This window comes from Malaclemys terrapin, chromosome 6 (assembly GCF_027887155.1).
Source record: "Malaclemys terrapin pileata isolate rMalTer1 chromosome 6, rMalTer1.hap1, whole genome shotgun sequence".
NCBI lineage: Eukaryota > Metazoa > Chordata > Testudines > Emydidae > Malaclemys > Malaclemys terrapin.
The window spans coordinates 78111410-78255588 of record NC_071510.1 but is presented as its reverse complement, the minus strand read 5'-3'; the positions used below and the strand labels follow the sequence as shown (position 1 = coordinate 78255588).

At 41.1% G+C, this 144179-nt stretch overlaps 1 long non-coding RNA gene across 1 annotated transcript; it reads left to right on the top strand.

The window, feature by feature from the left end:
* Nucleotides 1-48357: 48357 nt before the first annotated feature.
* LOC128839653 (uncharacterized) lies at nucleotides 48358-123725 on the top strand. Its single transcript, XR_008445493.1, has 3 exons — nucleotides 48358-48608; nucleotides 84035-84208; nucleotides 123377-123725. It is a non-coding gene; the product is annotated as an uncharacterized LOC128839653 (long non-coding RNA).
* The last annotated feature ends 20454 nt before the right edge of the window (nucleotides 123726-144179 follow it).

Below are 144179 nucleotides of genomic sequence, written 5' to 3'. Positions count from 1 at the left end.
TGTGAACTTGAATTTCCAAGTGGTATTTACTAAACCTTATAGTGTTCAGCACACATCTAATCTGTTTAAGGCTGACTGAAGAACTCACAATACATAAAATAGCTAATAAATTCAAAGAATTTGTGATGGTTATATTAATCCCTTTGAGAGCATTCAGCAATTTTTTTGCATTTTTTTAACTCTAGTGATTAATTACAAATAGTTCTCTGTATTACATTATTTGAATAGTGTTGGTTGGTTGTAAGTGGCATATGCCATGTAATATTATTTCTGTTCCCTGATTGGATGAATGCATAAGCACATCCCACATGAGAACTAAATACAAGTTTCATATTTAAATTCCACTTAGACTCTTTCATGTGATTTGAAGGTTATTTTCCTTGGGCCTTTTTGACAGTAAAACCTGATTGCATGAATGTTGATGTATGAACACAAGGGAGGAAAAATCATGGTCAAAGTAAATTCATATTAATCAGATATAGTAATACAACTTAGTGGGCTTTGGAGCAGGCCTCCCAAATCAAGTCTTTCCATTGACTTCATTGGGCTTTGGTTGAGATCCACAGTTCAAAATATCATCCTCCCCTTTCCCTCTGCCCCCATGGTAAGTCTCAAGGACAGATCCAGTCACACTCATCTAAGTAAATTATTAAGTATCACTGCCACTGTGACAAGGAAAGCTTGTCCTACCTCTATTTTGAGAATGAGAAGAAACCTACAGTATCATGAGAAATTACATTTCAGCAGAGTACGACATGATGGTTCCATCCAAAACTTGCAAGACCATGCACAGCTGTTTGTTTTACTACCATAGTTAATTTGATTCGTTCACAAAAAGTTCAAGTTCCCTATTACACAGATAAACTCTCCTTCATTGCTTTCCAGCTGAATTAAAGCTCTTATTTTCAAGTTTTATGCTACTTGATCCATAGTAACATATTTAGGATAAGGTTTCTAGTAGGGGGAAAAAATCAAACATGATTAGTTTAATGCAATGTTAAACTATGCTTTTACTGCCATACTGTATATGGAAAAATACATTACATATGGCTCTAACCACTTTTGCCAGATTTTTTCTCTCACATCTTCTGTCAGTCCTGCATATAATTGTGTTTAAGATGGACAGATATTGTACATGATATTTGGACTGCAATTGTTTGACAGGGAAAAGAATGCTTCGGAAAGTTTATTGTGGATATTCCTTTCACACAGGAAGTACTAGCACTTATAGGAGGGAGTTTTTGATCAAGTACTGTATACAGTACAGATAAAAAGGAGCCATGAAAAATGAAATATTATCTTAGTAGAGAAAACAGAATTAGCAAATGACTAGTTCTGTGATTTTTTTTTTTAAAGCTCTCTTGGCAACCTCATGTACTGTTCAGTTTTAGATAGGAGGGCAGTACATGGTATGGGGGACCGGGAGTGGAGAATAGACTGGTTGCTTTTGACCATGCTAATCCAAGGGTGAGATGGCTGCAGAGTGGCAGTTCGCCAATGGTAGATACCTAGCTATTAAATTGAGAATGATTTACACATAGCGTTTTTATGGCATGTAGTTCTTTAAAGCTTTAATATTAGAAAAATTATCAAAAGTGGAAAGCTTTAAGTAGCAATGGCTGACGTTTCTCACACAAAAAACTTCTGTGAAAAATGCCCTTAAAAACACTAAAGCATTATAGACATCTAAATTTTCTGATTTTTTTTGTGAAATTTTTTGCCAAAACTTTTAACAATATTTTTCAAAATTGTTCTCAATCATTCATTTACCAAAAACAAAAAAACCCAACCCATATCTTCTTACTGAAAACCAACTCTTTTGTAAATGAAACATTAATGGGTAAGCCTTCAAACTTTGTGAAATGGAAGTAACCCCAATTTTTTTGTGAAACAGTTTTCTTGTTTTTTGACTAGCTTTTGTTTTCAGCTTGAAAGAAGAAATGAAATAATCCAACCCTGGTCCAGATCAGACTGATTCAGAATTATCCTTAGCTCATGGCTATAAGTGAAATTGATTTGCTGATCATACACCTCAGCAAACTGGATTGTGGACTGCTTGACAAAACCCCTCATTAAATATGCTGAGCAAAACTGGACAGTTTTGGGGTTGTTTCTTTTAAGTGATTCAGGTAACAAGAAACTGAAATTTCTTTTCCCTTCACAAAGAGATCTGACCAGGGTAAAAATAAGTTGAGTTGGCAGAATAGGGTGAAGCATACTGCATTTTTAGCACCAGCTTGTAATATATTGTTTTGGTAAAACTAAAGAATTAGAGTGGACTCTGTCCCACCAACTAATATTGGTGTTTCCACATAACCCTCAGAAGCCAAAGAAAGAATAAGAAAGCATGATAAATTACAGTCCAGTTATATCTGACGTTATCCCATCACAAATCATGAGTCAACAGGGAAGAATGTACTTGACAATTTATAGCTTCCTGTGAGTATAAAGAAGGATTCTGCCTCAGAGATGCTACTGGTGGTAGAGTGTGGGAATTGCCCTTCCTTGTTAGCTTTAAACACAAAGGATGACAGTCTTATTAGATATCAATCTCTACCACACTGAACAGTGATTTACTGATACTGTGAATGTAGGCTCCCATTTAATTCAAATGGAAATAAATACCAACAGAATAAGCCCTTTATGACATGCCACATGTGCACAGCATAGAGACCCGATCCAGAGTCACCTGAAGTCAATGGAAAGATGTCCTTTTATCATCCAATGGGCTTTGGATCAGACCCAGGCTGAGCTGGCCAAAATGTTTTCATAAGCCCCTGGAAACTTATTATAGTTTAATTTAAAAGATGTATATTGTTAACTTGTCTGGTAGACACATGGGAACAGATTCAGGACTCTCTATCTCTGGTTCTTCAGCACTGCAGTGATTTTTAGGGTCAAATTCTGATGTTCTTACATCGCTCAAGGAGTAAAGTACTACTCAATCCTATTGCCTTCAGTGGGACTATTCATGGAATAATGCACTACACACTAAGTAATAGAGTAGTAGTCTATTAATCAGTTTGGTCTTTTAAGACTGAATATGCTTGAGTAGTGAAAAGTTATTCACAGAACACCTTGCCATTTTCATAGAAGGAAGCTAATTTAAAGTTAAACATATAGGCGCACACTGCACACAATCTTTCTTTGGGGAGGGAGGTGGGAGTCACTCTGCTTGTGGAGCCATTGTGGAAGACCTGTCCTCAAGCATAAGTAAAGAACAGGCTTCATGATCTTACCTCATTCTCAAATGGCCAAGTGGCTGAAACCATAGCCCGGGGACTAGTGTGGGGTAACCAGACAAATTCCCAGACCTGGCAGGAGGCAGGGATGTCTGTAGAGGTGACTCTACACCAGAGGATTCTTCCTTGCCCTTACACGGGAAATGGGGCAATCCTCCCTGGGCTGGTGAAGCCAGTTCTACAACCAGATCCTGCTGGTGTTGTGGTGTATAGCAGCCGTACTGCATCCGGTAATCTGTCCCATACATTTAATCACAGGAGTGAGGGTGAATAAGAGTTCAAATAACAGCCCCAAAAGAATACCCAAGAGAAATTATGATCAGTCTTCAGTTTCTGATTTAACTTGGATCATTGGCCCAAATGAAGAATCTTAGGCTCACCCTTTTCCTCACTTATTTTTGGTGAAAGGCCAATCTTGGAGACATGGGCATGTCAAAGGGACCCTCAAACATACTGTCACAAAAATCTCATATCAGATGGCTACTAAACAACATGGGCTCAATGGAATAGAAGTCAATTACTAGAATTTCTGTAAAAAGCAGCTAGTAATTATTGTCATAAATGTTTTTAAAATGTTGATCAGAATATTGTAATACTTTCTGGAACAAATGAAGCATAATTCTTTGCAGTTGAAGGATAGCTGGAAAGAGAATTGTGTTCTTGAAGGGCAAATCAAGTCCAGGAAAAACTAGATAAAATATCAGTTGACTTCCATTTAAGCAAACTCAGTGTCCTTTGGAAAGTGGAGGAGAAAGTCTACTTATTGTAACTGTTTAAACTCAAGGGTCAGATGACTGATAGAGTGCATTGTCTGGAGACTTTCACAGTTCAGGTTAATGCTATCAAACCCTTTAATTACACCAATATACAGCTGATAAGAGACCTTAATGGGCCTTTCATATCTGTATGGTAACTAGGACATACACCATGTATGGGTGTAAGATTGATACCTATAAGACTTCATTCTGATAGCTTGACTTCCTGTCAAATGATGCATTGCAGAAACTCCTCATCCCTTTTCAGACAGGGCTTTATGCTGTTCAGAAAAAATCCACTTCTTTAAGAGTTCCATTAAAAATAATAATTTAGCCAACAACTCTCATCTGGATTTTTAAAAATTGTAGCCCTTTGAAAATGTATTTTTCAGCAACATTCTCACTTGTAATTCCTTTTTGAGGTATTATCCAGGCTCTTACATATTTGTTTGGATTTGCCCTATTTGAACAAGATCTGAACAGTGGTGTTCCAGTTTAAAAAATGCTTTAAAAGTTTCAGTTGACCTCAATGACAGCGGCAATAGTACAAAAATCATTGTCAGTGTGTATCACACTATTAAAAGTATTACTTTCTGAATGCAGGAGACTGGCTCTCTAAACTTAATTTGCATTAGTTGTGTTGCCCCAGTTGCATAACAGGCAAACTTGCGAAAACAGTTTCAGTTTGTTCTTCAGACTCATTTTTCCCAACTTGGAAGAGCACTGGGAACAAAAAAATAACTGGATTAAAATATACTGTATGTGCAGAAAGATGTTAAATACAATATTCAGAGTTTATTTTATCCCAGATTTATGGGTCTGTGCATTGACATGAGACACAGTGGCACACACCACAGATCAAATTCAGACCTAGCATTAGTGGGGTCAGCGCCACTGAGGTAGTGGAACACTACCTTCTTACACCAGGTCTGAATTTGGCCCATAAACTTTAGAGAACAAAAGTATGTACTTCTGTGAAGTGCAGTTGTCTATGTGAATAGTGTATATACTGTGTGCAAATAATAGCTGCAGGGTCTTAATGGTTTCCTACCCAGAAGAGTCAATTTTTTAGGAAGCACTAATTTTGCTGCTTATGGCACACTGGCCACAAAAAGGCACTTACAATGTTACAGTAGCCTATCTTGGACTTTTAGACCCTAATCTAGCAAAGCACTCAAGCATGTGCTTAACTTTAAACATGGGAGTACTCATGTGCTTCTAGTTAAGCACTTGCTGAAGTGCTTTGCTAGATCCGGACCTTAAAAACAACTCTATTAGCAAAGATGGCACAATCAGTTTGCTTAGACACAGAGAAAACATCAATATAGAGACAAACAAAATGGAAGACTTCATCTTTGGCTGAATGACTGTAATTATATTTGCTGGTTAGGGAAGTGGTATGAAAAGCTGCTGGTGTGCACATGTAAAAAAATTATTGTATTAAAAATTACTTTCCCCAAAACATTTGTTTCTCATCTGGCATCAAATGAAGTTTAATTGCAAGTTGTTTTATGTATCTCTCAACAAGATGCACAGGAGGTTCCTAACCATCTTATGTATACACATCTCATTATTTCTCAGTAGGGTTTGTGTCTGTACCACCTGCTCAAAATTGGGAACACTTATCCTAATGTCTCTGTAACAAACTTTAGCATGGGCTTCTTTTGACAAGACCGTTTTAATTTTCAGTGCATTGCTATGTAAGATATTTCCAAAGGGTTACATATGGTGTCAAGAGAAACACGTAAATCTCAACGTTTTCTTTGATTTTTTTTTAAATAGGCAAAAATAATAGTTTTTTTTCCCTAACAGCAATAGAAGTGATGTTATCGGGTTCAAATCTGAATTACAGTTGGCGAACAGCTGTTTACAAACTGAACAGCAGAAGCGTAGTAAAAACAGATTATATGTGGATAGAATTTCGTACAGGGGCTGGCTGCCTCACTTGTGAATACTTGTTTCTACCCTTAATATTAGAGGATATATTCCTTGTGTTTTTTCAGACAGCTTTGGATACTATGTATGTTAATAATTTTAGGATTGGTGTCTGTTTAGCCCATTTACTGTATATTGCCAGCATTGCTTATTTGCCTCTGGGTCAGAAAACTGAGGTTAAAGTCCCACATCAGGATTTGGGCTCAGACCCAATGCTAATACTGGAGTGTAATACTAGGAGAGCTGCACTGTTAGGAGTTGTGCTTTGGCTAAGATGTTAAACTGAGGTCCCTTCTGCCTGGCTCTGGTGGCTATCCAAGTGGAAGTTAAAGATCTCACTCTTTCTGAAAAGTGCTGTGAGGGATAGCCCCGTTGCCCTAGCCAACATGCCCACCCACAGAAAATCAGGCTCTTTTTTCCAAGGTGTAGGAGTTCTCCCTGAATGCATACTGGCTGCTGTGTGTGCCTACACATGGACTGCACTAACATAGGGCATACAAAAAATGTTAAACGAGTATTATTTAGGTGGCAAACACTCAAAAGTTAAGTAATACCAGATTTATAGTTGCCCATGCAACCTTAATTTCTACTCCCTTCTGCACTGAATGATGCAGAGGTCCTGTGAGAAAAAATAGGATATGGTTATATAACTGAAGACTATCATGCACATGCCCAAGCATTTGGGGAGCCTGGAATGTTTCTCCCCCAAACTTTCTGGTGTGTGTGGGGGAGAGGGGGGAAGGGTAACTCCTCCCCTGTGTGTGGCCCCAGGGCAGGATCTCTTCCAGTTACCCCAGGAAGTGTGGGAGATGTGTGTGTGTGGGGGGGGGAGAATATGCCAGGTCTGTGTAGTAGTGTAGCCAGGAGGGCCACAAGCCCACCTCAGCTCTCCCCTCCTTCCCTACCTTGCTCCCATAGTGTTATGCAGCTCCCATGCATTCCCAGTGCAGTATGTGGTGCTGCTGCTATTGCTTTGGTGGCAGTGTGGGCCTGGCGTTCGATTAGAATATTCATGTTCAGTTGTTGTTTTGATATGCTGCCAAAATTTTCTTGAGGCAGGCAAGCCACAGCAAGGTAAAGGGTGAGTTTTAACAACTTATGTCTCAGGCAAACCGAACAGAATTTCATGGGAGAAAGAAACTTTTTCTAGTCCAAATGCTTTCTCCCTGCTGAATTTCAAAGGCCTGCTGCAAACAATGGAGGTGCTGGAACTTCTCAAAAAAGGTCACAAGGATCTTTCATACTAGAAAGTGTTAGACAACCTAAATATAGAAGTTGCTACTCGCTGCCCCCATAACTTCAACAAAGTTATCTTAGACATATTGCCCTGGATCTTGCAAACCTTATTCATTGGAGTAGTCCTATTAAAGTCAACAACGCTACCTATGTGTGTGAAAGGCTTGGGGATTTGGCCTATTGAATATGAAACATGCTATATAAACTACATTTTATTTGATTCTGTTTCAACTGTCCATCTATAAAACCACTTCTAAATAAAACATTCTGAAGGCTGCTGTTAAAATACCTAGAACAACAGGAAAATAGGACTTTTTTCTGAGTCTTGCCTTTGAATCTTGTTATAGACATATTATACGGTTCATATATCTATATCTATATATTTCATAGCATGGATCACAGTTGAATACAGAACTGTCTTATGGACCACCTCCTCATCCATCTGTGATTCAGAGCAACACATCCTCTCCCTTTTGTGATCATATGACATCCCTGTGGTAACTCCAGCAATTGGTTACATGGAAATATTATATGAGGAAAGCATTCTGTGTAGTTTCAGCTGCCTTTTAATGCAATTTAACAGCTATGAATGAGGGGAGTCAGTACCTTATGACAAGCTAACTCTCTGCAGACCACCAGCAATTGCTCTGTGGACCACCAGTGACTCACAGACCACTATTTGAGAACCTCTGTATTATATGAAATCCTCAGTGCCTCAAGGGGCTTTATGCCAGACTGAAACTAGTTATTGTAACTGGATGCTGTGCAGTGTCAGAAAGGCACTGTGAAGTCCATTCTCTCTAACAAGGTTATCCCAGTTTCTTTTCCTGATTCCGTCTTTAACATGAACTGTGCAGTCACAAGCTCTGCTGGATTCTTCTAGTAAAAGAAATTGCACTGTACTGTCCTTTATTAAAGAAAGGAATGGTGCCCAAAGTTCATGCATAAAGTTGGTTTATATTTTTGTGTCATGCTATCAGCCCTCATTATTGTCACCAGAGTTATCTGCATGGCTCATGCATTTGTTTATTCTCTTCCTCCTCCATCCACTTGATACTGTAGCTGTTGCCTATCACCCTTCTTCAAGTGAGGAGTAAGTGGTTAGCATTCTGTGACAAGCTGGCAGGGATCAGAAGAAAAGTGCACCAGTCTTCCTAGTTACCCAGTGGAAACTATTTAGGTTATTTCACCTCAGAGGTGCTATTTGATTTTAAAGTTGTATATTCACTGTCACGTGTGTTTAAAAAAATTAATTGCAACATAAAAACAAATGGTAAATGAATTGCAGTCTAAAATGCACATCAGTGTAGTAAGTTTGTGGATGGACAAGTTTCTCTGTTAAGCATTTTCTTAAATAGCACTGTTAGATTTATTTGGACATAAACAGTTCAAAACAAATTTGAGTCTTGGCTTTTTATCTGTAATACAATGTGATGCACGTCTGTAAGGAGGGGGTGAACTGGTTTGAATGAGTTAAGCAATCATCTGAACCTCTACCCAAACTTCATAACAAATTTGAACACAATTTTTGGGGATCTGAAAAAAAAAGTGGATAACTTCTTTTTGTAGGTGCCTCTGCACTTACTGTTTCTAGTCAGGACTGGAAGGAAAAATGCTAAACTACCATAAAGAAGGGAGACACTTATGGTATTTTTATCCCAAAGGAAGTAGAAAGTTCCAGAAAACTAATGGGAGCCCATGTTGGTGACTATTCAAGTGGAAGCTAGAGAATTCATTGCATGATGAGATTTCTAACTCAAGCAGTTCAATACAGAAATTCTGGGTTCTTATCCAAACTTAGACCGTAGACCTCCTAAATATTATCCACCACTAACTACAGACACCACAACTGAACTATATAAACTATTGGCCATATCCTGAGTACTTAACCAATCCTTACTAAAGCAAAACTACTACTGAAGTCAAGTCATATAGGCCCTATTTCAATAGTGCACTGAAGCATGTGCTTAGCTTTAAGTCACATTGATAACAATGTTAAAGTTAACCATGTCCTGAAATGCATTGAATGGGGATTATAGTGAATTCAGAAAACATAACCACTGCAAAAGAGCTACTTGTATATGATTCATGCTTTTGTGTGATATGTGCTTAAAAAACATATATCTTTGATTAAAAACTTACTGTCTCCTATCAAACTCCGTGCTTCTTTCCTGTAGTACAGCTAAAAATCACCTTGTTAGAGCTACAGAAAGAGACTACAAATTAGACTTAAAGAACCAATCAGCTCTCTCTAAGCATGGTGCTTCTAATTTCAGATAAATTATAGGCAAAGTGAACATGATCATAACCCTACAGTTTAGTTAGAAATCTCTTCAGCGTCAGTGATAGTTGTAAGCCAAGCTTGGTTGACTGGTTCAGTATAGGGAATTAAACTGTGTTCTCTCATGTTTTTAGAAGTGGGGCTCTGAATACCACCAAAGTCAGCATTCAGGATCTGGATTTTTATCTAAAATATTAAAATGATTTATACCCGATATCTGAAGCAAAATCTCCCCAAAACAACTGTTTTCTTGAGATGTCTCTTTCCTGAATATGTTCCCTCCTCCTGATCCCACACAGATGCAGCCTCCCTTTACCCCATTTGATCAATTAGGGCCTGATCCAAAACCCACTGAAGTCAGTGGGAATCTTTTCACTGATTTTAAGGGGCTGGGAATTAGGCCTTGACAGAAATCTTCAAGGATGGAGCTTTCCAGCTGCTCCTCCCTCTCCCATCTTCTAGAGCAGTGGTTCCCAAACTTGTTCCATCGCTTGTGCAGGAAAAGCCCCTGGCAGGCTGGGCCGGTTTGTTTACCTGCCGCGTCCGCAGGTTCGGCCGATCGCGGCTCCAAGTGGCTGCGGTTCGCTGCTCCAGGCCAATAGGAGCTGCTGGAAGCGGCGGCCAGTACGTCCCTCGACCTATGCCTGTTCTAGAGACTGGCTGCTCAAGGCTTCATCCCCCTATCCATTATTTCTTGGGGAGTGGTCGCTGACTCACCCATCTTCCTGCTTGTGCTGTCAGGCATCAGGCACAGGCCCAACATCTCTTTGATCTATAAAAGATCAAATGATTTTGGCTTAATCCCTTTCACTAACTTTGCTCACATTGATCTTTATTTAAAGTAAGAAAATCCACAGTTTTTGAAACTTGGGTGAGTTTCAGATCCCAGGATATGAATACACTGCAGTTAGACATCCGCCTCTGGCCTGTACCGACTGACCCAGTCTCACGGGGCTTGGGTTAGGGGCTGTTTAATTGCAGTGTAGATGTTTGAGCTGGGACCCTCCCCCTTGCAGGGTTCAAGAGCCCAGGCTCCAGCCTAAGCCCAAACATCTACACCACAATTAAGCAGCTGTTTAGCCTGAGCCTGAATCAGCTAGCATGGGCCAGCCTCAGGTTTTTAATTGCAATATAAACATACCCCCAGGATACTTCGCTTGGAGAGAAGGGTGCTCAGCCTTTCTGAAATTCAGGCCAATACAGACTTCCATCCTGAGACTGGGGACAGGGAAACAAACTCTTCAGCACTTGAAAAATATGGGCTGATTTTATAATACAACACTTCAAAAACTATGACACAGAAATTGAATTGTCTAGCTTCTCACACCTAGATTGAAAACAAGGTATGTTGTCTGAGGAAGCCCAGTCTCCATCTATAGTGCATCACATTTGATATAAAATAGATAAACTTAATCCAACCCAATGGATGGCATAATAACATTATGAGCAACTTATACCTTGCTGCCATGGTAACAAAATAATTTATTAAGTTACAAGCCTGGGTAGACAGATAAGACTTACATCATGCCATGAAGATGGACAAAATCAGAGTCTCATGAATTATGCAGAGGGAACAGATTCCACGGGTCTACATTTTCTATTGAGGAAATGCTCTCCTGGTCCTAGAAAGCTGAATTTCAAAACTGACATCAAGAGCATTTGAGAAGATCTTAACAACGGTGAGGGGGACATAGAGAACACAGACTAGATTCACAAAAGGACTTAGGTGCCTAACTGCCACTTGAGGTGCCTAAATACTAGAATCCGGCCTCCTTGGCATTCACAAAACCTCTGCTCATCTGCCATCTAACTCTGTAGGTGGCTGATCTCTCTGGGTGCCTATGTTTTTGCCTCTGAGCATGTACACTGTAGCTCCATACCCGGTGTCCAGACTCCTAAGCCCCAGAGTGATTCATGAGCTGGGGAAAATGTATTCCTCCACTTAACTTGCTGGAGGCAATCGAGCCAATAGGTGATCTCTGAACTTACCTAAGAGATCAGGCCCTTATATGTGATCTTAAACAAAATGGCCAGAGGCCCTCCCTCATAACTTTTAGCACAGTAGTTAGGGTACTCATCTGGGATGTGGGGCACCCCTGATTCAAATTCCTCTCTACCTGAGTGAGAGAGGGGATTTGAACAAGGATCTTTCACTGCCTTAACCACTGGGCTGTGGGATATTCTGATAGGATGGAGAGAGTCTTTCAGTGTTTCCTGTTTGAAGGTGCCAGCCAGGAGAAGATGCTCTGGGTGGGAAAAGGTAATTCCCAGGACGACCATCAGGAGGCGCCGTGCCGGTGAGTCGTCGCCCCGCCACAGAACCCCATGTCAGAATATCACTTAGCCTAGTGGCTAAAGACCACATCTCAGAGGTAGCAAATCCCTGTTCCTCCAGTAGATGGGGGACATGAACTGTGTGTGGTGGGGGGCCCTTCACATCCAGGTGAAGACAAATGGTGTTAGCACCTAACCCTAAGAGAGGGTTTGGCTGAGAATCCCAAGGAGATTGAGATGCTTCCCTGCAACCTGGATTTAGGTGCCTATCTCTAAGAGAAAGGTAGGGTTTAGCACACACACCTGGGCTTGGTACCTTCTGCTAGCTTAGGCAAGGAGCCACCTAGGGTGCAGGCTTTTGTGAATCCCATTCTGAGGCACCAAAGTGACACAAGTTTATTAGAGCAGTTTGCAGTTGTAGGGGAAAATGAAGTGAACCTGTGAATGTGATTAAAAAATCCCAAAACCTTTCACGTAAAACCTTTTTGTACAGATCTGCTAGAGATTTGGTACCTGGGCTTTAGATTTCTTTCTTTTTAATAAGAAGCATAATATTTCCATAACTTACATTTGGACTCATTCCTGGTTTTTAGAAGCAAATTATTAAAATTGAGCATATGGAGGTCTTAAAGTAGAACCTTATGGGAAGGGGGGAAAAGCCAAACAGTTGATCAATTCTATTTTCTAGTATCTTAAAATAAAATGAAAAGCTTGAAAACTCCTCTGGATCACTTCTCCATCTTACATTTTCAACTTGTTTCCCTCAGTAAGTTGAAAATTGCACTAAAACTCAACTCTTACCATGTATCATATTAAACAAGATTATTGCATTTGTTGCTGTTTGTTTCTTTATTGTTTTAGTTTAAGGTGAGGGGGATTTGAGTAATTTTGTATGACATTCAGAGATACCTCTTGTGAGATGATGATATATAATTTATGTATTTTCCCTTAAAACAAAGCAAGCAACGCTATTAACCACCGGCAAGACTCCCATTGCTTTCAATGGGCTTTAGATCAGGCCATAAACAGCTCTCACTGGTTTTAAGAGTTGTGGGTTTGAATCCACTCTAATGAGGTAAATTGTAGGAACCAAAATACAATGGGTATGGGTGCTTTACAAATGCTTCAAATAAACATTCTAGCTCTTTTTTTCTTGCAAAACGTGTAATACAATAATCTAAGGCTGTGTGACCATAACAGTAATGGCAGACCAGGGAAAATAAACATCTTCTTCCAAAGCTCAAACATGCTCTTCCATTCCCCACTCCGCCCCTCCCCCCCCTCGTCGCAAACCACAAGGTGTATTCAAGCTTGGATCTTTCCATGCATGTGTCAAATGGATGTATATTCATGGTAGGTTAGCCTGCTCAAAGTAAACAACTTCAAAAACAGAATGTTCTTCATTCCAAATCTTATTTCACCTGTACTACAACAGGATCACTTATGATTTATTAAACCTGAGCAGCACTTGTATTGTATAAGCACTTGATAAGGAAAAACACTTTCTTTTATGTTATTCTCCTCCCCTTTCCTCCACCCGTGGGCGGAGTGGGGGACGACTACATAGGTTTGAGTTTCAGAAACGGTGGCCTTCAAAGCTCCGTTTTTCTGTTATTTGTGGATTTCTAGTTAATTCAATGTCACATCATGATTGGGTTCCTTAAGATACTGCACACTCTTGTAACTCTGTTGCCACTCTTCACGTATAATATAAACCACCTTGTTTTGCTCTAGTTATCAAGCTAATGTGGTGAAATGGTAGTATAGCAACAAAAACAATTTGAGCCTGATCTTCAGCTGGTGTGAATAGGTGTATCTCCACTTACTTCAGTGGTGTGCACTAACTTACATCAGCTGAGATCTGGCCTGTATGTTTATCTTATTTGATCCTTCATCTTCATGATCATTTGCTGATGGGGAACAGACTGAATTTCTTGACTAATCTAAATTTCACATGAATTAGTGGCAGATTTGAGTGTGCAAAGAATCCAGGAACAGGATCATAATGTGTGCCTTAACCGAATATTTATATTACTAGTGCATAACTGCACTGTATGGCTTATTCATACCTTATTTTTTTAAAATGCTGGTATAAAAGAAACATGAATCTGACATGTGAATGTGTCAGACTATCCACCTATGTCCCTCTATTTTTGGAATAAAATCCTTGTGCCATATTTAGGAATGACATTATCAGTTAAGCACTTAAGTATCTAAATCTTGGATACATTTTAATTGTAGATTTATAATTCAGTGAGTAACCAGATGTGGCATACTTCTTTCTCTCAGATTGTACCTAAATGAAATTCAGTGTTTTCTTAAAACATCTCTTTATGAAGTTGATATCACAGCAATCAGACAAATATGATAGTGCTTCAGGTAAAGTCATTGCTTGCTGGAGTTTTTAAAAATGACTTCTGGAGTAGTTAGAAGAACATGTGGGAATTTTGAATGACTTTTAATATTGTATCGAATAAAACTTGTTCAACCTTTCTGAGTGCTGGCATTTAATGAACATTATTAAAACATAAAATAATAATTATGGATACAGGAAGAAATTAGGAGCTAAGTAGCCCACTGGCACTGCCCCACTTTGCTGACCCTGCAGCAGTTTTCATCTGGAATTTATCTTCTCCTGGATGCAGAAACAGAACAGCTGTGAGGTCAGAAAGACAAAGCCCTGGAAATAGATGATGTCCTGAAGTAGTTACCAAAGGAACCTGATTGTGTGATGTCTAGAATAATGTGACTGTTATTCTAAAAGCATCTGCACTACCACAGTGTTTAAGGATTATACTTTTTTTTAGGATTTTTTAGGATTTCTTTCTTTAATATAAACTGTTCTTATTTTACACTCTCAAATACCTTACAGTGTTACATTTCCCCTCAAAATTGATTTCAAACTACCCAATCTATCATAGTCTAGTGTGTCCCTTAAGCTGTTTTAAATAGTGATACCAGCCATTTTCCAATCCACAAAGGTTTCTCCAAAATTGAGTAAACACGTAAAAATGTCTATTAAATCTTCTCACATTTTCTCCAATTTTCAGCCAACTTCTTCGTGCATTCATGGGCATAATTTGTATAGACCTAGTTTGCTTTTAAGAGCCCTTAACCTTTCAATAATCTTTTCTCTTGTTATCTTCACAGTTTCTAATTCATCATCTGTCGTATTCTGTAATCAGATCCCTGGTTTCGAGACACAAACATTGGAATATGTATATTGTCTAACCAGTTGAAAATAGATATGCTAAATAAAACCCATTATTTCTGTAAACAATGATACATGCTATTACTTCTCACTGTCTCATTGTCACAGCTACATTACAGCCATTGTCATTGTTTTCTTGCTGTTCTATTTATACAGCTAAATGAAAATTATTATTTTAAAATATTTTGGCATTAATGTTAATTTCATGTATTTTTCATATGATTTTTTTCTAATATGATCCATAGCTTCCTGATACAATATTATTAGATTTGATGAGATATGAAAATAGTTCCCACCCTACTCCCTATTTCTGCACGTCACAAAACTACAAAACTATTTGGCACAATTCTGCATGATTGTTAGTATGGCTCAAGAACATATCAGGATTGGAATAGCAAGGGCATTGTGGAGGGCACGATGGTGGGTCACTGGCAGAACTGTATTGGGACACTGATAGTGTCTGCCCATTGTGTACTTGGCTTGATACCCTGTATCTCACTTACATGTGCACTAAAATTGTTCAATTTTTTTTTAAATTGTGATGCTTTTTACCAATAGGCACAAAAGGCAGATATACCACATGAAGTGAGGTAAAAATGTAGCATTTAGGAATGGAATATTTGTATAGTTTTTGTGACCCAGGCAGTTTTTGTTGTCAACTGACAGCAGGCATACGGAGTGTATAGGGGTTACAGGAACCCCTTGGATGTGGTATTTACATTCTTGCTCACTGAAGTGTGTCGTATGAGGTCTCTAATGAAAGCCTGTATCACACTTAAGGAAAAATATTCTTAAGGTCTGTGTCTAGTGACTTGTCACCAGCAAAGAGGAAAAGCAGGTTTTCTTTCAGGCAAGATATCTGTCTGTTTACATGTAAATTAAGTACTGTCTGGTTTACAACTGGCACCCATTCTCAGCTCAGACTTGTGAGTGAAGGACTGTGAAATCTTCAAACAGAGAACATTAATAGGCAAAGGTAAAAAGCCAGAAATTATCCTGTTTAGGGGTAAGACAACACTTTTGAAACTGTATCTGAGGTACAGATAAACCCCTAGGTATTCCTTCAGTCTGTAAGAATAAGCTGTCAGTGGGCTTCATCTTATGAGAAGAGGTCTCAACCAAACTTGTTGAAAATGGTAGGAAAAGAATTTGGGGTGAGCTTTCTTGAAGGAGATAGGGAATGCTTTGTTAGACAGGTTTAGTCTCTAGAGAGCATATTATGGTTTTGTTTTATATGTATACTGATTTGCTAAGAATGACGGTTGATAATTTGTTTGGCCCTTTAAATAGTCATTGGTAATGTCCCTTACAAGAGTATATCAAACAAATGAAGTTGTCATGGGTTGTGAGGCCCTGGATTAAAAACTGTCTTAGGATCAGAAAACAATGAGGTGGGATAAATGGTCAGTTTTCACCATGGGAAAAGTTAACAGTGGGGTGCCACAAGGCTCCCTATTATAAATGGTAATTTTTAACATTTCCTAAGGATCTTTGGAAAGGGGGATGAATAGTAAGATAAGTCAACACCAGAAAATATTTGATGTGCAGTCAAAAAAGCAAACAAAATGTCAGGATGCATAAAGATTGGGATAGAAAATATTGATGACTATATTACAATGAATTAAATGAATTGATGATATCCTCTCTGGAGTACTGAGATTGATTCTGATTATCCAACCTCAAAAATAGATAAAGCAGAAAGGGTCCAGAGTTGGTGATGAATAATTACAGGTCCAGGAAGATTTTAGTAGGAAGAGATATTGAAAAGCCTGGGGTGGCTTAGTTCAGAGAGGAGTTAAGTAAAAGAGGCCTTGGCAGAGGTACACAAAACAAAGAATGGCAAAGAGAAGGTAAAAGAGGCTATACTATTTATTCTTTCTCATAATATACAGTCTTAAAAGGACACTAAATAAAAGTTAAAGGCAACAACTTTCAAAATGATAAAGTAAATAGGGTTTTTCGCACACATGGCTGTCCTGTGGAATTCATGGCAGCAAGATATCATTTCTTAGTTGGAGTAAAAAAATAAACAGATGCATAATAGGAATACCACACATTCACATGCACACAGCCTTTGGATTGTTCAAAGTCTATTGTACAATAGCTGCAGTGACACCTTAAGTACCATTTTCTAAGCCCAGGATATTGGGAGCATGGCATACTTGGACCACAATTCCATCTGTTGTCAGAATGCCCCCTATGATTATGGGCATCCAGGTCGTGTGGCATAGGGTGAGTTAAGCCAGCTTTATGCAACTTGGGGAATCCTCTGTGCAAAGGAAATTCCAAGCTGGCTGTTTAAGCAAGTTTTTTCCCCCTTTGCACAGAACAAAGGAGATGATCTAGGGCCAAAGCTCTGGCCTGACATCTTTTGCCTAGAAGCTGTAGAACTGCATTAAGGGCCAGTTACTGATCTCAATTACGTATGTGTAAACTATGAATAATTTCATTTATTTCAATGAATCTGATCTTATGGGTGTCTATCTGCTTGTTGATATGGGTTATAACACCCGGAAGCTGGTCAGTTCTATCTTTGACAAACCACTTAGGGCATTTAAATATTGAAATACAAATAACCAAATAACTAATGGTATAATTATTTTAGTGAAATTAAAATGGTTGTCTTTCCCCTTAGTGTAGCCTTAAAATAGAACTAATCATTGGTTAAATTTTAATGGAACAATCAAAGAGTAGTTAATTCCACAGCATGAGGTACCCGTTGTGTGCAATTATAGGGTTAGGAATGTTCAATCTTTACAGTGACCTGATTGGCTGACTGTCCCTAGATGGTATGTAATTTTTGTTAAATTGGCTATATTCTGTATCTGGATTTACCCAATTAGCCAAAAATAAAAGAGGGGTTAGTTGCCAGTTTTAACTTTCATATGTTGTGATCAGCATGGGTTTTTCATAACAAAAAATCAGTGTTTTGGAGGTTAATCTCTGTGATCATCATCTTATACTCACACTTATTCTTATCGGTTATATTTAGTGGCAGATTGCAAGCTTTCCTTATTATCTTGTTAAATCAGTAGGTGAAAGCCTTTCAAGGCATCTCTTTATAAACATCTTTTATTAATGTTAATATGCCAGATGGGAGAAATAAAATGGTTCTGTTCTTCATGCTGCCACTACCCACAGTTTTACCATATCATTTGCTGGTTAAGGAAACATGAAAATGATAGGTACAGAACTCTTGTAATAAAAGTTCAGAAAATGCTGGTCCCCCTGGCTAGAAAAATGTTTCGTCATTTGGATAAAAGGTTCAGTCATTTCTGAAAGAGCAATGCTGATATGACTGTAGTTGAGAAGTTCAAGTTTATTCTGATCAGCACAATGAGACAATGTATCCTTATTTTGTCACATACCCTCCTTTCTGTTCAGGTCAGTGCCAGTAGAAACCTCAAAGCTCAGATGCTTTTCTTATAGCATCCATTGATTCAATTTTGGGCTTTATAGCAGGCCTCTATTCCAGAAGGTTGTTACTCCTGAGTGCTGTTACTCCCACTGATTTGCTCAGTGCTTTGAAGAAGAGCAATTTTAGTGTAACAGACACATCCCTGTGAGTCAGCAGCAGGGATCTAACCTAGAATCTCAAGGTATGAGTGTCAATTGCCTGGTCTAAGACCCAGATCTCTTAGCTAATGCTCATAAATCTCTAGTTGGTCTAACCACTACTAGAGGGGGACAAATTGCCACACCAAGCTGTCATGGCTTGTATAAGAGATGCTTCTGCAAACCATCATTATATGACTAGAGCGGGGTTCTCAAACTTCATTGCACCATGACCCCCTTCTGACAACAAAAATTACTACACGACCCCAGGAGAAGGGACCAAAGCCTGAGCCCGCCCAAGCTTCGCCCCCTGGGTGGTAGGGTGTGTGTCAAAGTCAAAGTCCAAGGAATTCAGCCCCAGGTAGGGGACCTGTAACCTGAGCCCTGCCACCCAGGGCTGAAGCTCTCAGGCTTTGGCCCTGGACAGTAAGGCTCGGGCTTTGGCCCCAGGCACCAACATGGCGACCCCATTTAAAAGGGGTCATGAACCACAGCTTGAGGACTGCTGGACTAGACACCCCGTGCATGATTGTCCCACTGAATTTACTTAGACTGTAAGCTCTTTGGGGAAGAGACCTTCTTTTTGTGCTGTTTGTATAGTGTTTAGAAGAATAGGGTCCTAATCCCTGACTGGGGCCCAGAGACACTATGGCAATATGGCTACTATTACCGCTAACAGCAATGGGACTACTTATATGAGTAAAACCTACTCCCACATAGGCTGATTTTGTCAATTGTACTCATGCTGAGTAACACCGTGCTCTGCAAGCAGTCCCATTCAGTGCTTTCAGTGGGGTTGCTGGACATGTAAGAGACCTCTTATTGTAAGGGTGGCAAGATCAGGTCCTTAGATTCTTCCTTTTTTCTCACTCTGCCATTGTCCCCTCCTAACCCTGTTGGGAAACAATGCTCAGGACATTGGTTTCCTTTAGTTAACACAGGGAGATCAGGAAATGCTTTCTATTATGATCCCAAATTCAAATGGTGACACAAGTAACAAAACCACAATCTTAGGGCTGAATAAAGTCTGTGGGCCTTTGTTTGACAATGATATAGATGCTCAGGTATTCCTTGTCAAGAGTCAACTCACCATATTTCCCTCACTTGATCAAATTTTGTTTAGACAGAATCTGATGAGTTAAGGAGACAACATTGTAAATGTACATATGCAAAGATCATAGAGAAAAGAGCTCATTTTGTGAAGGGAGTGCAGATAGTGTCATCTAATTTCACTATAAATCTACTTTTAATATTAAAACAACTCAGTCTCTTTATCTCTCAGTACCAGCTAGAAGGATTTCAGTTTTCTCTATCCAGTGGTACTTCAGACCGAGTACTGAATCTGATGTGCATGAAAATCACTTAGCATGAATATAATAGAAAATTAAAGTATTGCTGAACTATACTTAACTCCTAGAATTCAAGAAGGCAGAGTTAGGATTTGACCATTTAAAATATATCTGCATTTTATGCATTGCAGTAAACACTTTGTATTTTGACACCACCACCATATTGTTGTTCAACTTATACTCTTACAATTTTAGGGATTTTTGGTATGCCCCTTCCCCCGCCTTTTTCAGTGTGCTTTGTTATGGTGAAAGAGAGAAACTTCTAGAAGTGTTACCATGGAAGATAAATCTATGATGTGAATAATGCTGTCATCTTCATTATGGGAGATGGGGAGGGAGCTAATTCATAGGGAGCAAATCCTGGCCCAGCCCTCAGTGGTTGCAAGAAGCCACGTTTGCATGTGAACAGATGTAGGTCTTATGGGGAAGATGGTGATGGTGCAAGATTCTGTGGGAGTCAAATCTCTTAGTGGTAAATACTTTGGAATTGGGGACTGGAGCATGGACAGCTGCCCAGAAGAGGAAAAGGGACAGATCTTGGAAGTACCACCTATTCCTTCTATGTTGACATCAGCCATTGGGGATAGAAGACTCCTCTACCCCACAACATACAGAAAGATTTTTGCTGGGGGCAGCATCCCTTCACACAGCCTCTCTACTCAAACTGGACATGGACCAGAATTTATCACTAAGAATTTTTCAGACAGGCCACATACCAAGTAGCAATTGTTTACGATTTTTAACTTATATATGTATGAAATCACAAATCTCAGAGACCTTTACTCTTGAATCCTAGGCACCAATTTTCCTGATTACTACAAGATGGTTAAAATAAGACTGCATGTAATGTAAAATACAGGGGCATAGAACTTAGAAACCTTTATAGAACTCCAGAGTATATTAGAACTCATAAGTGAGGATGAAAGAACTGTTCTGGATAAAAATACAAAGTGTCCCAAACATCTGCCCAGAACTCAGATTAAAGCAGCATGGCAGTTTTTGAAATTCAAAAAGTCCCAGTTAACTTTTTTTCATTATTGCCTATATTTGTATATCTCTGTTCTCTTGCAGGGACCAAAATCAAAATTTGTAAAATACCAAAACTAGATTATTCTTGCCATTTGATACACCTAAGTTCAGCAGTGACAAGAAATCTCATGGGAATTTCAAGCCAGTGTTTCCAATTCATGAGGTTTGACCAGTCTAGATAAGCTTCAGAATGTTTATATGATCAAGAGAATTTCTAAACTTCTAAGGTTTGCTTATTACTACTAAATTCAGTCCTTTGTTTTCAGGCGGGGTATCAAGCATTTTTTAAATAAATATCTTCTGAAATACAACTACTCTGCTAGAAGCTGAGTGCTGATAGAAATATTGTTATAATCATTAAAGGATCTTCATGGTTTATTCTGGGGAAAAAAGAGGCTAAAATAATTCTTTAGGCCAATTTCTGCTAGTGATCATGTTATCTACATATAAAACATATATAAAGTTTGATCCAATGCAGTACATATTAATGGATTAAAAGATTTTAAGGCCAGAAGCAACCATTATGATCACCTAGTCTGACCTCTTCCTGTATGACCAAGGTAATAGAATTTCACCAAGTGCTTTCTGCATCAAGCCCATAATATCTGGTTGAGTTAGAAAAGCGGTTCTCAAATTTCATTGTGCCATGACCTGCTTCTGACAACTAAAATTACTACACAACCCCAGTGGGGGGGACCGAGCCTGCCTGAGCCCCACCACCCACATGGGAGGCCAAAATCCAAGCCCAAGTGCTTCAGCCCCAGGCATGGGCCTGTAACGTGAGCCCCATCGCCCAGGGCTTTAGCCCTCGGGCTTCGGCCCTGGGTGGTGGGGCTCAGGCTTTGGCCCCAGACCCCAGCAAGTCTAACACCAGCCCTGGCAACCCCATTAAAATGGGGTCATAATGCCCCACAGTTTGAGAACCCCATAGCTAGAATATACCTCATAGAAAGACATCCAATTTTGTTTTAAAGACTTAATGTGGTGGAGAATACACCACATCCCTTGTAAATTGTTCCAATGGATAATTACCTTCACTGTAAAAAATATGTGCCTTATTTCTTGTCTGAACTTGTCTAGCTTCAGCTTTCAGCTTTTAGATCACATTATGTCTGTGCTAGATTGAAGAGCCCTCCACTCTCAGAAATATTATCCCTATATAGGTACATATCGATTGTGATAAAGTCACTTCTTAACCTTCACTTTGTTAAATTAAATAGTCTGAGCTTCTTTAGTCTCTCACTGTAAGGCGGGTTTATATATAGTTCTTTCTTAATGACAGCACCACAACAAGAATGAGTGTTTCTGTTTGGAAGCCTCTCACTTAGGCAGACAATCCAGAATTCAAAGCCTCAGTGACATGAGTACTATGACAGTACAGATGACGTAGCGTGTTGCTGTCTGAAAAGCCCATCTTAATTAAGATAGAAATAATAAATTGCCTAAATATTGAGTACATGTATGAGAATATATTAAGTCAGTGACTAATACATGCTTTTGAAAGCCTGGATAAATGTTTAAAATATTTCTTCAATTAAAGTCAGCACAAAGATTTGAAACTATAAATAAAATGATTAGGATGGATCAGCTTTATTTGGTGTGCTAATATTTTCCTCTGTCAAGTACAATGACCTGACACCATGCATAGGACTGTAGTTTTAGACATGTAGCAGTAAGGATCAGTGATACACTGCATCAGGCAGATTTCCTCGAGACTGTGCCTGGTGAAAACTCCGGGGGGTAAAAATGTCTCCAGATAGATTAGGTCCTATAGATGTGTGAAGTACACAGGTGTATATGGTGCCCCTTACCCATGCATTTCATTTGGTGGCCAAAGCTCTGAGAATATGGCAATAAAGCATAGAAGGGAGTGCGGTTTAATGGATAGAGCATTGAGAGGCCTAATTTCTATTGCTGGCTCCGCTGCATTGGGCAAGTCATTTCACTCCATTTCTTCTTCCACACTTTGTCAGTCTTGTCTATTTAGACTATAAGCTTTACGGGTGGAACCTGGGCCTCATTAAAGTCAATGGGAGTTTTGTTGTTGACTTTTGTAGAGCCAGAATTTCATTCTGTGTGTCTTTTATGGTGTCTTAAAGAAGGGGCCCCAATCTTATTTGGGGTTTGGTAGGGGTATGGTAATATAAATAATAAACCAGTAAAAAGAAGGAAAGAATAAGAATGAGTGTCTTCTTAGTGGAAAAGGAAAGAGATGTCCCTGGGTGTGGGAGGCCAGAAGTACTAATGAAGAAACTGTTGTTCCTCTAGGCCAGGGGTTGGCAACCTTTCAGAAGTGGTGTGCCGAGTCTTCTTTTATTCACTCTAATTTAAGGTTTTGCATGCAAGTAATACATTTTAATGTTTTTAGAAGGTCTGTTTCTATAAGTCTATAATCTATAACTAAACTATTGTTGTATGTAAAGTAAATAAGGTTTTTAAAATGTTTAAGAAGCTTCATTTAAAATTAAATTAAAATGCAGAGCCCCCAAGACCGGTGACCAGGACCCGGGCAGTGAGTGTGCCACTGAAAATCAGCTCATGTGCTGCCTTTGGCATGCGTGCCATAAGTTGCCAACCCCTGCTCTAGTCAACTTCCTCTAAAATAGGTAAGATCAGCATTGCTTGGAAAGTACATGCAAGAACAGAAATGGAAACAGCTTTCTGTTTTTCAAGAGTGCACCCACTCATTGGCCTGGGACATCCAACACCTTCAAAAGCTAGTGGAGCTATCACCATGTTCCTCACACACACACAGGTGCAGGTGCACACACAGACATCTCCCACAGCCCCTATGGGGTGTCTAGTACTGCTGGTGCTACTATGATCTGTCCAATTTGTACACAGAGATGAATGGAATTCCATCTGTCCCTGCACAGGAACCCTCAGGCAAGGAAAGGCAACCTGGTCACTCTGCCCATGTCTTGTGCACCTGTGCCACAGGAGCCAGCCTATAGTTCATAGCATTACTTATGATGACATGGTCATACTAGTAAGATACTGTCCAAATCTTTTTGAATCTTCCCCCTCCCCCCAGTTTTGGTTCATACTCAGAGTTTCATTTTGAGCTTCAAATGAGCTAAGAAACTCAAAGCAAAACTCAGCTGAAACGGCCTTTGACCGGAAAGTATGCAAAGCCAGAGATATACATGATTTCCACCCAAACCTATAACTTGGTCCAGGTTTGCATTATATTTAGCTCAGATCAAAATTTTGCTGACATGCATTGTAAAGCCTGCAGCCTTTCAGTGAATCTGGTCTGAGCTTGCTTGAGTTTCATTGTGAAGCACTAATGATGACCTATAGCACCCATATATACTTAAAATGCTCTTCCATAGGTTTAGACAACTTATTTAATATTGCTGAGTGAGGAAATAGCAGCTATTTGGGTGTAGTTCTTTTTAATTTCATGTAGAGTTCAAGCATAGAGTAAATAAGACAAATTCACGTCTGGTATTACTCCACAGGCTTTGACTCATCATGTTCACTTTTAGGAATTACACCCATTTCTTTGTTCTGACTTCTGTCCCATGAGAAGATGCATTTCCTCATGCAGAAAATCCAGAAGGAACACAAACTTCCATCATCTCATTGCGCATAGAGCATTTCTTTGGCATGAATATGTATATGTCATGAATCATTCTAATACTGCCAGCCTGCAGGAGTCACACAGCAAGGTTGGAACAAAAGGTTGTATGCTCCTACTACTTTGATGACTTTGAAAGGCAACCTAATTGATTTATTACTTACTTATTGATTATGGTGAAAAGTAATTATATTAGGTGGACATAATATACACGCGAAGCTTTGGTCTACTGAAATATTATAGCTTGGCTTGCTGCAAACACTACTCTAATTAAGGGTTTGTTAACATTTGTGTATTAAACCTTATTTTCTAGGCGTTTATAATGCAACATTCAAACCTCACTCTCTGTTGAAAGCTGGCATTCAAGATCTCAGCTAGAAAGCAATTTTCTTAAACACATTTTTTCCAAAAATATTTTGTCCATTGTGATGTTTTTATATCAAAATGCTTAAAGCTTTTCTAATACATAAAATTAATGCTCCAGTTTCTGATTTAGGTCTAAATTCAGATTGATGTCAATGGAATTCACTTTTACACCACTGTAAAATGTAATTGAGTACAAAATCTGGCCCAGTGTGTTTGCACAGCAGCTACTTTGGCACTCAAGCAGGGAATAAAACAATCCATAGAGTAGATTTGATTATGATGTATGTACTTCCCTAAAGACAAGAAAAAGTCCTACAAAATATGGCTATGTACATTTATGTGTAATGGCTTTCTAATTGCCATCCTTTTAACTTGTTCTCCTGATTCTTCCTATAAGTTAGATGTTTATTACTAGAACTTTTAGCAGTGCTTTTCCCATAGCCTGTCCCTCAGGTTAGTATTATTAACTTAAAAACAAAAGAAGAAGAAAGACGAATTATTGCTTCTTGAAAATCAAATTCAGAGAGAAAGAAAAGAACATCATCCTTTACTGTTCCCTCATGGTTGTGTGAGAGGTGTTTGTTTTCCTTGTTTATTTTTACATTAACATTTCAGGACCTGTTTTCCCTCTTTTGTTCCTGAATGAAAATTGTCAATCTTGGGAGGACCTGGCTGACATCATAGCCAAAGTGTGTAATCTAAAATGCAGCTCTCCTAATCCAGACTTTATGGAGGAAAGGAAAATGCAGCAAGGTTGGATTAAGGCACAGGCACTAGAGGGCCCTTGCTCCTCAAGTCAGATGATTACATCAGAAATACAGCATCATTAACATTCTTTCTAGCCCTCATGGTTGCAAAGAAAACCAAACCTGCCTTGAAAACCTGCCTTGAAATGCTGACCCCCCCTCAAAGTAATTAGCGCAGTGGTGTCTGCTTGAGTCTGCAGGCAGCCTGAAACATTAGCTCTGAGAGGTGTGAACTGCCCCATACATCTCAAAAGGATACTGACTTCAAGACCTACTACTCAAGGGGACCAGGCCTACACCACCCCAGCAAGGACTCTGTGTAAATCGCAGGAGGAGAAAAATATAGGAGGCCTGGCCCCTTACTTGTGTACTAGGACCTAGACCAGTCCCTGGCACTTTAAAATGTCTTGTTTGTTTGTTAAAGGTATCATTCATCCCTCCCAGGATACTGCGTGTAAATTTCATTTTTTCTTGTATATAAATGAATGTGTCCAGTTTGTGGGTGTAATGACAACACTGCCCAGTAAAGGAGTTGAATTCAGGTACCATGCTGACTCCCAAGTTGGCAAGGGTTGGGAGCCTGTGAGAACAGCACATTCAGCATCTGCTAGAGAAAGTGTATCACTCTTGAATGACTTGCCCTAGCTAACAGTAGGAGCAGCATTGGCAGAAGGAGTCATATGCAGTCAGACCTTCAGTGTGCATGTGTACACATGTATTAGAATTAAAGGTTGATGGGATCCAATAAACCCAAATAATCAATATCCATTAATCTTTTGTTTCCTTATCCTGCTGATATAGTAGAAGAGATATATCAAGACACTGCTTTCCACATGCATTCATTAGGAATTCAAAGATTTAGTAGCTGGTGTTGATGTTAGGGTAATTAGCAGCAAAAAAAATTTTTTTTGGAAGAAATGTATGTTGCTATAGCAACATGTTCATTATGATCTACAGCATAAACACCCAGATTAATTTACAAGATGCCAGGTAGATATCTGGATGGCTGACTGGGGTACTCACAGACACCACCTTATTTGCTTTTATTAAGGCTTAATCATCGACAGTAAAGCTTTCAAGATATGTGTGTTATCACTGTCAATCATACAGAAAAGTGTATGCTTTTAGGGGCAAATTCATCAATGCTGCTCTGCTCCATGAGGAAAAATCCTCTTCCCAGGCAGTAATGCTGAAGCTACTGGAGCAGCAATATCCCCTGTCGACAATGCGTTCTGACAACATGCTCTAAGTGAAGGAGGTCTGCTTTCTGTGGGATATTCTGAATGAGGCAGGAGCCCTGCCTTGTTCAATGAATGGAAGAGCACACTGAATGAAGTAGCCAAGGATGTCATCAGGCCGTTCCCTCATTGAAAAAGTGACACACCTGCTTCAATGCATATTCTAAGGCTCTCATTCAGAGCATAAAACTGCACATGAGACAGGGCTTCAGTGGTCGTGTAATATGGTTGAATCTGGTTGACAGGTAACCTTATGTTTCCAAGTAGCAAGCCAAAGAATCATGTGGAGAAGCAGCTGGTAAGTGGTCCAGCATACAAGTGCTATAGCCTGATTTTCAAAATAGAACTGTCCCTCTGCAGCTTTGCTGTAGTTTTACCATCTTAGTTCAATGTGAACAGGACACAATGTGTACATATTATGAATAAAACAGACTAGAAGAAATATCTTGAGTCTTTGTGTCAGTGATTTCTCCACCAGTGAGGAAATGGTCAGCTTCAGCATCCCAAACACGTGCTACCACATGGCAGGAGGGACAGCACTTGCATGCTCATGCTCTATTTCCAATATTGCTCCTGTTTTCATGGTAGCTGTCACATTCCAGGGTGCAATCCAGACCAGTGAGAGGTTGTCACCACCTGCCCCATAACTCTGGATGCCTCACAATGCTTTGCTGTTGTAACTCCCAACCTGGGCCACTCACAATCAGCCTAGCAGCATGCAGGTCACACCCTGAGTGTCTGTGGCCCAGGAGCTTTGACTGCAGCAGCCTGCCAGCAACATTCCAGTCACAATCTGGCTTCCAACAGCCTTGGTTACTACTTCCCCCAACATACTCCCAATTCCAATTTCCCCCCCAAAACTTTGACAGGGCTGGACAGTGCAGAACTGTCCAGCCCTCCCAAGGGCAGTTCAGATATTAGAGGTCTGTTGCCCCATAAGGGGTCTATTTGCAACAGTTTGCTAATTTAATTGGAATTACTCAAACAGTTCAGTTTAAACATGACATTGGATTAGTTTTGATTAAAAAATAAAACAAGTTAATTTAACTACAAAGAGAGATTTTAAGTGAATACAAGTACAAAGCATTAAAGTCAGAAATGGTGATGAGAAATAAAGATAAAACACTTTCTAGTAGCTAAAACTTAAGACGCTAAACTTGGTTCAAGGTAAAATCCTTACCACATGTTCCCAGCAACATGGCTGGCCAAATTCTCAGGTCAGGATCCCCCCATCCTCCACCAAAATCAAAGGGCTGGTTCCTTTGTCATCTTAGGGGTGTGTGTGTGTGAGTGTGTGTGAGAGAGAGAGAGAGCAACCTCGGGGTGTTTTTGCCCCTCACTTTTATAGTCCAGTCACCCTTTGAAGTGGATTCTTCTGAGGATCACCCCTCAAAGCAAAGTTTATTCAAACCATAAAGAAGGTAATGCAGAGTCTGTTGGTGAAGATGGCTCCATGCTCTTTCTTCTCCCCTGTGTATGCTGAAATGCAGATTTGCCTTGTCTCCTGCCATTTCCCCCTCCTGCTGTCTCAAGGATCCTGTTTACTACTTATATTTAAATCGAGGTAAACACAAATTCCTTTGTGTTGCATCCGACGAAGTGGGCATTCAACCACGAAAGCTTATGCTCCAATACATCTGTTAGTCTTAAAGGTGCCATAGGACTCTCTGTTGCTTTTTACAGATCCAAACTAACACGGCTACCCCTCTGATACTTGACAAATTCCTTCGTTTAGGATAGAACTGTTTAACAATTTTTGCCTAGTCAGGGCTGATGGGTTGGAACTTGTGCTCCCAACATCATACAGGGGCATTTCATAACATATAATGTTGCTACATACATTTCACCATGATATTATTGACCAGTAAGTTATCAGTTTTCAGATGATACCTCACAAGGCATACTTTGTACAAAGATGATTGCACTTGTGTGTAGGGTATGAATACAGGGGTACTTTCAGTCACAGTAGTATCCCCTGATGCCACTCTACCCTTTACTTAATAATCACTTAACACTGTAAATGTTGAGCTGTTTTCACCAACTCCATACTTTTTTGCCATCTTGTGTTATGGCTATTTCTTAAGACACACAAAACATTTTCAGATTTCATTATTAGCCTGCTGTGAGCTCAGAGTCTGATGCGAGGGTAAAATCCTGGCCTTGTTGAATTTGGGGAGTGTTTTACCATTGACTTCAGTGTGGCCAGTATTTCATCCAAAGATGATAGTGGCTTGGTCAGGTTTCCTAGCAGAGCTTAGAAAGGGCAAAAGCAGTAACCCAACTGGAAAAGCAGTGGAGTTGGCAGGCCTGCTGTGATCATCTTACCTAACTCAGAACCATTACTATGTCTTAAATGCTTCAACCAACATATAGCACCATCCCCACCTAAGCTGTTCAAAAATTTGCCATATGCACATTTTACAGAAATCTGTAAACTGTCTTATCTCCATAACATATGAATTTAGGCTGCCTTATGTTGGCCACAGTTTACTTTGACTGTCAATATATTGTGTAGTACACACTGGATTCCTTTTTTTCCTGGCTATTCTGAATTAAATAAACCAAGACTCAACACATGTCTTAAAACCACAATAGTTTATTTATATAAAGAACGACAGCCCATCAAACTTTCCACAGGAATTCAAAAAATTCATCAGGGACTCAAAGCCTTTACTTTGTTTCCATTCATATAATTTTGGTTTTGGCTTACCATAATATTCAGTTCAAAAGAATATCCTTTGCATTTAAAGTAAACAATGATTGTTATACAAAGACTTTTAATTTTTCTTCTCCTGTCCTTTACCACTTTCTTTCCTTATTCCAATGAGCTGCTCAGCTCATATTATGTCCATTTGATATGAGATACAGTATCTGCTTTTCTAATTCATCTTTTTTTTTCATACAAACCAGATCAAGTTATTACATTTTTAATTACTTAACCTCTAAAGTTTCCTGAATGTTCTACTTTTATTTTTTTCATGAAGCCTTAAAATTAGATAGAAAGCAGGAGAAAACAATACAATTAAACTGAAATGTGCCCTGGTTTGAAAAAAAGAAACACAATGAATACAGATAATAGGAAATGGTTCTGATCCAAGGCAAAGTCACATTCATGAAAGTGTGTTTGATGGGCTTAGCCTAATTAATAGTAGAATTTTGTCCATAACACAAAAACCACTGTATAATCTGGGAACATTATACTCAGTTCTCATTTAGCACTTCACAAACATTGGGTCAATTTCATGCCTGGGGTAAATCCATTGAAACCCATAAATTTGGCCAAATGTATAATTAATTGGCAAGTATACAAGTGTTTGGCAAGAATATATATATATTCAAGAAACAGTATGCAGCACTGCTATGCATGTGATAAATTGCAGAATTATGTGACAAATTGCCTTTATCGGGGACTTCATTATGCCAATAAAATATTTTAAAAGGTTTTGAAATAAACTTGCTCTAAAATATATGGCTTCTGGAGAATTCTTGACAGAGTGGTCTGATACAAAGGTATTATTGGCTTTTGAGTGACTTGCTTAACTCAGTCATGGCTTTGCCATTCATATGTAGTGTGGTCATTGCATACTCAGTCTGATAGAACATTTATACCACACTATCATGTGTGCAGGTCTGTCTCTAGATCTAGCTACACAGTTAGTGCCTGATCCAATTCCCATAAAAGTCAATAAAAAGACTTCATGTATGGCCCCTGGCATCCAGCTCTGTCTCACCATTGCAGAGTGGACCCACATTGCTTCTGCTGCCAAGTAGCCCTCTACGACTGCAAAAGAGGGGGCTGAATAAATCAGCCCAGAGCCATTGGCCCACACAAAGCTGTGATGATTTTGGGAATCTGCCTGTACAATTAATGAATTCTGTGTGAGATTATGAACTCTCTGGATGTATTTTCACTAATCTGCAAACTCCATTTTAAATGTAGGGTCTATTTGTCTTCTCTCATGTACTTTTGTTTGCCTTTATATTGGACTGAAATTTCAAAGGTGGCAAATGGCTAAGAAAAGAGGGTCATTTAGTTATATGCACAACCACAGAAAAGTAATCACTAAGCAAAAAGCTGGTCCCTGCCCAGAGGGACTGGTTGAGCAGGAAAGAAGTTGCCTAGCAATGAGGTCACCTACTGGGACTGATAAGGAGGTCACTTGATAGAGGGTCTGGAAGTTTACAAATGGTCAGGAGCTGATCTGTTCAGGCTCTTTGGCCATTTTCACCTGCTCAAGTTGAGAGGAGTTGCATGTAGGAGTCTGATGAGGCAGGAGGGAACACTCCTTCATGAACACGGATGGGCTCCCAAGGGATACCCAAGACAAGGGTGAGATAAAGAGGGGCATTTCATATTGGATGTTTGTTGTTTTCTAAATGAGCTGTACTTTCTTGTTCCTTATCTGTAAAGGAAAAGAGCAATGGTGTTCAAATTCTGTGCAAATCCTCTCAATATGTGTGTTTCACGCTTTACACCTGGCAATCCCCTTGAGAGAGTTAATGTGTAATCCAGAAAGCTCACACCTGTGGTAGGATTCTGGAAGAAGGTTTGTTTAAGCTAGTGGGCTATCTTGGGGGCCAGCACTGGTATTGGGGACCTAAGGCAGGCAGGCTGGGGGGCTCCATTTCTGTAAGGGGTACCAGAGAGAGTCAGTGACCAGGAAATGTGCCCGAGAGGCAAAGGAAGGCTCTCGTGTGCTCTTAGGGTAGAATTCATACTGGCACAATTTAAGAACTGTGCTGGGACTACATGAGTAATGGCTTTGCCACTAGACTTGAGTAAGAGGCAGTGAATAGATGCATTGCCCCAAAAGCAGACCAGGAACCAAACAAATTGACTCACAATCTGGCTCCTGGTTCCCCCTTTGCTTGTGTGGGATATTGAGGGGAAGTCATCTGTGCCAGCCCTATATGTGCTAAATTGCTTCCTATTCTTGGCTGACTCAACTGACCTGGCCAGTGTTTAGGAAGCAGAGCCAATGTGCCACTCATTCCCCAGCCCAATATGCTGACTCCTTGTCTGCCCTTGGGCAGAAGAAGTAGTAGCCACAGAGGCTGTGCCTCACCCCCACCCCCACTGCTAATTATGATACGGGTAAGCAGTGTAGAAGAGTAAGGGTGCATAGCATCTCCCCTTACTCTCCTGCATGGTTGAAAAGGGCAAGTGACAGTCTCATGCTAAATACCAACAATTTTCTAAATTCTATTTACACAATACATTTTATGTGCAATAAGGCATTAAAAAGCAGAGTCCAGTTCTCAACTTTGTGCTTTGTTCTTTTTCTCCAACTAGCTAATTATTAAAATGTTTATCTGTAAAGAGACAAAAACTTCCTGATTCAATCATAGCTTATCTTTTTCTACTTGCTGACTGAAGCCTTAATTCCATGTTTGTGGTGTTTGCAGGTATAACTATTCACCTACAGTAAGTACAGATTGTGATACTGTAAAATAATTTGAAAAGTAATAACAGAGTAGAAAGATTGCAAGTTATTTAGGGCAGGTAACACCTCTTTATACTTGTCTGTAAAGTTCCTAGCTGACTCTGGAGCACCACAAATAAAATTAAAGATGATAATAATATCAATAATTTAATAAAAGTTTCCTTATGCATAGACACTGATATTTTGAATTTAGAAAGGAAGCAAGAATACATTCTTCTGCAGTTTGCAGTTATATTATTTTCTATGTGCAGTCCTATTTTTGACAATAAAGTACCTTTAATCAGTGTGTCCATAGCCCTGTTTTCAGTGGGTGACTCACTGCATTACATTTTCAAAAAACTAAAGACAAATAAAAAATGTTCAAAGACTTAAGGTATCTTTTCAAAATGGTGCATTGGAGGCACACACAAATCCCATTCGCAAACAGGCCAGGTAATGTGATTTGTGCCTGTACTGTACCTCCCATCCTCCCATGTATAATTTTGAGGGGAAAAAAACCCCAACACTTAAGCCTTAAATACCTTATTTTGCCTTCTTTCTTTCCTTTGACATTTTCCTACAGCTTACATCAAAGTTAATGTATGAGAAATGAAAGAGGACTGGGATTTTTTCTCATGTACAAGATTCATCTTTATCAGATCAGCCACAATTGAGCATTCAGGTCTTACACTGCTTTTGTAATATGTTTATGATGAATCCAAGTTAAAGCCTTGTAGGCAAACTTATTCAGAAAGACAAGGGGAAATTTAAGACATTCATTCATCCATAGAATCATCAGCACCCCCGGCAAAGCCAGGCTGCTGAGTAATATGGACTTTTGCAAACAGGCAGGTAAAGAATCTCAGGTACTCCTGGCCGCACTGTCAATGCTTCCTGGGCCCTGGAACAGTTATGTGTACTAGTGTGCATATGTAGACTTGCTTGTATTTAGTTTATTTTACCTTAGTTCTGTAATAATGCTTACTTTTCAGGCAGTAAAACATATACATCCTGTCTCAGAAACAAAGCTTTGTTTCAATCAGTCCATTATTTATTTATTTATTTTAGCTCCTATCCACACTTGGGGTAATGGTTCATCAGTTTGTACCAGCAATGATGGGCCTTAGGCTAATGCAAATCGAATGTTAACTGCTTCCATCCTGGACCAGTTTTCAGTAGCTAGTACTCATGCCTCATGGGCAAAACTCTGGATAGGGAGATCTATGACATCAAAGTCTTTTAAAAATATACAGCAGGGAGGACTAGATAGCCCTGGGGACTTGTAATAGTGAAAGGCTCTGTATCCTATTACCAGTTCCTTGACCTAGCTATGAGGACACCCTCCAGGGCTGTCATTCTGGCACCTCTCATTGACATAAAATTAAAAAAAGAATCCATGTATTAGAAATCTAAGGCCAAGATGATCAAATTACCTAATTTTAGAACATTTGCCTAAACTGATCAGGGAGGCTTTTCTTAGGAACTAGTCCATTAAAAAAATACACTGAATGTGGAGATGATCAACAGCTCTTTGTAGATTTCATGCATGATTCACCAAAGAGTCAAAAGAGTTTTCAAAATGATATTTTATAATAAAAGTCTCTCTCTCTGCAAACAGAGCATGGGGCAAATTCCAAGAGGCTATAAGACAGCTCTGTTGTCTTTGATGGAGCTGCCCCAGTTTACTTAAGCAGAGAATTTGGCCGGTTGTTAGCCAAAGCTGCAGAGAGCTGCAAAAGAGTAGAGACCATTTGCAGTCCTGAAAGAGTCCTAGCCCCTTTTGTTATCAGAGGAAAAGGCACAGAAGATGGGCTTACTCCTGCTTGAGCATGTCCAAATGCTGTCTTTTCTATTTCACCATGGAAATGATTGAGAAAAGCTGTAGAGAAACAGAGATGCCAGGGCTGTCAATCTAGCACTTTTCACAAGTGCTCTATTCAGTTTAAAAATTTAGAAAGAAAAAATAATAATAATGAAAAGAACAGAAGCCTTGGGAGAACCGTTGAAATTTTTATCTGAGCTTTGCAGTATTTTTCCTTCTAATGTCCATAACAAGCAGGCATAAAGGACATTTACATCAGCCTGTGAAATATGATATTTATTAACATACCATATGATGGGTGTCAGATTGGGTGAATCAACAGCAAAGAACTTGTCCCATACCTTTCGTGAGTTAAAAAGATAGCTTAAACTGTTAAATATTTTTTCTAAATATAGATAATTATTGTATTAACAAATTAAGAAAAAAGATTGAGAAAGTCGTGGGGGAGGGGAAAATGGAAAGCTATTTTTGCAGCCTGTAAAAGAAAACTGAATAGAACAACTGCAAGCACTGCTGGCATGTGAAAAGGAAGCATTTCTTAACAGGAAACAGTGTAAAAGTCAGTGAGTCAGAAACTTTGTCATGGGATTTAGGTTTTGCATATATATCATTATTTTGTATGTAAAACAGTCTTGTAAAGGACCATGATATACCCACAGTTTCACCTTGTAAGTCACATGTTTACTCAAATCATGCGTTATCTCAGTGGCTGGTTTTTAGTACCTCAAAAATCAGTGAGCATCATTACATCAAATTACTATAAAAGGTCCTAGATGAAATGATTTTGATCTGTTCTGCTCATTCCAAACTGGATTTCTGTTCACGTTACATAATCACTGCATTTGGCACAGTACCAGCCATAGCCTTTGAAACAGTCTAAGGATTAAAGAAGTATGAAGACTGCATTGCTCATACAAATATAAAGAGAGCACTAGAAATATATTTCCAGGATAATATGAAATCTTCCTCTCCTTCACTGTAAGCTCAAGTCTGACACAGAGCTAGATGTTTATTAGCTAGGATGGAAAACGAAGCAATTGGCAGAGATTTTCCATTTGACGTTGACACCGTGGCTGGCTGGATACTATGAAGAAAGTGAACTGCTCCAAGTAGGGTAGCTGAAAAATCAATTTGTCAAATTTTGCCTTGTGCACAAAGCCTGTTGATTTCGGTAGACTCTGTACACATGTTTCTAAGGCCCAAATTTGGTCTAAAACTTATTCAAATTTGTTAAATCCACAGGAGCTGTAGTAAACACACAGAGGGTAGGTGGGAGAATTTTCCAAAAATATTTCTTACCAAAAAAAGATTTTAAAAAGAGAAACCAATAAATAAATATAGTGGTGATGGGATGTAGAAAACAGTGATTTTAACTTAACTCGTTGTCTTCAGCCTCAGCAGCTTCGACAGCAGTCCCCAGATACAGAGATGGGGGACAAGGGATTGAGTAGAGATAAGAGGGCAATGGAGCAGAGACTGAGGACAGCAAGAGTAGCATGCACATGGGCAGAGAGGCTATGCATGGTTGTGTGAGAGTTCACAGCTGGTCCTAGGGGTGCACCAGATGAGTGGTAAGGAGGTGTTGTGTGTAGGAAGAGCCAAATGGTGGGTAGGTGAAGGGTTTCAATTAGTGGTTCTGCCGTCATTCTTAGGCAGTGATACTCCTCTAGGTATTTCCCACATTTAATGGGGGAATTGGCTTTAACCCCACTGAAGACCTTCTGTGGGGGAAGCAAACTGTGAAAGGACCATTTCCCGTTTTTTAAGCCCCACCTGATGGGGCCTGTAAGCACTGGTCTTTCTCTACTCATGGGAGCAGATGAGCAATTTGTAGGACATCAGGTGCAGGGCTTTCAAACAAGCTCATTTGTACTTTCTCCCACGCTGCCCCTCTTGCTTTGGAGGAGCTCACTACAAAGCTTTCTCGTTGCCTTCCTTCAAATACCATGGTAAAACTCTCCTTTGCTATGATGTCTATGAAAAAACTTGATAATGGTTAGGCAGCTTGTGTGCTGAGGGCACAGTCTGCCATACTGACCAATATTGTCTCATTATTTCCTTGTCCACCCCATCTTTCTGTCTGTAGCTACCTGTTTTCTCTTCTCTTCCACTGAGATTGTAAGCTCTTTGTTCTACTGCACCTACCACAATGGGGTTCTGGGCCATCACGGGCACTACCACAATACAAATAAAAAATAATAAGATTAAGAAAAGGCTTGAGCTCTGTTGACCTCCACACCCTGATGTTAAATCCTTACCAATTGAAGCTATATGAAATAACAGAATAGTGGGTGCTCACTGTGTGTGGACTGAGGAAGCAGTCCCTGTGCTGCACTGCAATTTTCCCAGTCCTGATAAACCCATGAAAAGGAGTAGGGAAGCTCTCTATTCCCCCACTTCCATCCTGTACGTCCACATTAGGATCAGGCAGAATGAAGTTCAAATAGAAGAGGGTTTCTCTGATGAGTGAAAGAATCCAAACATATCATGTTTTTTCCCTCCCCCCCATCTATATGGATACACTGTCAAGGGTCATAGTCTAAAAAATGGTCTTACCTTGTCGGTTGTACTCTACTGAAGATCTCCCATACAGGAACCCCACCATAAATTCCTATTTCCAATACGTTCATATTGCAAACACTATTTTTTATATAAAGCTGTTGTGCAGCTTGCGTCAGTAAATAAATAGGAGCACAGGGTAAAATTTTCCAAAAAGCCTGTATGTGTACATAGCCTGCAGCAGTGAGCCTCACAGCTTGGTTCAACAAATTTGGGTTAGTGAGACTCATACTAGTGCTCTAAAAATAGCTGTGTAGACAGGGCTGCCCCAAGCAGTCAAACAAACAAACAAAAAAACCCCAAAATCCAAAACACCCCCCCCCCCCTGCGATCGCGATCTGCGGCGGCAATTCGGTGGGAGGTCCTTCGCTCCAAGCAGGAGTGAGGGACCGTTCGCCGAATTGCCGCCGAACAGTTGGACGTGCCACCCCTCTCTGAAGTGGCCGTCCCAAGCACCTGCTTGGTAAGCTGGTGCCTGGAGCCGGCCCTGTGTGTAGACAGCACTTGGAAGTTGCCGCTCAGGCTAGAGCTTTGGCTCTGAAGCCCAGCCGCAGGGCTCCAGAGCCCAAGCTCCAGTTGTTGACCCAGGCTAGAAGACTCGCTGCTGTGGACTGTGTAGACATACTCAAGTGACTTAGAAGCACCACTTATGCTAATGCTTCAGGAGAATTCAGTGAAGTCTTTGTGAGAATTGTGTACAGGCTAGGTCTAGTAGATTGGTATCTAGAATAATTTGAGAAGAAGAGACAGGGTAGAAAGGACAGATGGATAGCGACCAGGGCTCGTATTACTCCTTCCTCCAGTATATGGATAGCTGCCATTGAAATCAGTGGGTATTACCCTTATCCTGCAGCAGAAGAATGGAAACAAGGAGATTGACCTGGATCCAATTCTGCCAATGTTACATATGTTGAGTATAACCCTCCTCTGCAAGTAGCCTAATTAATTTAAATAGGGCTATTCATGATAATACTTAACATAAGAGTGGCAGAATCTGGCCCCTGTATTGAATAGTATGTACATTCTCAGGGACACAGGAACCCAGGAATTGCCATACCAGTCCTGCTTCTATTAAATCCAATAGGAGTTTTGCCATTGATTTCAGTGGGATCAGGACTGGGTCCCAGCGAAACTGTTTCTTGGAAGCAGAGTAAAAGGGACCTTAGCATTTTAGAGTGCCAAGGTCTAGCTGAGGGGCTCTGATAGTTTTCATTTTATAACATTTTTGAACTGTAGGTAGCAGTTGCAATCAGCTGGGGTTGGTGGGCTCTCGTCAGCTGGGACTGTTGGGCTCTCAATCCTTAGGTTCATTCAGCACTTAGCCCTGAGGCAGATCTTTCTTGCTTGATACTCTTCAGTTGTAGAAATTTATCCCGGAGGAGAGCACTGGAATGTCTCAGTTACTGTGATCAGGGCCTGGTGTTAGTCTCATTTATTTCAGCTGGCCTATTTTACCACTTCCCCTACTCGCTGTTATATTGCCTAACATTTTTGTGTTCTCCTTTTCTCTTATTAGTTAGTGGTGCGGTGGCTTGCTTGGTGGCTATTCATTTTGTCCATGTGTCAGAGTGTTTGTCATTGTCTGACTGTGCATCGGCTAGTTCCTTTGTAATTTTTTTATTTTGTGTTTTGTTCTTATTGTATCACACATAGATACCTTGCCATAGCCAACTTAAAAATAGATTAAATAAGCAAATATTCCTAAAGTATAAAATATGGATCAACAAACCAGTTCAGATGAATTAAGAACTGAGGCAAACCATCAACTAAACTTGAAGTGAACCTTAAATGAGGTTTCAAAATGTTTTGTTAACTTTTTTCTTGATTTTTATGCATTTTGCAGGTTTCAGATAAATGCTGCAGTGCCATAATAAGGTGTCACAGGCTGATCTCTCAGTAATACCAAAAGCCTTGCAAGAAAATCTGTTCTCATGAGATTTCCAGCCCCCTTTTGCAGAACCAAGTAATTGAGATTATTCAGCTAAGCATCTGAGTTTGTAGATGCTTATCTGAATGGAACTTTCACTCCAAAACTTTTACACATTTCACTGATAATAACATTGTTGTTCAGGAAAATAAAGAAAAACAATGAACAGTTATCTTAAGTCAAACAAAATGTATGTGTCTCAGCCTTCTACTTCCTCTTTGTATCAAATGCCTAAATTTTGTACAAACCAAAATCTATAATGCGTTTAGTTCACCATGTTGGTACTCCAGTTTTATGCCAACATACCTTCACTGATATCAGTGGACTTTACTAGTGTTAAACTGCAGCAACACAGAGGAGAACCAGGCCCAGTTTGCTTGGCTGTTATTTTACAACTAAACTCCTGTGCCACAATGCTAGTAAGATTTCCTGAAGAAATCTCCACAAAGAAAATGTTTTTATTAATTGAGCTTGAATAACATAATTTTGTGTAAGCATTTGTTTTAAACAGAACTTAAAACTAATTTCTTCTTTTAAAAAGGTACATTATGTATAGGTCAACATAAAAGCTGCTGTCAAACTTTGTGAAAACCTAATTCTTTGTCAGTCAGACTCCATTCATGCTCAGAATAGAATACTAATCGTTTTTGCCTGCAGAGACGCTTGAGGATTTGGTACTTAATGAAAACTAGATCTTAAAAAAGCTAAAATCAGACTCCTTCCTTTTTCCACTTAGCTCAAGCTCTCTTTCAGATTCAAAGCAAAACAAAAAAACCAATTTTTTTATTTATATTTTATTAAATTACAAAACCAAGATTCACTTGCCTCTTACAATACACATGGAACAACAAAATAAAATATAAAAATAAATCCCAATTAGATTTGCAAATTATGCCTAATTTCTCAATAAATTAGTAATTCATGTATCAAATCCTAAAACACTATTTTCCCATTGTACATCCATACCATCAAGCTATTCCCCTATGTAAAACTTCTGGCAGGTGGTGTTGGCAGGAACAAGCGCAGTGTCAAATAACTTAGCCTCCCTCTTAAAATTAAGAAACACTACCAGCTTCAGCCCATACCCAGACTTTCTGTGATCACTAAATATCTTCCCTGGGTGTTCTTCATAGACAATACTTCCCCACCTGTAAGAACTGAGTCCGCATATGAAAGAAAGAAAACCTTATTGGAGAAAAGGGTACACTGCATCAACTTGATAATACGATAAATAAAACACTCTCCCACAGCAGCTTTGGCATGAGTCCATTAATTTGGTTCCCCACATATGTGCGAACGTCCAATAAGCAAATCCCCCCTTACCACATGCTTCCCCATCCAAGAAACACCACTCATTGTTTGGTGCCAGTCGGTAGCATAGTCCCAGAGTCATGAGGTGACTTGTGCGGACCTGCGTCCAGACTCTTGTAAAGTTCTCCCTGGTCCTGGCCTGAGGTTCTATCATCTAATCCAGCTATAGTAATTTCAGTTTTATTTGTTGGCTGGGTAAGAGGGGCCTGTCCAGAGTTCACTCAGCTTTACTGCTGTCTTTTGCAACTTTAGCAAAGAACCTTCTCTACATTGCACCTCATTGAATAGCCACCTCTACATCTTCAACAGTCCTCAGTTCTACCACCCAACCAAATCTGTGTTTGAGTACAATTATGGTGACTCCCAAAGTGTCACTGGAGGAATTCTGGGTAGATAGCTTGGGCTAATGAAGCTCTCTGTGTCTGTGCTTCCCTGTCTACCAATAGATTGGAGGAAGAATGCTCCTTCCACTCTGGATCTTCTATGGATCTGGAGTTCTGGGTAACCAGCTTAAGCAGATAAAGCAGCAATGTGGCCATTTTCCTTCTTTTAACCAATAAATGAGAGCAGAGAGCTCCTTACTGTCTAGAGCTTCAGGCCATATGGAGCCACCATTTTTTATTTTGTGTAACTATATTCACTATGAATACTGAATGAGTTTAGGACAAAAGACATACTCTTATTGTGGCCTCTTCTTGATCACTGCTACAGATAACATAAAAGTCGTAAGTTAGATCAGTTAATGACAAGGGTTCAAATTCAGTACTGTACATTTAAGTGATGTCTGAAATAGATGATATAGCAGTGAGACTTACAGAGAACAATAATAATGGTCCATATTCTGAGCGCCCCTGAGACCTGGAAACTCTTACTGAAGTTAAAGGGATCAACTAGTCCATGGAGGTACAATCCATAGTAAGGGTGGTGTAGAGCTGCACCTTCACTGGGGGAAGTTGGGATAGAATTCTGTTTGAGGTAGGACACTCCCCAAATCCCTAGAATACAGGGAGAGAAATTTTGCTGTTACATCACTTAAGGGGTTCAGCTTATTTGCCAGTCCCATTCTATAGGCCAGTCAACCGAGCGGGGATTGGAGAGCAAGACTATGTCCCCTCATCCTTACTGCCTCCTTTGTGGCAATGTGCATGCCCGTGGTGGAAGAGAGAGAACAGTTTCTTCCTTTCCTTGAATACAGGGACTACAATTGTGCCAGGGCCTTAGGTGGGCTGAACAAAGGGGAGGACTCCTTGTACCCTCTCCAGAACTCATTTCCCCTTATTGCACACCTACAGAAGGGCTGATGTGGTAAAGCAAAATGGACTTGTGATTAAGCCCCTGAATGGGGATGCAGGAGACCTAGATTTAGTTCCCTGCTCAGCAACCGGCTTCCTGAGTGACCTTGGGCAAGTCTTTTAATCTCTTTCTGCCTCCATTACCCATCTGTAAAATTGGGATATGAAATTTCCATTCTCCCATCCATTGTATTTCTTGTCTATTTTAATAAGCTTTTGGAGACAGGCTCTGTGTCTTGCGATGTTTATACAATGCCTAGTGCAATGATACCCGGATCTCAGTTGGGGCTTTTAGGTGCTACCGTATTATAAATAATAACTATCTGCCCCCAAATATGTATTATTGGGACGTCAGTGGCCCCATATATTTATATTATTATTGCGGGTGCTTATCACCTCTGAGGATTTGTCTTCTGTTCTCCTAAAGCTTAGAAAAAGAGAGCTTGTAATATGTTTGTAACTGTAGCATACAAATGATCTAATCTGGCCTTTTGAAAGAATAATAAATACTGCTAATAAGTCTGAACATATAAACTGCCTCCCCATAGAGGCACTGCGGGTTGCTGCACAATAAAAACATTATAAAAAAAAACCCCAACAAAAATATTTTAATAAAAAACATTCTCTTCAAACAAAAAGAACAAAATCCATGTGTCAGCCACATTTATGTCTTACTGCTTGTATACATTTGTCTCTTCAACAAGTTTAAGCCAGGGCTTGAGTTTGCTCCCATGGAAGTCTAAGTTACTGCAGGCTTCTGTGCTGCATGGGAATCTTCACAGTGCTATGTGCAGCCCCAATCTGGACATAGGCCTCTAACCCCCAGCACACCCTGCACACCAAGAGTTGCAAAGGACTTCTTGGAACACAGCCTGGGGCTATCTTCTGTGGCCAAGGAAATCCTCCCTCAGCCGGAACCAGGGCTTTTCAGGCATTTTATTGCACTCTTGATCTTTGACGTTATGTAAAGAGGCCTTGGTATCTTAATTTGGAGCTCTCTCTCATATGAATCTGTTCTTGAGCATTCTCTGCTTATTACATTTTCAATTAATAACACATTAATTCCTACTCTGTTAAGTAAAACACACTCAAAACCACAAACAGTTGATTTCTAACCCTTGCATTAGCATACAGCAGGGTTGCTGTTTTTTTTAGCAGCAGAGACTAAGCTGCTGTTGAGCAATGACTGATAAGCTTTTTGCAACTGATGTTGCACTGTATTTGTAAACATATGCATCAACAAGCACATTTGATTAGAAGGAACCAGGAAAGTGGGGGAGGGAATATTTTTATTTTTATAAAATGAACTTCCAACAAAAGTGTACTCCAAAATAATCAACCGTGTCAATCTACAAGCGCCTATGTTATAAACAGAAAGCTTGAAAAGTATTATTTCTTAGTGCCTTTATTTTATTTAGCTAAAATCAAAACAGCACCTACTTTAAAAAATTAGACATCTGCTTAGGAGGCTGGTAATAAGTCTATAAGGAAGTTGACATTATTTTTGTGATAGGTTTGAAATGTAAATTATAGTACCTAGTGTCAACACAAATGACCAAAGTGGCATGGATGCCTCTACACAGATCCTGGTGTGGATCTGAAGAGACCATGGCCTACATTCCCACTCTTAAAAAGCCAAGCAGTGTGAAAGGTGTCTGCTGGTGGAATCTCTCAGGAAGCAGGTGACAGAGCCATAGGAGGAGGTGACTAGGCTGAGGAGCATCCATGCCCACGAGGAATTCATTGAGAATATTAATGTGGAGTCCAAGGCTGAGGAAGCTATCCAGCTAGAGAGGACGGCTGTCATGCCATTGAGGGAAGAGGATATGGCTCTGGCACAGGCAGGACACTGGCTGCTGGTTACTTCTGGCAGTAGGCAATGCTCTACCCCTACTCCCAACCCACCCACCATAGTGATGAAGAACTTTTATGCTGCCCTGGCAATGAGGAATCACCCCCAAAGGTGGAGGAGGAGAAGTTCTGTACTCCCAAGGCTGGGAGGATCACAGCCACCATTTCCAGGAGGAAACCTAGGGTAGTGGTGGTTAGTAACTCTTTTCTTAGGGGGATGGAGGCACCGATCTGTCAGCCTGACATAGCATTCTATCTACCAGGGGCCCATATCTGAGATATTACAGAGGGATCGTTGAGGATTATCTGGCCCTATAACTATTACCTCATGCTACTCATCCATGTGGGCACTAATGATACTGCAAGGTATGACTGTGAGCAAATTAGAAGTGGCCACAGGGCTCTGGCAGTAAGGGTGAAGGAGCTGGGGGCACAGGTGGTGTTTTCTTCGATTCTTCCAGTCAAAGGTAGGGGCCCAGGCAAAGACAGATGCATCCTGGAGATGAATGCCAATAAGCAGGAAGAACTTGAAATGCTAGTTAATAAACACAACTTTGACATAGTTGGCATCACAGAGACTTGGTGGGATAATACGCATGACTGGAATATTAGTATATAAGGATACAGCTTGCTCAGGAAGGACAGGTAAAGAAAAAAGGGAGGAGGTGTTGCCTTATATATTAAAAATATATACTCTTGGACTGAGGTTGAGATGGAAATAGGAGACAGACTGATTGAAAAACAAGGGTAAAAAACAAGGTGATGTCATGATAGGGATCTTCTACAGACCACCTAACCAGGAAGAAGATATGGATGAGGCTTTTTTAAAACAACTAACAAAATCATCCAAAGCACAGAACTTGATGGTGATGGGGGTCTTCAACTATCCAGACATCTGTTGGGGGAAATAATACAGCAAGGCACAGATTACCCAACAAGTTTTTGGAATGTATTGGAGACAATTTTTTATTTCAGAAGGTGGAGAAAGCTACTAGGGCAGAAGCTGATCTAGATTTGATTTTGACAAATAGGGAGAAACTGGTTGAGAATTTGAAAGTGGAAGGCAGCTTAGGTGAAAGTGGTCATGAAATGGTAGAGTTCATGATTCTAAGGAATGGTAGGAGGGAAAACAGCACAATAAAAATAATGGATTTCAGGAAGACAGACTTCAGCAAACTCAGGGAGTTGGTAGGTAAGCTCTCATGGGAAGCAAGTTCAAGGGAAAAAACAGTTCAAGAGAGCTTTTCAGTAAAGCCATTATTAAGGACACAAGAGCAAACTATCTCACTACATAGGAAAGATGGGAAGTATGGCAAGAGACCACCCTGACTTAACTAGGAGATCTTCAATGATCTGAAACTCAAAAAAGAGTCCCACAAAAAGTGGAAACTAGGTAAAATTACAACGGATGAATATAAACAAACACACAAATATGTAGAGACAAAAATAAAAAGGCCAAGGCACAAAATGAGATTAAACTAGCTAGAGACATAAAGGGTAACAAGAAAACATTCTGCAAATACATTACAAGCAAGAGGAAGACCAAGGACAGGCAAGGCACATTATTCAATGAGTAACGGAAAACAATAACAGAAAATGTGGAAATGGCAGGATTGTTAAATGACTTTTTTGTTTTGTTTTTCAGCAAAAAGGTGAGTAGCAATTGGATGATTATCATAGTGAATACCCATGAAAATGAGGTAGGCTCAGAGGCTAAAATAGGGAAAGAATTACTTAGACAAGTTAGATGTCTTCAAGTCACCAGGACCTGATGAAATACATCCTAGAACACTCAAGGAGATGACTGAGGAGATATCTGAGCCATTAGCGATTATCTTTGAAAAGTCATAGAAGATAGAGTTTTCAGAGGACTGGAAAAGGGCAAATATAGTGCAAATCTATAAAAAAGGGAAATAAGGACAGCCTCTGGAATTACAGACTTAACTTCAATACCTGGAAAGATGATAGAGCAAATAATTAAGGAATCGGTTTGCAAATACCTAGAAGATAATAAGATGATAAGTAACAGTCAGCAATAGGCTTAAACTGCAGCAAGGGTGGTTTAGGTTGGACTTTAGAAAATGGTTAAGCACTGGAATAAATTGCCTAGGGAGGTTGTGGAATCTCCATTGAGGAGATTTTTAAGAGCAGGTTAGACAAATACCTGTCAGGAATGGTCTAGATACTACTTAGTCCTTTCAGAGTGTAAACGACTGGACTAGATGACCTCTTGAGGTCCCGTCCAGTCCTATGATTCTATGATTAATAGCAGAGGCAAGACAGCACAACTCTAACCCTTTTGGCAACAAGGTACCACCACAATTTCTTTAATTTTACAGTAAGAACTTACACATGATGTTTTAGCAACTGTTCTTAGGGATACTGGTCAATAGTGACCCAATCCTGTAAGGTGCTAAGCCTCCTGAGCATCCTGAACTATATCTGATCCATCACAAGATCTGCCCTATAATGAGCCTAGGAAATAATAACTAAAGGGAGTTCTTGAGAACTCTAGATACAAAGAAAATTAGCTTCTCTACCTGCAAAGAAAATTAGCCACCCTACCTGGAAAAGTGAGGTGGTGCTAGACAAAGCTCACCAGAATCACATGGTACTCCCGAACAAAAGGAGTAGGAAGAAGATTTGGGCAAGGGACATACCCCAGCTTGGCATGAGCAGATTGAGGCAGGAGGAGGAGCAGGTTGGAGGAACCTGCCAATGCACAGATCTTCGTGCCCTCCTTTTTGTGGAGATGGGATCATAAAAGGGGCCTTTGAGAGTATGGGAATAGTCTCTGTGAAGTGGCCTGGGAGCTGCTCTATGACTTAGAGGGAGGATCCCTTTGCTGTGCACCAGTCCTGCCTCCTAGTTGAGCATTGGGCAGAGTATTTGCCATTGAATGTGTTATATCCTCAATGTCCATTGTGATGATGTCAATCCTCATCAGGTTAGTTTGACCTCTGCCTTCCACTGAAATTTGGAAAAAGGGTACTATATAGTTAACTCTGTTGGGGTGGGCCAAAGTCAGGTTTCCTCTGTGATTTGCTTTTTGTTTTTACAGTGTCTCTGATGGTGAACCCTTGAAAAAGTTGTCTGGAAGTTGTTCCTTCCTGCTTCTGACAGGAGGAATTCTTTGTTCAGGGAGAAATGTTTGAAAGAAGGTGTGATTGTGGTCAAAGCTGAGACTACACTAAGGCCTCTCCCCATAGAGGTGAGTGATTAAAAACAACCTGGTTTGTTGAGCTCTCTAGTTTTGCTTTCTCTGTCTCCTTTACTGAGAATATCTGGCCACCATCTTTCAGTCTCTATTTATGTTTTTATTTCTGGCCAAGTTCATACGTCAAATATATCTCAGTCTTCTCCCAGATTAGAAGAAAGGAGAAGGAAAAGAAAAAGGGTTGCTACATTTGTCTGAGTAGAAAGTGAAATATAACAAGGCTAAAAGCCTAATTATGATTTGACTTAAAAAGGGAAAATGGCAGCACCATTTAAACCCACATCCTGTTCCATGATGGGAGTTTTTGTGAACAAGGAGAAGGAAACTGCCTGAGAAACTGCTTTACACAGAAGCAACAATTCAGCTTGTGTTAATGTGTGTTGGTTTGTCTGCTATGACTGAAGGGGGGAAAAGGGTTTGAGTAAGTGCTATAGAAGCCTGAACCAGAACCAAGGGAGGCAGTCCTGCTAGAGGTAGGTAAGGGGAAGCAATTCCTAGAACCAAGCTCTACCTGTTTGTGTCCTAAGCCTATTCTGGGGAATGATGGTTTCTTATTTAATTAGGGAATTTTTCTTTTTTGGTTAGTTTGTGTTTGATTTGTTTACTAAATTGATAGTTTTAAGGGGGCACCACTGAGAGAAGGATTGTGGATCAAGGCAGGAGCAGTAATAGGCAGCAGCAGCTGCTTTGTTGATAGGTTTTCTTCCAGAAAAGGTTGGGATACATGTGCTCGGCGTCTGTTTCAGCTCTGACAGAAGGAAATCAAAAGACTTTTCAGCTTGTTAAATTATAGTCAGCCAATGGTTTTTCTTTCCAAAATATTATTAGATATTATTACAGAATGTTCAGACTTTACATTCCTGACAAACAGGAAATGTATGCTACACTAATAGGATGTCAATCAGAAAGATAACACCAATTTTGTGGCTTCCAAATCATCCCCACCACCTGCTGAGCCTTTGATCATCCCAAACAATTAATTTAAGAGATACATGATTAAGAAATAAATACTTCCCAGTAAAGCTGTGAGCTGCAGTATATATCAGTTAGCTCTGATCCTGCCTTCACAGAAGCCCATGGAAAATCCATTGGCTTCAGAGGAAGCAGTAGTAGGCTGCAAATAAATAGAATCCACTGGTCAAGAGAATTTCTTCCATAATAGTGGAATTAATAAAAAATATGTTTCTGTATATTAGCAGTTGGTTGGAAGGAAGGTCCCTACACTGTAGGGGATTATTTTTATTTAGAAAAGTAGTAGAATGGTGGGGGAATTAATCATATTTATTAGAGTTGGTCAGAAACTAGAATTCCTGTTCTGCAGGAAATTCTGAAATTTCATTTTGAATCAGAACAAACATTCAAAATTTCCCATGGAACAGGAAGGAATTCCCAAATTTTGTTTTGAAAAATGTCATTTCAACTTTATCAACGTGACTCTTTTATATTATTGTATAGTATAGTATATTTAACAAAATAGAATAGAATATAAAGTTGAAACTTTGCCAAACTATAACCATTTGGGCTGAAATTCTTCCATGTCAGGTGTCTGCCTAAGGCTGGATTTTTTTGAAAGCTTCAGCAGAAATGGTTCAACTGTTTCTCAGAACAAGATCAGGAAACAAATATGTTGTTTTGGACATGTTTGAAAAATTCTTACAACTGTTTAGTTGAGACACTCAGGGAGCAGAGACTTTTGTAATTTGGCAGAAGGGGTTCCCTCATGGCAGTGATGTGTCTTTTGTCATCCCTGTGAAAATCCACCCAAGTGTGGACAAGTTATAGGCCTCTGAAATCGCAGTTCGGAACATTCTCAGTACACATAGAATTCACATTCAGAATTCACTATCCCCACTGAGCAAATGAGCATGCTTCATCCCAGGACTGCAGAAGCTGAGCAGGAGTTTCCCTAAAATTGTTCCTTCCAGCTTCTGGGACCCTGGGCACCTGAACCAAGAAAAAGAGATTGTCTCTTCTGTGCTTTGAGTGCCTGCTGTGCTGGTGCCCTGGGGAGTGAGGAAGGGGGCTGGATTGGGTAGTAATAAAGATACAAATCTTTATATAAAGTACATTTATTATAATTTCAAAACTACCTATTTGAACTGAGGCCTATAAATCCTTTCCTTTCTGCTTCTAGTGTAGAAGCAATACTGTGGAATATTGCCAACTAGTGATGAGCAAACCTCAGAAGTTCAGAATTTCACTTTGGATACCCACCCTGAAGTTTAGATGTTACTTGAAACTTATCAAAACCTCTACAGTAGAAATGAATAGAAAATCTCAGTCTTCTGGAAAGATTTCTGCTACTTCCTTATTCCATCTAATTTGGAAATCCTGTAAGAAAAGAATTGTTCATGCTGTTTTGGCTGTTCTGATTCCTGTGCCTGTTCAAACGAAGATGTGGAGGAGGTAAATCCTTATTTTATCTGAATCAATTTATCCTTTTCTAATCTCAGTTTTCACAATAATTCAATATACAATACAACGTATGTGTACTAATTTCTGCATCCATATTACAAACTATTAGAATTTTACCAGACAGCCAATAGAGTCCAATCCTGTGAGGTACTGAGCACCCTCAACTTCCACTAAAGTCAATGGGTATTTTGAGTGCTCGGCATCATTCAGGAGTGGGCCCTTAAAAAATTCAAGAACATACAGTTTTGAAGATGGCTGATTCCGTATTTGTTTTAGCCTCTTTGCAGTCCATAAATGAACATGAAGACATCCCTCTACTGAACTTACGTTTTGCTGGAACAGTCCTCGTGGTAAAATATACCTAAGTTTGTAAAGACTCAAACGCTGTTTGTATTCGACCATTTACAACATATGCAGGAAGAGAGGGTGGTAAGGCTATAAACATACCAAATGCTTTTCACTCTGCTCCTTCTCTACCTGCTCATGAATAATTTTGTGCCTGCAATAAGAATACCAAAATGATTTTAAGTCAGTAGCATATTTCAACCTGATGCAAAGAGAGATCACTAGGAGGATGTTCTCTTGGATGAACAGCTGAAAGCCACATCATAGCCCATTCACCTAAAAAACAAAATGCTTGTAATTTCTCTTCCATGCTCCCTTTATACCTCATCATTTGCAGTGTTGTTGGATACTTATTAAACAATACATGATACTAAAGCCGGTCAAAATTTTTCCATGGTAACTTTTTTCCCCCAAGAAAGATATTTTCCCTGTTTTGGGGTAAGCTTGATAAAACTCCAGCCTGTTATTTTTCCAGCAGTTTCAGAGAGTCACTGAAAAACTCTGGTGTGTAAGCTTTTCCTACAGATATTTCAAGGTTTCAATTCTTATTAATCTTTAGCAGAACTGATTTTGCTTTCTCTATGGGTTTATGTTATTAGGTCTCACTATAACTCAGGCCTTCCTCCCCCACCCCACCCCACCCCCATTTTAGTTTTATTAGGGCAAAAGTTTCCTCTCAGATCCATACAGCTGAACTTGACTCTCATATACTGATGCCTGCTTACACAAATCTCTCACTAATGTCAGTAGAGGTTCTGCACACATTTGGGGGAGTGGAATATGAGAAAATGGATATGAGAAAATGTGCTAAGGCTGAGGGCTTTCTTAGAAGAGACTTGAGTCAGAGTAGCGTTTAGTGTTCAAATTCATGTCATAAATGCAAAGGACTCAGAGCACAATGTTTGCTGCTCTATGCACTTAATGCTGTGGCATGATATGCTTTCATAACTGCCTAAACATATTGATTTTCTGTTAAAAGGCTTTTAACATAAATTATGAGTGATTTATGGAATACATTGCAAAGAAACTATTGCTGAGAATGTGAGGATAGTTTTTAAACAATGTCTTTTTTAAATGTAGACTTTAGCTAGACAGTTTCAACCACCACTTATTTTGCTGTACTTTTATTTGATAAGTAGAACCCAGCAGAAGAGCATATGGACACACAGGAACTGAAATAGTTTGTCTTCATTATCTGGTAGACCTGTGCAAGGCTGGAGCCCCAGACAAAAACCACAAGACTGTACAAACTGGCAACTGTGGGTTTGTCTGTTCTCTATTGATTCTATTTCTGGAAAAAAACATGAACCAATGTGTGAATCATGTGACTGGTGAACTGAAGAAGTACCACCAGCAGAAAAAAACTGTTCTGAGACCTTTTGTAGCCCCGTTTTGGTTAGAACCTCAAAAACCTTTTCTGTTTGTTTCTTAACCATTTGCTTTTATCTTTTCACTTTGAGGCTGGATGGTGCAAAAAAGCCAACTCATGATCTGAAGAGTTTTTCCAAATTATAAATGTAATTTCTAGAATTACTAAGATTTAATATTCTGTTTCTTTGTTTGAATATGTATAAGAGCTTCTCTGCTTGTCTCTAATGGGCATTATAAAATGCTCTAATTAGCAATGCCAACTGCAATGAGTTGATCAAATAACCATGAAGAGAACTTTCTAATGCTAGACAGACTGAGAACAGGAGACAATTATGGGACAAAGTTTCAAAGGGTCCTTGCCTCAGCTTCTGTTTCTGTACACAAAAATAACTCAATGTACAGTTTTTGCACTCTATCATTTGTGCATACAAATGCTGGAATGTATATAGGCAAAACCCATTTACACTCAATTTGTATTTGATTTGTTTGTAAAAATAGAGTTTAGTGGATGCCATCATTGCTGTTACTATACAGTGGCTAATCCAGAATTCTACAAAGGAGTTTTCAATTCAGCAAAGTCTTTCTAATATATAAACATCAAAAAGTTGCTTCTAACAGGAATGGAACAATGACATCCTTTAATCAACTATAGACTCTATTTGAAGACTTTAATGAGTGCACAACAAAGATGATTAATCCCTGACTAATTTTTGAAGCATTTTTCTGAAAGATCCACTATGATCTGCCACCTCCTTCTTCCTCTCCACACCAATCTCTTCCCGACACCATTACCAATGCTAATAATCCCCATTCTCTTCCACTTCATGACTTTCCTTGTCTCTGTTCTCACTCCTCGACTATCCTCCTTAATCTCTTACTTTCTTCCCCTCACAGTGTGTTCTCATCACTCCTGTCTTGAGAAACACTTGACCTCACCCACCTATCCAACTACTGCTCTATTTACCTTCTCCGCCTTTGTCTCCAAACATAACAAGTGTGTCATCTAAACTGATGGCTTGAATTTCTCACTTCTGACTCCATCATGAATCCCCTCCAAACTAGCACCCATCCTCCACACTTTACTAAAGTGGCTCACACCAAAGTCTCCAATAGTCTCTCTATGGCTAAATTCCATGGCCTATACCCCCATCTGTACTTGGTCTTGTGGCTGCTTTTGGTGCAGTAAATAATAACCTGCTTGTTGAAAATTTGTCCTCTCTTAGCTTTCATACCACCTTCCACATCTGGTTCTTATCCCAACTCTCTGCTCATTCCTTCAAAGTCATATCTGGTGGGTCCTCTTCCTGTCTATGTGTGTTTTAGTTATATAAGGACACACATACTTCCAAGCAAATGGGTCTTTGCAGAACTGTAGATAGGATGGGGATTTTGATTGTAGATGGGTGCAGCAGTTCAGATGAGATAGCCTCCACCCACTGAAACTCTTCTCCAAAATCTCAATGCCTATTACAAGAACTGATAAAGTTCTGAATTATTTTTCATTTTCATGTAACTCAGATAGCAACAGTGCTATGTTTTGCAGCAACATGTTTTGTGGAAACACAATTGTGTTCAGGTGATGGCACTTGTAAAGGCGAGTGCGACCTTGATAAATTGGCAGGAAACTATATATATATTTTTGCCATCTTCTGTTGCATGGAGCGTAGTTTGCTCGCTAGGATTCTCTGGGTATAACTCACCTAAGCAATTCCCTGCCATTGGTGACACCATTGGTCATTGGTGGCACTTTGGTCTCTCCTGTTGTCTGCCTGTAGTGCATAACAGTTTTCCTTGTGTGGGCTGAAATGCTTCAGCCAGACACAAATTATTGGCCTCCATTCAGGGGTTACTGTGTGAAATGTAACGGCCTGGTTATACAAGAGGTCAGACTAGATGATCTAATGTTCCCCTCTTGCCTTAAACTCTATGAAACTGTGACATTACTGTGTGAAAATACTGATTCACAGTTTCATAATCCTCATGTGTATATATAGTCTTCTGGAGGGGTTATAGCAGCTATGTGGGTATTTTTGGTTGCCTGTGGGTAGATATGATTAATGGATAATAAAATTCCTTCACATTTCTATGAGTTCCTGTTTCACACATCAGTGTTTTTTGTAATTCTTCAAAGTCCTGTGCCTTTGTGCATCTAATTTCTCCTTGATAGTGGTTCGAAACCTTAAACAGAGACAGCAAGAGGGCAGAATGTGGAAATATCCAGGAAATAGAGAAAAATAGTGTAGTCTACACTGTTGCTTTACACATGCTTCAGATATCACAGGTTTCTCTGCTATTCAGTTAAAATAAAAAAAAAATTACCTTAAAAACATCTTTTTCACATGTATTGTCCTTAAGGCTGTCAGTCAGCAGAAGGATATACATATGTCTCAAGAGTACTTTTGTGCTTCACAGAATTTTATCAAGGGAAAATATGTTGCATGTTCTCCTGACTTTCCCAGATTTTCAAATGCAATTCATTCTAGTTTATTCTTGTTTCAAAATTCTCATTTTCTTTGTTTTTTCCAATTCGCAATATAAGTAATTTTCACAAATGGAAAAAAAAAAGATCGATTGATGAAATATTGGAATTGTGCATGGGTGCAAAAAATATAGTCTGTTGATTTGTACATATTTATATTCTATTTCTAAGTTCCATCACTTTGTGACCTCTTTGGCAAAAACAACTAAGAAGAGGGGTGAATAAAGCCTTATGTAACTACAACCAGTTAATAATGACTAGCTATTGTACAGGTTAAGTTCTTGTTAAAACAAGCTAAAAATTGAATTAAAAGATGATAGCTTCAGTGCTATGAATTGTATTTTTCCGCATTGTGGATGCACTTCCAAAAATGCATGTGCTCCCACAAATCTTCCATTTGCGCATGCAAATATATAGTTATGCATGTTATTATAGACATATGAAAATTCATACTCATTATGCCTTATGCTAATCAAATAATATGTACTTATATTGCCCACGTCACTCTAGTATCTGAGCACCTCCAAAGCATTTTAAAAATTGAAATAATAATTTCTCTCTGCCTATTCCCAGCCCACTGGAAAAATAGCCTGACTAGTTTACAGGCTTTTTAAAAATATATGCGTTCATGTGTATTGTGTATCTATGTCTGTGTGTGAAGAAATGATTGAGGGATAGCTAGGCTGAAGAAATGAATTTTGCTGTAAGTTCTGAAAGGGTTCATCTGTGGTCATTCTTATCTCTTGCTGAAGAGATTTACTAGGTCTAGCTCCTGTGCAACTTCTGTCTCTACTACTCAGAACATTCCTTTGTTTGTCAGCAGTTCAATAGTTCTGGTGAGGCACTCTTGTTTATCATCTTTCACGTCAGTCATTGTCAGTCATGGTTTCTGAGTTGTGAGTTTGTGAATGAAAGTTCAGGATAACTCTTATTTTATTTTAACAAGTTTGAACTGATCTAGAAGGAACCAGAAAAAAAATATTGTGCAGGTAGCATACAAATTCAGTTGAGTAGCATAAAACAATGTGAGGATGACAGTGTGATGGGGAGGAAACTAAACTCCAGCCTGGAAGGAAAAATACTGTGTTATAGCTTTAGATATTAAGATAGACCAAAAGTGTTAACATTGATAAAATGTAGAATGTGGAGAGTGGCTGGATCTCAATCAGACCAACACACATTCCCAGGAGAGGAGCAAAACCAAGATATTGGTTCCACATGGGAAGCAAAAGGGTCTGTTCCTTCCTTTTTAGCAGAAAACATGACCATGTTGATTATCATACAGGTTTGGCAGGAAGTGAGTCTGAGGGTGTTTGCTGGACTTTCTACTTTTTTCCATAGTAAAAGTCACTGTTGAGTGAAAACGGCTTCTTTTCATTGCAATATAGCAAAACTTAGTATAGCTGACTCCAGAACAATACACATTTACTGGTTCATAACTTCAAAGGAGTTTAAACAAGTATCCAAATATAAAAAGGATCAAATGAAATGAAATTACTGGTGATAGGCCATACCTCTACAATGTGAATAAAAATTAGATTCACAAACTGGGTTAAAATGTGCAACCTAATTGTGTAAACATTGAAATAATATCAGATGTGCATTGAGAAGCTGAAATGAGCTACAGACAAACATGATTCATGCATCATATTATATTCTATATGCACGCATACTATTGCTTATGATGATAGGGTTTTTTAGAAATTTAAATGCATGCTTTACTTCACTACTGTTAACAAATCAGGGGTGAAATCCTGGCCTCTCTGAAGTCCATTGGGAGTCTGGCTTTCAACTTCAGTGGGGCCAGAGTTTGACCCCTGGATCTTTATAGGATCCAATGTGGCACTTTGGTATAGAAAATATTAAATATACATGCCTAGTTGCAGTAATTGCACATGTAAATTAGACAAATGTATGAAGTAACAAAGTGATTATCCCCTTATGGGGAGTAAGGACTAGTGGTCAATCAACACCTGATCCATGGTATGTCCCTTTAACTCCTGGGACTTTTTAGAGTGGATGAAGACATAGGGAAGGGCAGAGATAGGTGTTGAGAGAGAAGAATATAGTCCCAGGGGAATAGTTTAGGCTTGGGGAAACTCTGCTACTGTTTCCTTAAAGGGCTGGAACCAGTACCTTTGTAGAGTGGCTGGGCAGGGCTCCCCCTCTCTCCCAGCCAGTTGGGACAAGCTCTAGGAAGAAGACAGTATATATTCTGTCTCTTCCTCAGAACACAAGAGATACCAGCAGGAGAAAGTTTGCCTTCTGAACCCTCTTCGCCTGAGGGTAAAAGGACTGATTGGGGAAAGGGCCCGTGGCATGGGAAGCTAGCTGGCCTAAATTACAACTCCAACTCTAGCATGAGAGCTGGGGGCTTGAGCAGAGAGCAGACTCCAAGAGAGAAGAAGACTCCAGCCAGGTAGGACTGGGAATGATGAAGTTTGGACTCTGAGGATTTTATTTTGATTGGAACAGTTTATGGTAATAAACCAGGTTTTAACTAAAACAATGAGGAGTCTGGTGATACAGTCTAACATGGCTACCCCTCTGATATAGGGTATTACTGGAAGAGAAAAGCCTCTGTGTAGTTTTTAAGGAATCCAAAAAAGGAAACTGAGGCAGGGTGCTGCTGAGCCATGCTTGGTGACCAGGGGGTGCTATAAGGCAAGCATTCCCTTTGATAGGCACACAAATTGTGTACTCAGTTCTGTCCCTAAACATTTTGTATACCTGACTTTCATACAGCGTGGCATAACCTCTAGACCTCAACTTGAGTTTTCAGTTAGGAAGGAATAGCTAGTTCCCCAGCAGGTGTAAATCTGCATAGTTTCATTGAAGTCAGTGGCGTTCTGTCAATTTACACCAACTGAGGATGTGAGCTAAACTTTCTTTCCTTGTAAACTGGTCACATTGGATATGTAAATCATGGAGACACAACCAGCATTGATTCCCATATTGCCAGTTTTACAGTTTAAAAGTACAACCATATTTTAAATTGGAAAAAGAAGTTACTCCAGAGTAGAGATGGAAGAGATTTCAAGCTGCTACAGAAATCAAAGGCCCAAGAGCCTCCTTTTGGTCCTGTGCTACAGTATAACTATGTAGCAAGCCACAGATATTACTTGAACTATCTGGCTGAAGGAATTTGTAAACTTAGGCTCAAGCAGGAGTATGATGACTGCCAAGACTTATTTTTGATGGACATTTTTCATATCCAACAATAATAAAAAAAAGCAATTTTAATCAGTCCTTTAAAAACAGTACTGCATGGCATTGGCATTAGTCATGTACTATTTCACATGTTTCATAAGTACATGTACATGCTTAAAAGTACAGTAGATCCTCAGAGTAATGAACACCAGAGTTACAAACTGACCAACCAACTTTACACCTCATTTGGAACCAGAAGTATGCAATCAGGCAGCAGCAGAGACAAAAATAAATAAATACATTAAATTAAATTAAAAAAAAAAAAGCTAAGGAAACTATTTCTGTGCATGTTTAATTTAAATTAAGACAGTTAAAAGCAGAATTTTTTTCTGCATAGTAAAGTTTCAAAGCTGTAGTAAGTCAATGTTCATTTGCAAACTTTTGAAAGAACAACCATAACGTTTTGTTCAGAGATACGAACATGTCAGAGGTACGCGCAACCTCCATTCCCGACGTGTTCATAACTCTGAGATTCTACTGTATTTGAAAATGTCCTGCTGCATCACTCAGTAGTTTGTTACTTAACAGATGTATGCCTGCCATCTAGGTGAGGAGGAGGTTGTCTCAACATGCCTCACTGAGTTCAATCAACATAGCCTTAAGAGCCTTTTTTGTCCCGACACAGTAGCAAAAAACCTAGATCTTAACAATGGAGCATATGATAGTTTGCAGCAAGAGTGTTTGTATCATCTTAATACAGCATTAAATACCTTGTAAAAGATCAACGTGTTGTCAAAGGTTTGAAGCATATCACAGGGAAGAACTGGATTATTTTAGTATAATGTGAGAGGGTTTGAACCATCTCAGGCCTTGAGCTCCATTATTGCGGTATCTAAGCACCTGGATCTACTCAGTGCTGAATGTAAGAGCTTTAGCCACCCTTCCATGAAAATTTAAAAAGCTTAGGTCATTTTAATATAGTATCTAAAACCTTGATCACTTTACTGCTGCCTCAGAGTGGTTGGATTACCTCAGTGCAGTATCAAAGGTTTGAATCGGAATATGCCAGCAGTGATAGCAGGTGTTATTTTTTTAAATACATTCTTACTATAAATTCATTTCCAGCTTTTTCTGGTCAATTATTTCCAGTGTGAAAGAATTCTGCAGTTCTATATCTACAGAACAAATGAGTTGTACATGTAGCAACAATGCAGTATTTTGATCAGCCGTTACTAAAGTTTCTTCCAAAAATATTTTAATGACTTAGTTTGTAAACTATAAATTGAAAGATAAGTGATTTGTGATCATTGTAATCTTCTTTGTCCCTCTCTCTGTCTCCCATCCTTTCCTGTGGGAGCCTTTTATGCGCACAGGGGCCCTAAAGTAGAAGAGGTGGGGGAGTGAGGGATGGCTATTTATGTCAGATGTGACACTCAATGAAATTTAGAGCCTTAATAGGAGCACCATTTTTGTGAGATTGTGAAAGGGCAGAAACAGACTGCTGTAATAGAAATAACAAGGGTGGTCGCACAAACAGTAGCAGCCTGAGGTTAGTAGCTCCCAGACAAGAGGACATTCAACCAACAGCAAAGAGGGAAAACAACAGCTGGCATAAGCCATCATCATATGTCTTGATCTTTACCAGGGACAGGTGGTCAAAACAATTCCAGACTTTTCTCTCCATACAACGTTTTGGAGCCTGACATAACTATCTATGGTTGGAATGTTTTAATATGTGGTTCCTTAGATCTTTGTGTTGTATGAATGCACATTTCCCACAACCTCCAGAACCGTTTGGAGTTGCATCAGCCCAGCATGCAAATATATGGATTCATATGCCTGAAGATCAGGGCTTTATGGATGGGATGCTCTCTGCCTCCACTGAGAGAGTATATCGTGCATTTCACTTTGGTATCTCCTAACAGCTGGCCACAGAGCAACACTGCAGTCTTAGTGGAGTCTGCTTACTTTATCAACCTCAAGATGAGTGCACTGATTGCAGCTGCTGCTGAAAGGGCGGGAGAATGGGATTATGAAGAGAGACAAATGTAGTCTGGATGGAAGGAGTGGATTCCTTTTTAGGGCAGCTATATTTATGTTGCAGTTACTGTCTTGCAGAGGTAAGAGCCCCAATGGAATATGCCTCCCTGTGGGTCAAAGAGACAAGTGTCTCCACCTGCTTGGAAGGCTAAGGCCCAGTCATCACTACATTTTTAAAATAAAAATCATAAACTGCATGTTAGAGAACTTCACACAATAAAGACCTGACCTGTCTTCTAAACTCAGAATTTGCATGGACAAATTTCTCAGTTTAGCTATGATTTTCCTCATTGAACACAGACATGTAGATATCCTACATGGGATAAGTACCAAAAAGCCATCAGAAAAATATAATTATACAATGTGTGAAAGGAAAACCCCTCTATAAATGCTTGTCAAATGAGTAACCATTTTTTTGGGTAAAGTTTCTTTCTCTTCTTCAGGCAGGATCAAATGATTTCCAAACACCATGGCAAGACAGCCTGCGATGGTCATAGTGCAGAGAAGTTATTCTCTTTCAGCATGCACAAGCATGCATGGTATCACTTAAAGGGAATAAATGAGATTTACAAAAGAGGAACAACAGATTTTTGGAACCTATAATTGTGGTTATTGGGCAATATTGTCTAGCCCATAGCTCAAAACTTGACATTTACTGACTTTAATAAGGTTGTGTAACGCATAGCTATGCGAATTAAAACCCTGCTGAAAACTGATGGACTGTACTTTACATGTACATGAGCAAGTGATGATTGTCCAAATGCATTTTTTTAGACTTCATGCTATCAGATAGGATTATTCCCCTTCTATGCTCAACAAAAATCTTGAGTGAAATCCTGGCACCACTGAAGTCACTAGAAGTTTTGACATTAACTACAGCAGGGCCAAGATTTCACTCCTAGAACTGATAAAATTTTTAATAAAGGCTTTTAAACAACACAAGTATTGAGCATAGAAAATGTTAAGTGACTGAAGGAGGCCAAGAAGCCAATTATGATCTGTTTTCCTTGTTTTGCTTTAGCAGTTTGTCTCCCACATGTTCAGCTTTGTCTAACTAAAACTCAGACAAAACAGGGCAATATTACAAAAGGAACAATATGTACAAAAACTCAAAGCATAATTCATAGGTCTGCAGTAGTATATATTTTAGCCAAATCCATTACTGGTTTAACTCAGTTTACACCAGCTGATGATCTAGCCTCGTTATTTTAATTATATCCATCAAATAAATACTCTTATTGTCTTGGATGTACTGAAGCAACTCTAAAAGCAAAATTTGGCCCCTGACATGATCCTCACTAATGTATATCTAAGTATTCGGGATACAAATGTAGATGAATTAAATATGTCATAGAATGATGTTCAGAAAAAAAAGAATAACTCATTCTTTTCCTTCAAAGATGTCAATGTGCTTTTCAAAGGAAGTAAATATCACTATCCTTTTTTTTTTTTAGGCACAATGATCACTAGCAGAACCAGGAAAAGAACCCATGTCTTCTGAGACCTAGTCTAGTGCCCTATCCTCTTCAGACTATGCCTTTTCTTAGCAGAAAACATTGTGATCTATATTCATTTTCAGCCACTATGTCTAAAGATTGATTGCTTTACTTTCTCTTATAGTGAAGTAACTAGAACATACATCTAGGAGTCAAACATACGTACAAGAACCTAAGCCTCTTCTGAGGCCTTATGAAATGCAGAGCCAGAATCCCCATCAGTCCAGAATAAATCATGTAATCTGGAAGGAATTACTAGACAACTTGGTCCAGATAATCACATTGGTGAGGCCCCAAAACTGGAGCTGAGTCCATTCAGTCATCAAAAATATCTTGGGCAGGTCCCAGGATGATGGGAAGCTTACATATCCACAATGGATAGAGAAGAAGAAATCTGTCAGATCATGTAAAGATAAGGTAGTGACTTTTCTAAATGAAGAGAGTAGGAAAATAGCCCAATTATTTATATGACTAATCAATACAGTATACATTTCTATCATGTAAGATAAAATATTAAAGATGGTCAACAATACCCATTTCTCTCAAGATTTTTTCAGAATTTCCAGCAAAAACAAATTCAGTTTTTTAATGAAAAACCATAACTTAACACAGAAAAATTGTCTGCTTTTTAAAATTATTTTTGGTAATTTTCTAATTTTGATAAAATTTTCAGTATTCAAAAGCATTTTTTTTAACCAAACACCCACAATGTTACCAAACATTTTTTAGTGCTTGGTTTCCATTATTTCATCAATACTTTCATTTTGGTTTTTTTCACGCACGCACACACACACACACACACACACACACACACACATGCACGCATGCTATGTCACAACTCACTGCAAGCAGTTAATGATGAATCCATGAGTAAATCTAAATGTGAGGGCAAAATGTGTGTAAATTCAAACAAAAAAGGAAATTATTATCTATTTTTGGCCATTCCATGAGCAAAGAAGGACTATGTTCCCTGAACAAACCATACAGTGCAGATTATCCACTCGGCTCTACTCCTAGTCTGTCACTTTCATCGAGGAAGTGACTGGGCAGACCGTCTCCTCTTCCGCAATTCTCTCAGTCCCCAACTCCACTGAATATCTATTTCCACTGCAACCACAAAACTCTGTTATTGTAGTGCTGAGATCCCACTAGGCAGAGATGTCTAATTGAGCCAAACACTTTGGTAGATTTCTTTATTTTCGTTTGTTGCAGCAGATAAATGTTCAATAAAGAGCAAGCAGAGGCTCTCAAACTAATTTTACGTGAGCCCAAACCTCAAGAACTAATGCATTAGTTTATGGCTAATTCAACTAACCACTTTCAAATTTCACAGCAATTTCTCAGAAGCCAGGACAAACTTCACTTGGAATGCCTAATATAGACATCCAAAAAGGAATCTAATTTTTCAAGGTAGCCAAAGCTAAAGAGATGGAATTTTTGTTCCACACTGTCTCTGATCTAGGATAGACATGATTGGTTTGTGTGCCTGCTGGCTGCAATGGGAAAAGATAACTGCAGTGAAGTGTTTTTAGTCAGTGGCCACAGGCCATGGTTTAGTGTGCTTGAATGGCTTTCTCAAGTCACATCCAGATGGAAAAAAAGCTCAGATAATCCGGCAGTTCAGAAGTTCCAAAAATGGATGGAACTTTCTGCAGCTCAGAGTCCAACATATAAGCAAGGTAGGAACACCAATTTGCAACTCTAATCTTCCAAGCCCTCTTTCTCCTTCCCTGCTCTCCCGCAGTAATGAGTCAAATTTTGCTCTCATTTATACTGGTGAATTCTGGAATAACTTCATCCAAGCAAACAAAATCACAGCTGTCATGAACTGCGGTGAGTTCAGAATCAGGCTCAGTCTGTTTACATCCTCCATTATGAAGCAGTAAACCAAGAAACAATGCTCTTGGGAACAGAGTAGTAACAAGTATCCATAGCTGCTCCACAAAAGTGTTCACAGCAGATATCACAATATAGCTTCCAGGAAGGCCTAAAAATCCTTTGAAAGTATTTTCAAAGCCATCCCCTCTAGAGCTTCCCACTCCACCCCATCAAAAGTCTTTTCAACAGCTGCTGTTATGACAGTCTTGTAAGGAAAATGTTGTTCTGTATGTTCTATTGTAGTTGCCAGCAAGTGAGTATTATCTTTAGTTCCTGAAGTACTAAGCCAACAGGAACTGGATTTAATATTGTTTCCATTATTCAACTTCAGCAAAAGAGTTTATAGTAATGACTAAGGAGGGAGATGGAACAATCTGATTTCCAATCACATGAATTCTTCCCTGCTTTAAGAAACACCCCAAAGCATCAGCTAATCAGAGGGGTTGGATTATCAGAACTACTTTCCTCAGCATATCAGGGAGCTGGAAAAGCCAAAGGAAAGGGGGATGAAGAGTAAACAGGAAGCCTGACAGACGAAAACAGTAGCAAATGAGGAGCCAAGAGCCAGGGAGAGGATCAAGATAATTGAAATGCTGTAGCTAAATTCATCTATTTAAAATGCTTTACAACTGGACCTTACCTAATGTGCTTTAGTTAGGATATGTTTACTAGTAGCTAAGGTGCTTTGGCCAAATAAACCCTCTCTATGCGGGCTTTCTCACTGCCAAATAATAAGTAAACTGGCTATTAGTCTTCACTGACTACTACAGCAAGCTGTGGCAGAGAATGCTGAGGACACTGCTTGAGAATTTCTGAGCAAGTCCTAGAACAGACAAGGAGCTTACTCAGCTGCTTTTGGCTGTGCTTAAAAAAATGTGAGCAATGCCTTGCACCTGTGCACACACAAAAAAAGACAAGATATGGAAACATTTCAATAATAGTATTTACTGGGGGATGGGAAGCCTGTAGCATCCCTATAACAAAAGCAGCAGTAATGATTTTCATGCATGAGTGTTTTCTACAGTTTGTTTTTTAAACACTAGCAGCTCAGATGACTCTAAACTACTGAAGGGAAAAAAGTGCAAACCTTCCATAATTCATGAGTCTTGAAATAAAGGAAGTAGTTTCTGAAGAATATAACATTTGGAAATATAGTCATTTCCTGCTTATGAAGCACTTTGAGTAGTAGGTCTTCAACAGTGGAGATCTGAAAGATAAAAAGGGAGACAGGATTAGCCAACAATAACATTAGGACTAATATAACAGTAATCAGGAAAAGTATCACCCTTACTAAATCTTATTCACTTTACCAGAATGTGATGTTCTTCCATGCACTTTCCTGCTATCTGTCCTCCAACTCTAGGTGTTACTTGAGTGGTCTCAGAGATGAATTTGATGAGTGGGTATCTGGGCTAAAACACCCAGGGAGAGTCAGACAATACTTTAGGAGATACAACCTGCTAAGAGAAGAACCCACACACACACAAATAAATTAATTAGGGTACTCCTTACACCTCGTGCAATTACTTTGGTGCAAAGTACAAAGTGAATGTAAAATGCTACAAAACCAGAATGGTGACATTTCATACCCATTTTGCACACGTGTGAGTGACCACACAAAATGAAAGGCAATGTGGAATCAGGCCCTTAGTGAATCCAACACAAAACGAGAGTTAAATGCCACAGCCCTCTGTTAGTGAAAACTCCCATTACCTCCACAGACCCTAGCATATTAAGTTTAATAACGTGCAGATGAGCCTGATTCGCCACTCTATTATACCATTTTATGCCAGGGTAGCTCCACTGAAGTCCTTGGACTTACACTGTTTAAAAAAAGGTGTAAGGGTGGACAATTAAATGAGATGTATACAACACATTAGGAATTTCACAAGTAACTTATCTCTTCTGACACTAAAGCGCAGGTGTCTGGCTTTCCTTTAGTTAGACGCTGGCTGCCTAATACAAAGACACTGCAGCCTCTAGTAACCATTTTTTCTCCTTTTGGAGTGAAGGGGTATTACCAGTACCCAAGACACATATGCAGCTCTTTGGGGAGTCAGAACCAATTTGTGGAACTGGGTATTGGATAATGTAAGCAACCTAGAATCAACAGCGCCACTGCATGGTGCCTTGCTGTAATGCAAAACACCAGAAAACTTAATTTGGGCAACCTTATCTTCTAAAGAGACAACCTTCTCTTAGGGTGAGGGGAACTTTAGGAAGTCTAAAAATGTAATAGGGCAAGAGCTTTCACAAACTCAATTCATGATCTAGACTGAAGAAACTCCATCTTGTGATGGTAACCTGATGCATAGATTTGTATATACATAGAGAGTTGTGTGTGACTTTAGTTTTCTTGCTTCTGCATGTTTTGGAAGCTAGGTCATCAAGGAGCTTGAGCTTTGCTATGTTGAAGGTGACATCAGCAATTTCAGAATCACCATAGCCATGTGTGGCACAGAATGCTGGTCAGGCTACAGATTGGTAAGAGCAGTGCTCAACTTGCATATAATCCCCCCACATCTCAAGAACCCCTAGCTCAACAGAAGAGCCTTCAACATAGCAAAGCTCAGGGCCGGCTCTACTGTTTTTGCTCCCCCAAGCAGCGCACCGAATTGCCGCCGCAGACGGCGGGGGCAGCCAGTGTGCCGTTAGGGCGGCACGCACATTTCCGTGGTGGCGGCAATATGGCGGCAGCTTCTGTCTTCAGCTGCCGCTGAATTGCCGCCGCGGGCAGCTGAACATAGAAGCTGCCGCCTAATTGCCTCTGCTGTAGAAATGCGCGCGCCACCCTAATGGCACACGGACTGCCCCCGCCGTCTGTGGCAGCAATTCGGCACACTGCTTGGGGCAGCAAAAACACATGGACTGCCACACCTTGCAGATTGCCATCCCAGGCACCTGCTTGGAATGCTGGTGCCTGGATCAGGATCTGGCAAAGCTCAAGCACACTGAATAGCAGGTGCAGGTTCAGCAGTCACTTTGATGACAAGCTTTTTCTATATCCACTATTCACAGGCAACCCAACAGAAAAAATGGAACCAGTTCAAAGATGTGATTATTGACACAACTAAATCAGTGCTGGGCCCAAAGAATACGAGTGGGGGCAGGAAAAGGAGGGAGCGGGGGTAGAATGGAGCAGGAAGAGGTGGGGCGGGGGCAGAGCAGGAGTGGGAAGAGGCGGAGCCTGGGGCAGAGCAGGGGTCGAGCACCCCCCGGGAACTCCAGAAGTTAGTGCCTATGATCAAGGAGCTACCTCGTGACGGTAGATCATTGCCTGTGAATTCCCTTGAATAGAGTTTGAGTTATCTTAAGGTGGTATATTAACTATGTAAGTGTTATACCTTTCTGTTGGCAGAGTATTGCCCCTTTAAATCTCAAAGGACTCTATATGAAGATATGGGCAGCCATTTTGTGTCCATTCAATCAGAAGACTATCAGAAGAGACCCTTTATGTACTCTCTCATGGAAACTTTACTTGTGTTCTTTCTTGTTTTGTTGTTCCTTTAATCTAAAATAATTGCCATTCTTACAGAAAGTATTTTCTCTTTGTGTATGGAGACACTTAATTCAAATACCAATCATATTCAGAAATAGCTTGTCCCCACCATTACTCCTGCCTATTTGCTCTTGACCCTGACATCGTAGACAGATACCCTACTAAACCAAATATTATGGTTATCATGATAGCTTCAAAACAGATATCCTGGGGAAATTTAAAAGAGTGTATTAGACGAGGGCAGCGTACAGATAAAACAGTAAAAAAGTGTTGTACTTTCTGGGTACTTTTTTATTTTTATTTATTTTCTGGGAGGGAGATTCTTATGAAACACTTTTTATTGACTTTTTTTGAAGAAGAAGTTATTCCCAAGCTGAGTTTAACCATGTTCTGAACATTTTCTGACTAAGTTATAACTGCCCGAAAAATTGGGTTTACAATGAAAATGTTGATACAATTTTAACTACAAAGGTACCCATAGTTCCTCTGAATATATAATATTTCATGTATATAACATCTGTCATCATTAACGTTCCCAAACTGCTTTGAAGACTCCAAACCCTGGATCTAAAGGCCTTTCAATGCTCAGAGGTTTATAGTCTGAATTGAGGACTATTAAAAAATCACCCAGTTTTGAGCCCCCTCAGTAAAACTCTTCATGAACCTACGTAGTCTATGAATTTAGTTTCTCTAAAAGGTCCTGACTCCCAACTGCTTTTCTTTATCTGTCTTTCGGAGGGAGGCTGAATCATATTCTTTTTCCCTCCATGTCTTTGAGGAAAGTTGACTGCTCTTCAGGGATGGCCAGCACAAATTTGCATGAAGTGAACCTCAAAGGGTTCCAGTGATTTTATTTAACAAATCTCAAATAACCTCAAGGGATTTGAGAGGTAGGATGGTCTAGTGGAGATGCCAGTAGATTAGGAATGAGGAGATCTAGAATCTATTCCCAGACTTGCCCCTGTCCTGATATATGAATATGGACAAATCACTTCACGTCCCTGTGCTCTTTGTGTGTTTTGTCTGTGCAGAATGTAAACTCTTTGGAATAGATTGTTTCCTACTCTATGTTTATATGGCACCAAGAAAAATGGGTCCCTGATTTTGACTGAAATTTCTAGGTAGCACTGTAATATATCTACTATTACAAATAATAATTAACCATTGGAGCTAGGGCAAATGAAATCCTACATATTTGGTTTGCTAGGATAATGCAAACAGAAATGGTCAGGTTTTGCACAGCCGTAATACAGGAGTTTATGGGGTCAAACACTACAGTTTCTAACAGTGCATAACAACACTACTTGAGATAGGTCAAAATTTCGAGGCTAATATGTGGAGGTGGAGTCTAATCTCAACTTTGCCAGCTCCAATGTTCTGGTTCCAGCCCATCTATGTACAATACAGTTTAAGACAGGAAGTGAAGAATAGCCAGTCAACAGACTTTTTATCAGTACATTAGAAGCAAGAGGAAGACCAAAGACAGAGTAGGCCCACTGCTCAGTGAAGAGGGAGAAACAGTAACAGGAAACTTGGAAATGGCAGAGATGCTTAATGACTTCTTTGTTTCGGTCTTCACTGAGAAGTCTGAAGGAATGCCTAACATAGTGAATGCTAATGGGAAGGGGGTAAGTTTAGCAGATAAAATAAAAAAAGAACAAGTTAAAAATCACTTAGAAAAGTTAGATGCCTGTAAGTCACCAGGGCCTGATGAAACGCATCCTAGAATACTCAAGGAGCTAATAGAGGAGGTATCTGAGCCTCTAGCTATTATCTTTGGAAAATCATGGGAGACGGGAGAGATTCCAGAAGACTGGAAAAGGGCAAATATAGTGCCCATCTATAAAAAGGGAAATAAAAACAACCCAGGAAACTACAGACCAGTTAGTTTAACTTCTGTGCCAGGGAAGATAATGGAGCAAGTAATTAAGGAAATCATCTGCGAACACTTGGAAGGTGGTAAGGTGATAGGGAATAGCCAGCATGGATTTGTAAAGAAACAAATCATGTCAAACCAATCTGATAGCTTTCTTTGATAGGATAACGAGTCTTGTGGATAAGGGAGAAGCTGTGGATGTGGTATACCTAGACTTTAGTAAGGCATTTGATATGGTCTCGCATGATATTCTTATCGCTAAACTAGGCAAATACAATTTAGATGGGGCTACTATAAGATGGGTGCATAACTGGCTGAATAACCGTACTCAGAGAGTTGTTATTACTGGTTCCCAATTCTGCTGGAAAGGCATAACCAATGGGGTTCCGCAGGGGTCTGTTTTGGGACCGGCTCTGTTCAATATCTTCATTAACCATTTAGATATTGGCATAGAAAATACGCTTATTAAGTTTGCAGATGATCCAAACTGGGAGGGATTGCAACTGCTTTGGAGGATAGGGTCATAATTCAAAATGATCTGGACAAATTGGAGAAATGGTCTGAGGTAAACAGGATGAAGTTTAACAAAGACAAATGCAAAGTGCTCCACTTAGGAAGGAAAAATCAGTTTCACACATACAGAATGGGAAGAGACTGTCTAGGAAGGAGTATGGCAGAAAGGGATCTAGGGGTTATAGTGGACTACAAGCTAAATCTGAGTCAACAGTGTGATGCTGTTGCAAAAAAAGCAAACATGATTCTGGGATGTATTAACTGGTGTGTTGTGAACAAGACACGAGAAGTCATTCTTCTGCTCTACTCTGTGCTGGTTAGGCCTCAACTGGAGTATTGTGTCCAGTTCTGGGCACCACATTTCAAGAAAGATGTGGAGAAATTGGAGAGGGTCCAGAGAAGAGCAACAAGAATGATTAAAGGTCTTGAGAACATAACCTATGAAGGAAGGCTGAAAGAATTGGGTTTGTTTAGTTTGGAAAAGAGAAGACTGAGAGGGGACATGATAGGAGTTTTCAGGTATCTAAAGGGTGTCATAAGGAGGAGGGAGAAAACTTGTTCACCTTAACCTCTAAGGATAGAACAAGAAGCAATGGGCTTAAACTGCAGCAAGGGAGGTTTGGGTTGGACATTAGGAAAAAGTTCCTAACTGTCAGGGTGGTTAAACACTGGAATAAATTGCCTAGGGAGGTTGTGGAATCTCCATCTCTGGAGATATTTAAGAGTAGGTTAGATAAATGCCTATCAGGGATGGTTTAGACAGTATTTGGTCCTGCCATGAGGGCAGGGGACTGGACTCGATGACCTCTCGAGGTCCCTTCCAATCCTATAATCTACGAATCTATGAACACATCACTAGAAAAATCTAAAGAAACTGTTTTTTTCACCCAAAAGACAGGTTTACTGCAATATGGAAATATACTGTAAAAATTATTTTTCCACATCCAGAGGTTGGAAACTGAGCCACTCTGTTTATGAAATATAATTTATTGGTGTGGTAATAGTTTTTTGAAGTGGTTATCATGTTCAGCTGGACATAGGCAGTCAAAGCACAGTTTATGATTTCCTATGCACATCATTGTGAAATAGTACATAGGAGATTGCAGAAGGTATTTAATAAGAGCAGAATATAGCAAGACTTTCATCAAAATAAAAGGGAAGGAAATATTAAGGATTTTCTGACATGAGGCACGGGATACTTTGGGGGCAGTTAAACTAAAAGCATTTCAGCACTGTAAACGAATATTTCCTGGATAGACATGATCCATTCCTGACGGAAGGGTCTGTTGCATCTGAAAAATTCTAATATGCCAGTTACAAGTAAACTGATGCCACATATTGTCGGGTTCCATTCTCAGAGGAAGTTCATTTGCAGTTAGTGCAATAAAATGATACTATATCAATAATCTCAGCTCTGATTATCCTCATAAATATATGCGAAGAAAAATGAAACGGTTAAATTTGACAGATACTTGAAGTACGTTGCTCTTGTCACCATTATTTCAGACATCTATTTATAAATCAGTATGTAACTATAGAGGCATGTTAACAAATCCATTCTGTTTTTAATTAAATTCTTCCTGCTTGGTGTGTTAGGAGGTTTAAACTTTTCAGGAAAGCTAAACATTGAAAGAGAGAAAAACAAACAGGAGGAGAAAGAATAAGGGCAACTTGGAAGCCAACAGTACAAAAGTTGAATGTTATACGCATTAATTACATAGTCTGGTATAGTTTAAGTTTAGTAGTGGGGATATCATACATTATAAACTGCATAGCTTTGTGAGGTCATGATGGCAACCAATTTTGGAGAACCACTTATAATAATAATAATTAATATATTGCAATTGTATATTGAACTCCTGCTGTTCATACCTCTTGGAGATTGAGAGCCTGACATTTATTTATTCCTCTGCTTTCACAGCTGACACACAGTTACACCCTGAAACAAAGAGTGAGCATATTCCATAGACTGATGTATACTGTACCCTACACTACCATAAAGTTCTGTTTCTATCCTTTCTAAAAACAATAACAGTAATGCAAGCAGAGCCCAGTGAAAAATCCCTTTTTATCTTCTTTCTTTGATTCCGCCCCCCGCCCCTGACCCCCCTGCCCAGCCATTTTAAGTATGTTTAGGTTTGGCCTTAAAGTAAACTTTTAGGCAAAGCCTTTACAGTCGCAAAGCTCAGCTGTTAAAACAGACCCAAGAATCTACACTCTATAAAGACCTTTAGATTTCCCTTTACACTAGACAGAATGTTATTTGATCAGATCATTTTACAAACTACAAACTGATATGAGCGGTGAGAGTACAAAGTTGGTTTTCCGTTCTGTAATGTCTGCACGAAAGGAGAGTATGGTTAAAAACATTGGCGGTGGCCGGTTACAGGAATAGCTGGCACTTCCAGGAATGAGAGCATTCCTAATGAATTTGTGGACGCTGCATTTACCGCAACAGCAGGTTTTCTCACATTCACACTAGACAGCATCAGAATTTGCTAGTTTTATTGACCTTCTGTAAACACTGATGGTGGAACAGGGTTGCCAGAAATTGCAAGGCCAAAGAGCAAACCGAAACATCATCTTGGAATAGCCCCTGAAAGAATATTTCTGTGTTCAGGAGACACAGTTCTTCCACGTGCCAAAGGTAATTTTGTTAAAGGATTCAAGGAGTGCAAAAATATAGTCTCTAATGACATAGGCATGCAACACCTTCCAAAACTAACAATACCTGCAGAGAATCCTAATTTCTTCCCATGTCTGCTTTAGTTTCTTGATTGCAGTAAAAACATACAAACTGCACTGGGTTTTGTTTCATTGCTCGTTTACCAACTTTTATAATCTTCTTGTGGATTAACACTAATTCTAGTGTGCATAGAATCTTTCCACAGGAAGTAATCTTCTTAAAGACTGACTAGTTTTGGCCCACGTCAAAAGTTGGAAAGATAGTACAGGCTTCCTCAGACTTCCACATCTGGTAGAAACCAGGGGAAAAAAAAACATCATCAAGGCAAACTAGCTACCTTATTTTGTTACTAAACATTGCACACTTAAAAGCCATTAGTTCTGCGAACCCATCTGGTTCTGTAACTAGTGACTGCTTTAAAAAATATTTAGGAAGGGATTTTAGCATTGCTTATTTAATCCATTATTGCCTAAATCAAAACAAAGGTTTACTGTAGCTACTTAAAATGTCACCTTTGACTATGAAACAAGTTTAACCATGTTCTGAACATTAAGGGATAAATTATCTTAATGTAACTGCATTGAATTAGATGGGGAGCATTTGGCCCTACACTTTTATCAGAGACAACAAATTACGTACACTATATGAATATTTGATCTATTAAAGACTCTTCCACTGGAAGAAGGATAGCTTAATTAGTCCCCACCAAAGAACAGAAAAATGTTCACCTGCTTTCCTAAATGTTTGCAACTGAGAATACTGAGCTCCTCAGGCATGTGTTAAACCAAAAGCTATCCTGCTTTGTGAACAATAAATACCCATGAATATGTCAGTACATAGTCCCTGGGTAGATTACTCACACCTGTCATCATCACCACCTTCTCCCCTCCCCCCATCTCGAGTGCAGATTGATACAATGGTGTCAGAATGTATTTGCAATCAAGCATTCATTTTCAAACAACCACTCTGTATAGAGATCTTCAATAACTAAAATATAAAACTGCAATGAATACACGTTTATCATTTCACTGTAGCAGTGGTGTTACTGAGTCAGTTTAAGACCACAAACAGTAAAGCCCTGTTTTAATGACCAACTCCAGACATAAAATTTATGCTGTTCTGGCTGCTTGCGGTTGCTGTTCTAGCTACTGAATAAATGTCTCTATCTTCAAAAGATTTAGTTGACCTGCTGATTTGAAACCGCTTCCCAACAGCAGTTAACAGTAGACCCCCAACTAAGATCAAAAGATGGCCCTGTCTGAGTTGAAAAGAGGCTTTTCTAACAGGCAGAATGCAATAGCATCTCTGCTCTGGAATGGGAACTTAAAAGCATCCAAATAGCTCATATTTAGCAGTAATCAATTAGGGCCTGATCCAACATCCATTGAGGTCAATGGGAGTCCTTCCATTGACTTCAAGGGGCATTGGACCTGCCACTTAGTACTGCCTGCTGCATCTTCCCTTTAAAATAGAGAATGCTCCTTTAAAATATATCCAAGCTACACCACATATTTTAGGTACATTAATTTACCAAGAACCTTGAATGACAATGCTCTATCAGATGAGCCTTTTTTGGGGGAGTGGTGGGAGATGGAGGAAGTTCCCTTAAATGCCAGGTCTCCTCCAATTCTCACAACTGTCATCTGTCTTCTGTGGAACAAATCCCTCCTCTCTGAGGAAGGATAGAACTAAATCTGGGTCCTCAGTGGCAGAGCTGAAATTTAACTCTATGCCTTTCATGAGGGCTTTGTCCTGTGTGTAACTTTTCTTTTTCTAGCATATCTTGCATCAGTACAACTATCTTCCAGTTGTGAAGGCTTTTTTGTGAGTTCAGTTAAATCTGATTTTGATGAGTCAGGTTATGTTTCTGTAGAAGAGAAATAGTGGAGATAATTGTGGGTGAAATTCGTTTGAAAAGTTTCATGAAAAAAAATTGTTGACATTTTGAATTTTTGGAAAAAGTCCAAACAACCTTTCAAACGTTTTTTTTAAATGTTGAAATTTCCAATCACCCCATAAAATATGTAGAAATTAAAAACACAAAAACAAAAAAATACCCCAGCGAATTTTACTGTGCCAGGATACTAAAATAACCCTTCATCCAAAATAAATAAATAAATAAAATAAGAGCCTTCTACCTCTGCAGTAGAAGTTAGAAATGACTGGGAGAGTCTGGTATATGTACCTGAGTTTTCCACTTGGTAGAAAACAACTGGTGCAAAATCTGTGTGTATCCAGTGTCTAAACCTTTCATTTTTAGTGGCAATACCCTATTTCCATTTTTTGGCAGCCTTTGAACACTGGTATGAATTAGTGGGGATGGGGGAGTATTTTAAATTATATAGATTCCAATCCCAAGGTTTACCACAACTGACTTTGAGAGAGTTAACTCAGTAAACCCCACATTTGGATATGTGAAGAAGCCAACTTCTGAAGAAAAGTCATGTTTCCTACTCCATCTCAGGACTGAGGGTGTCAACCATAAATAAATATCAATGCATGCAATATACCCACTACCCACTTCTAAAGTTGCCACTGAACCACTGGGCTGATCTACTTTCAAGTGGCATTTATTTTTATTTCATCATCTTTGCGGAATGCTATAAATATATTAGAGAGACAAGATGTGTGAGCAAATGCCTTTAATTGTACTAGCTTCTATTGGTGGAAGGTCTGAGCCCTGCATAGCTTGATAGCTTGTGCCTTTCACCAACGGAACATAAGACTGTCCATCCCGCATCAGAGCAATGGTCCATCTAACCCAGTATCCTGTCTTCTGACAGTGGCTAATGCCAGATGCTTCAAAGAGAATGAAAAGAACAGAGCAATTATCAAATGATCAATCTCCTGTCATCCAGACCCAGCATCTGGAAGCGAGAGGCTTAGGGACACCCGGAGCCTGGGGTTGCATCCCTGACCATCTTGGTTTGATGGACCTATCCTCTGTGAACGTAGCTAATTCTTTTTTTAACCCAGTTATGCTTTTGGCCTTCACAACATCCCCTGGCAATGAGTTCCACAGGTAGACTGTGTTGTGTGAAGAAGTACTTCCTTTTGTAGGGCTATAAACTGCTGCCTATTAATTTCATTGGGAGAGCACTGGTGTTGTGTGTGGGGGTAAATAACACTTTCTAACTCACTTTCTCTACACCATTCATGATTTTATACACCTCTATCATCTCCCCATTTAGTCATCTCTTTTTCCAAGTTGAACAGTCCCAGTCTTTTTAATCTCTCCTCATATGAAAGCTGTTCAATACCCTTAACCATTTTTGTTGCCCTTCTCTGTACCTTTTCCATTTCTAATATATCTTTTTAGAGATGGGGTGACCAGAACTCTCTGCGGTACTCAAGGTGTGGGCATACCATCTGGATGTGTAAAGTAGCATTATAATATTTATAATACTAATAATATATAATATCTATCTCTTTCCTTATGGTTCCTAACATTCTGTTCACTTTTTTGACTGCAGATGTTTTCAGAGAACTATCCACAGTGGCTCCAAGATCTCTTTCTTGAATGGTAAAAGCTAATTTAGACCCCATCATTTTGTATATATAGTTGAGATTATGTTTTCCAATATGCATTATTTTGCATTTATCAACACTGAATTTCATTGTCATTTTGTTGCCCAGTCATCCAGTTTTGTGACATCCCTTTGTAACAATTTGCAGTTATCTTTGGACTTACTTATCTTGAGTAATTTTGTTTCATCTGTAAATGTTGCCATCTCATTGTTTACCCTTTTTCCCAATCATTTATGAATATGTTGAATAGGACTGGGCCCAGTACTGATCCCTGGCAGACACCACTATTTACCTCTCTCCATTCTGAAAACTGACCATTTATTCCTACCTTTTGTTTCCTGTCTTTTTACCTGTTACTGTTCCATGAAAGGACCTTCCCTCTTATCCCATGACTGTTTGCTTTGCTTAAAAGCCTTTGGTGAGGGACCTGGTCAAGGGCTTTTTGAAAGTCCAAGTATGCTATATCCACTGGATCACCCTTGTCCACATTTGTTTGAATCCCTCAAAGAATTCTAATAGATTTGGGAGGAATGATTTCCCTTTAGAAAACCCTGTTGATTCTTCCCCGATAAATCATGTTCATCTATGTGTCCGATTATTCTGTTCTTTACTTTAGTTTCAACCAATTTGCCTGGTATGGAGATGATGTAATTAAATTAGCCTCTTTTTCATTTAACTGTTTCTCTTCAGTTCCTACCTGTATTTTATCAACTTCTATCCTCTCCTTTTTATAGAATATAGAGAATTCCTGTTAATAGATCCTCCCCCTGGAGGGGTAACCTCAGTGCAAGAGGATACCACAAAGTCATCTGGAAGGAGGCTCCCAACTATGGGATTGTTTCTCTCCACTCCAGTTTGATGTTCTCCTTCACCGAGACTTTCATCTTCCTCAACAGCACAGAGGCTGTCAGACTGGGGATGGGACTCTTGTACTGTGTCCCAGAAAGTCTCATCTACATACCTCTCTGTCTCTCTTAGCTCCTCTACTGAGCCACTCTGGTCTCCAGAGCCCATACTCTGTCTCTGAGGTCCATGAGCTCCTTGCACCAAATGCACACATATGCCACCTGCCCACAAGGCAGGTAATCATACGTACTGCATTCAATGCAATAAACTGGATAGCCCCCACTCTACTGCTGGGCTTCTGTCTGCATCCTTTTTGTTTGTTTGTTTGTTTGTTTGTTTGTTTGTTTCGGGGAGGGAGAAGATATTGACTAGCCTAAATTTAGAGAATGTTAGGTGTATCTGGTTCTTATGCTTCTTCTCAAAACTGCCCCGTCTGCTGCTCCTGTTCACTAGTTCCTATGGTCTCTTAGGAGCTGGCCTGTTCTCCCTGAGTAGCTCTGCACCCTGGTTAACAGTTAACTGATCCTAAAAGTCTTAGGGCTAATAGCCTAATTAAGAAGCCCTCAGCTTCTCCTAGCAGGCCGGTGGGCTCAGCACAGATCCTCAGCATAGATCCTCAAATGGACCACACTATATGCTACAGTCAAGCAGCAAGCACACAAGCAAACAAACAAACAAACTGACGACAAACTCACCCCAAGAATCCTCGCTCCTCCTTCACCTGGAGAACTCCCTTACAAAACTCTCCTGTTGGCTGCTCCTGTTCACACCTTTCACCAACAGAAGTTGATCCAGTAAAATATATTACCTCACCTACCTTGTCTCTCTCATATTCTGGGATCAACACTGCTTACTGCTGCTTACAAACAGGGAAGATTGATAGGGGAAGTAGAAGTGGGTGGCAATCTGGGCAGCAGTGACCATGAGATGGTTGAGTTCAGGATCCTCACAAAAGGAAGAAAGGAGAGTGGCAAAATATGGACCCTGGACTTCAGAAAAGCAGACTTTGACTCCCTTAGGGAACTGATGGGCAGGATTCCCTGGGAGGCTAATATGAGGGGGAAAGGAGTCCAGGAAAGCCGGCTGTATTTTAAAGAAGCCTTATTGAGGGCACAGGAACAAACCATACCAATGTTCAGAAAGAATAGCAAATATGGCAGGTGATCAGCTTGACATAACAGTGAAATCTTTGGTGAGCTTAAACACAAAAAAGAAGCTTACAAGAAGTGGAAACTTGGTCAGATGACTAGGGAGCAGTCTAAAAATATTGTTCAAGCATGCAGGGGTGTAATCAGGAAGGCCAAACCACAACTGGAGTTGCAGCTAGCGAGGGATGTGAAGGGTAACAAGAAGGGTTTCTAGAGGTATGTTAGCAACAAGGAAAAGGTCAGGGAAAGTGTGGGACTCTTAATGAATGGGGGAGGCAACCTAGTGACAGATGATGTGGAAAAAGCTGAAGTACTCAATGCTTTTTTTGCCTCAGTCTTCACAGACAAGGTCAGCTCCCACACTGCTGTCCTGGGCAACATAGTATGGGGAGGAGGTGAGCAGCCCTCAGTGGTGAAAGAACAGGTTAAGGACTATTTAGAAAAGCTGGACATGCACAAGTCCATGGGTCCAGGTCTAATGCATCCAAGGGTGCTAAGGGAATTGGCTGATGTGATTGCAGAGCCATTGGCCATTATCTTTGAAAACTCATGGCAATCGGGGGAGGTCCCAGATGATTGGAAAAAGGCAAATATAGTGCCCATCTTTAAAAAAAGGGAAGAAGGAGAACCTGGGGAACTACAGACCGGTCATCCTCACCTCAGTCCCTGGGAAAATCCTGGAGCAGGTCCTCAAGGAAACCATTTTGAAGCACTTGGAGAAGAGGAAGGTGATCAGGAACAGTCAACATGGATTCACCAAGGGCAAGTCATGCCTGATCAACCTGATTGCCTTCTATGATGAGATAACTCGCTCTGTGGATATGGGGAAAGCAGTGGACGTGATATATCTTGACTTATAAAAGCTTTTGATACAGTCTCCCACAATATTCTTGCCAGCAAGTTAAAAAAGTATGGATTGGATGAATGGATTATAAGGTGGATAGAAAGCTGGCTAGATTGTCGGGCTCAACGGGTAGTTATCAACGGCTCGATGTCTAGTTGGCAGTGGTATCAAATGGAGTGCCCCAGGGATCAGTCCTGGGGCCGGTTTTGTTCAATGTCTTTATTAATGATCTGGAGGATGGGATAGATTGCACCCTCAGCAAGTTTCTGGATGACATTAAGCTGGGAGGAGAGGTAGATCACTGGAGGGTAGGGATAGGGTCCAGAGTGACCTAGAAAAATTGGAGGATTGGGCCAAAAGAAATCTGATGAGGTTCAACAAGGACAAGTGCAGAGTCCTGTACTTAGGACGGAAGAATCCCATCACCGCTACAGGCTGGGGACCGACTGGATACGCAGCAGTTCTGCAGAAAAGGACCTGGGGATTACAGTGGATGAGAAGCTGGATATGAGTCAGCAGTGTGCCCTTGTTGCCAAGAAGGCTAATGGCATATTGGGCTGCATTAGTAGGAGCATTGCCGGCAGATCGAGGGAAGTGATTATTCCCCTCTATTCGGCACTGGTGAGGCCACATCTGGAGTATTGCATCCAGTTTTGGGCCCACCCACTACAGAAAGGATGTGGGCAAATTGGAGAGAGTCCAGCAGAGGGCAATGAAAATTATCAGGGAGCTGGGTTGCATGACTTATGAGGAGAGGCTGAGGGAACTGGGTTTGTTTAGTCTGCAGAAAAGAAGTGTGAGGGGGGATTTGATAGCAGCCTTCAACTACCTGAAGGGGGTGGGGTCCAAAGAGGATGGAGCTCGGCTGTTCTCAGTGGTGGCAGATGACAGAACAAGGAGCAATGGTCTCAAGTTGCAGTGGTGAAGGTCTAGGTTGGATATTATGAAACACTATTTCACTAAAAGGGAAGTGAAGCACTGGAATGGGATACCTAGGGAGGTGGTGGAATCTCCATCCTTAAATGTTTTTAAGGCCCAGCTTGACAAAGCCCTGGCTGGGATGATTTAGTTGGTGTTGGTCCTGCTTTGAGCAGGGGGTTGGACTAGATGACCTCTTGAGGTCTCTTCCAACCCTAATCTTCTATAATTCTATGAACACAGCTACAACAGCACTTCAAATAAATATATTAGTTCAAATATAATTCCTTTTTAAATAAATAGTATAATTAAAGTTTTTTCAAGGTTTTTGCATTATTTTATAAAACTTTAAGAACTTAGGTAGCCATGGAACTTCTACTCAAAGGGAGCCTAAAGTAAACCATGGGTAAAACTAAGTTGGGTTTTATCCTAGTCCCTAACTGACATCTGTGCACCTCACGAAGCCATTAAGACAATTTGCTATGATTGACATACTTTGATCAGTACAGGTCTAGGACTAGAGCCAGTAGCTGGATTCTAGGTGAAGGGGACAGAAGTACTGTCAGACCTGAATAGGAAAACTAGTACTGTACTGAAAATGCCAGGTGCGAGACAGTTTCAGGAATCTCTCATTTACATAAATACTTTTAAACAATATTTTTTCTGGATTTGTTTGTGAAATTAGTTTTTGTTTTCTGTCTTGTTCCTTGGGGAGACTAGAATGTAGGACTTATTGGCATCATAGCTGATCATCTCAGAAAAGAAGTAATAGATTACATAGGGGTAACCAATTGGTTGGCACCAATGATAATTTCCAGGAGGTGTCTGAGCAGCTTTGTTTCTGGGTGAAGCTGGTATATCAGAGGACTTCAGCAAAGAGGGAAATGGGGGTTTAAATGATGGATGAGAATTCTTCCAAGGAAAGAAGAGAAGGAGATGACCAGCCTGCCTTTGGAAGTCCTCCATTTCCTTCCTCTGTGTGGAGGAAATGTCATCCATCATTCAACCCTCCCCATCCCCTTGTCAGATTTTAAACACTGAAATGGTTCCAGATGTATTGTTTCTGTGTCCCAGACTTTCTCAATGATGACTCCCACATCCAAGTTGGATGTATGGAGGAGCAGAACTGTCTCCACTCTCTGCATTCCTCAGGGGTGGAGGGAATGATGGTGCTTATCTATGTATATAGTGGGACTACATTAGAGCAGACATCCTTTTGCACAGAAAAAGGTATGCATATAAATATGAGGTGAGTGAAAATGGCCATGGTGATGCAGTTTCCAATCTTCTAGAAGGGAAATTCCATGGAGAGAAAATGTGGGTTGCCATTGTTCTCACATGGTATAAGAGCCACGGGTATTGCTCTTAAAGTAAGTGCATCTTGTATAATGAGAGACATAATTACAGCTCTTACAACATGACTGGGGTCACTTCTCCATATAGCTTTATTAGAAAAGTGGCTAGTGCTACCTCTCAAGGGTAGCTTCTTATTGTAAGGTTGTATTGTAAGGTGCACAGAACTATTAACGCCAGTAAGTGGAAGAGCCGAGAATAGAATATATGGAGTGAAATCCTGGCCCCACTGAAATCAGTGGGGATTTTGCCTTTTACTTCTATTGGGCCAGGATTTCACCTATGGACTTCTGTTGGCACTTTGCTCAATATCAAAAGGATTGCTTCATCTATGAAATTCATGCCCACCTACTGACTGGAAATCTAGCCTGGGCCAATCATATGGAGGCTCACTGGGGTATTGGAACATATTCAGCACAATTGGCCTGTAGAATAGAATAGAGCTGAATAGAACAAAATGTAGAATAGAATAGCTCTTCAGGGCTGGAGCATGCTTAGTACAGATGGAATGTTCAGAGATTTTAGCAGCAGACTTCTAACAACCTCTACTGGGAATATGGAAATGGTGATTTGCAGAGGATTATGATTCAGATAAATCTGGGTTGATTTTCACAGGGACAGCAAAAGGCACCTCTGTAACACCAGGACCACCCTGCCTAATTTCAAGTTTCCCCTCCAAACACAGTAGGTGCTAAGCTCTTCAGTGAAAGAACTGGTGGGGCAGAGGTGGAATTAACATTGGCAAAACTCTCTTTTTTCCCCTAACTTCATTCTCAGAAATGGCTCTACCATTTTTGGTGAAACTTTTAAATATACATGAAAATAGTTATAAGCAACCAAAAATAGACGCTTTTAATGGAAAGTATTAGGCAACCTTCACTATTAGGAGTCACCACCAGTTCCTCCAAGAATAAGTGCTTATTTGATCACATTTATTCTCCTTTCTTAGGAGGCCCTCAGTTAGCAGCATGCTCTGAAGATCACAGACTTCTGGGCCTCTGTTGGACCAGTAAGGGAATGAATTCAGAATTTAGAACGCCCTACTGAAAATGCCCTGCATCTACCCTCATCGTGCCAACTAGTCAGCATTTTATGTTGCTGGGATTTCATCCTGGTAACAATATTGTTTGGGGGAAAGATTAAAGGGAAGGTACTTTTGGAATGGCTTCCAAAATCTCCATGGGTTTAATAGATTCTATTGTATAGATTTTATTGTATATAGTATCTGAGCACCTTCCAGTAATGCATTAAGAAAACTGACTACACATCTGTTCGGTGCTCTTTGTTTTCTCATCTTCTCCCTAAGGGGAGAAGCATGTGCAGTGGACTTTCTAGTGTTAGTAGAGTGTATTTTTTTGGTTATTAAATATATGTGTTGCTATGTATTTATGTGAGAGAAAGCAAGGTCAACGAAATACACCTTTCACTTGGAGCAGAAAGTGGTGAGCTTTGTGATGGTCCTTAGTTCCTGGGGGAGTTAATTCCACAATCTCAGACTGGCCCACGGGAAAGTTCAATCTCTCGCAGACAAGTGTTACCTTTACTGGAGAGTTCCATTGCATCAGAGGAGTTTAATTGTTGACCATGGTCTTTGTCACTGAGCTTTACATGATCTTTCAGAATTTCTGCGTTCAGACCATGGAATGCTTTAAAGATAAAGGCTGAGACCTTGAACTTGATTCAAAATTCTATGTGAAGCTAATGTAGAAAGGTCTAATTTGCTTGTAGTAACCTGTGTTGCTGAGGAGATGTGCTGCAGTGTTCTGTACTAGTTGAGATGGCTTCATGCCCAGGTATATTGCATTGTTGGAGAAGTGACAAAGATGTAGATAATTGAGACCAGATCATCACGCACCAGGATGGGATGGAGTCTCTTAGCTAACCAGAGATGATAATAGAATTACTAATGGAGGATGTTATGTGACAGCTTGTGGTCAGTAAGGAATCCAAGAACAGTACTAAACTATGCACTGACCTGACCAATGGTAAGTGTATCTTCAACCAAAATCACTGCACTGTGACTGAAAACTATTCAAAATGTTTTCCTCTGTCCACCAGCTTGGATTCTGTCTTGCTTGGATTCAGTTTCAGTCAGTTGCATTTATCCATGCACTGGGCCATTTTGATGGTAGTGGTATGTGATGAAGGATAGGGAGAACTGTGTCATCTCCATAGTCATAGAATATCAGGGTTGGAAGGGACCTCAGAAGGTCATCTAGTCCAACCCCCTGCTCAAAGCAGGGCCAATCCCCAGACAGATTTTTACCCCAGTTCCCTAAATGGCCCCCTCAAGGATTGAACTCACAACCCTGGGTTTAGCAGGCCAATGCTCAAACCACTGAGCTATCACTTCCCCACCCCCAGTGCTGGAATGAGTATCCATGTTAACTAACCAGTTCACCTAGTCGTTGTAAAAAGGACCCGAAAGAGAACTGATCCTTGTAGGAGTCCACAAGTGAGGGATCTCATGGTGAAGGTACAATTTCTTATCACTGCACAGATAATACTCCTCTGAGCTGAATCTATTTGCCACTAGGCCTATTTTTACTATGCACCCATTTATGTGTTCTATTTTCAGTGTTGATAAGGTGCTCATTGCACAATATTCACTGCATTCCTCAGTGAAACTGCCTACAGAGGGGGAACTGAGACAGAGAGAGATTGTGACCCAAGGTCAATGAGGAAGTCTGAGGTGGAGCCAAGACCTGAATCCACCTCCCTTAAATCCAGAGTCTTAACTACTAGATAAATTTATCATCCTGAGTTATCAAAGGCAATATTGGAAAGTGCTTAAGCATGACCAATGTAGAGGGAACTAATTCATCTGAATTTACTTACCATCCCAAGTGTAGTATAATATAAAGCTCCTCCATAATTCTACCCGAGGCTACTGAGGGATATCCTTTTACTTGCAATTTCAAAGCAATTTCTTCAAGTCTTTTCAAGAATCATGATGAATATTTCAGAAAACATACTTACAGCTTTGCCGCTTTTTTTCTGTGACTCAGCTCCGAAGAGCTAACAAGTTCAGGTCTCCTTTCAATGGAACACTGGCTCCCAACATTTCAACAATGGGAATGTACATGTATTATACTGAAAGTCAGAGCTATCATCATTCAAACTTTTCTTTATACAACAGCACTACCTCAGCTCCTCATAAATCTGTTTGAGAAGGGAGGTAATGGAGCAATAGCCATGTTCTACTACTTTGGATAGTTTGCTAATAGCACGAATATATGGCATTTCTGCAACCTACTAGAATACACATCATACCCTACTATCAACAAATCTTTGGGTTTGCTAAACTATTTTGTAAAAGCATCTTCAATTAAATAACATGGAATGAAATGAAGCTCACAAAAGCATTTGGAGTGACATGAAAGTATTCAAGATAAATCAGCACTGACATTTTCTAGCTCAAGTTTTTTTGTCTAATGACGCATACTTGGAACTCTCATGACCCAGTAAGCATTTCTAATCAATAATTTAAAAAAAAAAAACAAGGATTATACACACATTGGAAAGGTGTATTTCCTACTAAATCCTTCATACCTTTGACATTATATTTGAATTTGCAATGAACTCAGAGTTTTTTTAAGCCTGGAGCAGGATGAAGTTTCTGTCTGGGTACACACAACCCCAGGTGGTAGAAATAATTCTGTACATTGTTTTTCTAAATTTTCTCTTTACTTATACATTATTTCTTAACCCCCCCCCAAATTTGTTTCTCTTGCAGGTAGACTTGCAATACTGCTAAATTGTGCCTCTTGCATGGCATGTTGTGGAGTAACATGCAGTGGCCAAAATTCATGGAGGGTCCAGGCATAGACCAAGGCAAGGGGTCCATATTGATAGAAAGTACATAGAAAAAATGTGGCTACAACATCTCCTTTACTGTGGAACCTGCAGCTGGCACAACCTCAAAAGAGTGTGATTCTGCCTGGGGAACATGGTGGCTATGGCAACCAGGGGAGATTCACTGGTTAAGTGCATCTCCTCAGGAGCCTCTACTGTCAGGGTGCCAGTCAGCTGCTGTTGGAGTGGAAATCTGTTCTCTCCCGGGCATTCTGCTGGAGAAGAGCAAAAGTGATTTGACCCAGTAACTGTACATGTCCATGTGAAGCTATATTGAAGTCAGACTTGGACTTAGGTTTTATGTATCTATCTGTGAGTGCAGGAGGCTCTCCCACCTCATCCCCTTGTTATTCTCCTCTCCACCATTCAAAGGGCACGGGAATAGAAAATGTTCTGGAATGGATGCCACATAATCCGTTGTACATAAAGAATACTACACCATTCCACTCACTTCAAAAATGTGTTGCCTGTGATCATAGCAGGATGGAATATAAAGCCAAAGTTGTTGTAACAAAGGAAGCGATAAAAGAGAAGAGTCACCCCATGTTTAGACTTTGTCATAAAACAAATACTTGTAATTAAACCGAAACACTGCAAATGAGATCAAAACATAGTTTGAGGTAAAGAACCAAAATGTCCTTGCCAAATGATTGTTTTTTTCCAATGTGGTGCATGATGATGTAGGGTTGTTGAGCTCCTAAAGTTGGGTGTTGCTATTAAGCAGAGTCTCAGATGCTGGTAAGCTGAGAGACTTGTCTGACAGTCATTTACCATCTGGAATTACTTCATGACTTCATTATTCAAAACATATCAAACATATTGCCCTTTTTTGGTGTTATTCGTTGTGCATTTACTAAATTCAGAGATTATAGTCTTAAGGGCCTGATTTTTTAGGGCTGTTTTAATATCCCTAAAAAACAGCTTGGTGGACGTTTCTCTAAAAAACATCCACAGTGCAGTTACAAAAAAGACTTAATATGATCTCTAGGGCAGGTTCCTGAAGCTCTGACTGTCCAACGTATCATATATTAGATAATAACATGAGGACTCCATGTCTCTAAAATTAAATTAGCTGTTTATTAAGAGACGTGTTAATGCTATAACTGCCACTGGCATTCCAACGATGTGCAAGCAGACTGACTTCTTGGAACCTCCTTCAAACTCTTCCTTCCTGAAACCTATGCTCCTCCCTCCTAGTTCCATGCAGGTTGCTACAATGACCACTTGGGGAAAATTTAAAATGACTGCTGAATAAAAAGTGTGGGTTTATTACCCTTTGTAGTTGTTGCCATAATTCTACCACTTAGATTTTTTTAAAAGTATTTTAAAAAGGTGTTAAACAGAAATTAGCCACGGTGGGGAAAAATAGTATGTGATCATATAATTAAAGACTGCAACATAATACATATGCACATGGGGGTCAAATTAATTCTGGCATTTCTTAACTTTTAAGAGCTTGACTTTGCAAACTTAATTGTTTTAATGTAGTTGTGTGTGTGTGAGTGTGTGTGTTATAATTATAGGTAGATAGATACATACACAATGAATAAGGAAATACATTGTGATATATTGGTATTATTGATATCATCTAGGGAAGCCTGCGATACTCCTGGTTGTCAATAGATGACTGAGGGCATGTCTACACTTACCTCTGGAATGATTGATCCAGCTCTCCCGTCAACTCTGGTACTCCACCGGAGTGCGAAGTGTAGGCGGAGTCGACGGGAAGGCGTCAGCAGTCGACATACCGCAGTGAAGACACCACAGTAAGTAGCTCTAAGTATGTCAACTTCAGCTACACTATATTTGTAGCTGAAGTTGCGTAACTTAGACCGACTTAGCTTGCCCCTCCCAACCCCAGTGTAGACCAGGCCTTAGTTACACAGGTCATCCCAAACATATACCCATAAAGCCTTTATTTTACACCTCACTTTCATGTATTTTATATATGCCATGTATTTTACAGAAATTATTTTAGAAATGTTTTAAAGAATTGTAAAAAAATGTTGTTGGTACTAATTTTTCTACCTCCTGTGTAAGGCCATGTCCCGTCCTTTAAGTCCAACTTCGCAGGCCTCAGAGAGAAAGGAAAACTATGAGTAATACATTTTAAAAACATCTACAAATAACTTAAAATAGACTTTGGTTTCAAAATAATGCTGTGATTTTAAGCTTCTTTGCATCCAGGTAAGCATTACAAAGAAATGCCTAAACATCTACATAAAGAAAAAATGCATTTTTCAGAGATAACACCAATTCATGGATGTGTCCGGGCTATGCCATTTTTGTAGGGAGGGCACTGAGTGCAGTTTGTACAACAGCATATTTGTACATTTTCACAATTAACTTTATTACTAGTGCCCTTTTTGTTTAATGGGAATAAGTGTGCTCTAGATTTTACTTTCTTCCTAATACAAACATCATCTAAAGTTACAGTTTCATTTTATGCTGTTGTTCTTAAAGGCCATCTAAAAACTAGCCTGCTTTACTGAAGCATATCAATTACTAGTGCTTACTACAATTTGCAATAATTACAGTTTGTTTAGCGAGCTGGTTCTTAATTGCAGACACCGCTGAAAGAACAATTCAATGAAAAATAAAGTACAATTTCTGCAATCATTCTTTTTAGGCTAGAGGAAATAAACTGGTGGGGAGGAAATTGGTTTAGATAAGTTATCCTGGAGCATTTTCAAAACAGCTGGAACAAAATCACCAAAGTACTTTATTTTCTTGGTATAAATCAGTAGTAACCCCCTGCAACTGATGGAGTTACACCAGTGTAAAACCAGTGTAAATTGGAATAAACTCAGACCCATTGTGTCCAGTTCAAGAGACCACAAGTCAAATTATTTGCTAACTTATATCCCATGCAATCCTATTGAAGGAAATGAGACTGCATTCAGAATGAATCAGGGCTAAATTGGTCCTAAGGTCCTGAGAATTTCTGCTTTCCTGCAGAGTAGAAATAAGGTAATATTCAATGTGAGTAAGCATGGCATCTGGCCCTAAATTAATTTAAATGTTGTGTTTGTTTGATTTCCATGCATATACAACTGACTGAATATATTGCTAGTAACACTCATAGCAAAATTGAGTATTGGATAATGTTCATAAAACGTGAATACTGAATTTGTAAACGAAGTCATTGTAAACCTGATTCTAACAGTTATGCTCATTTGGTCAATGAATAGAACAAGCCATGTGACTTATGTATCTAATAAAAACTACCAGCACAAATCATTTTTCAAATATCAGGTACTTGGAATGAATTCTGCATGACCAATCTACCTGCCAAGAGTTATTTGCAGGAATTAATGAGCGGCAGAATCTGTTCACTTTACTCTCACTGATCAGCCTTTTACTCTCACTGAAGTTACTTGTTGCAACTTCTGGTTTAATTCCAAGACCTTTCAAAAAATTTTTTGCAATAAAACATAAATGAGAGAGTGTGTCACCCCATCCTGGACCTAAGAAAACTTCCCAACAAAAAAAATTAATCAAAATTGGTACATTTTGTTTAAAAATTCCTGACTAGCTCTAGAATTCAATGTAAGTAAGGCTGTCAGAAACTGGCCTTCAATGAATTGTTGCCTGACAATCTGTGCAAAAACAAACAAAAAAGTCAAATAGATCATTCTTTAGGAATATTCATCTATCTATATATTTTACATTTTCTCATCAATGTAGCTCTTGACCTGAAAAAATAAATGCAACACTGTGTTTAGATCATAAATCCTTATAATGGTAACATCTTTTTTAAAAAGTGCATCTACTGCTCATGAAAGGTGCCCAACTGGAAGCCTCGGAAATTCTTGCGGTTAAACTCTATCCACAAAATAGGTACAGCATGGGTAGTGGTGGTGAAACCACCTCACGGAATCCTGCCACTATACCACAACCCTCACTGGGAGGGGATCACCACTCAGAATGAAAGGGTCATTCAGTTTCCAAGTCCTTGGTCTCTCTACTACAGCTGCCAGTTACTTCAATTATAATGTGGGCACCTGCCAACTTAGACGTGAACTATGGAGACCTCCAACTCATTTCAGATACACAATTAAGGAGCTAGCAAATGGCAATGGCATTTGGTCACTATCAACCTGGGCTAGGTTAAAAGTATTGCCCTATTGGGGAAAGGCTCTATGTTCAATTGTTCATCTTCTAAATTATCCAATCACAATTTAAATATAGTAACTTTACAAATATGGGACATTGCTAGTTTACACCTAGATTTGGCCTTATATAGTATTTTCACTGTTAAACTGTATTTAAAAATATTTTAGTACAATCTACTTTTAAACTGAAAACATAGTAAACGGTTCATTAATTAAGGTAGCAACTTATTAGTAACTTCACAGATAGGAAGTGTATCCAAACCTGTCCCTGCAGTACATTCCATCACATCTAGAAATATAACAAGAACAAGCACTTTTTTGGAGAAGGAAGACTGCAGAGTGTTATGCAGGCACTTCCAAGAACATGAGAATTTAGAAAGAATTCCAACTCTTCAGAAAAAAATAAGTTGAATTGCCGATGCCAGGTGGCTGCAAAGCCACTGGTCACCGGTGATCTATTTCTGGGGGACAAAGTAGGGGGAAATCTCCCCTTCTAAAATAATATTTTCCCTGGTTCTAAACAATCAATAACTTCAAATCTAGAAAATGTATTTTTGCCTTCATCTGCATATTCCATGGTTCCATTTGTGAAATGTGGGCCAAATTCTGATCCCCTCACTCATTCTGAGTAGCACCTTACTCCACAACCAATCCCACAAAGTTCAATGCGACTGCCTCAGAAGGAAGGCACTACTTAGTCTGAGTAAAGATTACCCAATCTGGTTCTGTATTTTAACACACTATTTGCCCCAGAAAACCTTTGTGTGGCTTTCCCTCCACTGGGAATTTTGCAACATCAGTGTAATTCACTGCTGATCACCAACTTCCATATAGTAAATTGATAAAGCCTGACTCAAGATTATTAATGGAAGGGAGGTTTCTAATGTCATTGCAAAGTGTCTGCATGACTATAAGGGAATGTCTTATCCACTGATGTATTATCAGGCTTCTCTGAGGAATTGTACTGGAGTACAGAAATACAGATACATAGGATACAGGATTTGTTAGTTTAAATTCTTTTATCCTTATCTGTTAAAATTGCTTGTATGCAATTTTCAGTAATCATGAAAGAAAATCTAAGACCGGGGGGGGGGGGAGGGGAATAAAAAGCTCAGTATTGTTGTGTAGGTGGTTTTGATTAGTGTTGGCAGCAATTTAAAATGAGATGCATTTTCCAGAAGTAAAGACCATTTTACTCAGGGGAAATACATGTGATACAAGAATAAGACCTTTGACTAGTGATGGGCAAATATACTTAAAAATGTGGGTGCTTATTACAAGCATTTCCAAACCTTTTGAGGTCTCCCTTATGCTTCACTTCTCCAACATAATACTCATCCCTTTACCAACTTCCTCCCCAGAGATTGCCTTGGGGTTTTCAGGTGGGTCTGCAAAGTATTTTTTTTCTGTCCCTCCTTTCCCCGCAACATCACTAACTTCTGGCCATCATTTATACCACCCTGTTTAGAGACAGCCTGAGGCTTTTGAGAAGGTTAGAGAAATGATTTTGCGGGCACAGCATCTCTCTTGCCATAAAAAAGTGTGCTGGGGGGGAGGGGACTTTAAGTCTTATCCCTAGCTTCTTGCTGTCGTAGTGAAATCCCTGATATCTGTGCTGGGGTCTCTGCATGTTTAAAATGTTTTGAAAGGGATGACAGGCCAAATAAGGTAATACTTTAGGAACCAATAGATCCTCAGATAATAGAGGGTATTCGTCATATTTTAGGGAATTTTAGCCCATACATAGCACTTTACCCCCTCCATCAGTAGCTCCAGTATTATGAATTAACTATTATTACTTTTATTTTAAAATCACTGATTGTGTGCTTGACACTGTCCAGTACATGAATAAAGACAGAGGACCAAAAATCTCTTGGTCAAATTCAGTGGTGACTAAACAATGCTATATGTTACCGTCTGGGTCAGATGCTCAGCTGTTGTACATCAGTGTAATTCTATTGGCATCAGCTGAAGATCTGACCTTTTGGAAGTAAGCGGTTCAGAAAATTGATGTAAATGTCAAAGTAGATTAATTTGCAGTAATCTGGCATTCAGTGGATGTGCAAACCTTGTGTAACTTTCCAAATGACCCTCCCATTGGCTGCTTTTCTTGCTTTGGTTCAAGGAATGTAAGTTGCACTCATTTTGCACTCCCACTAAATACCAAAATCAAACAGCTTTGCACTTACAACCGCACACTCCTGTGTCTTGACCCAGTAACACTGGTGTGTAATTTACACCATTTCACATCACTGCTGAATTTAGCCCCATGTTTTGCATTTATTTTTCTCTTTTAAAAAGAAACAGTGTGTGGAAAGTGTAAAAACATCTTCTCATCTACACTGGTGTCAATGGCTACAGTCTGTGCTCTCAGGAGTTTCCAACCTATGGTTCTGATCCTGCAATCCAAGTGGTTAGACCCTAGCATTACAGGATTGGGTCCTAAAGAGATACAGGTCTAATAAACATTGTTCTGATCCTATAAGAATCTAGAAAAGTGAAATCCATATAAATGGATTGTATATAATTATTTTGCATGTGGTCTTACTATTTTGTTTATTTTGTGTGTTACAGTCCTTACTCTTTCCTGTTTAAATGGGAATAAACTATCTGGAATAACTCAGAGTAATCTGTATCGGTAATAATCTTCCAATCAAGATAGCTTTCAGTGATGGAGGGTTGCAAAACATGGGAAGGTGTAGTAGGTCCTAGCCGGGGCTCGACCCTTCCGGGCAGGAGGGGAGCCACACCGACTCACTACTCTGGGAATAAGCAGTCAGTTAGTCCTGAAACTCCGGCTCTTTGGTGCAGAGTCGGAGCAACCACAGTTAAAGCTCAGGAGCCCAGGCCCTGGATCAGGGCGGGGCAAACACAGTTAGCTCAGACCCTTGCTTGCTGGGCTGAGCGGGCAAATAGTTCAGAGCCCAGGCCCTGGATCAGGGCGGGGCAAACACAGTTAGGCTCAGGTCCTTATGGCAGGGGCTGAGCGGGTAAATAGTTCAAAGCCCAGGCCCTGGATCAGGGCGGGGCAAACACAGTTAGGCTCAGGCCCTTGTTGCAGGGGCTGAGCGAGCAAACAGTTCAAAGCCCAGGCCCTGGATCAGGGCGGGACAAACACAGTTAGGCTCAGGCCCTTGTTGCAGGGGCTGAGCGAGCAAACAGTTCAAAGCCCAGGCCCTGGATCAGGGCGGGGCAAACACAGTTAAGCTCAGGCCCTTGTTTGCAGGGGCTGAGCGAGCGAATAGTTCAGAGGCCAGGCCCTGGATCAGGGCGGGGCAAACACAGTTAAGCTCAGGCCCTTGTTGCAGGGGCTGAGCGAGCAAATAGTTCAGAGCCCAGGCCCTGGATCAGGGCGGGGCAAACACAGTTAGCTCAGGCCCTTGTTGCAGGGGCTGAGCGAGCAAATAGTTCAGAGCCCAGGCCCTGGATCAGGGCGGGGCAAACACAGTTAAGCTCAGGCCCTTGTTGCAGGGGCTGAGCGAGCAAATAGTTCAGAGCCCAGGCCCTGGATCAGGGCGGGGCAAACACAGTTAGCTCAGGCCCTTGTTGCAGGGGCTGAGCGAGCAAATAGTTCAGAGCCCAGGCCCTGGATCAGGGCGGGGCAAACACAGTTAAGCTCAGGCCCTTGTTGCAGGGGCTGAGCGAGCAAGCAGTTCAAAGCCCAGGCCCTGGATCAGGGCGGGGCAAACACAGTTAAGCTCAGGCCCTTGTTGCAGGGGCTGAGCAGGCAAATAGTTCAAGGCCCAGGCTTCTGTAGCCGAGCGTTGGGTGAGGGGGAAGCCTGCCACCCGTACGGAGGGTGGCAGGGGGGAACGCAGGCCCACCCACTCCACTGCGTTCCAGCCCGGGGCCCTAACAGCGGTTGCTGCCGCTGCTGGTCAGTGGGGTATCCAGGCCGCAACACACTGACATAGGCTCACACTCAGTTGCAGCCGGACCGGGGTCGGCTACCCCCGGGCTACTTCCGTGATCCCCCTCACAGCCTACCTCGGTCGTTGCGCCGGGATCGGGCCAGTCCACCTGCATGGGCTCCTCTCTGCCCGGGCTCGGCGGCAAGTCTGGTAGCTCTGCCGGGAAGTCCGGCCAATGGTCCTCAGGCGGCTCCTCTGGATAGCAGCAGGGGCTGAGGGGTTCGGGTCCAGTCTCACCCTCAGGGTTAGCGGGGTTCGGTTCCCAGGGGTTCTCCCAGTGGCGGGCGTGAACGGGCTCCGGCGGCTCCTCCTCGTAGCGGGCCCGGGGTAGCTCAGGCCAGCTAGGGTCTTCGACGGTCTCCTGGCCGGGAGCTCCCGGCCGCACGTCTGCTCCCTGTGGTGGCTGGCCGCCAACTGAGCTCTGGCGGCCGGCCTTTATACTTCCTGTCCCGCCCCTTGACTTCCGGGGGGCGGGGACAGGCGGTGGTGGTCCCACCCACTCTGGTGCCGGCACGTGGGCTCCCTCTTCTGGGCAGGAGGGGAGCCACACCGACTCACTACACACCCCCCCCCCTTAAGACTGGCTCCCGCCTGTCGGGGCCAGGTCCTGCCATCTCCCCCATGCGGGATAGGAAGTCCGCATTCGTATGGTCCTTACCTGCTCGATGCTGGACCGTAAATGCGTAGGGTTGTAAGGCGAGGTACCACCGCATAATGCGGGCATTATTATCTTTCATCCGCATTAGCCACCGGAGGGGGGCGTGGTCTGTGACGAGGGTGAACGGGGCCCCGAGGAGGTAGAAGCGCAGGGCATCGCAGGCCCACTTCACCGCGAGGGCCTCTTTTTCCACCACGGCGTAATTCCTCTCCCGGGGGAACAGCTTCCGGCTGAGATATACTACGGGGTGGTCCTTTCCCTCCACTTCTTGGGACAGGACTGCCCCTAATCCTACGCCGGAGGCGTCGGTCTGCAGGATGAATGGGCGTTTAAAGTCTGGGCTATAGAGAACCGGCTCCTGGCAGAGGCACTTCTGCAGTGTCCGGAAGGCCGCTTCACATTCGGGGGACCATCGTACCTGCCGGGGGCTGTCCTTCGTCAGAAGCCCCGTTAAGGGTGCTGCGATGGTCGCGAACTGGGGGATGAACCGTCTGTAATACCCAACGAGGCCCAGGAACTGCCGAACGTGCCGTTTGGTTGATGGGGTGGGACAGTCCAGGAGGGCCTGGACTTTCCCGACGAGGGGCTTGACCTGCCCGCCCCCGACGGTATAGCCGAGATAGTTGGTCTCTTGCCAGGCAATCCGGCACTTTTTGGGGTTGGCGGTCAGGCCCGCCTGTCGTAGGGACCTTAGGACCGCCGCAACCCGGGGCAGATGATCCTCCCAGCTGCGGCTATAGATGACCACGTCGTCTATGTACGCCGCCGCATAGTCCTGATGGGGCTGCAGAAGTTGGTCCATCAGCCGCTGGAAGGTGGCTGGGGCTCCATGGAGACCGAATGGCATCCGTGTGAATTGGTACAGCCCCGTTGGAGTGGCAAAGGCGGTCTTCTCTTTTGAGGTCTCCTCGAGGGGGATCTGCCAGTAGCCTTTGCTAAGATCTAAGGTGGTGATATACTGGGCCTCCCCCAGGCGGCCCAGTAACTCGTCTACACGGGGCATCGGGTAGGCATCGAAGCGCGAGATGGCGTTTACCCTCCGAAAGTCGATGCAGAAGCGGCGGGTACCGTCCGGCTTGGGCACCAGGACCACCGGACTACGCCACTCGCTCTGGGACGGTTCGATGACGCCCAGAGCCAGCATGGCTCTTACTTCCTCCTCGACCGCACCCCGCATCCGATAGGGCAGGGGCCGGGTCGTCTCTCGAACCACCTTTCCCGGCTCGGTCTGGATGGAGTGTTTGACCAGGGACGTGTGGCCCGGTACGGCCGTGAAGGTTCGCTTGAAGGTTTGCAGCAGGCAGTTAGTCTGTTTACATTGCTCTTCCGTGAGCGATTGTCCTAATTGGGGTGCCGGGGGGTCATCCGTCGAGGGTACCTGGGGTCCCAATTCCGGCTCGGGCGGGCATGGGTTGATTAAGAGGCCCTCCCGGTCCTGCCACCGTTTCAGCAGGTTGACGTGATACCGCTGGGTTTCCTTCCGCTTGTCCGGTTGCCGCACCTCGTAGGTGACGGGACCGACCTTACGCACGACTTCGTAAGGTCCCTGCCACCGGGCTAACAATTTTGACTCACTAGACGGGAGGAGGAGTAGGACACGGTCTCCTGGTTGGAACTCCCGGACTTGGGCTCCCTGATCGTAGGTCCGTTTCTGCCGTTCCTGCGCCGTCTTTAAATTTTCGCGGGCCAGGGCTCCGGCCTGGGCAAGGTACTCCTGTAACTGGATGACATATTTCAGGAGGCCCTGGGCTGGGGACGCTGACTGTTCCCAGGTCTCTCTCATCAGGTCTAAGAGGCCCCGCGGTCTGCGTCCGTACAGCAGCTCGAAAGGGGAAAATTTTGTTGAGGTCTGCGGGACTTCTCGGATGGCTAGCAGCAAGGGTGGAAGGAATTGGTCCCAGTGGCGGAGGTCCTCTGCGGGGAATTTCCGCAACATGCTTTTCAAAGTGCGGTTAAACCGCTCCACCAACCCGTCCGTCTGCGGGTGGTACACGGACGTCCGGAGTTGTTTGATGCCTAAGAGGGCACAGACCTGTCGCAACAATTGGGACGTGAAGTTCGTTCCTTGGTCGGTCAGTATCTCTCTAGGCAGTCCTACTCGGGCGAAGATTTTCAGCAATTCCCCCGCGATAGACCGGGCGGTAATACTTCGCAGGGGGATGGCTTCGGGGAACCGAGAGGCATAGTCCACCAAGACCAGGATGTATTGAAACCCCGCGGCACTTTTCGGGAGGGGGCCCACGAGGTCCATGGCGACCCGTTCAAAGGGCGTCTCCATCACTGGCATGGGGACCAGGGGTGCCTTGGGGATCCCGGGCGGGGCGACCCTCTGACACTCTGGGCAGGAGGCGCAATATTCTTTCACCTCCTGAGAGATTCCTGGCCAAAAGAAGCGCGCCAGGATTCGAGCGAGGGTCTTCTCTCGCCCCAGGTGCCCGGCGGCTGGCACATCGTGGGCCAACTTCATTACCGCCCGCCGGTGACACAGGGGCACTAACAGTTGGGTTTGTGGTTCCTGGGTGCGGGGGTCACGGTCCAGGCGGTAGAGCCGGTCCCGGCGTAGCTCAAAATGGGGCCACAGGGTGGCCCGCTGGGGGTCCACAACCTTCCCGTCTACTGCCGCGAGCTGCTCGTAGAAGCGGCTAAGGGTGGGATCCTCTCGCTGGTCCCGACAGAAATCGGTATCGAAGCGGGGCTGAGGGGCCGGCTCCGGCGGCGGTCCCGCTGCGTCCGTGTTGTCTATCTCGGTCGCTGGACCCTGCTCGGGGGTCTCGGAGGAGGAGGACCCCAACCGATCAGCCTCCAGGGCCGGCGTGGACCGTAGGACTTCCTCAAAGGCCGGCCAGTCCCGACCGAGGATCACAGGGTATGCAAGATGGGGAGCTACCCCAACCACCAGGTGTCGGGTGATCCCCGCGATGGTTAGGGGGACCCGGGCGCTGGGGTATGGTCGGACATCCCCATGGATGCATTGTAGATGAATCCATCCGAGGCGGTTATCACCCGGCGGTACCAGGTCCTTACGGACCAACGTCTGGCCACAACCCGAATCGATCAAGGCCCGCGTAGTCCGTCCTCCGACGGCTGCCGGGACGGTCAGCTTGGGGTTCATGGCTGGCCTGGCTCGAGTGTGGCCCGCCCACACTTGCCCATAGCTGCAATCCATCTCCGGACAGTCTCGGCGGAGGTGTCCCATCTTCCCACAACTGAAGCAGGGTCCAAGTTCAGGTCGTCTGCTCCGGGGGCCTTCCCGGCTTGGGCTCCGGGGGGGGCTTCGTCGAGCCCTTGGGGGCCCCTGGCCCGGGGCCACTGGTCCGGTCCGAGGAGCCGGGTCCGCGTGCCGGATCCGGGTCTCGCGGCGGGGGTCGGGCCTCGGTGCGGGGGGTCGTGGTCCGCTCAGGGGTTCCCCTTTCTTTTCGCCGCGGGCTGGTTCGGGCCCGGGGCGTCGGAAGGTGGGCCCTACTGCATCTTCGGCGGCCAGGAAGTCCTCCATTAGTGACACTGCCTGGGCCAGTGTCGTCGGCCGGTGGCGAAGCACCCAGGCGCGCCCTCGGGAGGGTAGGGTGTGCACGAACTGTTCCAACACCACCTGCTCGGTTACCTCCTCCGCCGTCCGGGTGCCGGGCTGTAGCCACCGTCGGCAAGCCTCTTTTAAGGTTTGGGCCACTACCCGCGGTCGGGCCCCGGTGGGGTAAGTCTGGCCCCGAAACCTTTGTCGGAAAGTCTCGGGACTGACGTCGAGGGCGTCCAATATCGCGGCCTTCACCAGGTCGTAGTCCCGTGCTTCCTCAGCCGCCAATCCCCGATAGGCCACCTGGGCCGCCCCCGTCAGGTAGGGGGCTAAGAGGGTAGCCCACTGGTCCCTGGGCCACCCGGCGACGAGGGCTACCCGCTCGAACGTGACCAGGAATGCCTCCGGGTCGTCGTCTGGGCTCATCTTAGTCAAGCGAAGGGGGGCAGCTAACCGCGGCATCTCCGCAGCCTCCCCTGCCGGCCCCGGTGCGGGGCGAGGGAGCGTGACCAGCAGCTGCTGCAGCTGGACTCCCAACTGCCGCACCAGCTGTTGCTGTTGCTCGAGCTGGGCTGTGTGCTGTTCCTGCTGCAACTGGAGTTGGGCGGCATCTCGCTGCTGTTGCTGTGCGAGCTGAGCGGCCTGCTGTTGCTGTTGCTGCTGCAGCTGGGCCGTCTGCTGCCGCTCCTGGCTCTCCGCGAGCAGCTGAAACAGCCGCTCCATATCCATTCCTTAGAATGGGGGGGGGGGGCAACGGCCACTCCCCCTCTAGCCCCTTCTCACAGGGGCAGGGGCTCGTGCCCCACGTTGGGCGCCAAATGTAGTAGGTCCTAGCCGGGGCTCGACCCTTCCGGGCAGGAGGGGAGCCACACCGACTCACTACTCTGGGAATAAGCAGTCAGTTAGTCCTGAAACTCCGGCTCTTTGGTGCAGAGTCGGAGCAACCACAGTTAAAGCTCAGGAGCCCAGGCCCTGGATCAGGGCGGGGCAAACACAGTTAGCTCAGACCCTTGCTTGCTGGGCTGAGCGGGCAAACAGTTCAAAGCCCAGGCCCTGGATCAGGGCGGGGCAAACACAGTTAGGCTCAGGCCCTTGTTGCAGGGGCTGAGCGAGCGAATAGTTCAGAGGCCAGGCCCTGGATCAGGGCGGGGCAAACACAGTTAAGCTCAGGCCCTTGTTGCAGGGGCTGAGCGAGCAAATAGTTCAGAGCCCAGGCCCTGGATCAGGGCGGGGCAAACACAGTTAGCTCAGGCCCTTGTTGCAGGGGCTGAGCGAGCAAATAGTTCAGAGCCCAGGCCCTGGATCAGGGCGGGGCAAACACAGTTAGCTCAGGCCCTTGTTGCAGGGGCTGAGCGAGCAAATAGTTCAGAGCCCAGGCCCTGGATCAGGGCGGGGCAAACACAGTTAAGCTCAGGCCCTTGTTGCAGGGGCTGAGCGAGCAAATAGTTCAGAGCCCAGGCCCTGGATCAGGGCGGGGCAAACACAGTTAGCTCAGGCCCTTGTTGCAGGGGCTGAGCGAGCAAATAGTTCAGAGCCCAGGCCCTGGATCAGGGCGGGGCAAACACAGTTAGCTCAGGCCCTTGTTGCAGGGGCTGAGCGAGCAAATAGTTCAGAGCCCAGGCCCTGGATCAGGGCGGGGCAAACACAGTTAAGCTCAGGCCCTTGTTGCAGGGGCTGAGCGAGCAAGCAGTTCAAAGCCCAGGCCCTGGATCAGGGCGGGGCAAACACAGTTAAGCTCAGGCCCTTGTTGCAGGGGCTGAGCAGGCAAATAGTTCAAGGCCCAGGCTTCTGTAGCCGAGCGTTGGGTGAGGGGGAAGCCTGCCACCCGTACGGAGGGTGGCAGGGGGGAACGCAGGCCCACCCACTCCACTGCGTTCCAGCCCGGGGCCCTAACAGCGGTTGCTGCCGCTGCTGGTCAGTGGGGTATCCAGGCCGCAACACACTGACATAGGCTCACACTCAGTTGCAGCCGGACCGGGGTCGGCTACCCCCGGGCTACTTCCGTGATCCCCCTCACAGCCTACCTCGGTCGTTGCGCCGGGATCGGGCCAGTCCACCTGCATGGGCTCCTCTCTGCCCGGGCTCGGCGGCAAGTCTGGTAGCTCTGCCGGGAAGTCCGGCCAATGGTCCTCAGGCGGCTCCTCTGGATAGCAGCAGGGGCTGAGGGGTTCGGGTCCAGTCTCACCCTCAGGGTTAGCGGGGTTCGGTTCCCAGGGGTTCTCCCAGTGGCGGGCGTGAACGGGCTCCGGCGGCTCCTCCTCGTAGCGGGCCCGGGGTAGCTCAGGCCAGCTAGGGTCTTCGACGGTCTCCTGGCCGGGAGCTCCCGGCCGCACGTCTGCTCCCTGTGGTGGCTGGCCGCCAACTGAGCTCTGGCGGCCGGCCTTTATACTTCCTGTCCCGCCCCTTGACTTCCGGGGGGCGGGGACAGGCGGTGGTGGTCCCACCCACTCTGGTGCCGGCACGTGGGCTCCCTCTTCTGGGCAGGAGGGGAGCCACACCGACTCACTACAGAAGGATTTGGTATTCGTGTATGTACAGTAGTTTCTGATGTCGAGGATAAAGTCAACTGATAAATTTCAGCTTGCAGTCCTGAGGTAATAGCCAGGAAAATGGACTCTCACTCTACAAACCATTATAAAAGCTTCATAAGGTATGATTTTAAATATGTACATCTGAAATGGCAGAATATATGTCTTGGGTCAGATTGGGTCACTAAGGCACTGGTCTAAATAGGGGTGAGACAGAGTTGCCCAACCCCATTCTGGTTGACCCAAAAACCTAGATCTGAACATTGCTGAACTGCAGGTGGGGTGAGTGAAGATTCTCATTTCAGATTTAAATTTTGCAGCTCAGGTTTATCTCTACTTATAGCTATTTTGGATTGGTCCAGTTGTGGAGCCTTCACAAAAGCTGTCTCAGCTGTTACAGCCTTTCATCCTTCTCTGGCTTCTGGGCTCCCACTTAGTTTAGGTATTTCTATGAAGTATTAGTTGGATATAGATTTTAGATATAGATATGTTTCTTTATTAAATGGTTTTAAATACATGATACTGTTTTAAATAACCCTGGCTGATCACAGTTGTCAAGATTGGAGAAGCATCATCTTGAAGATATGCTTAGCGTTTACGATAAGCCTATAATATCAAGAAAGGATCCCAACAGGAAATTTTAAGAATACTTCATCTATCAGCATGGCACTTTCATTAACAAGATCAAATACACTTTACAGGACATTAATGCAGTCATCATAGTATTACCCCTTTTGAACTGAGTGGTTATCCCCTACTTGGAGTTGTTTTTGTTAGGAGGAAAAATTGATGATCAGTCAGGTATTTCTTTGATGCAATCCAGTTTATTTATAAAGCATGCACACAAAGAAATGTCTCACTGAACACAGTAGGAATCAAAGCAGGAGACATTTTATTTGCTCAATATTCTAAGCCCAAAAGCAATGCTTCTTAGCTTTCTCTCAGGGACACACTACAAGTGCTTCACTGGCTGTCCTTGGCTTTCTGCTACCTTCTGTCTGCTTCTGAGGTATTTCTGACTGCATCTCATACAGCTCCATCAAACAAAACCTAGTGAAAACCCTCCACCCACATAGTTCAGTTGTTGACTGGCCTTGCATATGACCTGTGGTTAGGGTGTTGGCTCCTATTATTTAGCTCCTATTCTTGTTCTATCAGCTATCTTACTCCAAAAGGAGCTTAACTGCATCTTACATTTACCTTGAACGATGGGCAGCTGTTATGCTAACCAGCTTCAGTGAAGTTTCACCTAACCCCCACCCTAGTAATATTTTAGTTTTTCCATTTGCAGAGAGACATACAATATAAAAAGAAGAACAGGAGTACTTGTGGCACCTTAGAGACTAACAAATTTATTAGAGCATAAGCTTTCGTGGACTACAGCCCACTTCTTCGGATGCATCCGAAGAAGTGGGCTGTAGTCCACGAAAGCTTATGCTCTAATAAATTTGTTAGTCTCTAAGGTGCCACAAGTACTCCTGTTCTTCTTTTTGCGGATACAGACTAACACGGCTGTTACTCTGAAACCATACAATATAAAGAAATCCAGAAAGATTCTAAGGGCTGGTCCTTGAAGTGTGCCTGAGTGCTCCCCCAATAAGGGGAGATATTAGTGGCTTTTCACCTTGCTTGCCCACAAACCTGGGGGTAGCCATGGGGGGAGTTTGGGCCCTGGCACAATTTAGAGCAGTCACAACACGTTTCTAACTTGCAGCAGCTAAAATGGCTTAACAAAGAACTGTTTTGCCCATCAGTATTACCAGAGCACAGCACATTCTCCACATGGGTCCTCTCACCATGGTAGGCCCCCTATTCCAAGGGAGGCAATATAGAGGTGGTATAGGATTGGCTATACCAGCTTCACACTACTTGGGGATTTATCTATATGAGGGGAATTCCCAACTGGATGAGTAAGTCTGCTTTCTCTCCCCTTTCTGCTGGCCTAAATAGCTAAACCATGTTTCAAAACCTTTTGCGCACTTAACATTTAGAAGCATTTGCTCCCAAACAGTCCAATCCAGGCAAGTCCCATTTGCTAGTACTTTCTGAAAAGTAGTAGTGAAACTGACTAAGCTATTTCGTGCTTTTTCATGCAGGGATATTTCAGTCAAACAGTGATTCAGCTCTTGAGCCCCCTGGAAATAGAACACTAGAGGAATAAAATTAAACACAAAAATAAATACAGAGATTGGTTAGGAACAATAAAGATTTCTGAAAACTCTCTGAAGAAATAGTATGGTTCATAAGATCATTAGGCCAAATTGACTGCTTGCTTAAGCTGCTGAGACTCATGCTATAGTATAGAAGGTATACCTGTTGTAGCAGAATTACCATGCTGGTTCTGTGAGTGTTTCTTGCCATACACACACAGAGGCCCCAAAGACTGTAGTTCCTCCCCTATGGGAAGGAATCCCGGATCAGGAAGTAATTCCGAGAAGAAGTTCAGCCATGTATTTGCTCTTCCTGCCCCTGGGAGAGATGGCAACTGAATGTGATGGTAAAACCAACAGCGGGAGGGGCAGCAATGAATAGACCACATTAAATAAATGTGTGGCAGGGTTGTTATTGCAGGGAGTGTGTCTGCTTGTGCTACTGACCAATTACCCTGGCGGGGGGGTTCTTCCTTGTCCAAGAGTTAAGGCAATAGTAGGAAACAAGAAGGGCTCAGGAAATCCTAAAACGTGAAGCAGCTAATGGAGGCATTGCACTTATTGGGGGGCTAACACAAGGGATTGTTTAGTTCAGTAAATTACAAAGACTTTAAAGAAATTACAAATTACCTCTCCTGCTGCTGGTTAGGCTGTTATAAGTTCAGTTGAGTTCAGTTCAATGAGACGTGGCATGACAAGCTAAACAAGAGTTGCCAGTGTGAAAAAACATACGGACTCTGTCAGGGATAGTTATCCATTCATGATAGGGCTACGCATCCTGTTGGAGCTTTGAGCCCTCTCTCCAGTTGTTAATAGGGTTTATTCCTGATCCAGTGATGTCTCTCTTTTTCCACAGCTAGGCACAATTTTTCCTTGTTAAATTATGTTAGTTTCCCCTCACACTCGGATACAGAAAGAACAGACAAACAGAACATCCTTTCAGAATAACTATCTGAACTGGGGTCCTTTCCCTATGGGAGGAGCTAAATCCTTTGGGGACTGGGACTGTGCCAAGAATACTCACTCACTCACCCACAACAGTAGCCCTGCTACAATTCACAGGATAAAAGAGATTCATAGAGTAGATCAGAGAAGAGAATGTTGCCCCATTTTGTTACACGTGTCTTGATTTCTAATCCACTCACTGTTGTAGTTGTTGGTAGATCTAGTGCCACATTCTGCTGATCAGGTCTACCACAGGAGAAGAATGGAACAGAAAAATAGATAAAGACATGTTTTAGTTCTTGTCATGCAAGAGAAAGCATGATATTATGACCTTATGTTATTCCTGTGCAATGCCCAAGATCCTGTGTCAGGATGTAAGACACTGTGTGCCACAAATTAATGACTAAGTCAGGAGAAAGTAACTTTAGGATTCTTTGACTGACCTGTTAGCAGTGAACTATGAAGAACAGGATCACTAAAAATCATGACTGTCCTGTGAAAACTGCGACAGGTGGTAATTCCATATGGGAAAAAAGCATAATAATAATACTTTGCACTAACTTAGAATTTTAAATCTGAGCTTCTCAGTGCACTTTATAAAACATAATTAAGCCTTGATGGGATAATTGTATCACTCATTTTATAGATGAGTAAACTGAGGCAGGAAGGTGACTTGGCAGCCTCCTGGTCACACAGTAAATCAGTGGCACAGCTGGAACATAAAATCCCATGCTCTGGTAATTGGATCAGATCCCATAAAAGATGTATAAAAAAGGAATCAGAAGCAAGAGAGTCTTTAACTGCTTTGTGTCTGTCAGTGGTGTACGTATCTCAAAGGTGTGTGTATTAAAATTATTCTCTTTCCTTTGTAAAATCACACAATTTTGAGATTTCCCTTCTAGTGCTTTGCTTGCAGTATCCTAACTAAACAGATTCTTATTCAAAATAAAACAAAGAGAGAGCAATCCGATAAGCTATTTAAACCAGACAAAACAGTTGAAGGAATAACAAAACATTCCAAGTTCATTTTTGAATGGGACCCTTCCAGACTTAACTCTATGATTAGCCCAAAGAGTTTTGTAGAGCATTCTAGCTAACGTTTTTTGCACCTCAAAAATGTCCCAGTAGAGCTGTTACCTCCCCCAACATATCCTTGTGGTTCACCGCCTCTCTAGTGGAATATTATGAGCTTTGAGGAAGCAGAAAGGAAATGCAGTAAAATTAAAATGTAGAAAATGCTGCCTTTTTTTAACAGAACATTGTCTTTAACAAGAAAGACCTCACCAAAGCATTTCCTATACTAATAGGACAGCTCACTCACTGGCAATAATTTCATTCTCATCTTTCATATGAAGATTCTTTTGAATCTGGTGTGATGGAAAAGCATTAACTTACCTTCACACCATAGGTTTAACACCTCATGGAACTGAATCCCAGCAGTAGCTCATTCATCGTTCCAAAAGATATTTTTATATATGTCATATGCTTCAATTTCAAGCTCCGCTTTCTAGAAACCATATTGTTAAGTGACCTTCTAGATTAATATACCTTCACTAGCCTGGCTTGGGGCTAACTGAAGACATGCCATTCTGAACTAAAAGGAGAAACGTTTTCAAAAACAGGGTCTTTTTCATTCCAGCTGCATAGGGAAAATATGTTTCCCGCTTAAAACCAAAGAGCAAACTGTGGAAAAACCATACTTTGGTTACCATTCTCTGTCTAGACACAGACCAAATTGAAGATAATAGATAATCATTTCAGAGTTGACATAGACTTAGCAATTTGGCAGTCTGAAAAGCATGTGTGTTTGCACTATCATTTAGGGCAAGCCTTGTACGTTTTGCTGACTACTAAAACCAATTCCTGGTTTAAGGATGATAAAGCATGGGCTCATTCTGTATATGAACAAATGTCATAAAAGTGGAATGGAAGTAATAGATCCCTGTTCAAAAGGCACTTCACAAATTATATACTGTCTGATTTTGAGAAAGGCAGTTTCATGACCTACCTCCCCAACCTGATCATGTGTCTCAGAATTCTAATCAAGTACAGAATCTAAAAGGATGGGAATTGTTACATAAAAACTAATAAGGGTCATCTCCCAAGCCTAAGCACCCGGCCTTGGGCACAGGTTTCATCAGAGGTAAGTGAAGGAAGGAATCCTACCATCTAAATCATGCACTTTTATAGTTCTGTGTCTGCTCCTATATTCCAGTTCTACAGGGAACGATGGCTGATGAATATGTGTAGCAATAGATCCACTGGATTCATCCTTGCTTTTCCGTTCACCCGACTATGACTTTTGCCAAATGCCATTGTGTGGGGCGGTATAGGGATTACCCGGGGAGCACCTTCTCTACAGGTTCCTCAGATGCTGCTGTCACCACAGAATTGGACCAGTTCTACTGTGTCTATGGAACTCTGTGGCTGAAGCAAATGATCCTAAGAATATTGTTGGATCGTGAATGTTTATTTCTCACCTTAGTATCTATATTTAATTGGATATATATTGGTCTGTTTCTCTAGGTAATTATAAAGCCAATAAGCATTGCAAATAGATGCGAAGCAATAATTTAGGATCATAAAAAGATTTTTATGTAGCAGACTGTACTATTAACTTTGAGATATTTTTCATGCTTTTTCTCTTCCTTTATTTTTCTCTCTTCCTCCACACTCTTTTTTTCTACTTTCTACCCTATTTTCATCTGTTCATGAGAGTCAAGTGCTCTTTACCCTTCTCATAGTGGGAAAGCCTTGATTAAGAGGTGGGTCTTACATCAAACTCTGAAGATGATTAGGCCTGGATTTATCCTGATTGCCTAATTAAGCTTTCAGACCCTTAAAGATTGGGTCCAGGCCCTAGAATTATTGATTTTAATATCCTTCTCTGAAGGGAGATGTAGGGTTTAGAGCTTTGCAAAACAAATGTCTTTTGAAATTGGATCACAGCTTTAATGATTGGTGTGCAGATGCCATCATTAAATGGTAAGGCTGATCTCCTGGCACTTCCGTCTTGCCTGAATTGCTCTTTATCCACATGCATTGTGACATGTGAATGATGGACTTGCCTGCATCTGCTGAGAAGAAGACAGCTTCCTTTTCATGTTGAAAATGAGAGGATAGAAGACAGATCCCATCAGTTCTCTACATATGACTATGAGTGCTCTTGTGGAAGAAAAGCAATTGCTCATTAGAACAGTCAGGTACTTGTCCTAGATAAATGAATGAAGCCAAACTTAGTATCACATGCTAGGTGTATGTGATACAGCAGCATGCTGGGATTAGTGGGGGTGAAGACAACTGCATACATTCAGTATCAGTACCAAGAGGATGATAGTTTAAGCATGGAAGTTTGTCCTTGGTCCATGGCTATAAGGAGATTAGCCATCAGTGTCACCAGAGCCATATTTCCATCATGTCCTGGGTTTAGAGGTCTAGAGTTATGCCAGCAGACAAATGATATTGGGAATTTGGTTACCAACATCAACTCTCTGAACTTGTCTTGGAAATGGAAATTTGACAATGCTTGGTAGTCGGCAAGACCAATGACATTAAGGGATGGTTTCTTAAGGAATTATCTTTTAATTGCCTATTTCAAGATCTTTAGTATATTGCCTTATTTGAAGGAGATGTAGGGCAGGAGATGTCCCAAGCATTGCTCACAAGTTTTCACTAGCCGCTAGGGCTAGAAATCTATTTCACTGGTGGTGTTCCAGATCTGCCTCATCACCTCCAGCACTTCATTTAGTTTGAGTGAATTCAGGCCATGTCTACACTACAGGACTATAATAGCATTGCTACAGCTCCATAGTTGTCAGTGTAACCCTATGTAGATGCAGCCTACAGCAAGTGAAAGGGGTCTCTCCAGTGCTGTATTGCATCACTTTCCTGAGCGACCGTAGCTAGGTTGACAAAAGCATTCTTCCATCGACCTAGCCATGTCTATACTGGGAGTTAGGTCGGCATCGTGACAATACCCAGGGGAATAGATTTTTCACACCCCTGAGTGCCATAGTTATGTCATCTTAACTTTTAAGTGTAGACCAGACCTCTATTAGTGCCAGGGAAGTGGAATGCTTGAGACTCTCCCATATTTGTTTGATCTTGTCATCAAAACAGGACAAGGCCTCTTTGACACAGGTTAGCTCAAGGCAGTTGATTAGCTGGTTGACTAGTCAAAATAGTTGTGAGGACTTGATCTTCCTGGGTCTGTGGCAGCTGAGAAGAAAATTAATTTAGTTTTCCCCCTTGGTAGCAGTCCATGTTTGTCAGAATTCCTTGCATTGCTGTTGATATGATTCAGAGCAGCTTTTGTGTCACGATTGTTCCAGGCCAGTGTCTTAATGCTCCATTAGAGAGATAAGGTGGGTGAGGTCATATCTTTTATTGGACCAACTTCTGTTGGTGAGGGAGACAAGCTTTCAAGCGTACACATTGCTCTTCTTCAGGTTTGAAGGCAGTTCATCTCTGAACTATGGTGATTTGCAGAGTTGTGGAGAAGGAGGAGGCATTTGGGGACCAAAGAATCAAGAGCTGGGGAGAGCAGATGGCTGCAAATTAGTGCTATCATTCACTTTACATAAAGGGCAAAATTTACATTTTTTGGTTCTGTTTTTATTTTTCAGCAATTTAAACTGTGCAGTCACTAACAAATTTTGATCTGCAATCACTTGAGTCCAAGTTTCTGATTGAGCAGTCAGATCTGACATCATTATTATTTTGTAGTGAAAGACTATTGCTGTGATAGTACATTTCATCCACTGCACACCCAGCCCACAAAAACTCAAAATTTTCGTTAGCCAGCAGTTTTTGAACAGGAAATGTAAGGTTTGCCATACTGAATCAGACCATTGGTCCATTGGATCCTGTCTTTGGCAGTGACTAGAGGAAAGAAAAAAACTCCAATAGTACACCTACCTAGTTATGAAATGCTGTCTAGGGAAAAGTGAATTTTTTTCTGACCCTTTTACATCTTGAAAAAAGAGGTTGCCTTATCTTATGTACAGCTCTAGATGTTGTTATTTACCAAAAAGTTATTCAATCTTGATTTAAATCCAGCCATGGCACTTGACTTTATGAACTGTTGTGACAGTAAATTTTACAGGTTGAGATCCTGTCTAGACTAAAAATAAAGGTGGTTGTTGTTTTTTTAAATCAAGCTAGCTTAATTTATTAACACCAATACAGACTTGGACCTTGTCTTCACTTAAAAACAGTGTGCTCTTTACTTGAGTTAAAATCCTAGTAAAGACAAGACAGTTTGTCGTTTTCACACAAATTAGCAAATTGAGTTATAGCCTAAGGAAGTTATAATTTGAGCTCTTAAAAACCAAGATGGAGATGTTAAGCTGTGTCTACAATAGTGTTAAGTGGGGTTTTCAACTGACTTGAGCTAGCTTAATTGTCCTAACTTGATTGAAAAATGTACCTTTCTTCCCTCTTCACAGGACCTGAGAGCCCAAGCAATGAGTTTGCAGTTCTCATTGTGCCTGGCACTGAAAAACTTCCATCTTGTAAAAAGAGGATATGCACTTTACTTGTACTGGTGAACAATCTATCTGCAGCATTTCCACACATGATTAGCCACTTTTGTTCTTATGGGTGCCATATTTTCTATTATTTTTCTTTTCTTGTTTGTTGGTATATGAAGCTCTTTTTGATCTCAAGGTGAACTCGGAGTTTGATTTGCTACTTAGGAATTTTTTCTTCGTCATACTTAGTGGTGGCTTTGTATGTAATACAAATTTAGAGTAAAATTAAATGTCATATTAATTTCATTTTGCTTCTGATTGGTACCTATTCGAGTAAAGAGAGAAAATGGAACTGGCTTAAATTAACCAGAAAGTAACTCTCTTTCAATCTTTGTACACTGTTCATTCATTCTAAGCCCCATTGGATGTGCTACATTTCATTTCAAACCAGGTTCCCATCTGGCTAGAAGACTGAAGTTTAAAGGATGTTATTACTATGTGAGGATGAACTATTACTTATCCTGTTGATTTCAGGCAGAGTGTAGGAAAGGGTAAATAGAGCAGATGAAGTGGAGAATAGAAAATAGCCTTTTACACATTTGAACTGAAGAGCGAGTACAGAGGGCTGCAAGCAATGTTATTGGGATACCTCAAACAATATATGAAATTAGGTGTTTGGTCTCAATTCAATGAAAGATAATGAAGGGGTTTGATATGATAATCCCACTTAAATGATTATAGATGTTGTGTATGTATGGGGCTGGGGGAGGGGTGTTACAATAACCTAGCCAGCCAGTTCTGCTCTCAGCAAAGTGTCAGATCGGCTGTTTTGCTAAAGATAAATTTTTCATGTTCCAAATATTCTGAGAGAAAATAAACTATACTAATAGCAAGATGTGTAGTGATTTGCACATTATCCAACCCATTGAGTTATTCCTGACTGTCCCTATTCTAGTTCTTGATTTGCAGGCCAGCTACGCTCTGCAGCTGGAGCAAATTATATCAACAGAAGTGCTGATGTGACCACAAGTTGACAAAAGGACATGATTTCTAGTAGCAGAAAAGCAACTAGATTTTATGAAATTGTATCTAATAATGTTGTTCAACTCATGGATACTGCATCTGACGTCTACTTTTTATCCAGTCCTTTCAGCAGCCCTTTGTTAACAATCACTCAGAAGAGGAAATAAAATGTAGCCATTGAAATAAAAATTGCTCTACTCTTTTTAATAGCTCAGCTGCAAGCTCTATTGTTTTATTTAATGGATTGTATAACTGAAGTCTTTCCTCATGACTATACTCATTTGGCTTCCTACTTTCTTCAGTGGTTTGAGCATTGGCCTGCTAAACTCAGGGTTGTGAGTTCAATCCTTAAGGGGGCCATCTGGGGCAAAATCAGTACTTGGTCCTGCTAGTGAAGGCAGGGGGCTGGACTTGATGACCTTTCAGGGTCCCTTCCAGTTCTATGAGATATATATATCTTGGGGGTCCAAAGTAAGGGAGTTAGAGAGTGATGAAAGAGAAGAATGGTCTCTGTGTTTGCAGAGGACAACTACTAGTAAACACAGTGTAGTCTCGTGGTCAGAGCAGGGGACTGGGAGTCAGAAGTTCTGGATTTTGTTTCTAACTCTGTCATTGATTTGATCTGTAACCTGGGGTGTTAAACTCAATCTTTCTGTGTCTTGATTTACCTGTCTTCAAATGGGCATAATGATATTATCCACCTCACAAGTGTGTTGTGACTAATGTTTGCACTTTCAGATTCTTGGCTGAACTACTATAGGAGAGTAAAGTATTATTTAATTTTTTTTTAAATCCTAAATCATGCAGGAAAAAACTCTCTCGTCTCACCCAATATTTTGTTGATTCAGTGGTGTATTCAAATAAACAACATCTAAAGGAATGGTTTGTTTATAATGAAACATCAGCAAAATCATAGGCATAACAAGTACAAGGAGCTCTGTTGTCTAATGGATAGGACATTGGGTTAGAACTCAGAAAATGTGAGTTCTGGTTTGTCATGGCCTTATTACGTCATACTGACTAAGTCACTCGACCTTGTACTGCCTCTTTCCCCTCCTCCTATTTCTATCTATTAAGATGGTAAGCTTTTCAGGTTAGGAGTGGTCTCTTACTATGTGAACAGAGCCAAGCACAATGGGAACTCAATTTCATGGGACTCCTCAGCACTACTACAAGTAAAAAAAAAAATTGTAATGATAAAATTTTAGCAGAGGTAGCATGTGAAGAAGGAATGGAACTTCTATCAGTTTGTGAGACTGTGTGAGAAGTAAGATCAGTTGTTAATAGGGCTGTAGCCTTAATCCAATACGATTCTGCATCAATTCTCAAAAGAGTGGAATGGCTGCTTCACTAGTAAAATGTACAGTTCATTCTTGTAGAGAAATTAAAATGACATGCACTTACCAACATTTGTAAAATAATTTTCAGGCAAGTGAAACAGAGAAGCCTAAAATGTAATTGACAGATAAAAAGAATTTTAGGTGAAGATAAAGTAAAGTAACCTGAGAGACTCAGTCATCACATCCTTGTCTTCAAATATCTTAGGTACCCTGAGATTTTTTTCAGGTGTATCTGACCTTTATAGACTGTTATACATAAGGCATCTTGCACATGCTTTTTAAAGAATTTAGGAAAAGCTTTCATTTCGCTGATGTCCCAAATGCACTTGTGCCTTCCAGGCATGTTCTGTGTAATGGAAAAAAGGGCTTATTAAATCATCAAGTGCTAAGAAGGCTTTCAGGTGTGGAAGATACGCAATGTACAATGCAGTTGAAACAAATCATACAGTATAACCTGTTAAGGATGTAATTGAGATACATGTAATCATTAACCTTGGAACAGACTGGGAATCAGTTAATGAATCAAATCAATATCTCTCCACTGATCCATAATAATATGAAAGAAATGAAAAATTTAACAGTTGCTGTATGTGAGGTTATCATGGGCTGCAATTAGCTAGCCTCCGGGAGATTATGTTACCTAGTTACCAGAGGGTAAGTGTAATTTCCGTAGATCTTTTGGAGAGATTGTTATAACGACAGGTGCCAGACAATGAAATGGGTCAGAAACAGACTTTAGACACAGGCTGTAGCAATGTCAGCTTTCTGCCCCCTCAAGCAGCAGATCCTTCTTGAGACATTTTGCACTCATGGTTAATTCTGAATTATGACAAAGACATTTCAATAGACTCACGAATCAAGTGTGGCTATTTAAAAAAATAATAAAAAATCACCTTCATTTTATGTGCTGTTACCTATCCATAAGGCACTATTTTATGCTTGTTTCATGGGCAAAATGATAGATGCACTGTGTGTTAGAAGCAGGACAGTTTTCCATTAGGCATGGAGTAAAAGCTGTTTGTTTTCTGGGTCTGTGAATCAGATGCACTGGCCAACGGAATAAATGTAAATGAAAAACAAGTTTCAAAAATTCATATGGAATATTATATGTGCATAGATGGCAAATATTAAAGAACCTATTTTATAACACCAAATTGGGTAGGGAAAAACTGCTGTTTCCTTCCACAGCATGTACTCAGCAATACTCGTGCACAGTAGGATAGTTAGTTAGCTACCACATGCAAAGCAGAAAGCAGATGGTATGGTTGATATAGATCACAGGAACATGAGTGTCTGTAAGTGTGCATGTCTGTGTATGCTCGTGTGTAAATCAGCGAGGAATTTGACATTGACATACTCCATCAAGCCTAGTTTATAAGGAACAAGTAGTGCAACATTCTGTGCATCTGGCAACATAACTAGCTCTGTCAATCTGTGGATACTGCTGACATTGTACTATTAGCATCACTTCCATCTGTGTTGTTTACATAGGGCTTGATTTACTTTCACCATGTGAATTGGTAGTGGCTAGAAAGGTTCAAAAGACACTGATTCCATTTAATTTTTCAGTGCCTCAAGTCACACAAGGTTATATCACACATGGCTAGGTGGCAACCAAAGAGGTGAGCACATTCCAATAATCATTACCTGATTCTGTTTATAGATAGTGCCAAAACACCCACAGTACTGTATAAGGAAGGAAATGGTTTTTAAAGAAGTATTTTAATAGTATAACTATGTGCTCAACACTTGGTCCCTGCCTATTCTGTCCTAAAGATCAACCAAATATTCTCTGGTATCAGAGGGGTAGCCATGTTAGTCTGAATCTGTAAAAAGCAACAGAGGGTCCTATGGCACCTTAGAGACTAACAGAAGTATTGGGAGCATAAGCTTTCATGGGTAAGAACCTCACTTCTTCAGATGCAAGTAATGGAAATTTCCAGAGGCAGGTATAAATCAGTATGGAGATAATGAGTTTAGTTCAATCAGGGAGGGTGAGGTGCTCTGCTAGCAGTTGAGGTGTGAACACCAAGGGAGGAGAAACTGCTTCTGTAGTTGGATAGCCATTCACAGTCTTTGTTTAATCCTGATCTGATGGTGTCACATTTGCAAATGAACTGGAACTCAGCAGTTTCTCTTTGGAGTCTGGTCCTGAAGTTTTTTTGCTGTAAGATGGCTACCTTTACATCTGCTATTGTGTGGTCAGGGAGGTTGAAGTGTTCTCCTACAGGTTTTTGTATATTGCCATTCCTAATATCTGACTTGTGTCCATTTATCCTTTTACATAGGGATTGTCCAGTTTGGCCAATGTACGTAGCATAGGGACATTGCTGGCACATGATGGCCTATATTACATTGGTGGACGTGCAGGTGAATGAACCGGTGATGTTGTGGCTGATCTGGTTAGGTCCTGTGATGGTGTCACTGGTGTTCTCCTACAGGTTTTTGTACACGCACAATTATTTCAAATTTGGTGACAATATATACCTCCAGACCAGTGGCACCGCTATGGGCACCCGCATGGCCCCACAATATGCCAACATTTTTATGGCTGACCTGGAACAACGCTTCCTCAGCTCTCGTCCACTCACGCCCCTTCTCTACCTACACTACATTGATGACATCTTCATCATCTGGATCCATGGGAAGGAGACCCTGGAAGAATTCCACCATGATTTCAACAGCTTCCACCCCACCATCAACCTCAGCGTGGACCAATCTACACGGGAGGTCCACTTCCTAGACACCACAGTACAAATAAGTGATGGCCACGTTAACACACCACCCTATACCGAAAACCCACCAACCGCTATGCCTACCTTCATGCCTCCAGCTTCCACCCCGGACACACCACACGATCCATCATCTACAGCCAAGCACTGAGGTACAACCGCATCTGCTCCAACCCCTCAGACAGAGACCAACACCTACAAGATCTTCACCAAGCATTCTCAAAACTAAGATACCCACACAAGGAAATAAAGAAACAAATCAACAGAGCCAGACGTGTACCCAGAAACCTCCTGCTACAAGACAGGCCCAAAAAAGAAACCAACAGAACTCCACTGGCCATCACCTACAGTCCTCAGCTTAAACCTCTCCAACGCATCATCAGTGATCTACAACCCATCCTGGACAATGATTCCTCACTTTCCAGACCTTGGGAGGCAGGCCAGTCCTCGCCCACAGACAACCCACCAACCTTAAGCATAGTCTCACCAGCAACCACACACCACACCATAACAACTCTAACTCAGGAACCAACCCATGCAACAAACTTTGATGCCAACTCTGCCCACATATCTACACCAGCAACACCATCACAGGACCTAACCAGATCAGATACAACATCACCGGCTCATTCACCTGCATGTCCACCAATGTTATATATGCCATCATGTGCCAGCAATGCCCCTCTGCTATGTACATTGGCCAAACTGGACAGTCACTACGCAAGAGGATAAATGGACACAAGTCAGATATCAGGAATGGCAATATACAAAAACCTGTAGGAGAACACTTCAACCTCCCTGGCCACACAATAGCAGATGTAAAGGTAGCCATCTTACAGCAAAAAAACTTCAGGACCAGACTCCAAAGAGAAACTGCTGAGTTCCAGTTCATTTGCAAATTTGGCACCATCAGATCAGGATTAAACAAGGACTGTGAGTGGCTATCCAACTACAGAAGCAGTTTCTCCTCCCTTGGTGTTCACACCTCAACTGCTAGCAGAGCACCTCACCCTCCCTGATTGAACTAAACTCATTATCTCCATACTGATTTATACCTGCCTCTGGAAATTTCCATTACTTGCATCTGAAGAAGTGAGGTTCTTACCCACAAAAGCTTATGCTCCTAATACTTCTGTTAGTCTTAAAGGTGCCACAGGACCAAATATTCTCTGACACAGAGGAATCTTCTGGTGGTGCAAAGCCAGAGTAGTCAGTCCTATGCAACCTGTCTCCCCCTCTTTTCTCATAATGCATTTTTGGGGGATTCTGAAGCCTCTATAAGTCACTGGGAGGCATTTGGGCCCCCAGCTAACCTTTTTTTTGCTCCTTGCCAGAACTGTGGGAGTAGAAAGATTGTATCGAATCACCTTTTACCACTCCCTATGCTTCACACAGCGTAAATAATATTATTATAGCAGTTTACATCCTGAAAGATATACCTATAAATGATACAAAGGGGTCACTACATCCACTTCTGAAATCAGCCACTTCTTGGATGAAACACAGCAACCGTTGAACATCATACAGAAACAGCAGACATCGGTTTAGGACAGAAATTGAAGAAGGTCTTAATCAACTGAAATTGAAAAGGGAAGTTAGATGGGCATGTTGTAATATTATCCTACTTGGCATCTCTCCAGGAACAAAACAATCCTACCCTTACAGAGTCATTGGACCTTTTCTGACCACAGATAGCCAGAACCATGCTTTGAAATCTCATAATCCTAGATTATAAAGCCAGAAGGGACTACTGTGATCACCTAGTCTGATGGTTAATTTATAACTCAGGAGGAATAGTGCCATCACTGTACCACTAATGCCACTTCCTGTAGCACCAATTGCTCTTTGAGGACTACCATCCTATTCAATTCTAGACCCAGTCCACTCTCACTTAGTTTGTTAGCAATGATAGGATCAAAGAACAAAGTGGCTAAGGGAAACACCTAGAAGTCTCTCTCATCCCAACACTAGGAATTAGGGCAGAAGAATACAACAGTCCTTTTAAACAACACAGCACTGGCATGCCTCCAGTTCATTGCTTTTGGTGAGCTCAGTTTCCATACAGGCAATACCAAGTGTAGCCTAGCATTTCCTATCCCACATGCTAACCGTGGATTTTATCCAAACCACCTCCAGACTCACACAATCACGTGGCACACACTGGATCTCTTTTTCATCCTAGGAGCAGTTATTAGGAACATCATAAACGTTCTGCTCTCTCAGTCTGACAACCTCATCCAAGCAAAGATCATGGCCTTCCCTCTGTTCCAAACCAACCAAACTGGTTCACCTGTGAAAAGCAGAATGCCAAATTACAAGGTCAAAATGATGATATTTTGCAAGAATGGTGTTGAACCTATTGACTACAGAGTGAGCTATGTTTCCAGATGAATCAAAACATTACTTTGTAAAAAGATATACCACAATAAAAATAAAAGAAGAAGCCCGTTGAACATTGGCTGTCAGTTCCTAGTTCAGTTTTAGTTTTTGGTAAGTTTTCAAGCTAAGGCCCTAATGACAATGACAAATCACATTCCTGGAACTTAAATACATTGTGTAATGCAACTTGCTGACCAAACAGGAAATGGTACATTAAATACAGGAAGCCTAAAGTGTGTGGGGCTTAGCTATCAAAACAAGATTTAACTTATTCAAAATGTTTAATTTGCTGATTCCTATGTTTGAAGGCACCCAGAGCTCCTACTGTCTAGATTTCAGGCAGTTCAAAAGAGTGTGACATGATAGGGACAGCCTTTCCTTCTGGCTGTCAGGTATCACACCAGGCAGGAGTCTAATTTCCTCAGATTTCTTCATTTAGTCATTATTTCACTTCAGCTATTTACAGAAACAGTTCAGCAGCAAACACAATCTTTATGCTGACTGTCAGGGCATAACATTTGCACTCCCCATCATTCTACTGTGTCATGTGGTGAGTATGGAAGAGCTCCCCTCTTTATTTTATGATAGTCACATTACGAGCACCTGAAGAATGAGAGGGGGAGAAAGTCCTCCTTCCAGAGGCCGAGGTAGAGGTCCTCACATATCCCAGCAGCCAGAAGGGTAGGGCAATGAAAATGGAAGAAACCAGAGCAAATGCACGGCCATGTGAGAGATCATGCTTTGATATTTTCTGATGGCCCCATATAACCTCAGGCTGTCCCTGTATAGCAGTATGAAAAAAGAAAGTTAACCAAAAGTGTTCTCATCTCCAAAGCAGGTTTAATTTGAGAGATATGAAGGTTTGGGTAGCTGAATTTTATTTTACAAAGCTGTCTGGCTCATTATCTCTAATTTCAGTATTAATTCACTGTCTTGAGCCCACACACCTGGCTAAGGAGTGTCATTGGTAGAGCCAAATTTTCGAACACCTGTCCAGCAGGTAGCCACTTGAAATGGACACCCACTGGTTATGTCCACAAAAATCTTCCATTCTCATGAGTTAACCAGGTAACAGCTCAGACAAAGGGTGTAGCTGCAATATGCAGCTACATGATTTGTGCATAAGGAAACTCATGTATGGATATAAATGTGGGATTTTGTAGGTGCAACTGCATGCTGTGTAACTCACCCATTTCAAAAATTGTCTAGTAGAATCCACTGGACTCAAGAACCAGTTCAATGCTGATTTCTTGACTGGAAAGTTAGTAACATGGGCACATATAGAATGTGTAGAGAATAATAGTCATTCCACATATATATAAGAAGGAAGCCTCTTTCCTAGTAGTTAGCCTGTGAGAATGTGGAAACAGCCTTGAAGTAGCAACCTGACACCAATTAGTAGATTATTCATCTTTCATGGTTGCTATGGATTTTCACTAGTCAAGGGTAAACATTTCAGTTTTTCACTCAAAGATAGCATTTCACAAAATCTAAGGGCCAAACTGAGCTCCTGAACGCATATGTGAGTAGAATGTGTGGTTCCCTTTGCAATGCATATTCCAGGGCAGAAGTTGGCCCTAAACTGGTCTTTTTTCAACATGTCCCCCCTCCCCTGCGACAAAAAATAATCTGTATACTTACCATTTCTTGCATCCATATTCATTTTACTTCAAACTTTGCTCCCTGGGATAGTCTTACTCATTTGTGTGTATAGCAGTCATATGTTACTCATACAGCATGAACAATACAGCTCATGACACAAACTAAACCAGCAGATAAGAACACTGAGCAGTAATGGATAGTCCAAATCAATATAAACAAAATAAAAACAGAGCAACATATGATACAAATGAAACAATTTTCACATTAAAACAAAGCAAAACATCCCAACTTGCACAGATCCTTGTCTCTGTACCAAGAAGAGGAAAATATGAGTCACAATTTAGTATGTTACACTGCATGATTCACATTTGGTTATAAAAAAGTAAATCAAGCATCTTAGGGGGAAAAACACTTTTATTAAATGTTATTCTGCTTTATTGAGCTGCGCCTGAGGGGAAATAAAGACAAAAAAGTTAATGGTGAGGTCATGCATTGAATTATTTCCCAGAACATAAAGGGAAGTTCCCCCATAAAGCAAGCCTAATATCATACAGTAAGCATGATTTAAACTTAGGGCTGAAGCTAGTACTGATGTACCATCTTGGTAATTATATTACTATGTATGGATAGATCTGCCTGTTATCTTTTGTTTCAGTCACAAGACAGGGAGACAAGAGACCTGAGCCAAAATTTTCATATGTGGTCACTGATTTAAATCCCTCTGTTTTTTTATACCTAAGTTACAACATCTAAGACCTGATGTTTTTCAGAGGTGCTGAAAACCCACACAGGTGCCAAGCACTTCCTGAAAATCAGTCTGCAAGTGTCTCAATTTGTGATATAGAAATAGATGCACCCCAAATTAGTGGCAATATTGACAATTTTTGCTTTAACAATACCATGCCTTGGTTTACCCATCTTTAAAATAGTAAAAGTAATACGTACCCTCACAGGCCTGTTGGTTGACTTAACTCACTAAAAATGTCAGCAAAGCAGCTTGAGATCCTAAGATAAATGGTGATATAAAGTAAGACATAATACTTCTTATTTTACTGTTGTTTTATTATATAATACAGCCAAAATAAGCATTTGTAGTCTATCCTAAGCAAAACAAGCACAGTATTATTATTTTTCATCATTTAAAAAAGAGGTTGTAGAGAATATGGCCAAAAAAGGCAAGGGAAACAGGTTTTATAAAAATAGAGCACTGTAAATCCAAATTGTTGAGTGTGTTGAAGAGATACATGCAGCCTTATGGTCTCTGAACATAAATAGGTACCAGGAACTCCTGAATTTTATTCATCCCTCTGATACTGACCCTATCTGTGATCTTCAACAAGTTACTTAACCTCTTTGCCTTCACTCCTGTATAAAAACAGGGGCAGCACTGGATGGAATTATTATCCCTGTCCCCCCTCAGAGACACTCAGTACAGAGAGAAGACACTCTCCTGCATGCAACTGTCTCTCTTTGCCTGCAGAGAAGGGGAGAAGGAGTGAGCCTTCTCCTCCTCCAGACTAGGTAGTCTGACGGTCAGAGTGAGCATTCTGGGACAAGAAGGGGCTAGCGGCTACACCAGCCAAGCTTTGTGGGAAAACTGCCAAAAGGGACCATTGTGGGAAGCCCACTGGGGGCCAGAGCAGCTATGTAGATATAGGAGCTATATACAGACAGTCCTGGCTTCCCATGGATCCCTGGGATCTGCCTGGTTTCTGGGCAGGCATGTGGGCCATTGCTTTCTGGGCAGGCATGTGGATAAACCTGGCCCTCTCCCCGTTGGCAAGGTAATCCATAAGGGGAGATTTCCTCTCCTTGGGTCCCTTTTGTGCGATAGTAAGATCCAAGCCATTGTACTTATTTACTCCATAGCTGTTAGTTGAGGTTTGTACAGCATTATGAAATTAAAAGCAAAGTATTATTATTAGTAAAATAGTAATGATCCACTTCTTCCTGAATGTAGCAGATATTCTGCGGTATTAGGGTGGATCCTGGGGTTTCTGAATGTATTTATATGGGGAAGTATAACTGAGTGGTTAGGGCAGGCGCTTAGGTCGTGTCAGACCTAGGTTCAATTCTCTGCTTCATCACAGACTGCTTGTGTGACTGTGAACGAGTCATTGAGGCCCAGACCCACAAAGGTACATAAGCACCAAAGTCCCAGTTTTGGGAACCACTGTGATCCACAAAACCCCTGTTCAGCATCTGCTCAACCCTGTAGGTGCCTAAACTCACTCAGTGCCTAAATTTCCATTGGAAAAATTCTCTAGCCACCTATGTTTCTTTCTTTGCCTCCAGATGCCTATTTCTTACTTTAGCCCCAGAGTGAGCCACAAACTGAGGCAAGGGTGGTGGAGAAGCGTCTATCTGACATATGGGGCATGATTGGGTAGGTGTGCCCAGAGGCCAGATTGGGTTCCATTCAAGCATCTGGCACATAGGAGATCCAGGATGAATACCTCCATCTGCCTGAGAGGTAGAAGAGATCCAAACAGGGGTCTCCAGTCTCTCAGGATAGCACACTAATTGTTGACCTATGGAATATCCAAAGTGAGGCTTCTTTGATCTATCCTGTTAAAGATGTTCTATTTTTGATTAAATACTATACTTAAAGAATCATTCGGGTGCGGGGGGGGGGGGGGAGAGAGGGACCCTGTAGCCTAGTGTGTGGGGGGTACTGACCCTGGGTCTCCCGCATCGTAGGTGACTGCCCTAAGTTACAAGGTTGGCTTTGTCTCCTCCTCTGGACATTTTATGTGTAGAGTGAGGCAGGCCTGTAACATTCCAGCAAGAAACAGCTCAGGTGCCTAAACTGTCTGGCTCCAGGAGAGGGTTTCCTGGCTGTGGATTGCTAGCAGAAAAAGGTACCTCCCTTCAATCTGGACTTAGGCACCAAACTAAATCCCTTTGTAGATCTTGATGTTAGCCTTTCTGTGCCTCAATTCCCCATCTGTAAAATGATACTCATTGGGCTGTTTTAAGGATAAAGCATTCAAGACTGCAAGGTGCTCAGATGCTATGAGGATGGGGGCCAGATAAATACCTAAGATAACTATTTGAATGTGCTAAGTACTTACCCAAAATATTCAAATAGGAATTGATTCAGGGAAGTCCTATGACCTGTGTTATATATGTGATTTCAGTGCTCCCTTCTGGCCTTAGAATCCATGAAGAAGTATGTTAGTAATATCCTTAGTTCTGCAATCCATTTAACATTGTGCTATTGTCTACCATGTTTCATGCTATACCCTCAAACCTCATTAATTCATAGATTTGTGAATCCTACAGCAAAATGCAGCAAATATCTTCAGTTGTGTTGTCTTTAAAAAGAAAATCCAAAGAAAATCGAGTTTGCAAATTGATTCAGATTTATCCAGATCTGGACTATACGTGAAGATGTTATTGTTGACTTTGATTATTCATTTGGATGTGACCATATGTTGCATTCATAGATCCTCATAGATCTGCATTCTCTCTCTCTCTCTCTCTCTCTCTCTCTCTCTCTCTCTCTCTCTCTCACACACACACACACACACACACACACACACACACACACACACACACACACAATTAAACTCCAGGCCAAGGAAAGGTGAGAGAAAAGGGGGAGGTACATTGCAGGTTTTAACTAGAGTTCCTAGTTTTTAGATAATGGAACCGAGAGGTTACCAACAGGTCTCTGAACTCAGACACTGTATGGTTGTGACATGAATTTAAGCTCCCTATGGTTTAAAAAATTCCCTTTTATCTCACCATTGCTGAGACATTATTGCATTGGTGAGGAGACGGGAGAAGAACCAGGATTGTTTTTATGTTGTTGGTTGCAATTTTGTTCTTATCATTTGTTACTCTAGGTGAACCTAAGTGCAGGTGAATACTATGTGTTCCCTACAGGTGTGGGTCATTAGTTCACTTACTGTATGTTTCATAACAGCAGACCATCCCCTCCGCCATTTGTTTAAAAGCCTCTCAAAGAACAATAATAGGCAGACTTTTCCAAGGCTTTCTAAGTGTTTCCCACTGACAAAAAAGCCAAGTTTGCACTATTAGTAAAAGCATCACCCATGAGACCTGGTATCTTCTGATCAGATTGTTTCCTTTTTGAAACAAAAGATTTATTTCTGCATGTTCTTTTGTTGTTGTTTGCTGTTAATTTTGGAATGTATCCTATTTTATCAAACCCTCACAAAAGTTATATTTAGCTTTTGCATGTGCTTGAAGCTTTGGCTTTAGCTTAGTCTCAGATGCCTGTAGTATTTGACTACCATGGACTCTCACATTTAAAATTCCTTGGGGACGGAGGGGTGTGGGTATCTAATGTTAAGAGGAGAATAGATAGTTTTCAACTTCATTAATGCAAAGACTAATTGATGCCAGGTGAGAACCAGAGGAATTTTAGAGAATTTCTTTCATTAAAAAAAAAAACCTGAATAGTTTTGACATTTTAATTCTTGACCAAATCATGGGCCATATTCTGATACTTGTATTCACAATGGATAGTGCTTTACTGAAAAAATATGCCCACTGAAGTAAATAGGGCTTTTTATGGATTAAGGTACTATTCAATGGGTGAAATCTTGACCCCACTGAAGTCAAATAGGAATTTTGCCATTGATTTCAGTGGGGCCAGAATTTTGTCCAGTGTGAATATGGGTATGGTATATTATTCAGGCAGAGCAGTGAACATCCAATATATTAACTGTATTTTAAATTAATTTGGGGAGTTATGAAAATACTATATGTTCTCTCCATCCATTTCACTAGGGTGCATCTTGATTTGGGGTTGTATTCTCCTTTCAAAGCAAACAGTATTGATAGTTATATTAATAAATTCCCATTCAGTGACATGGCAACTAATATACCCCTTTTTTCTTCAAGTTCTAATTTTGACTAATTTGCAAATATAGATAAAAATATATAGACCATGTGATGGGATATCCAACTCAGTCAAATAATTTAGTGGGTCATTCTCCCATTGTTCACGGTGTTCATGGACAGGATACTGAACCACCCCATTGGCATATGTTAGAGGAGTGCAGCTAAAGCAAAGATAAACATGTATAAAATCAGAAAATTTAAGTAGGGCTCCTGGTATATCCTACACTACTAAGATACATGTTTATACCCTTTATGTTCTACATCATGGACTTCTAACATATTCACAAAGAGTGTGTGTCATATGAGCATGAGCTACTTCTCACCCACCCACTCATACTTCCTTCCTAGTAGCAAGTTGTTCCAAAATATCTTGTCAGCAGACCCTTCTTGCTGCTTCAAGAAGAATGTGAATCCATGGTCCGTTGCTTCATTATAGCCAAAGAAATAAAATTGTTTATTTTGTCTTCACAAGGTTACAGCTACATCCTCTTTGTGAATGAAACGCTCATCAGTACATTACCGTGTGAGTTCAACCACACCATGCAGAAGCAGCCACAGCGGGGACATCTGGGCATTCATAGAACTTATGACAGTTTTGACTGAACTTTCTCTGCTCTGTACTGATTGGCTGTTCGCACCAACCCTCTCCCTCCTTCACAGTCTCTTCATCTCAGCATCACTCCTCTTGTATCACTCTCTGCCCACCTCACCTGGTCCCTGCAATGTCCTCTCTCCCTTCACTTTTCTTTCCTTTAGCTGAGCCCTTCCTAAGTAGATTCACTTAAAAAAATGAGGCATTAACATGCCATTTGCCATCATCACATTGTTCACTCTGCACATGTGCTCTACCCCTTCCCCCACACTGTGTCTGTCTTGTCTATTTAGACTGTCAGCTCTTCAGGGCAGAGATTGTCTGCTACAATGTGCTTCTACAGGCCTTGCACAACAGACCCCTATTCTTGGCTGGCCCTTAGGCACTATTGCAATAAACACGATTAAGAATAATAATTACTACTATCAGCTCTGTTGTTAATGTTCTGTTAACATAGTCAGGCAGTTAATGGAACTGAGTCTCAGCATTCGTCTAAGTCTGAATTTTGTAACAATGCAATGAACATATTTGCTCAGACATTAATTTTATACAAATTATGCACTGTAGTCTGTGATTTTTGCTCTAAAAATGAACCAGTTTCCAAGTGTACCTTAGGTAGCAGCTTCCACTACAAATATCATGTGCCAATATATTCCATTAATTTGGCTTTCTAAACTAATTACCTAAGGTGCCAGCTGGTTGAATTTAGTGGTGAGTGCTGTGATCACCATTTGCACTTTCTGATTTGTCAATTTTCTCTTTTAATAGGGGATAAATTAGAATTGTTTTTGACGGTTGAACAGAGATCTGATATTGGAAAATTTTCTTATCTTGGGAAAATTCTTCCTGTTAATTTATTCTTTCTTTTCACCATGCCAGTTCATAGTGTAGACCTTTTGACAATTAATTTAAGGTCCAGTCCTGCCTCTTTAATAAGGATTACTTTCAATAGGATTTTGCCCTAATAAAGTTGGCCCTAATATTGATAAAACAATGCACTCATACATTGTTTAGAAGTGAAAAACCACAAATTTTGTTCTGTCTTCACCACTCACATGCTCTTTCACAAATTTGATATTGATTTTCCCCATTTCTTTTTCATTTAATTGCCAGGAAAGGTTCCCAGTGAAATAACTGCTCATAGATAAATAAATAAAAAGCTTGGTTTTGTTTTTATAAAATCATCTTGTATTCTGGATGCTGTTTTGTGACTTTGAGCCAAAAGCCCTTTTCATAAATATTAATGTGAAAAACATTCTCAAACCCTTTAGTATATTTCTGCAAGATATATGCACCACAGAAAGTACCATACTTATATTATTGGCATCAAAAAAACTTTCTATATGTTTTAGGTACAGTTGAATAAAAGATCTCAGGACATATTCAGTTACACCTATCAACCTGAGTCTCGGAGCTTTTAAAACTCGTGAAAAATTGATAACTTTTCAGTTTAATTCATGTTAAAGGTTTCACTCCTAATTAAATGGGATCATCTCATTAGGAGAACAAATGCTGATCAGGCTGATTTGTTTCTCATATATACTCATCACGTTATTGAAATCCTGGAATGAGAGAAAGATATTACACTTTGTTTTTACTGGAGTCTATTCTAAAGAAGATTCAGCATTGTGATTAACTGGGTTCCACTCCTGATGTACCTATGCTTCATTTTTAAGGGTAAATACATACATTCATTCAAATGATTTACTTCAAGATGTACATGAGACAACTGGGCAAAAGGGCAAACACATTGCTTCAATTATCTACTATATCTGGCAGTTTTAAAAGAGTATGGGGCCAGATACTCAGTTGCATTGGTTCTGACTTTGGCACAATCGAGGTGACGATGATGGCTTAATGCTACCTTTATACCACATCCATTCACTCTGAATTGCATGTGGTTGCAACAGCCTCAAGGGGCAATCCTGGCAGACAGGAATCAGCAGAACACAGCAGCAGTCTGAACTCACCCCTTTTTTCTTTGACACACCCCCTATTCCTGCAGCTGGAAGGATGATGGGATATAGAGCTGGATGGTAAATGGTTTTCCTACCCCAGGAGAATTTTCCATCTTTCAAAATAATTTTCATGTCCCAACTTGAGACAAAAAGTCAAAATCTCACATTTTTCATGAACTGAAAATCCAAAATAATAATAATTTTTGAAACGTTTAAGCTTTATTTTATTTTTGACCTTTAGATTTTTTAATTTTTTTTTAATCCTCAGTTAAGTTGAATTTTGAAATAAAAAGTAATTTTCACAGAAAAAAAGGAACTTTTTTCATTGCAAAAAACATTAGAAGTTTCAAAATTATCAAAACATCTTTTTATTTCCAAAATGTTTTCAAAGCAGGAAATTCATCAGTGTCAGTTTCAACAAATTGGCATTTTTCTGATGAAAAACATGTCAAAAAATTCCTGACCAGCTGTAGTTGCGTACCATTCCTGCACAGGCACTACATCACCTGAGCCCTTTTATAGACAGGGAATCCTGGGCAGCTGGTGACACCAGCTTTCTGGTTGATTTGAGCAGCACTGCCAGTGGCTTTTGTTCCATGATAAGCCCACGTGCTGGAAAGAAAGAATGTGAAGAGCCAACAGCCAGATTCTCTGGGCTGCAAACCTCACATTACAGAAATGAAGATCATTTAGGCTCCACTTGTAGCTCTGTACTCTCCACACCCTCATCACACACATACACTACACAAGCCAGTGTCACAACTGTATATTGTGTATTGTGTCACAATACAGTGACATCATTCCTATACCTTTATCTGAATGGGTTTCTTCATACTAGTGTTAGCTCATCAGGCAAGGTACATGTGGACATTAGTGACCATACTGCTTACAGACTTACCATTCCTATACTTTTGTGCTTTTTCTTGGTACCATACTCATCTTCCATTCATGAAGAAAGCAAGAAACACAGTAGGAATGACACCCAGTGTTAGTAGCATGCAGTGAAATCCAAAATAGCTTTCACCCAATCCTTTTACAATATGATGTATTCGGGTTATGATAAGTTATTAATATATCTTATTTTTTCTCTCCTATTTTTATGACTTTTTTGCTGCTGCTATATAACTTGTTAATCCCCTTACAGATGATCTTTGTTCCTGTGATAAGTACATCATCACAAGAGAGAGGCAGCTGACGTGAATGCTGGTCTCCCCGCACCTTCCTTGATCTGCTACTGAGCTCATTCTGGGTCCGTTTGGGAGTTATAAAGAAATGTTTGTGAGCAAGGACTAACAGGACAAGTACGACACAGACTCATATTATTTTCTTTCTTCCCTCTTGAGATGTAAACCATCTTCAAATTACGAAGACAAATGGCCTGGCCTGCCTTGCGTGAGTGAGATCCAGAAATCTATTGCAGCATTTGTTTGAATTTGAGCCCTTAAGGCTAGACTGATGCTTCTGTCAGTGAGCTCTCTCTTACAGAAGGGCCATGGAAAAGGAAAAGGCACCAATCAATTAAAAAAAAAAAAAAAACTCGAGGCATTCTGCTACACAGTTTTTTATTAGGATAAGCAGTTTGGCCATGCAAATATTCCTTGAAGAACAAAGCCTTGTCCACCCTTCCCTGAGCACTTACCCCCTGACAGAAAAAAGATTTGGTACATTTACATCATGCACAATGGGTGAAGGATATGGGGAATCCGCACAGGGGGGCTAGAGGTCCTAGGTAGTCTGGAGCTCTGCTACACAATGTTATCCCCATGCAGTTAGAGAAAAATGGGCAAAGTCAGATTTGGAGGGTGAGAACAGTTTAGGGTTCAGTAGCTGTTTTATGCAGGTACATGGTAACTCACTGGACTGGACTGAGCCATGAGAATGCTGCTTGAAGTGTTCGTTACACAAAACAACTTCAGAGTTTATAATAGAGGAAGCTGTTCTCATTTGCTGTTGCTGTTTTGGTCAAAGATCGATGGGCAAGTAAAATAAAAAGGAAAGAGCTTTGGGCTTAGTGCCATAAAACAGGAACCATAGCATGGAAGGATCTTAAAAAAACATTTTTAAAGGAGAAAAAAATATTGCAGGTTGTGTGTCTGTGTGGGAAATCTCAGTACATTTTAAATCACAGCAAAATAGAGACCAACTCAGACATCCTATCAGCTGCATCATTAACAAAACTATGAAATTAAAATTTGTGTTTAATGAGCTATGTGTGGAGCAAATTCAGTCATTTAATTAGTTCATTCTGATCCTAACTTCTAATTCGGGGTCCTTAAACATTCTTACTTTGCTCTTTCCCTGTCTCCTTAGAAACTGGCAAAAGCATGTAAAAAGTACAAGTAGAGACCTAAACTTAGATTAAATAGCTAGCTCCTGAGTGCTTCTCATCAGTGTAAGACTCGGGTCAGCAAAACTGACAAGTAGCTCTCCATGACAGCTAAGGACTTTGAAAATGACACCAAAAAAAAAAAAAAAAAAGTCATTTAGAGAGCTTCTCTTTTGATGTAAACAGGAGAGGTCATGTCTTTCTAACTGATATGGTATTCATTCTGGCTATGATTTCAGCTATGAAAAGATTACAGAGACGTATATATGGATAAGAATTCTCATAGTGTCTTCAGGGGTACTGGAATAGTTGAGCTTACATTTGACCTTTTCCTACCCATCAGACTTCATACTTTTTATCTATGTTATGTCACATCACAATATCATTATATGTAAACTATCTTAGCACTTCAGCCTATTTGTCCCTATCTGTCCACTCCTGCCCATCCCATCCCCAAAAGAAAATCTTTCCAGAGGTACCATAGGCTGAAGTTTCCTTGGGCAATTTTTATAGACCAAATTGCAACAAAAATAGCTCCTGAGCTGACCTACTGGCTTTCTCTGGGGTGGGAGCTAACCTGCCCCTTCCTGCAGTGTTCTCTGCAGGCTGACACTGCTTCATAGTCTTTGTGGTGTTGTTCCTGGCCTTTGACGCAGGTTTTGCTATAACAAACATGGAATGTGTATATTAATTCTTATAAAAAACTCCATGGCCACTTTCCCTAGCAGAATGCTGCATGAGCATGAGAGAGGCAGGCCACTACCTTGCTGAATAATGACTCAGTCAGCCCACAGCTAATCTCCCTCAGGCATCATTTGTAACATTCCCTCTGCACAGATAAGGTATAAGGCCCAGGCCAGAGCCCATCCATTTTATGAACATAATAACCACCAAATAGTGACTATTATTTATCTGCTTCCTCAGATATGAAACTTTTAATGTGAATATTCCCCAGTTTGGGGATTATACTGACAATCAATACCCCCTTGCCCCGACACTTTCCTAAATTATTAACCTGTGCGTGGAGCAAGCTATCATTGAAATGAAAACATAACTATCTATCTATGAGACTAGAATGGCAAAGGGTGAAAGAATTAGAACTGAGCAAATAATTCACTCAACAAATGTAGACCTTTTTCCTATTCACAGAATAGCTGCCAGAAGAGCACAAATCTGAATTTGCTACTGTTATTGTTGGTGAGGTTACAATCCAGTCCTTCTGTAATCATACTGCTTAGATGCTGCATATTATACCTGTGCTCCAGAGAATCCACTCACTTCTAACCAACTTCTGGGTACAGTGCAAGGTGTTTGTTTTGATCTATAGTACAACCACTCATGGTCTGGGTCCAAAGGATCATAGAGACCACCTCCATCCTCGTGTTTTAAGTTGGCAACTGAAATCAGCTGGAACACTTGAGTTTAGCTTTCTTCATTGGGGAGCTGGTGCAGCATATTCTCCATGGAAGGCTCCTGATTTGGGAGCTTCCTTCCTTCAGCTGATAGATCCTCAATGTGTTGACTGTCATGACACATTACTTGTCTATTTGCCCAGACTTTTCTTAAGAGGGTGGGTGGACTGAGCTGAGTGAGGGGCATGTCAGTTATATTAAGATGGTGAGTTGTTGTTGTACTCACAATTAGATTAATTTGAATTATTTTGTGATTTGTGATTTTAATGTGTGAATTGTTCCTCCACCTGGGGGATAGGCAAATTGTACAAGGCCAAACAAACAAACAAATAAATATACACATCCCGTGGGGGTTTTCATAAGAATGGCTCTTTGCTCCAGTTTCTGTGGTTGCAATTTTCCTTCCCTATATGATAGTGCAGGGGACTGTGGACTAGTTGTTCATCTCACTCCTTCTTTCCTTCCAGAGCATGTATTGCATGCACTGTATGTAGCTGGTAAAACATGTTGGGATCATTTTGGATGAATGGCAGTGTACAAAATATAGAATATTAGTATTATTAATTACAGGCTCAGTTACACAGAGTGAGATGGTTCTCAGGATACCCAGGTCTGCGAATCACCTTGTTACCACCAGCCTGTTAGCCTTCCATACACTCTCCTCTGCACTATGCCAGGCCTTACTTGGCTTTGCAGGTTAACAATAGGTGCACCCCAACCCCCAAGCCCTTTTAAGTATTTCCCTCTAGCGTGCAGCCCTTTATCCTGCACCTAGAAAGTAAACAGTGTGTTTACATTCATGAAGTCGGGATCCCAACCAGCCTAATGTGCTTGTGGCAAGAGGTCACATGGTGATTCACATTTCTGGGTGCCCCAAGAACCATCACACAGAGACATGATGAAGGAGGTGCAGCAGAGTCATGATGCAGCTAGAACCCCCAGGAATCATCCAGGGTCTGCATATCAGCAGTACAGCTTACTCTCCCCTTTAAGGCAGGCCAGACCTACTGCCTAATGTGGAGGAAAGGCAGGGTCATGACCTCAGCTCCTGGTTCACCCTTTCAGGTAGCTAGCATCAGCATGAGCAGTAGAGGGAGGAGACCCTGTATGCCCCAGTCGGTTGGCATCTAGTCCTTACTCAACGATGGAATATTCTCATGGCATGTCATTGTCATCCATTTTATGATATGGTATGATGATAGGCTGTTAATCTAATCACTGGATTGTTAGTCTTTATATGTAAATCTTTCCCCTATAGTACATTAGTGGATCTATCTATCCATCTATCCAGATACTTCCAATGCTCCCATCATTGTGGTAGCTAAGCACTAGTAAATGGCCATATCCATTTCTAGTGGAACTCTACTAAAATGAATGGAGTTACAGCAAGGATGGATTTACCTCTTGTGTATACTGCACAATGGATCTGCCAACGCGGATACAAATCTGAGACTGCAATCTCTTCTGCTTTCCAGAACAATCTTATAAAAAGAGAGGGTAAAGTATACTCTGACCCCAGAGTAGGGTATGCAGTAGAATATCACATACTCTATCAGCTTTAAGCTGGTGTGCACTGAATTTAGAGTATACCTGCTGCCTTATTTTTTTTTTTTAGTCTTTGTTTTCTATTCTTTCTCACCATAACTATCTTTAGTAAATACAGAAAATGGGGTTCATTATACTGCATAATAGATTTATTTTATTCCTTGTCTGTTAGGCTTTCTGTATTTATGGCTCTATCACAAAATGCAGCCAAGAATAGAAATGGTTTCCTCTCATTGAGGAGTGAATCTGCCAAAAGTTATTGCTATAGGAAATCTAAGTCACATTGGATTACCACCTGGCATTATCAAAGCTAAAGCACTGTCAACTTTAAAGGAAGAAAAAAATGATCAGATTAGTATCAGCTTATAAAATATATTGCGGACTGTTTTTACTGAGAAAGCATTTACTTTCCTTCTTGTAATAAAAAGAGATATATTAATGAATAAATAAAATGATGATAAAATAAAGTTCAAATCTGCACTTTAAATAGGGATTTCTTGAATATCTCATAATCAGAAAATAGTTGGAGCTGGAAAGCTGCAGAGAAAGGACCTGAATCTTAAAGCTCAAGAGTGCCTGGTTTTGAGATTTGGTTCATTTCCTTATAGGGATGGGCCACCAGATACATATTAGGACTCCAGTGTACATTTTCCAAAATGTGGGTCTTTTGATCTGGGCTGATTTCTCCAGCTGATGAGAATTTGCAAGGTGAGCTGAATCAACTTGGAAAATTCTGAGTCACTAAACATGAAAGGTACCCTTGTAAAGGAGAGGTCTCTGAGATGTGGGGAAATGCTCATAAAATCCATGGTGGAATCTGAGCCCTTTTTACATATTCTTTACGGATACTTCACTTATTTAGATTTTGATTTGCTGAGAAATATTAATGCATCAAAATGCCAATCCAATATATATAGTAGCCATGAGTGTTGAAAGTAATTACTTACAATTGGTTGCAAGTTTTTAAACAACCACCAAATCATGTGCTCATCACAGATTAATTCCTGCAGTTTTGTCAAGATGTCTGCACTTGACTGAAACTGAGGACCAGTGTCTGCATTCTCTAGATGCTCAGCATGCCCTTTGTTTATTTGGACCTTGTCTTCCTGGCAGACAGACAAGCTGTTCGAACTATTTGGGAAATTTAAGAAAGGAACGTTTGTGTGGGTGTTTCGGTGCATTCTGGGAGCTTATGTAGTTCAAAGGCTGGAGACGTTTGCTGTTGTGAGGGTACTCATAACCCAGGTTCTTGCTACCTTATAGGCTGATGGGAATGCCTTTATAACTGACATTTGCTTTGTTTTCCACTCATTGGTTCTCCATGGTTTTCCTCTGTGCAATACAAACACTACCTCTCTTAGTCCTAACAATTTTGGCTTTCATGCAGTGATTTTCCCAGCTGTAGAATTGGATTTAAGAAGTCTTCTCTACCGTACTGGAAACCCACCTCTATTATGATGGGAGAATTGTTTCCTTATTTTTTTCTCCTATGGGATCCTCCAAATAGAATTGTAAACTGCTTGAATAGTTTTCAGAGAGAACATGTTGAAACTATGGGAGTTGTAGCTATTCTCTTTATGTTAAGGGCTGATGTTTTTATTGTTTATTTTAAATAACCCCTGGAGGCTGATCAGCAGGTATATTTAAATAAATGGCAAAAATAATTAGCAGGCAGCTGTATTCACTACTAATTACAGACACTGAGTGCCCTTCTAGGGTAGTCCCTCATAGTCTGCACTGAACCAGCACAATCTGGCGAAAAACAGCTACAGAACATTTTTCACTATTAGCCCAAATTCATCTCCAATAAAACTCAGATTAAATCAGGTGGATGTGGTCCATTGATGTGCCCAATTATGCTGAGGTCAAAGGTATTCTCATTGCTCCTAAATGTTTATTGGCTGCTACTACTATTGGCTGTCTTAGCTGCACCACTGTAAACCTGGAGTAACTCCTCTAAAGTAACTAGTAAGTGAAGCCACTCCAGATTTATAGAAGTGTAACTGAGATTGAAATGTGTTTCATAATAATTTGGGTGAGGAGAGCTATGTACTGCAAATCACATATTTATTATTACTATATATTTGTGCTAAGAATACTTACTGGGTGTTCACGTAAGTTTTGAAACAGCAAGTGTTGTAAAGAATCCTATCGTTTTTTCTGGACTGGGGAGAACAAGTGATTTAGAAGGAAAAACAATGTGTGAAAACTATGACCAGATTTAAAATTGGCTCTTTACAGATCAAGAATAATTTCCCCAAGGCTCAGGATGTTAGGACCATTTCCTTTTTATTAGATTCTCTGCCCTCCCAGAGAAGAAAATCTTATCCTCTTCCCGTGGGTACAAAACTTTGAGGACACACTAGTTGACAATGTCCTTCAACATTGTTACCCCCTACTCTGTGCCAGTTTTTGTTAAACCCTTCAGATTAATAAAGTGTTAATTTAGCCATTAAAGTGATGATTGTTCTGAGCCACTGGGCTTGTGATGTTGCTGAGCCATAAAAATCTATAGTCCTATATTTTTTGTATTTATTTTATCTACTGTAATCTTGACAGCATGAGTAGAGATTAGATTCATTGCTAACAATATCAGATGAGCAAAAATAGTTACTGTAGGTGGGTTCTGTTATGTTTAAGTGGAATGTGTGTGGTCACAGTATCTCTAGCTCTAATTTTAGTATTGTTATTTTGTGATTTGTGTTGTTTATAAGATTATTCTACTGTAGATATTGTAAAGATTGAAAGAAGACACATTGTATGTTGAAAAGAATAACAACACGTGGGATTCATGTTTGGAGTGTAGTAATTTTTATTTAAGAAAACAGACACAAAAGTAATCATTTGAATTGAGACTGTGAATGATTCATGACTCATGATATGCATCTTCATTAGAGATTCGACTGATCCTACTACCATTGCAAAACTCCAACTGACTTCACTAGGAGCAGGACTGAGCCACCTGGTTTTACTGCCACAGTGAGAATAATCAATAGGTGTTTGGTGACCTGAAGAGGGACACAGCACAATAAAAATATTATGGCCTACACGGACCTCTTCACTTCCACAAGCGAAGGGGACTGAAATCCATTATATCAGTCATGGATTGAGGGAGAACTTGGAAGGGGGCTGGGAGAGTCTGATAGAATGTCCATTCCTCTTTGGAACTGTACAGAAATCCCTCATCTGATTCTGGTCTCTGTATGTAACTGACTCCACCGGGTTTTAGGGATAAGAGGGGAGAGCAGGATCTCAGGCATTCTCTGTGTCATTGTCCTATGAAAATTACCATTAGCGAATCCTATTGGGAGTTATTGAATATGCACTATCTTCTGCGGACTCCCCTCCATGGCTGCTACTGCACATCCAGAGAGGTGACTTAGCTTTGAGGTTATGAGTTTGACCTACTGTTATCAATTGTCTACTTGTAACTAGATAGCTGCCAAAGACTTCAGCTTTATGCCTGATCTGAAGGACGCAGCTGCACACATGTAGAGATTTTTTTTTCACGATAGACATCATGATCAGGAGTCTGAAGGACTAAAGCTCTGTGAAATTTTATATGAAGAGTTAGGCCATCCCATGTTTCCTGAAGAACAAAAAGCACCACCCATGCTTTGTTGTGTCATTATAGTACTCACCTCTTGGTGTCACCTGCTGCAGAGTGAAACTGACAAGCGCTAGTATTGAGAAGCACTAGAGAGGAGTTGGGCAAATAATTCTTAATGAATCCTTTATTCTGTTGCTGAATTGTTCGCTAATGAACCACTATTTTCTCCAAGTTATTAGCTATTCAAATTATTCACTGTATGCAGGGGGCTGTAACAGGTTTAAATAGTTATTTAAATAGCATTCCCATTCTAAATGAAACAGGTTATGATATCCAAAACTGGGTATGATCTAGTATTTATATTCTAGGAGTTAGACTAGGGAACTTTGAATCAAGACTCCTGGATTCTTTTCCTGGTTCTCTTATAGATTTAGATGCTGCAATGGATTAGGCAAATCACTCAGGTCAAAATTTCTGATTTCGGAACCAATATTTTAAAATGTAGGTGCATAACATTAGACTCGGGACACCATATTTAGGCAACTATATAGTATTTCAGAGGTGCTGAGTTCCTATGATGCCAATCTTTAGGCACCCCAGTTTGAAACTATTGGCAGAATGCTGGGAATGTTGACTTAGTGACTTTCCTAAATTACACAGCATTAAGCCAGTGACAGACCAGGAAAAGAACTACAAATAAATTTCCCATCCATAAAATGAGGATAACTCCTTCCTACCTCACTGGAGCAAAGTTGTATTGTTATCACAGCTGTCACACTGGCCTGGGGCAGCAAGTTTTCCCAATATCTAATGCTATGTAAAGCACTCTGAGCTACTTTGTGTATACAGCCAACCATTCAGATACACTTTAGGGAAATTCTTCTGAAGGCCAAAACCCTTCAGGAGTATGGAAATTGCTGTCTCCTTTAAAATGGAAATATGCCCAACAAAGGTGGTCATTCAAGACTTCCAGCTCCTCAGCTTGTATATTACACCATCTTGGACTCCTTTTCATTCTTATATATTGGCAAGTGGATGTTTGAGAGTCTGAGGATGTGAGTCTATCCTACAGCACCTTTCACATCCCATGTGAATGCTGAAATTGGTTAGGCTATGGGTTGAAATGTCTTTTTTTTTTCAAGAAAAAAAAGCGTTAGGGTGAATATGAGCAAAGCCCCTTCAGCTCCCAAATACTTATCTAATTGTTTGTGGTTTTCCTACTGGTGTCTGCAGCCTAATGGACATTCTCAGACATGTTGATGAGTCATCTGACATAGAAGGAGTCAGAGATGGAGCCTGCCCATTGGCCTGTTCAGTTGGAAGCTGATACCGGTTGCTATTTTAATCAGCAGCAGAAGTGTCAGTGTATCTGCAACATTTTTAAAGATGGTTGAGGAAGGGCCAGAAGTTGAAAAAAAAATATTCTTCTCCTTCTCCTGTGTAATGCTGGATTTGTAGTGTTTACAAACAGCTGTTACAACAGCCCCAAGCTCCAAAGAAAAATGTGACACATCTAAGAATCTGACAGTCAAACCCTAGCATTTGTTCCGATGGGTCCCTTCTATGGTTTGGGGTAACAGGAGCCATGGTAGCAATGGTATTTGTCACTGTAGCAGCTGCGTGGATGGTAGTGGCAATAACTATGTGATTACTTGCTGTAGTACTTGCTGCAGCTAGCAACAAGTAAGAATTCAGGCAGTCTTGGCAGGCAGTCTATGACAATTGGAGCAGAGGTGGCAGTGAGCATGCCCTGTGGCAAAAATGGAAGCATCAGTGCTGCACATGGAAACCCAGGCAGAGGAGGCAATAGCACTGTTTGTGAAAACCGGAGTTGTGGCGGCTGCAGCACTTCCTGCCTCAAGTCGGTCCTTTAGACAAACCACAGTTCTACACTGGCTGCCTAGGCATTTGTTTTCTCATTGCTGAGTCTTCAGTGTCCATGCACTGTTCAGCTCTCAGTTTGTGACCATCTGCAGAGGGAGTAGAGATCTGAATCTCTGCTGGAAAAAAAGAAGAAGGAAGGGATAGGAATAGAAACAAGAAAGGAAAAGCATAAATGAGGGAACTTGAGTTTTCAACAGCACCAAAATACAGCCACAAAACACCAGCAGAAGAAGCTGACTGGACACCTCCTAAATTGTTTTTAAAGGAAAATAAACAATACAGATGAGCAGTACAAGGTGCACATAACAATGAGCCACCTGTTTCATTAAGAAAATGTTCCAAAACAACTGAGCAGTGCTCAGATACATGGTGACCTTCAGAGCACAGAACACACTAGGAAGAGAAGTGGATTAAAAAAGCCTCAGAACTTTCTAGGCTGCTCCCAGCAGCAGCTATTGAATCCAAACTTAAGTCTCTTGTGCTATATAAGCTGTTATCCTTACGCTCTCTACAAGTCAACTAGTAGCAAAGACATAGAATTTGCTCAGAAAAATATGCAGAAATTAGTGTACCGCAGGTGCTGTTATCTTTTTTGTGAACTAGGCTTTTAATATACAGTCCTTTAGGTCACCTGCTCTATATAGAATTGATGCTCTATGTTTGCAATACCACAGAAACCCTATAGCTTTTATGACAAATGTAAAGAAGATGCCTCACATTTTTTACATAAGCAAGGTTTAATGCAAATAGATGTCAGGACTCAGGGATATTTTCTCTTTTTATCCAGTTAAAACTTTACAGGTTTTAGCAATGCTGCTGAATGCTTTTGAGAAGCTTTGGAATTCACAAGTTCATACAATTCACAGAGCATCTGTTGTGAAATATGAAGAGCTTGTTACTTCCAACTTAAATGACTAAGTCTTCCATTATTAAAAATCAATCCCTCATTATGAAAAAGAAAACCCAGAATAGCAGGCATAAGGAGTAGTATGGAAAAATTCATATAGATAATAGTAAGAAATGGAAAGGGAGAAAAGCAGAAGGACCACTAAGTCCACTAGGGGCTTCTTCATGTAGATATAGAGGGCGATTTTCAAAGGTACAAATATCAGGAGGTTGCCGTGTTAGTCTGTATCCACAAAAACAACAAGGAGTCTGGTGGCACCTTGAAGACAAACAGATTTATTTGGGCATAGTGAGGTTGAAGAAGAGGTTTGTATGATCTGAAACCAGCATAAATTTCACACAGCACTAGTTTCAATACCCTGAGATAAACCTCTTTGGTTGCCAAAGCTCTCTCTCATTAATAACTAGCTCTTGTAGCATGCTTTTCATTAGTAGGTCTCAAAGCACATTACAAAGGAGGTCAATATAATTATCCCCATTTTACAAATGGGGAAACTGAGGAATGGAGCAGTGACGTGACTTGCCCAAGGTCACCCAGCAAGCCAAGAGCCCAGGTTTCCTGTACCCCATCTAGTGCCCCATCCACCAAACTGGCTCAGATCTGTGAAGCACCTGCCAAACTTTACCTAGTTCATCCTACTAAGAAATTTGTGCACTAGGGAAGTTATATTATTCTCATTTACATATGGAGAAAAAGACAAAGAGAAGTTTGTCCAAGACCAAAGTGCAGGTCAGTGACAGGCAAATTAGAGCTCAGGTGCTGCTGATTTACCATCCCAGGCTCAGTCCAACAAACCATACTACCAATGGACATGGAGGATTAAGGATCAAAAAGGCTTCCCTCACAGTAGGTTCTTTCTTTCTTTCTTTCTTTCTTTCTTTCTTTCTTTCTTTCCATTGCTGCCAAATCCCCTCTTTTAGCCATACTAAAGAAATGCATGCCAACCTGACTGAGGTGGTGACAGGCCCTAAAGTGCTGATTTAGCATGGCAAGGAGAGAATGGCCTGCACACATCGTTACTGTAAAAAGCCTTACAAATGCGTGATAAAAGGATAAGAGAATGGAGGAAAGAGAAAAAAAGCATAATGGATGACAAGACAAGAGAAAAGAAAAGAAGCCAAAAGGAGAATAAAAGAGAGGTAGAGATATTAGATTGAAGAATTGGGGGAGCGCCTGGGGAGAAGGAATGCAAGTCTCTTGAGAGGTTCAGAAAAATTGAAGCATCTTATCACTCCAAGAAACAAAGCAAAATCTTAGTAAATCTTAATAAAAAATTGTTTGCGCTTCTGTGTGGTGAATTTGTTCCCTTGATGTACCAAATTACCAACACCTCGGGGTGGAGAATTTTCCTTAATGTTTCACTGTCGGTTTTATGTCTATGCGTAGGGTGAATCACAGTGCCCTATCATTACTAAAGCTTGTAATAGTGAATTTGTAGCATTTGCCTCCATTCCAAAATACAATTTTAAGTGTGAGCCCCGATGCTTCATTAGATGTCTCATATCTTCACTGACTAAGCCCAGGTACATACATCAGAGCATGGTTGGTTTCAAATGCCAGTTTTCTGTGCTCATGAGACAAGCATTAGACTCCCAGGTGTGTGTGCTTTGTTTTGTTTTGTTTTGCTTTCTAAGTTGTCATGGTTATCATTTGACACCCTTTCTAAATTCTCTTTTTATTTAACAACTCTCTTTTTCTACCCTGCATAAACAGGCTGTTTGAAACTCAGAGGAAAAAAATAGAAATGTTTGTGAGCAAAGAGAAATGTTCACCAGGGGGAGAAAGACATTTTTGACCAACAAAATAACACAGACTAATAGACTGTGTATGGTGACCAGAATGTCACTATATTTAAGGTGTCTGACCTATACCTGCCTCATATAATGGTCACTCTGAAAAGGATTTTGGCAGCCAGTTGACCACTAAGTATGAAGCTGGGTTTTTTTTTCATTGTGGTTAGTCTTTCAATTTTTTCTCTCCCTTTGAAGAAAAAAAAATAGGAAAGAATCTGGAGAGATAGGAAGTAAGCTAGAGGGACAATTTAAACACAAACACATGCACGCACACACACAAGAGATTTCAAAAATAGAATAGCAGGAGGATTCATAAACAGTTCCTTGAAAATGCATGCTACCTTTTGCTTACAAAAACATTCTGTCGCTCAGACGAGCATCCTGAGTACAGAGCGCTTCAGATATGTCATTAGAAGGTGTGTTGGTGTGGTGACTGTCTATAAAACTTGGCTCCAACACAGGTCAGCCCGACTCCTCTCCCTGTTAGCTCAGCAATTTCCCAGTGGTCGGCCTGTCTTGCCATAATCACATGCTGGCGCCACAAGCGTGTTTCTTAACTGTACACTGTACCTTGTAATGAATGCATACTAAAATATACTAAACCGCTCTGATTCTGGAGCAGCCATGACCTCAGACTCAACAGCTCAACACCATATTTGCTTATATAGTATACCTGATAAAAAAGATGCCAGCTGTAATGAATGAAGCACTTTCTGTCTCTTTCTCTCTCTCTCTGTTAAATTTTATGGTACATGGAGTATGAATTATTTCACTTTCATTCCATTCTCCAAATGGCTTTGAATTGCAAGCTTCCTTGGATTGCCACTAGTTACAAAATGATCTGCCTGAAATACAGTGGGCTAGAACTGCTGAAGAACCTAGAGGTAGAAGTTTATGGGAGAACATTTCTTTTAGGGTAAGGAAAGAGACTTCTATTCTCCTGCACACCCACCCTGTCTCTCACCTGGAAACTCAACCTGAATCCATCCAGGAATGAGTTACATTAAATTAGGTAGAGACTAGCCTGCATTGTCAGTCTTGACTAGAACTCATAAATAAACCTGTGTGAGCTTTGTAGACCTCCCCCCCACAAATGTAAATTAAGGATGCCTTTTCATTTCACAAAGGCTCAAAAAACACAAGCTTCATTCAAGCTCAGCAGGACTCTTTTTTTCTCTCGCTTTTATGTTATCAAGTAAGACAAGCCACAATATAAGATCCTGATATGATATGCAATGATTTTTTTTTCAAAAGCCACAAAAACAACACATAAAACCCAGCAATGATATTCAAGCCAACCAAGATAAGATTCAGGTAGATTGCTGCAGCTGTTCTGCCATGTTTTACGTGCATCTTACAGAAGCAAGCTTTGAACCCAATTTTCAAAGTACTTCTTGTAGATTTTTTTTCTTTCCCTCAGCCACATGACTGTAAAAGAGCCATAATTCACAAGACGAGGTTCTTAAAAGCACCTTGCATTCTGGTAATATTAGCTAGAGCAGCTGTTATCGTAATCCTGCTAGAGCAGCAGCTATTTGTCATCATTTTTTAAAAAAAAATGTTAGAGTCTTTACAAAACTGTCTGCACAGTATATTTTACATAATAATTTTATCTGGTTCTGATGGAATACTTCAAATGTAGGTATAAAGTTTTCTTAGAGTCATTTTTAGAGTAATTTTCTGAGTTATTTAGAGCCCTTTGATGGGGTATTGCAAAGTGCAGCTTTGCAGGGTGTCTTGCTGGGTGGGGACTGGGTGTGGTTCCACCCAATTTGTCCTGGAAATGGTGACTTGGCACAATGTTTCACTCTGAACTCTAAACAATTGCCAAACCTCCTACAACATTCAAAACCAAGGCTGATCTTTTACCATTTTCCTAGTAGGCCTATATATATACAAATACAGGTTTTACTATATGGCATGAAAATCTTTTATGAAATTGGTGGCAGGTAGTGTCACCTATTGGATAGAGCATTGGACTGGGACTCAGGAGTCTGGGGGGGTCTAGGCCCAGCTCTGCCACTGGCCTGCTGAGTGATCTTGGGCAACTCACTTCCCTTCTTTGTGTTTCAGCTTCCCCGTCTGTAAAATGGGGATAAGGATACTGACTCCCTTTGAGATCTATTGATTTAAAGCACTACATAAGAACTAGGGATTATTGCAAGTAGAAATTATTTTTCATATGGGTTTCCTCCTTGCCACTGATTTTTCTATTGTAATGGCCACTGGTCACTGGTCACTGTTAGGCTCCTGGCCATTGTCCACTGCGCTGAACTGGTCCTTCTCACGCTCTAATATCCACATGCACAAGTGACTGAAGATTCTAGCCATTGTGAATGCAGGTGCTAGTTCTTAAAAGTATGTGTGCAGACTCTGGTGTGATGTTGGTAACAATTAATGTTAGCTTAATTTAAATATCTTGCTCACTGCATTTTTCTCTTTGTTCTTCTGGTTTTCTGTTAAAAATAAATTCAAGAAATATATTTCTAGAAACACGTGTGTATGCAGGTATTTTCAAGGGCAAATTTGAAAACACAAAATTACAATTGAGTTAAAGTCGCCTTTCACAATCTGCTCTGAAATGAACTTGGGTCCTAACCCCCTTCTTATGCAAACTATCATGGAATGAGAGAAAGTAATCATGAATGAAAGTAGTGACTCTACAGGGAGATTTTGTAGGTACATGGAAAGCAGGAGGTGGAATTGAATAAGAAACACAAAAAATGTTGAGGTGGGCCATGGGATCTACAGAGCTATGTGCAGTCCCATGGATCCACAGCTGGAGTGGGAGAGGTGGCACCAAGGTACTAATATATTGCCAGTGCCGTGGAGCTGCTTGTTATCCCAGACCTTCAGTCAACATGAATGCAGCTGTAGTGTTTCCTTCAGCAATCTGAAGCCACCAGAGCAGCTGATGACAGCCTACAGCAGGCTATGCAGATGGATCCTCACTAAATTAGTGCTGACTTGAATTTATTTGAACAGCATTAATTCTTACAGACTAGTATGTGTTCTTCCCCCGCTTTGGTACCTGGTGATTCCAACTCAGATACTTTATTAGCTGTTCTTCACACTTTTAACATGGCCACACCTCCATTTTTGGATCATCACTTACCATTTCACATTTTCTTACCATATCTATTCAATGGGTTACAGTCCAATCAGATGCCATATAGTCCCTAATCCAGATTTTGCTTGGGTGTCCAGCACTTTTAGAGTTCAGTAACTTTTGTTCCAATCATTATATGTGAGGCATCACAGGAAGTTGTAGGGCCCTTAGTAAGTGCAGCCAGGAAGCCATATCAGAATTGGCTGGATTCACTTCTAGAGAGGAACAAAAGCAAAGAGAAAATAATAAAAGAAGAGAGAGTGAAACTCTCTGAAGGATAAACAATGGGTTGGGTTTCCTCAGCACCAAACACAGGAGCAGACCGCAGGTTAAAACTCAAGGAGAAAGAGAAGAGCCACTATGTAAGGCTCTGAAAAGGGCTGTGAGGGTAGGTGAAATCCCATTTTAAAGGAGGAACAAAGTGATGAAGAGTCAGGGGACAGAAAAATATACTCCATTTGAAGGAGGCTCAGCAGAGAAACTAGTCTGCAGGCTAAAAACCCAACAGCTGCACCAAGGAGGCCCAGAGCCCATCACAACAGCAAGGGAGGCAATCATTTCCACAGAAGCAGTGACAGAGAAAAAAAACTGTTTTAAAGGCACAGAAGCACCGAGGGGCGGGGGGCGGGGGGAGGGGGCAAGGAAGGGAGGGGGGATGGGAATCCTTGAAAAACAGAACCTGTAAAGGAACACATGTTATTTTTCAAGGGCAATGGGGTTAATATTTTCCGGGATCCCTCCAACAGGCTTTAGCTTTGCTGATAAATCAGCTGGGCCAAAATAAATAAGCTATTCTAATCAATTTTGTGTTGCGTTAGTATTTGTTAACGAGAGTCATCTTCATCATCATCAGGTTGAATCCCAAGAGGATTTAGCCTCCTTGCAGATTGAGCACCACCTCGTTCAATAGCTAGGTCCAACAAGTAAATTTCCTCAGGTATGCTATGGGAGATCAGGCAGATGGCATGCTGATGATTTGAGGCCTAACTCCAGATCAAAAGAGTGTATGAAACAGTGAGGAAACTAATGTATGTTTCATTGACCAACCTCACACAGATAAGAAAGGGAAATTTCATCCTACTGTGGTTCAATGAGAAAGCATGGCCTGAAAAGTCTGTAATGAGAGCTTGAGAGCTGCCATTCAGAAATGTTATGCTGGACTTGACGATGCAGAAGATGATGGCCTATCTGATCAAGAAGCACAGATGTTTGATCCAGCCCTCAGGAAAACTCTGAATTGGAGAATGTGGGAAGTCAGGGAAAGAAAGTCAAACGATATAAAGAAAAAGTGAAGGAAAAGGTTGTGTCTAGAGCCAAAGGGAAGAAAATGACTAAGCCTAAAGCTAAGAAGGAGAAAAGCCAGGTCTAAATTCGGAGAGAAGAAAAAGAAAGATATATTGAGCATAAAGTCAAAGGGATGGCAAAGGACAAGCTGAAAGCCAGAGGGAGAAAAAGGACAAAACTAAAGTCAAGGAGAGGAGAGAAGTACAACATGTTAACAGAGAACTTACTGAATATTAGAAGCCTAATCCTCTCTAAAGTTAAGAGTTTGTTTACTTTGATGTTTCAATTTTCATAAGTGTTCCTGAAGCTAAAAGAGGGGAGATGTTCTGGAAAGCGCTTAAAGTGCTAATTCTGTTGGCCTTCATACATATAGAAGTAGGGCTGACTGTGTCACTTCCACATTATTCCACAATTATAAAGCATCTGTGTCTCTTGTATCTACATGTGAATGGCAGTGCTGTTGACTCTTGCTTGCATTGCGGCACAACAATAAGAAAACCAGGTCGGGTTATATCACATATGATAATGTGATGCATTAACTGCATACAACCCAGGATCCAACTGGACATGCGCTTAGAGTAAAATGACAATTTGTCACAGTAGGAAAAATAAAATATTATACAAGACAAAGACAACTTAAATATTTACAGGGTGAGAACACGTAATAAAGGCGGAGATGTTGTCAGGTCCCAAGATAAACAGAAAACTAACAATTGTAAGTGACTAACATAAAATTACCAGAGTAAACATTTTACCTAAGAAGTCTAAATTCATCTGCTGCAAAGCCAGGATTATGCTAGCACTGCAAATGCTACTTATGGGGAATCTATTTATACCTCACAAGAGAGTATAATAAAGTTTACAGATATATGTTTTTATACCAGTAAAGAAATGTCACATGCTTGCATGAGAAGAGACTGTCAGAGATCTTCACTGCTTATTTCTCTAGAACACAACTTTGGAAATTGTTTTGAAGAGGACATGCTGCATATCAATTTCATTTTCTTCTCTGTTGTTGGACAGAGCAGATACACTGCAGTATCAGAGAGCAATATTTAGTACACATTACTTAAAATATGCCTTTATCTTCAAAGTAGCAGATTTATTGATTTTAATAAATAGAAAATATCCACCCGGACATTAGACAAACACAGACTAAACACAGACTGAGTAAAAGCTGATAATTTCATTAAACTGACTGAGCTTTTATTGCATGTGGTTGGGGAATTTCCAATAATATACAAGTGCCAAAAGTCCTTCCTTTTGTGAGTCTGACAAATAAAAGGCCTAAACAAGATGAATATTGCATGATTATTTGCAAATACAAATTGTATTATGTGGCACAAACTTGGGGCCAGACTGTGCAACTCTAACTCAGGCTGAATAGCACTTATGCACCTGAGTAGCACTATGCATGTCAATATGAGTAAGCATTACTCAGTCTCAGTAAGAGTGCAGAATGTGGTTCATTGATTGGGCTGGGGACAATAACAATGAACTGTTACCCAGTGTTTCTAATAATTGAGATTGCACAATAATACCCAAGTCTTGGACATTTGCTGAAATGGGAAGGGGGACACTGTCGGGGCTGCTGGTATGGCATAGAAGCACAAGTCAAGCCATCTGCACATGGAGCACTGTGTCACTGCATCAGGGGCTGGACAACAGCATGCAATATTTTCAGTCATGTAGCTACATTTGTATGAATCAGAAAATGGTTTGAGAATTGTTAAATAAATATTACACACACACAAGTGCCATAAAAGAACATTAAGGTGCAAAGTCAAGCATTCAGAATGTCGGAAATTCCAAAATTAAGGTTGCCTGTGCAACTTTAATTCATTCTCTTTCTATTCTATCTAGCTATTTATGAGTACATCTACTCTGCGATAAAAGACCCATGGAACAACTGACTCTGGCTCCCGGGGCTCAGGCTGCAAGGCTATAAAATTGCTATGTAGATGTTCAGGCGCAGGCTGGAGCTCAGGCTCCAAGATACCATGAGGGGCAGAGGGGATTTATGTGATCATGAAATTAAAGACTGTCACAATATATATGCACAGGGGGGACAAATTAAGGTTGCAGTTGCAGCATTAAATTTGGCATTTTGCTAACATTTCCTTGTTTGATTTTGCAACCTTAATGGTCTTTTAACTTTTATATATATGGAAGTGGTGCAGGCTGAGGCGCAGCTCCCATTGGCCTGGAGCAGCGAATCGCGGCCACTGGGAGCTGCGATCGGCCGAACCTGCGGACACAGCAGGTAAACAAACCAGCCTGGCCCGCCAGGGGCTTTCCCTGCACAAGTGGCGGAACAAGTTTGGGAACCGCTGCATTATGGTAAACTTTAATTACATGATCACATACTATTTTTTTCTCACACGACTCCTGCCTCATTCAGTATAGAGGATGAACAGTGCTCACTTAATGAGTAGCTGTTCAATATTTGTTTTATCCTCATTGTTTAATTTGTAGGGGGTTTTGTGTGTAATTTAGATATAAGCTCTCCAGATAGATACGGGAATCCCTGGGTATCTGGCTTAATGGTCTATTTGATCAGACCATTAAGAGTTACATTTTCAAACCTCAGTGCAAATGCTGCCCCCACAAAAATGCATCCATGAACACACATAATCATGTATTTGTACATTGAAGTAGCTCATTATAGGAGTATACAAGTGTGGGCTTTGCATACCAAAATAACTAGTTGTGCATGTGTGCCTATCTTTATGGATACACCTTGGGTGTGGACATTTGACCATTTGGTTCTCAATGTTTAAATGTCATGAAAGCACAAGGCAAACTGAAGTACAGTTAATATCCAAAACTTTCAAAATTCTTTTGGTCAAGGGAGGAGGACCCAGAGGTGTGACTTAAGGAAAGAGTGTCAAGTTCATCCATAATTATCATAATTTTGAATTTCTTAGCTTAATTTGGTTTGTGTGACAATCTTAATGTTATTTAAAGTTTGTTTAAAAGATGAGCTTGAGCTGCAAAGTTCAGATATGGATCAAAATTTCCCCAGTGTTCAGGAGCCATTCATACCTAGTGCTTTTATTTAGCTCACTGTAGAAAAAGGGATCAAAATTTGGAGTGGTGTTTGATCAAGGTTTTGATTCAAGTTTATATCTACTTCTTTTGTACTCTCTCTCCCTCTCTGTGTTAATTATTTAAATCAATTATTTCTAATGAAATAATACAAACATTTAAATGACAGTTATATTCTTGGACTTGCTCTTTACACGCACTTGCACTTTCACTCTTAATGCCTTATAGCAGGGGTGGGCAAACAACGGCCTGTGGGCTGCATCCGTCCCGCGATCCGTTTTAAGTGGGCCCGTGAGCTCCTGCTGGGGAGCGGGCTTGGCCCCACTCTGGCCGGGGCACTGGATCGGGGGCCGCACCAGCTCTGGTGCTCTGGCCGGGGCGCAGGGTCGGGGCCGCACCATGCGGCTCCTGGAAGCCGCGGCATGGCCCCAAACTGGCTCCTATGCACTCCAATGGCCCCCTCCAGCACTCCAATGGGAGCTGCAGGGGCGGTGCCTGCAGACAGGGCAGTGTGCAGAGCCGCCTGGCTGCGCCTCCGCGTAGGAGCCAGAGAAGGGACATGTCACTGTTTCTGGGAGCCATTTGAGGTAAGTGCTGCTCTGAGCCTGCACCCCTGAGCTCCTCCCCATGCCCCAATCGCCTGCCCCAGCCCTGATCCCCCTCCTACTCTCCAAACACCTCCATCCCAGCCCGGAGCACCCTCCTGCACCCCAAACCTCTCATCCCCAGCCTCACCCCAAAACCTGCACCCCTAGCAGGAACCCACACCCCCTTCCTGACTCCTGCCCCAGCCCTGATCCCCCTCCTGCCCTCTGAACCCCTCGGTCCCAGCCCAGAGCACCCTCTTACACCCCAAACTCCTCATCCCCAGCTCCACCCCAGAGCCCACACCTCAGCCCCAATTTTGTGACCATTCATGGCCTGCTATACAATTTCTAATCCCCAGTGTGGCCCTCGGGCCAAAAAGTTTGCCTTATAAAGTATACAGTAATTAAGTCAATCCTTGATGTCGAATGTAAATATGTGCACATATAGTTTGAGTCACCCGCAAAACTTATTGAAACAGCTTTTATACCTTCCAATTATTAA